At 37.1% G+C, this 116610-nt stretch overlaps 6 protein-coding genes, 1 long non-coding RNA gene, 1 other non-coding gene and 1 pseudogene across 10 annotated transcripts; 7 read left to right on the plus strand and 2 right to left on the minus strand.

Annotated features, from left to right (window-relative positions):
- Positions 1–6805: 6805 nt before the first annotated feature.
- Positions 6806–19253, plus strand: LOC140826721 (dirigent protein 21-like). The gene is made up of 2 exons (XM_073189224.1): positions 6806–7073; positions 18425–19253. Exons 1-2 carry the CDS (start codon positions 6886–6888, stop codon positions 19014–19016), a joined length of 780 nt encoding a protein of 259 aa, XP_073045325.1. The 5' UTR covers positions 6806–6885; the 3' UTR covers positions 19017–19253.
- Positions 19254–34277: 15024 nt separating this feature from the next.
- LOC140826723 (protein DETOXIFICATION 43-like) lies at positions 34278–38110 on the plus strand. The gene is made up of 14 exons (XM_073189225.1): positions 34278–34314; positions 34732–34867; positions 34970–35091; positions 35275–35550; positions 35675–35868; positions 35942–36077; positions 36240–36336; positions 36453–36553; positions 36869–37032; positions 37125–37196; positions 37284–37400; positions 37484–37579; positions 37680–37801; positions 37934–38110. The coding sequence occupies exons 1-14, from the start codon at positions 34293–34295 to the stop codon at positions 37995–37997; spliced, it is 1719 nt and encodes a 572-aa protein (XP_073045326.1). The 5' UTR covers positions 34278–34292; the 3' UTR covers positions 37998–38110.
- Positions 38111–38948: 838 nt separating this feature from the next.
- Positions 38949–42910, minus strand: LOC140826724 (zinc finger CCCH domain-containing protein 30-like; annotated as a pseudogene).
- Positions 42911–46269: 3359 nt separating this feature from the next.
- On the minus strand, positions 46270–47687 carry LOC140828302 (uncharacterized). Its single transcript, XM_073191291.1, has 3 exons — positions 47581–47687; positions 46838–47041; positions 46270–46564 (listed from the first exon to the last, which is right to left on the minus strand). The coding sequence occupies exons 1-3, from the start codon at positions 47632–47634 to the stop codon at positions 46439–46441; spliced, it is 384 nt and encodes a 127-aa protein (XP_073047392.1). The 5' UTR covers positions 47635–47687; the 3' UTR covers positions 46270–46438.
- Positions 47688–66522: 18835 nt separating this feature from the next.
- Positions 66523–70643, plus strand: LOC140826727 (acireductone dioxygenase 2). The gene is made up of 7 exons (XM_073189227.1): positions 66523–66750; positions 68739–68850; positions 69131–69225; positions 69581–69695; positions 69782–69906; positions 70029–70099; positions 70300–70643. The coding sequence occupies exons 1-7, from the start codon at positions 66733–66735 to the stop codon at positions 70364–70366; spliced, it is 603 nt and encodes a 200-aa protein (XP_073045328.1). The 5' UTR covers positions 66523–66732; the 3' UTR covers positions 70367–70643.
- A 996-nt stretch (positions 70644–71639) lies between these two features.
- Positions 71640–74334, plus strand: LOC140826728 (uncharacterized). Of its 2 annotated transcripts, XR_012116864.1 has the most exons (4): positions 71640–71709; positions 72564–72624; positions 73331–73547; positions 73827–74334. It is a non-coding gene; the product is annotated as an uncharacterized lncRNA (long non-coding RNA). The 2 variants fall into 2 exon arrangements; XR_012116863.1 differs by lacking the exon at positions 71640–71709 and having other exon boundaries at positions 72206–72624.
- On the plus strand, positions 72045–72163 carry LOC140828782 (small nucleolar RNA snoR130). Its single transcript, XR_012117347.1, has one exon. It is a non-coding gene; the product is annotated as a small nucleolar RNA snoR130 (small nucleolar RNA).
- A 3680-nt stretch (positions 74335–78014) lies between the features above and the next one.
- Positions 78015–80777, plus strand: LOC140828303 (polygalacturonase-like). Its single transcript, XM_073191292.1, has 9 exons — positions 78015–78284; positions 78512–78643; positions 79010–79171; positions 79312–79338; positions 79429–79636; positions 79720–79801; positions 79890–79998; positions 80098–80214; positions 80404–80777. Exons 1-9 carry the CDS (start codon positions 78078–78080, stop codon positions 80641–80643), a joined length of 1284 nt encoding a protein of 427 aa, XP_073047393.1. The 5' UTR covers positions 78015–78077; the 3' UTR covers positions 80644–80777.
- A 776-nt stretch (positions 80778–81553) lies between these two features.
- Positions 81554–93987, plus strand: LOC140826729 (protein SEMI-ROLLED LEAF 2-like). 2 transcript variants are annotated; one of them, XM_073189228.1, is made up of 19 exons: positions 81554–82041; positions 82581–82655; positions 83637–83752; positions 84492–84606; positions 84900–85028; positions 86726–86773; positions 87415–87611; positions 87708–87904; positions 88015–88307; positions 88491–88640; positions 88724–89098; positions 89191–89340; positions 90677–90749; positions 91472–91599; positions 91728–91934; positions 92022–92156; positions 92227–92355; positions 93145–93318; positions 93847–93987. In XM_073189228.1, the coding sequence occupies exons 1-19, from the start codon at positions 81907–81909 to the stop codon at positions 93964–93966; spliced, it is 2946 nt and encodes a 981-aa protein (XP_073045329.1). In that variant the 5' UTR covers positions 81554–81906; the 3' UTR covers positions 93967–93987. The 2 variants fall into 2 exon arrangements, with proteins under 2 accessions (XP_073045329.1, XP_073045330.1); XM_073189229.1 differs by having other exon boundaries at positions 83660–83752.
- The last annotated feature ends 22623 nt before the right edge of the window (positions 93988–116610 follow it).

Here is a 116610-nt window from a genome sequence, read left to right on the forward strand (position 1 = left end):
ATTATTGCAATGTTCAGTGTCACTCATGAAGTAAATCATTTAAAATACATGTTGCTATTTTAAGTAATTTTATGCTCATATTACTTACCGAAAAGAAATACAATATTTAATAATTTATATAATTTTTCTAAAAATAAAATTGTTTGAGTGCTAAAAATTATTACTACAATAAGGTTTTCCAATGGACATTAAATTATCATTTAATAATCATATTTTTTTGATCTCAAATGCATATTATTTCGAAATTACTTTAATTTGAAAGAACTAATTCATTGTAATTTTCTTCTAAAATCATATGTATATTGTACACCTTCAATTGTCTTCTTAAAAGTTCAAATAAGAGAACACAAGAAAATTAAAAGAGATAGATTCAAAAGAATTTCAAATGAACATTAAAGTATTCTCAATAAACATGTATATTACCCTCAATAATTAGAAATATTTAACATCTAATGCATAAAATTCGAGATTATATAATTTGAAAGAGTAATGCATGATAACTGTATGATATAATTCTGTCAAAAACATCCGGTATATAATTTTTGTCCCTTGAGATGTCTTATTTGAATTTTAAATTATAAATAATGCAATATTGCATATTATATTAGAAACCAATTTTATTCTATTTATCTTATTAAATTTATCTACTCCAAAATTGAATTCTGAAATGACTTCTCTTTTTAGCACCATATATGAGTTGAATCCTTCAAATATATAATGTTCATTTAAATTTAGATTTGTCGTTATTATGACTACTTACATATGGACACAACGAAAACAACGAGACATTAAGTTTGAAATATGTCTTTCATGATCGAGAAGTAAAAAATATTACTCTTCTATTTGTACGAAATTTTAATTATTACGTATTTCTAATTTGATAATTTGATAATTATTACGTATTACTACTTTAAATTCATTCTTCTTTAAAATAATTTGGTAGAAAAAACAAATAAAAAGAAAAGGCCTTTGATCAATGCTAAAGATGAATGCGATACATCATCCATATGGATAAAATATGATAGTTTTATTAGGGTTTATATTGAGTTATAATAAGTTTTTATAACAATTTGAGTTAATCATTTTTCATAAAATAAGGACGAATCCGAGATAATTGTCATCGGGGATATTGAGAAATCACATAAGGGCATCAGAGCCGGTTACCAGCAGAAACATCTTGAAAATAAGTGTTATGTGATGCAAAGTGTGAGAGTCAACTCTTGAACTCATTGACAAAGTGTTATATCATGAAAGCCATATCTTGAACATGTATAAGTCACATCTAGATTCTTTGTGTTATCGAGGACATCATCTTCTAAATGAAGGGTGATTGTGACACCTCGTCTCAAATATGAGAGTTTAAAATTGTTTATAATGAGCTACAACGCAATTATATGTTAACTTGTGTTAATTATTTTCGTAAAGTAAAAACAAATACGAAGTAGTTACGTAAGCAAGAACACATATTGAAATCACGGGGCAAAGTATATATTACATCACATGAGCCTCTTGAATTTGTAGGAATCATCTCCAGATTCCCCGTGTTGTTGAGGAAATCGTACTGAATGAGAGCTGGTTGTGATACTTCATCTCAAATATGAAAGTTTTAAAATATTTATAATAAACTATAATGTAATTATATAGTAAGTTGTGTTAATCAATTTTATAAAGTAAAGACGAATACATTATAGCTTAAGGGAGGTTATGGGCTTTGGTGTGACAATGGATGAACAGTAGAAAAAATTGTTAATTTTGCACCAAAGAAGAACAATCGATCATGGCACATGAACCCGTCGTATCCTTTCAGCACGTCTACGCGTTGCTTTTTTATTTGAATTTATTTTCCGCACGAGCATACAAATCTTAGGCAAAAACTTGTGTGAGACGGTCTCACGAGTCGTATTTTGTGAGACGGTTCTTTATTTAGATAATCCATGAAAAAGTATTACTTTTATGCTGAGATTATTCCTTTTCATTGTGAATATGGGTAGGATTGACCCGTCTAACAGATTGAGATCCGTGAGACGGTCTCACATGAGACCTACTCAAAATCTTATATGAAAGTCGAAAACAAAATCTTAATGTTTACGTCACTTTTTTTATACATTGCATGATAATTTAAATTTATTTTAAGTTTGAACGGTGGGCTGCAATTATTCATTGGCTAATTAACTATGGAGAAGTTAGTGTAAAGCACACAAATGCTAAACTCAATATATTATTTTTACACTCGAAATTCGTAATAAGTTATCAAAGATTTTTTGGATTGTAAGATTATTTTAAGTGATAGGTGATAATTAAATCTTTGTGTACAGACTATTCAATGTATTCAAATTTCAAGTCATAAATATGCCTAATTTTCGATTTTGGAATATAGACATACATATGTCAAGATTCTTAAAGATTCAAGAATCATACATGTATTTCGAATTTTATACGTATAATTTCGAAACTTGATTGGTAGGAAGTGTAACCATATATTTCGGAAATATATATCAAGAGGATTCAATAAAAGGTATAAGATTAGAAGATTTATGCATGGAAATTTCGAAAATTTCCATTCAAGTGGACGGATAAAGAGATTACGATCTACCTAAGGCCCTAAAATATATTATCTGATAATTTGATATAATTAGAATAATTATTGAGTTGCAAATTAAAATAATTATTTATGTCAAATAAATTTAGAAAGTTTGTTAAAAATATATATTTAAGATTATCGGAATTAAACGATAAAAAATACATATATAATTTAAATAACACACGAGAGCAAAATAAATACAAATCTAGATAATTGGGTTAGAGTTACTATTTTTAGTAACCAATTAATATTAAATCCACATATATATATATATATATATATATATATATATATATATATATATATATATATATATATATATATATATATATAGACACACACACAATACACTGAGACATACCATTTAAAGAAGAAAGAAGGAGGAAGAGAAAAGAAGAAACACATCTCTTTCCCCAAACAATTCATGCAGCTACAGTAGTAGTTGCCGTAAAATCGTCGTATCTCCTCCGTCCGAAGTCAAAAATTAAAAATTCTTGAAGGGTTGTGTTCTTAAATCCTAAGCTTAGACTCAAGCAATAAATCGAAAATTTAGGACAAGGATCCAGCTAGATCGAAGTTGTTGTTCGAAGCTATGATCTACGCGAATTCTGGTCCAGTTTAGGTGAGCTGTTTCTCTTGTTGGTGCAATTTTATAGCTAGAATTCGTATAAATGACCTAAATCAATCTTGTATTCTTTGTGTTTGCTGTCATTGACCACTACAATCATCGACTTCCAGTTCGTAATGGATTTAGTATAAATTTTTTTACCAAAATGTGTCAAAACTATATTCTGTTTTGGAGTATAGATGGAGACCTACTATATTTTGGGCATATGACCTTTGTGTACTCGGATTTTGGAATTTTGATTCAAATGAAAATTGTAGATCAATGAGTTATCTTTGAAATGAGACCAGAACCGTTTAAATCTATTAAGAATTGAGAGAGTTATGTGTTTTTCTGTGAAACTGCTTTGCTATCAGAATCTGTTCGAGAACAGAATGAATATAGTGAGTTCAATGAAATTCTGGGCACAAATTATTAAGAATTTGAATACGATTTAAACTGGACAAATTATATAATTGAGTTTCTTTCATTTACAATTGACGGATATTGATTTGAGTCAACATTGAGTGAAATATGAATTTTATGCATTTAAGTACTGAATCTGGAACTGTAAGTTCCATGGTTTCTGTTTTTTGGACATTTAATCGTGTCGAGATGATCAAACTTCTTGTTTATTCTTCCGGTCAAATATTGTATTATTCGGCTTATTGTTGTGTGTTTTAGGCCGAGAAACTTTAAAGTTGCTCATCGATCATCGTTTTTGGTATATGTATATTATAGTTCGGTAACATACAACGATAACACTTGAATTATGTTTTAAGCATATTTATGTGTTGTTATGGTTGTTTATGTGATTATGTAAATTGTTTGAGTTGTTTGTTGCCTTATTGAGATATACGTTCAGTTATATGACATTTAGTTTAGGGCATACTATTATGACATACATCTTGAGCCCTATCGTTTTTGTTGACCAGTTACTGTTATTCATTGTTATTCGGCACTGGTTGTTGTATAACTCGAGATCAGGGTGTGGCTGATAGGTCTATATTGATATACCTGAAATCGTATTTAACATTGATCAATCCTGTTGTTAGTGTAGCCCTCGAGGTAAGCATTGCGATTGTGATATCCAGTTCTGATTATTTGTATCATTCATGTTATATATTGTTACAGCTCTACGAAGGCCGAACTGGCACATCCTGACATACCTCGCATCCTTGGCTGGGTGGTTTAGCTGCATGACGATGCAGCTCCCATGTGTGTTGCTCGAGCATTATTCTTGTTGATCGTATCGTTCGTTTGGCTCCGTTTATCCTTGCCACATCATAATTGGCAATGGTGGTCGTCACCACCAAGGCATCGTTATGTGGAGTCACAACGCCTCGGAGGTCTTCCGGCCCAAAGCTGATAACGGGGTCTTGTGGTAAGTCTGCAACCCTAGATATCTCAAAGTTCTTCAACCTTCTTCCATGTGCTTTTCGAGCTCTCCCAGAGTCTCCATCAGTAGCAACGCCCGAGATCATATGAATTATTTCTCTCGTAGGGTGGTTATCCTCATTCGTTCCTCTCCTCGATTCGACGGGCTCCTGAAGGACATCTTGACCTTGACCTTCTCGTCTCTACTCCCAAACCCCCTGATTTATCCATGGAGGGACTTGACCACGTCTAGGAGACGAGCGAGACCTCGGTCGACTCCCGGATGCAGATCTTTCTTGTTTGTCCCGCGAAGGAAATCTAGCACTACACTCAACCATTCGTGACTTCTCCCACCTCCATGCGGGCTCCTTCACCTCCATCACCTCATCACGACTCCTATCCAGGGGAGCATGTGATGAGAATTGTCCTCTCTTTCTAGTTTTGACCTCCTTTCTTTACCTCGTACCCCTCTTCCTTCCTCCTTTCTCCGCTCCCACAGCTCTACTTCCTCAGGGCCGGTTCTCCATCCTTCTGTACCGTTGGGCATCTTCCAGGTTTATATATTTCTCAGCTCAAGCCAACAGATCATCATAGCTCGACGGAGGTTTCTTGACCAGCGACTTGAAAAACTCCCCTCCCCTCAGTCCTTGTGTGAAGGCACTTATCATGATGTCAGTGGTAGCCGCTGGTATTTCCAGCGCTGCACTGTTGAAACTCTTGACAAATTATCACAAAGTTTCATTCTCTTGTTGTTTCATCACGAACAAGCTCAAATAATTTTTCTGTTGCTTCTTGCTGCTAGCAAATCGGTGCAAGAAGGCAAGTGAGAAGTCCTCAAAAGAATGTATAGAGTTGAGCTGCAAGGTGTTAAACTATTGCTGGGCTGACCTCACCAACGTGCCCAAAACACCATGCACCTGACTCCATCCGAATATTGGTGCAACAGAGCCGCATTCTCAAATCTCCCCAAGTGTTCATCGGGGTCAGTATGTCCATCGTACTCTCCCACATTCGACTGTCGAAAATTTGTAGGAAGTCTTTCTTCTAAAATGACTAGTGAAAAGGGACTTTCTCTCTTGGGTGCCGGCGATCTGCTTCCCAACTGCTGCATCAACATCTGTATTTCCTTCCACATTTATCTCATCTCACCAATCTCCCCACTTTGGTGGGACTGTGTATCTTCAACCCTGCTCTGGTGGCCCTCAGCATTTTCCTCTTGCTCCTGGCGAGTGGCCTGCTCTTCAGCAAACATAGATTCTTGGTTCCTCTTCATAGCCTCATCCACTGTCCGAGTGATAAAATGACCCAACTGCTCCAGGGTCAAGTTCCCCACATTCTCATTGGGACGGAGTTGCTCGACCCTTATCTCGTGAAGGGGCTGCTCGGCTCTTGTCTCTCGACGAGGTTGTTCCTGTCTCGTCTCAAGATGCGGTTGTTCCTGTCTTGTCTCAACATGAGATTTTTCGGGTCCTCTCTGAGGACGCGATGATGTTGAGGTAGCTCTTCTACTCCTTCTCTTGCCTACCATCTCTACGTCTCAACTTAAATTTCCCACAGACGACGTCAAGTGATACTCACGAGAAATTTAGAGTCCGATTTCGGTAAGTGTCACTAGTACAGATGCAGGGTTTTGAAATTGTCTTGAGCCTGAAATCGCGAAGAAGACCGTTAAAAGGAGGCCCAGGAGGGTGTCCTGACGTAGCCCCTCCGACGCTCAAGTCAGAGACTGAGGATATATGGGGAAGCAGCTAAGGGTGCTGCTGAAAACAATATAGTGAATGAATCAAATGAACAATCAAACCTGATATTTATAGGAAAATACTGGGCCTTCGATGGACCTGTTTTTCATTTAGGCTTGGGTTGGGCCAAGGATAGCGGGACCATCCATAAGATATCACCCATATTTCTCGAACATTTACACCTTAGTTATAATCTTTGTCACCTTTCGATACAGACACATGATTTGATTCATGATAGCCATAGGGGACCAAATTCGTTTTTCACATGGCAATTGGCAAATATATGAGTGGTTAAAATAATGTTTGTATATTTTGGTACCGCCAAATTTCATTTGCTTTTGTGGTGTAGGTATAATTTTGAAACTTAAAGAGTATCTATAGGAGAATAATCTATGCTTTTGCGATCCTCATATGAAGAATATCAGGTCCCGACGAGAAGGGATATTTTAGCCGACAGAAAAGCACAGTCAAAAGTTAAAAAACCATACCTATCTCTGGTCATATATACAAGCAAAGTGTGTGTGCCTATAAATCGAGTGAACCTTGGTTGGATTGTTTGGTCTTGGAAATTACATTTGATCAAAATGAAAATATCGCCGAAGGAAATATTTCCAAGTCATCCATTAAATATCCTTTCCTTAACTCGGCAATCACGCTCGCTTTACTCCGCCACCCATGATCGGCTGCTGTGCTCTGTCCCACAGCGGCGAGGCGCCGTCAGAAGATTTCCTCAACTCTCTCTTGAAACTATGGCAGCTCCTCCTTTTTCATGGTAATTTTGTTATTTATTTCTTTACGATTGTAAATCACTACCTTATTCATTTTTATGCTTTTGTGGGTGTCTCTGAAAATTGAAAAAGAATAGGTGACAAGAGGTTCCAGAATTTTTCAGCAGGAAAAATTGAGTCGTAAATTTAATTTTCTTAAAACTCATATATTCAATAATATTTTCTTAAAAAAAAAAATCAACAGGGAGAATGATTTACGGGTCATCTTATAAAATAGAAAATTTTAGATAATATGAACACTGTATTCTTAGTATTATTACATATTAAGAAAATTCTTGGATTTAAAAAGTGTCAAACCAAGTAGATCTTACATTAGCATAAAAATTGTTCATCAGGGAAGAGGTTACACTTATCAAATATAAGACTCCAATTTGAATTCAATTCCATAAATACAGGCAAGTGAATGCGGAAACCCTTTTAAAATGGATAATTCGAATTCTCTTTTTAAAATGGATAAATACTATGTAATAACCCAACGAAATACGGATGTTACATAAACGAGTTTTACAATTAAAAGCTTTTTGTAAATCTTTTAAAAATAATTTATTTGTCATTAGAAAATTTTAGACAACCGAGTCATTGGAACTTCCGTAAGAAACTAGCTAGACAGCTAGTTAGCACAAGGGACGCACAATGATATATATTTTCGAGTGGTAGATATCTTGTGAGACGGTCTAATAAATCTTCATCTGTGAGACGGGTCAACTCTATCGATATTCACAATAAAAAGTAATATTCTTATCATAAAAAATAATATTTTTCCATGGATAACCCAAATAAGAGATTTGTTTCACAAAACACTACCCGTGAGACCATCTCATACAATTTTTTGCCATTTTCGAGCCACGATTTTATTAGTTTTAACATAGATGAATTTAAAATTAAAAAGGACAAATCTTTTAAAAAATTTATTTAACACACGAAAATTATTTTTAATGATATTAAATATTTTATGAGGGTGTAAAGAACCTAAATTGATTTGGAGAAACAAAACTATATTGATTGAGTGAATCTCATATGAGACTGTTTGATAAATCTATATCCGTGAAACGAGTTGACTTGGTTTATACTTAGAGTGAAAAGTAATATTTTTTATAAAAAAAAAATACATTTTTGAATGAGTCGAGTAGGATTGGAGATTTATCTTATTAAATTGACTTGTGAGTTAGTCTCAATATTAGGATATTAAAATTCTAATTATTAAAATTTATTATAAATAATGTTGAGTTATAAATTAAATAAATTTTGGCTAAATATAACATATATCCACAACAACAAATACTGTACATGAGGCACATCTAATTTGAATTGTAAATGTCTATATTGTTGGATCTTGTTTTCTACACGCCCAAACGCAGCGGAAGATTTAAAATTTTTATTTTATTTTGAAAAACAAAATAATATTGCTTTAGGCGCTCGTATGATTTATCAAAACATTCATAGGGAGTTGAAAATTATACCTTTGTGAATTAAATCACTTGGCTCCAACTGATCCGGTATTAACGGATTAGCTCTTGATGATTCCCTACGAACTTTCTTCGATTCTTCTAATTAGGTCCACGACTAGAAGATTTGTTCCTCTTCTAAATTGCACTAGAAATTTAGAAGAACTTTTGCATAGGAGAGAAAAATTGAGAGACGGCTCAAACCCTAACCATAAATCAAGGTGGCCGAATTTCTCACTTTTGAATGGAGGCTCACGTGAGGTTGTGTGGTGGGTGGGCTAGGGTTTTGTCTTTATATGTATTATTTATAATTAATTAAACCCTAATTACATAATTAACATTAATGGGTTTGATTTAATTAATTGAGCTAGTCCAACTAGTTTAATTAATTTAATCAAAGCCCATTAAAACTTTAATTATTTATTATATTGGACTTGTACTCCTACAAGCCCATTAAACATAATACCCACCATATTTAATTTATTAATTAATCAACTCAACTTTTGAGCTTAATAAATTAAATACAGTATAAATTCAACATTTGAATTTATTATTTAAATTATAAATTCAACTATTTGAATTTTTATCACCTCCAAAATTTAATATTTAATAAACCCAACATTTGAGTTTAATAAATTAAATTATCACATTTTATAAATTCAACTACTTGAATTTATTCTCTCAAAATTTATTTATCATAAATTCAACTCCTTGAATTTACTATATAATATAAATTCAACTTCTTGAATTTATTCTCTCTACGGGAACAAACAATCCAGTACTTGTGTGACCCTCAATGGTTCAGGGATACAGCTAGCCGTGGGTTCACAACTCCTTGTGATTCAGAATAACATTTATTCTTATTCGGGCTTACCCTAGTTAGCCCCATTCTATTCATCAACACCTTGATCAAGAATGTCAGAACTCATTTCTGATTGCACCCATCGGATCATGGTAGGAGCGTCTAGTAGCATCGCCCCATGATCCCCTAGGTATCACTGATAGTGCCTGCAAGAACCAGTCGATTATGATTAACGTACAGTACGGTCCCTTCATCTCATATATCCCGATCGAATCTGCAACCATTGGTTCATCGAGGGTTGCATATTAATTCGATAACTATGTGTTACATATAATAGTGGCATCGCGTGTACTATTGGAGAACTCCTTCTCCAACGTACATCTCATACTCTGGCCAGAGATTCCATGCACTATTATTACATCAGATCACATAGGATATCCACACCCGTAGGTGAGCGGTGAATCCCCGACTACAATGCACTGGCTCCTATATGTGTCGCGACTGTACCCAACCTCGCCACCTGATGACTCTCCTGGAGCCGGTAAACGAGTCAAAGCACAGCCCTAGCATATAGAGCCTCAGAGTTGTCTCGGGTCATAAGGACTAATGGTATACAATCATAACCACGGACTTATCCTCTCGATGTATGAGAACCACTTGGAAAGTCCGAGGGAGGGTTGTTCGGTATAATCATCATATGACTACCCATCTGCATGTTTGGACATCTCCATGCCCTTACCAAGAAACGCAGTACACAACATCACAGATGCTAGTCTCAAGCTCAAGCGACCTTTATCCATGTTTTAGGCGGCTGAATCGACTAGGAACGAATTTAGATCATACAGTATTTACAAACGAGTTTCAACATCGAATTACGATTCATTTGTATTAAAGTATGATCAAGGTCTTTATCTATGTTTGATAACATGGGTATACAGATAAAGAATTAACAAACCATGAAATAATGAATTATATTAAAATAAAGATTGTTTATTACACTTGAGTCAATAAAATCCCTAGTCAACAGTTGACTTGTAGGGCATCTACTCTAACAATCTCCCACTTGCCCTAGAGCCAACTACCCATAAACTTTAATCCCATTGCTTCGCGATGCTTCTCAAACAATGGTCCTGGCAAGGGCTTCGTAAGTGGATTGGCAACGTTATCTGCAGAGGGGACTCTTTCGACTGATATGTCTCCCCTTCCCACAATCTCCCGGATGATGTGGAATTTCCTCAGTACATGTTTGGATCGCTGATGAGACCTTGGTTCCTTTGCTTGCGCAACGGCACCAGTGTTGTCGCAGTACACCGGGACTGGATCAACTCCATTAGGAATAACGCCCAACTCTTGGACAAAATTCCTCATCCAAACTGCCTCTTTCGCTGCAGCAGATGCAGCAATGTACTCAGCTTCAGTGGTGGAATCCGCAACGGTGTCTTGCTTGGAACTTTTCCAAGAGACAGCCGCACCATTAAGCATGAATACAAAACCAGAGGTCGATTTCGAATCATCTACATCACATTGGAAGCTAGAATCAGTATAGCCTTCCAATTTTAATTCTCCACCCCCATAGACCATGAACAAGTTCTTAGTCCTTCTCAAGTACTTAAGAATATCTTTCACGGCCTTCCAATGCATTGGACCAGGGTTCGCCTGATATCTGCTTGTAACACTCAAAGCATAAGCAATGTCAGGACGTGTCGATATCATACCATACATGATACTACCAATGGCTGACGCATATGGAATTCGTGTCATCATCTCTATCTCTTCATCAGTTTTGGGACACATAGCTTTAGATAGAGTAATACCATGACACATTGGTAAGTATCCTCTCTTGGACTCTTCCATAGAGAATCGTTTTATAATGGTATCGATATATGTGGCTTGGGTGAGCCCCAACATCCTTTTTGATCTATCTCTATAGATTTGTATTCCTAATACATAGGATGCTTCACCCATGTCTTTCATGGAGAATTTACTGGCTAACCATACTTTAGTTGATTGCAGTAATCCTATATCATTCCCAATGAGCAGGATATCATCAACATAAAGTACCAGGAATGTCACTGCACTCCCACTAACTTTCTTGTACACACATGGTTCCTCGGGATTCTTAGCAAAACCAAACTCTTTGATAGTGCTGTCAAATCTGAGGTTCCAACTCCTTGATGCCTGCTTGAGACCATATATTGATCTCTGAAGTTTGCATACCTTATGCTCACTTCCTACTGATGTGTATCCCTCAGGTTGAGACATATAAATTTCTTCTTTGATGTCTCCATTGAGGAATGCAGTCTTTACATCCATTTGCCATATCTCATAGTCATACCATGCTGCTATGGCTAGTAGTATTCTAATGGACTTAAACATAGCTACTGGTGAAAAAGTTTCCTCATAGTCAATTCCTTGCTTTTGAGTATAACCTTTTGCAATCAGTCTTGCTTTGAAGGTCACTACCTTCCCATCCGCCCCAAGCTTTCTTTTGTAGATCCATTTGCATCCTATGGGAACGATTCCCTCAGGTGGATCCACTAATGTCCAGACTTGGTTTGAATACATAGAGTCCATTTCTGACTGCATGGCTTCTAGCCATTTAGTTGAATCAGTATCAGATATTGCTTCTTTGAAATTCATTGGATCGCATCCAACACAAGGCTCATCATGGCCTTGTTCATGAAGAAGTGTATATCTGGCAGGTGGTCTAATAACTCTATCAGACTTTCTAGGAGCTTGTACTTCAACTACTGGTTCTAGGGGATTAGGTTCAACTTCTAAAGTTGAGGGATTATCTTGAATTTCTTCAAGTTCTATCATCTTGCCTTTTCTATCTAATAGAAACTCCCTTTCCAAAAAGGTGGCATTTCTTGAAACAAACACTTTTGCTTCATTAGGATGATAAAAATAATATCCAATAGAATTCTTTGGATATCCTACAAAGTAGCACAAAGTGGATCTACTATCCAATTTGTCTCCCACTGTCTGCTTCACATAAGCAGGACATCCCCATATTCTCAAGTAAGAATACTTGGGAGGTTTCCCCATCCATATCTCATATGGTGTTTTATCCACTGCTTTAGTATGGACATTATTCAACAACATTGCCGCAGTTTCAAGCGCAAAACCCCAAAACATTGTAGGCAATTCAGTGAATCCCATCATAGATCGAACCATGTCCATCAATGTTCGATTACGACGTTCAGAAACACCATTCAATTGTGGTGTTGCTGGTGGAGTCCACTGTGAGAGAATCTCATTCTCTTTTAGATAACCCAAAAATTCAGCACTCAAGTATTCTCCACCTCGATCAGATCGAAGTGCCTTAATACTTCTTTCTAGCTGATTTTCTACTTCAGATCTGAACTCTTTGAACCTTTCAAATGCTTCAGATTTATGTTTCATCAAATAAACATACCCATACCTCGAATGGTCATCAGTAAAGGTAATGAAGTAGGAATGCCCAAATTTTGTGCTAACACTTAGCGGGCCACAAACGTCTGTATGGATCAAATCCAATAGACCATGTGCACGTTCTACTTTTCCATTGAATGGAGTCTTAGTCATTTTTCCTTTTAGACAGGACTCACAAGTAGGTAGAGAATTTATGTCTGACAAGTCAAACATGCCTTCTCCCACTAGCTTGTGCATCCTTCTTTGAGAAATATGACCTAGTCTAGCGTGCCACATTTGTGCGGGATTTGGATTTTCTATTTTTCTTTTGTTTGTTGTTGTTTTCATATGCGCTTGGACATTGTTTAAAGGAATCTCTTTCAATTTTAAGTTATAGAGATCATTTGTTAATTCTCCAGTTCCAATCAAACATTCATTCTTGTATAAATTGCAAACACCTTTAGCAAAAACACAAGAATAACCATCCCTATCAAGCATAGAAATAGAAATAATGTTTTTAACCAATTCAGGAACAAATAAAACATCTCTCAAAAATAACTTAAAATTATTGTCCAAAATTAAAGTAATGTCTCCAATGGCAGTAGCAGCAACCCTTGCTCCATTTCCTAGTCTTAGAAAGGTCTCACCATCTCTAAGCTTCTTGCTTCTTCCCATCACCTGCAAATCATTGCATAGATGAGAACCACATCCGGTATCCAATACCCAAGAAGAGGAATTAATAGAAACATTAACTTCAATATAAAACATACCATGGCCAGAACGCTTCTGGGCAAGATACTCCGCGCAATTACGCCTCCAGTGTCCAGGCTTGTTGCAGTGGAAACAGATTTGTTCTGACTTGTCAGGCTTTGTGGGCCCCGGATTAGGTTTCTTGTATGGTTTTTTGTTAGGCTTGTTCTTCTTTGGAGGGGCAGAACGCTTCTTGCCTTTGTATGGGGCTCCCTTTTTCGTGCAGGACGAAGAACCCACTAGAAAAACAGGCTTATCCTTTTTTATTGTGGCCTCATAACTAGTAAGCATATTGACCAACTCTTCAAGGGTGGCCTCAAGCTTATTCATATTAAAGTTAACCACAAATCCATCGAACGAAGAGGGCAGAGACAGCAAGAGAATATCAGTCGAGAGCTCACTAGGGATAACCAAGTCGAGTCCCACCAACTTCTCGATGAGCCCAATCATCCTAACACCATGCTCATGGACCGAAGCCCCATCTCGCAAGCGTGTAGTCATGAGTTCTTTAACAACAGCATATCTCTCTGAACGAGTTTGTACAGCATACAATTCTTTCAGATGTAAGTGAATGTCAGCAGCATTCACAGCCTCCTCGAACCGCTTCTGCAGTTCATTCGACATAGAAGCCAACATGTAGCTCTTAGCTTGAATGTCATGGTCCCACCATTTTTCAAGCTCAGCCAATTTAGTCGGAGTGACATTTGAAGGTGCTTCCTTCGGTGGCTTCTTATCAAGCACATACAGAATCTTTTCCGAGTTCAGAACAATCTTTAAATTTCGAAACCAGTCATTATAGTTAGGGCCAGTCAATTTGTTTTGATCGAGAATGATTGAAAGCGGGTTACGAGTAGACATCGTATATATACTGAAAATGAAAACAGATAAATGTTACTGATAATTTTAAAATAATTCTAAGATATAAAATATGGATTTCATTTTATAAATTACCCTCCCACTATTTTGACATTTCCACCACCCTCTGATGAAAAAGGGAAATCGTATTTCCTTAGTAGGCACGTAGAGTCCAATTAGCCAATTATAATCCCGAATAATATCAGCCAATTATAATTTCTAAAAGGTAGAGTCCAATTGCATCCCTATGCAACCTCCGCGTGTTTTGCCTCACGTTTAATAAGGACCCAATAATATGACGCCGTTTATTTTCACGTGTCAAACCAACCCATCAATATTGAATTGTAGTGGACGGTCGCCATGAGTTCCCCCAATAATATGAGCCGAAGTCATGGGAGTTCCACTCAATTCACATCATATGTCCGGTGGAAGTCACAGCTTTCCGGCGTACAGGCCTCCCCAATAATATGAGCCAGACACTGTCCGCGGGTAGCGATCAACATGCAACCACGGTTGATGGAAGGCAAGGAAAAATTAAACTCTTTTAATTTTTACTTATTCGGTTTGATATAAATTTTGAATCATATTCAAAATGAGGGATTTTAATTAAAAAAATTTGTCTCATCATTTTATTTGAAAATCGCGTGCCACGAGTTTGTATGTTTGCCGGATTCATGCAACTATATTATATAATAATATACATACATGCATACTACTATATCACATATATCATAATATGACATTCAACAATAAATAAGGATGATCGATTGCCAACACTAATAGATCCATGTGAGCCATACATGGATCCAGGTCCAAACCTAGGTGAATGCAGGGATGCAAATGCAACTTATTACAAAAGCTTCCAATATTTTACATGTCTTCATCTTGATCATCGGGCCCACCATCTTCCAGTCTTGATCTCCCACTATTTCTAATTATTACATTTGAATAGCCATGGCACATAAGGGATACATCTCATGGGGGTGGGAACGGGCCATAAACCAGGCCCACTTTAATAATATCAAATATTATAAAATTGAATAAAAACAGTAAAATATCCTAACATACACCTAACACATTGGTCAAGGCTCTCGATCATCCTTCATGCATTTAATATCAAATATTAACATCAATTTAATTAAACAATTTAATTAATTGATAAATCATATATCTAATAATTTTATCACTAACCACCACAATTATTAAAGAATTTAATAAATTAAATAAACTCTTTTATTTAATTTCCAATTAAATCAATAATAATTGATTTCTTATAAAACTCATTTTTACCATAAATAATTAAAATCATATTCTAATTATTTATTTTACAAGAAAATTATTAATTTTCCAAAAATTAATTTTCCAAAATAAAAAATTGAATCAATTTCAAAAATATCAATTTTCCCCATAATTTTGAAAAATCAGAAAATTGCACCCCGGGCCCAAACAATTCAAGCCCATCAATTTTGCACGCTTCCCGAGACGATCCCGGGTCGTCGCCCCCGCTGCCCGCCCGCTGCCCGAACGTTTCGGGCAGTGGCAGCAACCTGTGCGCGCAGGCGCGCACAGGTGCGCGCAACGCCGCGCGCAGCGTGCGGACGCTCCGCACGCTGCGCCGCGTTGTGCGCCGCGCGGGGCGGCGCACAGCGTGCGGACGTTCCGCACGCTGCGCCGCTCTGCGCGCGCACGCTGCGCGTTCCTGCGCGCAGGGCGCTGCGCGCTGCGCGCGCAGCCCTGCGCGGGGTCTGCCCGGAACAGTTCCGGGCAGATCGCGAATTTTTTTTTTTTTTTTTTTTTGTTTTTCCGAAAAATTTAATTTTTATGGTGCATCAATATTTCTGAAAATTTTCTTGTGTGGTTAGAAACAAATTATTCAATATAATTTAAATCATACGATTTAGAAAACCTGGCTCTGATACCACTGTTGGATCTTGTTTTCTACACGCCCAAACGCAGCGGAAGATTTAAAATTTTTATTTTATTTTGAAAAACAAAATAATATTGCTTTAGGCGCTCGTATGATTTATCAAAACATTCATAGGGAGTTGAAAATTATACCTTTGTGAATTAAATCACTTGGCTCCAACTGATCCGGTATTAACGGATTAGCTCTTGATGATTCCCTACGAACTTTCTTCGATTCTTCTAATTAGGTCCACGACTAGAAGATTTGTTCCTCTTCTAAATTGCACTAGAAATTTAGAAGAACTTTTGCATAGGAGAGAAAAATTGAGAGACGGCTCAAACCCTAACCATAAATCAAGGTGGCCGAATTTCTCACTTTTGAATGGAGGCTCACGTGAGGTTGTGTGGTGGGTGGGCTAGGGTTTTGTCTTTATATGTATTATTTATAATTAATTAAACCCTAATTACATAATTAACATTAATGGGTTTGATTTAATTAATTGAGCTAGTCCAACTAGTTTAATTAATTTAATCAAAGCCCATTAAAACTTTAATTATTTATTATATTGGACTTGTACTCCTACAAGCCCATTAAACATAATACCCACCATATTTAATTTATTAATTAATCAACTCAACTTTTGAGCTTAATAAATTAAATACAGTATAAATTCAACATTTGAATTTATTATTTAAATTATAAATTCAACTATTTGAATTTTTATCACCTCCAAAATTTAATATTTAATAAACCCAACATTTGAGTTTAATAAATTAAATTATCACATTTTATAAATTCAACTACTTGAATTTATTCTCTCAAAATTTATTTATCATAAATTCAACTCCTTGAATTTACTATATAATATAAATTCAACTTCTTGAATTTATTCTCTCTACGGGAACAAACAATCCAGTACTTGTGTGACCCTCAATGGTTCAGGGATACAGCTAGCCGTGGGTTCACAACTCCTTGTGATTCAGAATAACATTTATTCTTATTCGGGCTTACCCTAGTTAGCCCCATTCTATTCATCAACACCTTGATCAAGAATGTCAGAACTCATTTCTGATTGCACCCATCGGATCATGGTAGGAGCGTCTAGTAGCATCGCCCCATGATCCCCTAGGTATCACTGATAGTGCCTGCAAGAACCAGTCGATTATGATTAACGTACAGTACGGTCCCTTCATCTCATATATCCCGATCGAATCTGCAACCATTGGTTCATCGAGGGTTGCATATTAATTCGATAACTATGTGTTACATATAATAGTGGCATCGCGTGTACTATTGGAGAACTCCTTCTCCAACGTACATCTCATACTCTGGCCAGAGATTCCATGCACTATTATTACATCAGATCACATAGGATATCCACACCCGTAGGTGAGCGGTGAATCCCCGACTACAATGCACTGGCTCCTATATGTGTCGCGACTGTACCCAACCTCGCCACCTGATGACTCTCCTGGAGCCGGTAAACGAGTCAAAGCACAGCCCTAGCATATAGAGCCTCAGAGTTGTCTCGGGTCATAAGGACTAATGGTATACAATCATAACCACGGACTTATCCTCTCGATGTATGAGAACCACTTGGAAAGTCCGAGGGAGGGTTGTTCGGTATAATCATCATATGACTACCCATCTGCATGTTTGGACATCTCCATGCCCTTACCAAGAAACGCAGTACACAACATCACAGATGCTAGTCTCAAGCTCAAGCGACCTTTATCCATGTTTTAGGCGGCTGAATCGACTAGGAACGAATTTAGATCATACAGTATTTACAAACGAGTTTCAACATCGAATTACGATTCATTTGTATTAAAGTATGATCAAGGTCTTTATCTATGTTTGATAACATGGGTATACAGATAAAGAATTAACAAACCATGAAATAATGAATTATATTAAAATAAAGATTGTTTATTACACTTGAGTCAATAAAATCCCTAGTCAACAGTTGACTTGTAGGGCATATACTCTAACATATATTATTAGTCGTCCGAGGTGACCCATTCTAGTTCAACTACGTATCTGCCTTTTCCATATTCATCGTTAGAAGCCTCAGCTCTATATATACATTGAAGCTCACACATCTAAACCTGCTAATATACATACACTTTTAAATCGTATTCTATATAATACATTTTATTTGATTGTTGGAAAATCACCTAGCAGGAGGGTGAGAGCGATGGAAAATCTTGAAAACTTCGTGAGTTCGGTCAAAGACATGGTGGTTTCCCGCGGCAACACCCATGGTACGAATGCGGAAGAAGAAAGGTTCAAAAAACTGATCAAAGCAAAGGAAAAGACTGCCAAGATACATGTTTACGTCCAAGATGCTTTAGGAGGATTGAATCCGACGGTGTGGGAGGTGGCTCGGTCCATCCAGACCGTGAATTCGCCGACGACTTTTGGCCAAGTGCGGGTTGTAGATGATCTGGTGACAGCCGGACCTGACCGTGATTCAGAGAAGTTGGGTCGAACACAAGGGCTAATTACGTCTTCGGACATGAGCGAACAGGCCCTAACTATGAACCTGAACTTCTATTTCACCGGAGGCGAGCATAAAGGCAGTAGTATTTGTATTGGTGGACGAAATCCGATAAATAACAAGGACCGTGAGATGCCTATCATCGGCGGGACTGGTGTTTTTAAGATGGCGAGGGGATACACGATTGCGAATACTTACTCTTTCGATGCCGTCTCAAGTTATGGTGTTCTCGAGTACACATTTTATGTTGCTTATCCGGATCACTGTTGCTGTTGAAGGGAAATAGCAAGGGATCTATAACATTTGATTTGAACGTGGGGAAATTTTTTTTTTCTTTTGTGTTTATTTGTACTTTTTTATTTTTGTAATAGGTAAATGCCATGTAGAATAACTCAGGCAATTTGGCGTGCGAGTTTGATGTACCACAACTTTTTCTTTTTCTTTTGTTGGTGTTTGTCTGTTTCCCTAGATTTTTTGATGTATTGTTCGTATGAAAGTTTGAATTATTTTGCTTTTTCTTTTTCTTTTTCCTTTTTCCTATTCATTGAAAGCAATTAGAATACTCATCTTCTTCGTCAAAACGGGTTCTTCAAATTCTTGCATCCCCAAACTACATAATTGATCATATTAATATTAATTTGGAATAATGTTGAGCAATTTTATTTCGGGTTTTGTCTGTTAAGTTGGATTAGTTTAAATCTAACAACTTATCATTAACCTTGTCAAATTGTTTGGTTGAGTTAGGTATCACGTAGGGGTCTATGAGTTTAACAGATGCGTGTGAAAATTGATCTATGTGTATTAAATCAATGAAATTTGAGAACATAACATTGGTCTATTTATTTTAAATTTCGTCTAAATTCCACATGACATCAGTGTACATACGTACATGAGTCTCTGCTATATAGTCTATTCTTGATGTATCTTGCTTTTAGTCTATAAAGATTTCCTGTTAGTGAAAGCTTTTTAACCATATATTAATTTTACAGTACTTTCTCACCGTGAAAAATCTTTTATAAAAGAAATCATGGGAATATACTTTGAAATCAAATGGTTTCAGTTCCCTCTAGTATAGTTTTTTTAATACCGCGATGCAGACTAAATAAATATTTGGATTAACGCAATAGTTTGTAAATCATGTCAGTCAAATAAAACACATTGGACAAGACATATGTGACAAACTCATTCGATAAATTATTAATAGAAAAATCGATTTTCTGATCATTAATCAAATATTAATCTATTTATCGAACACCCTCGTAAAACTATATCTAAAATTCTCACTCCAGTAAGATGTGATTCACGAGATTGGGTCATGCAAATGCATGCAGGGGATAATTAATTTCGGCTGTTAAAGTCAAACGAGGTAGCTTATTATTTAAGTCGTGATTAGCTGTTTAATCATGTCTAGTTAAAACGTGTAAGGTTACAATTGAAGAAAAAGATGAAAATATTAGATGTTTATTGAAATGATATCACATATTGTATTTTATGAGATAGATATCTTGTTTGAGTCATACATAAAAAAATATTACTTTTTATGCTAAGAGTACTACTTTTATTGTGAATATCGGTAGGGTTGACCTGTCTCACAGATAAAGATTCGTGAGATCGTCTCACAAGAGATCTACTCTGAAAAAAAATCATAAATAATTTATAACTTGTTTAAACGAATCTTTCTATAAAGAAAGTTAAATAAAATAAATTTTAGTTAAAAGGAATGGTTTGATCAAACATATGCGAAACAAGTCACGCGAGAAAAGAAAATCGTAACAGAAAATGAGTTTAAAACATAAGAACCATTATATATGATGTGATCTGGGTGAATTGGACGAGCTAGGTCGAGACAATTCACCGAATCTGATAAGAAATTTGTTAAGAAAAAAATGAACAGAATATATCTTGAGGGGAGAATATATCTTGAGGGGTCATGGAAGTCCATGACTTGGGTGATGACTCTATGCCCGAGATGCTTCGATAATAGTACCGTACTCGAGTGTGAGAGCAAGTGATAATCTTATCTTGATAAGCATGCCAGAATCTTACTGATTTGATATGATAGAAAAGTCAAAAACGGTGTGACATGAACTTTATATAAATAGGATATAAGTGGTAAATAGTCATTGAAAACAAGGAAAAGTTATCATCTTCTTTCATATAAATGGCGTATTTGTTTGTATTCAAGAGGGGATTCACATATTCACGTATACTCATGCATACACAACAGTTTTCTTCATCTATTAAGTTAAACATCGGAGTGGCCACACCGGACACCCTCTGACGCTCATTCACATGTTCATCTTCTTGTTTGCGGGACATAGTTGCAGCCATAACACAGATATATATTCTCCCATAAAAATATATTTTCTTGCTCATTTTTCCCTTAACAAAAATTCTTATCAGATTCGATGGATTGTCCCGACCCAACTCACCCAATTCACCCGGATTACATCATATAGTTTGTGGTTATTTTGAGTAAATCAAGTATAATCCTTGTTACACCTTAAATTTAAAATGACTCAATAAGCTCTCATTATTTTTAGTTGTAATTGGATGGATGAATTGAAATCTACAGATTTCGATTATATTTTTATTGTTAACAATAAAACAATTGATGAAATCCTAAATTCATATATTGCTTATTTACACAGGTTATAACATAAAGTAGAACAAATTTCAAATGCATCCATTATTTCGTGAATTTGAAATCCGTCGTAACTAATATAATATGACTAATATAAACATGAAAGATGTGAACTTGAAATTCATCGTAACTAACACGAAACATTATATAAACGTGGAATATGTGTATTTGAAGTTTATAATATTCCTTATCTAAAATACAAAAATATATTTGAAATCGTCCATCAATCCAAACACAACTTTATTATTTAAAATTATTTTTCAAAAAAAATTATCGACACTTTGATTGCATATTTATATTATGATTTTCTAAATATTTTATATGGCATTTTAAACCACTTATGAATTGAGGCAAATATTTTTTGTTTTTTCAGAACTTACATACGATTATACAGTAGTTTTGGGTATTTTATATCACCAAATTCGTGTGACATAATCTCATGAGATAATGTTATAAGACAAATCTTCAATTAACATAATTCGTGTCACTTTAAAAATAGATTGGATTGACCGATTGCATGAAAATAAATCGATGAGACTATTGATAAATTATTATTTTATTTTATGTGATCTTGTTATATTCGATAGATGTATGAGATTGTTGGCAAAACTCTGGAATATTGGAGATAATAATATCATTCCATCGAATGTCATGTCATGTGATGTGTAAATATAACAAATAAATTTAAATGAGATTGCGATACGCCGCCCTCGTTTATTTAATGCCAAAAATCAAATTTCGATCGATGCTCGAAAATAAAATAAAATAAAATAATATAAATTTCGGCTTTTCCAAAATTTAAAAAATATACAAGTTTTGAACAATTTTTATTTTGCGTACACTCTATTTTTATTAAAAAAAAATGGCTTTTATTTTCTTAACAAATGTAGAGTATCAGTAGCAACAAGTGTAAATAATATTAAGAAGTAAATTTGTTTTACTTATAAGGTAAGAATCGAACTTAAAAGGCTGAAGTCCATAACAATAAGACAAAAAAATATGTGAGACGGTTTCACGGGTCGTATTTTGTGAGACAGATCTTTTATTTGAGTCATTAATGAAAAAATATTATTTTTTATGCTAAGGGTATTACTTTTTATTGTGAATATTGGTATGGTTGACTCGTCTCACAGATTAAGATTTGTGAGAGCGTCTCAAAAGAGATATACTCTAACAATAAAGTGTTTTTTTTCTCTCTTGATCAAAGATTATTTTTCGAAACTAAACAATGACATATGTATTTTCAATGATTTTTCATGCAACCAAAAACAACCAAAATACAATTCTAAAATATTATTGTTGACGTATTTGTCTCAAATGATTCTGCTTTCTTGAACTATATGTATGTATATACAACAAATTTTTAAGTTTAAAATCATAAACAATTAACGGTAAATCAGGAAACCAATTGTCTTTCATAAAAAGAAATTCAATCATTAGCACAACTTTTTTCAATTAAATAATATATGTTTACTTTTTTGATTCTTGAGACATGATAGCGACTTGTAATGGCAATAACTAATATCTTTTATAGGCATTGACATTAGGCGATTGATTCACTTGACTCGGGTCTGAATTTTATTGAAACAACTTAAATATAAATAACATATTTGTGAAATATTTAAATTAATTAAACATGACTTATGATTAGCCCGTAATTGGATCAAATAAACCCATGTATTGTAGCTTGGAAACTAGTGTTTTTAAAATCGGAAAGAACCGACAAGTTCCATCAAAAACCGGTCATGATTTCGGTTCAGACCAACCCTATAAATCATTTTACATAAAAGTGGTCAAGAACCGATCCGATCGGATATGAACCAATGAACTGGTTATAATCGGCCCGACGAGTTCACTCATTTTTAATTTTTTGATTGTTTCTTGCATTCTTTAAAAAAATATTTCTTATATTTAAATTTTAAGTTTTTTTTAATTATATAATATGATTATTTGAATTTTGAATTTCGTAAAAATTATTATTTTAGTAGTGTTAGACCTTATTTTGATGTATTTTTTGCTTAGAAAATATAGATATAGTTATATTTGATTATATATATATATATAGTTTATATTTTAAACTTGGATAAATACATTTTTTATTATTTATATACACATTTAATATTTTAAAATTTTAAAATTTATTAGTTATTATATTATATTATTATTTTATATAATATAATAGTTTTCCGATCCGATTAGTTCAACTTTTTTTAAAAAAAATAGAGGCATGCATGCTTAATTTAACATCGTTTCATAGCACCGACTAGTTTTGATTCCTTAAATCTGGTTTGTCCCTCCCCTACTTGATATAGGGTTGTCAGAGTTATCGACATAATAGAAAAAATCAGCTATTGGGTTGGCATTCGTTTCGATCACTGGGTTGGTTATGAAACTTTTTTGGAAACTAATAACCCATAGAGAACCCTAGTCGGGCTGACACGAATTACTTCTGACCGAATAATTGTTTTACTCAAAATGTTCTGATTTGATAAGGTTAAATGATAAATGTAAGCCCAACACATGCTAGTCATCTCACAAGAACGCCCCATGCGGAAAACTTGTAAAACCGAGAAGCTTGATGCCCTATAAAACTAATAGAACTTGGAAAATACAAAAGTATGATCATCTCGACACACTAAAAGTCAACATAGCTTGAAAAATAAAAAAGTTCGACCAATTTGACACCCTATAAGCTCAACATAACTTGACAAATACAAAAATCCGATCAGCTCGGCACATCACAAGCTCAACAAACTTGGAAAATACAGAAGTATGATAAGCTTGGAACATCACAAGTCCAACACAGCTTAGAAAATACATAAGTCCGACCAATTCGACACATTATAAGCCCAACAAATTTTGACAAATACATAACAGTTTGACAAAAATATAAACCGAACACAACTTGAAAATTACAAAAGATTTACTAGCTAGCCACCTTACAAGCCCAACACAACTTGACAATTAAAAGTTCAATACATAGCAAAAATTTTAAAGTCTCATATTTTTACTGATACCTTGCCTGGACGATAGTTTGAATACTCAGTAAAATTTTGACGATTTTTTTCTTATTCGGGTAAAAAAAACCTACTCGGGTTATGTTTCGCTTATTGTTTGGATATGTATTCTACATGAATGCAAGGTTCAATACTTAATGAAATTTTTTGTACGTTATTTGTTACTCGGGTAAATAAGATGCTCGGGTAAGAAGAACAATTGTACAAAGAAAAGTGCATTTGTTTAAAACAAAAGAGCCAACCTATTACAAATTACAAAAAGAATGTTAATTGTCCCAAATCGGTTGGATAAATAACCTTTGAGTGGTATATATCGAATTGGACAATCTTCCTCCCTTGAGCTAGCTTTTGGGGTTGAGTTCGGTCCAAGTTCCATTCTTAACATGGTATCAGAGCCCGGGTTTCACCGTTATGTGTTGGACTACCTATAATTAGGCCACTCGTTCTGCCCATAATTGGGTCATTTGTAAACTCAACGCGTTCTGCCCATAATTGGGTCATTTGTAAACTCCACGCTCCAGATGTTCATTCCTGGACGTGAGAGGAGTGTGTTAATTGTCCCACATCGGTTGGATAAATAACCTTTGAGTGATATATATCGGATTGGACAATCCTCTCTTTTTGAGCTAGTTTTTGGGGTTGAGTTAGGTCTAAGTTCCTTTCTTAACATAGATAAAAATGAGTTGATAAAAAGAGGAAAATATATGGTATGGGAACACAAATAAATCATTATTATGGGTATTTTTGATTATTTTAAATATATTATGTCTCTTGTGAGACAGTCTCACGGATTTTTATTCATTAGACGGTTAATTTATGCTCATATTTACAATAAAAAATAATATTTTTGGAATAAAAAATAATATTCTTTTATGGGTGGCTCAATCAGAATATCTGTTTCACAAAATTGGCTAATACAACCGTCTAACTTGAGTTTTATATGTTTTAAATTAATACAAACGATTTTAGAAAATAATTACTTTTTGACATCTTACATTATTACGAAATATAAGATCGTTTATTAATAGAAAAATTAATAAATACTTTTATACATTTTATAGTATCCCATAAGTGCCTGCAGGGGTACATCCAAGGGCCAGAATTTTTTCTGGCCCAATTTTTTTTTTATATTTTTTTTTCCCATTAAGTGGAATCTCAACCATTGATATAGGGTGTGGGCACTGTCCTCACACAGTTCGTTCGATCCTTAGTATTTGGCAATTAATATGGGGTGGTCAATTATTACAGGAGTGAGGTTATTTATGCTATATTTAATGTTATATATACCTCACTTTATCATTAATTTTATATGTAAAGTGGAATTTAAATTATATTAAAGTTATTTTATCAGGGGAATAAATGAGCTTGACCAAAAAAAATTTGAAGGATATTTGGTTAAATTGTTATTTTAAAAAATCTCGTCAAAAAAGTCAAAAGTAAGGAATTAGAAAACATGAATTCTAGATTTGTGTGTTGCCTTTTCTCTAGGGTCTACTTTGGATTCCAATATACGAACGAGTGATTATCGATGAGACGGTTTTATTGATTCATATAAATAATATGTGTTGATCTGGTAGGTAAATACTGTTGAAATGTAGAAGAAGAAACCAATTTGTCCGGGAAGGATCCCAAATCTGAGAACTGTTTATTGAGAAGTAAAAATATGAAGTTCTAAAACTTACAACTGAGAACTAACTCCTATTTATACTAAGTAAAGAAAGGCACACAATAATAGGAAAAACACGCTTCTATAAATTACAACTACGATTTCAATACTCCCCCTCAAGCTTGGAATAAGTCCATCATTCCAAGTTTGGACACCAGATAGTGATGTTGGCCTTTTCCCAATGCTTTGGTCAATAAATCCGCAGGCTGTTCTCCGGTTGAAATGTGAGAAGTTTTGATCAACTTATCACGGATCTTTTCTCGCACTAAGTGACAATCTATTTCGATATGCTTCGTTCTTTCGTGGTACATGGGATTAGCTGCTATGTGTAATGCCGCAGTGCTATCACAGTAGATCGTTACTGGGAATTCCAAATGCACTCCCATGTCTTTTAGGATATTAACCACCCAAATTATCTCACAAGTTGTGTTCGCCATTGCTCGATATTCCGCTTCAGCCGATGATCTCGAAACTGTCACTTGCTTCTTGGTTTTCCATGATAGTAATGAGTCTCCAAGTTTGATGCAATAACCAGTGACAGAACGCCTCGTCATGGGACAAGTTCCCCAGTCCGAGTCGCAATAGGCTGTTAGAGATAAGCAACTTTGTGCCGAGAGCAGAACTCCTTTTCCAGGTGCAGATTTCAAATATCGCAGCACCTTCAATGCAGCCTCCAAGTGTGAAGACTTGGGATTATTCATGAATTGACTCAAAGTTTGTACCGCATAGCATATATCTGGCCGTGTAACGGTGAGATATATAAGGCGACCAATCAACCTTCTGTATTCACCAGCGTTATTCAACAGCGGATCATCAATAGCTTGTTTTCCTGCACTCTCATCAAACTCTTTTGAAGTAAGCTTATTGTTTTGATCCATAGGAGTGTCACAAACCTTGGCACCTCCCAAACCTGCATCCGAAATGAGTTCCAGAGCATATTTCCTTTGGTTTAAACAGATTCCATGCTTTGATCGAGCAACCTCTATGCCAAGAAAGTATTTCAGCATACCCAAGTCCTTTATTCTGATATGTTTGTGCAGATATTGCTTCAACAAGTCAATGGAAGCTTGGTGGTTACCAGTGATCACTATATCATCAACATAAACGAGCAATATAGTAATAAAAGTATGTTCTTTCTTGACAAATAGTGAGTGATCATGCACAGATTGACAAAAACCAGCACTCTTCATAATAGAAGCAAATTTAATGTTCCATTGCCTCGATGCTTGTTTGAGACCATATAGTGACTTCATTAATCTGCATACCTTAACCCTTGTTTTCTCCCCCTGGCTGCTGTACATCCCTTGGCTTCGAAGACCCTCATGATTCTCCCCCTGGCTTCGAAGACCCTCGGGTAATACCATATAAATTTCCTCGTCAAGTTCCCCTTGAAGGAAGGCATTTGTGACATCCATTTGGTATAAGGGCCAATGAGACATGACAGCAACGGTGAGAAGGCACCTCACAGTAGGAATTTTAGCAACGGGAGAAAACGTGTCATGAAAGTCGATGCCATAAAGTTGGGTATAACCTTTGGCAACAAGGCGTGCCTTGTAGCGATCCACACTACCATCAGGATTATATTTAATTTTGTACACCCATTTATTGCCAATAGGAACTTTACCAATGGGTAGATCAACTATCTCCCATGTGTGGTTGGATTCCAGTGCCTTCAGCTCAAGATCCATAGCAGATTGCCAACGGGGATCAATTATGGCCTCATGGTAGGAAGTAGGTTCTTTGCAAGCTGAGAGGTTTGAAAGGAAAGCTTGATAAGGAGAGGAAAGCTTACTGTAAGTGAGGTACTGAGAGATAGGGTACAAGGTAGAAGAAGTGGATGAGCATATATAGTCTTGGGACCAAATTGGTGGTCGGGAAATGCGAGTCGAATGTCGAGGAGGTATTTGAGGCTGTGGAATTTGTGGCAAGGGGTCAACAGGAGGTGTATCAGTGGCTGTAGTAATGGGTGTATCAATGGGTGTAGTAATGGGTGTATCAATGGCTGACAGAGGAGGAAAAATGGATTCACAATGATTAGGGTGTGATAATGGGAAGAGGTTTTCATGAAACAATACATCCCGTGAGACAAACACTCTTTGTGTAACTAAATCTTGGAGTTTATATCCCTTTTGAGAATTGGAATATCCAAGAAATAGGCAGCCATTGGCTCGTGGAGCAAATTTATCACCTCTAGGCAATGTGGAAGCATAGCATAGGCAACCAAAGACACGTAAATGGGAATAAGAAGGAGTAACACCAAATAAAACTCCAAAGGGTGTTTTGTTGGATAACAGAGGAGTTGGAGTACGATTGATGAGGTAAACTGAAGTTAAAACGCAGTCACCCCAGTATTTATGTGGTAGGGAGGCTTGAAACTTTAAAGAACGAGCAACATTGAGAATATGACGGTGTTTGCGTTCAACAAGACCATTTTGTTGAGGAGTGTAGGGGCAAGAACTTTGGTGGATAATACCTAAATCAGAAAACAGATTTGTGCAATCACGTTGAAAAAATTCCATTGCATTGTCAGTTCGAATGACCTTGACAGCAGTGGAAAATTGAGTTTGGACAAAGGACAGAAATCGTTTTATCATGGGAAGAACATCAAGCTTAGAGTGCAACAAGTAGACCCAAGTTGCCCGAGTGTAATCATCGACAATGGTCAAAAAATAGCGTTCCCCATTGTATGTGGGTGTATGAAAGGGTCCCCATACATCCATATGGATCAATTGAAATGCAATGGATGATTCTATGGATCGTTTCTTAGGAAAACAAATACGAGTTTGTTTTGATAAAGGACATATGTGACAGTGAGACAAATGACAATTAGTAGGTAGGAAAGGCAACATTTGCATTCGATTCAAAGAAATATGTCCTAGGCGTTGATGCCATAAGGTTTCCTTATTTATATCAGTAGGTTCTGTATTATTTACAGCTGAAAGCAATGACCTATACATGGGCAATCTAGAAACAGATATCGAAGTAAGAGATGTTGTGTCCAGAAGCTTCAGACTTGAGTTGGATAGGTAATATAGTCCATGTCTCTCCTTACCAATCCCCATTATCTTCCCATTTGAGAGGCCCTGAAAAATGCAAAATCGGGGAAAGAAGGTGACATAGCAATGATGTTCCTTAGTGAATTTAGACACGGAAAGAAGATTATGGCGAAAGTCTGGGACAACAAGGACATTCGACAGAGTAATGGTTTGATTTATGGGAATGGTGCCTATGTTACGGATTTTGGTGGCATTACCATTAGGCAATTGAATTGAACCCGTGGCAACTACATGTGAGCTAGTAACATGGGATAATCCATGAATCCCAACCATATGATCATTAGCACCAGAATCAATAATCCATTCAAGAGGAGTACCTGCCATGTTCACAGTGGGGCTACTTTGTTCAGCAGTGGGCAGTTCCTTGGCCAGAAGCTTCAAGATGGCCGCATACTGTTCCTGTGAAAAAAATGAACCTGTATTTGTGGTGACAGAGGGCTGCTCAGCTTTATCAGTGTCAGCAACAGAGGCATTAGCTTTGCCCATTACCCTTCCTTTATCATAACCTTCTCTGTCAAACCTCTGGTTCCCATTTTTCCAAGGTCCTTTGTAAAATTTGTGACCAGGAGGATAACCATGCAGTCTGAAGCAAACATCTTTTGTATGACCAATCACATTGCAATGCTCACACCGAATGTCAACCTTTCTTCTGTTCTGACTAGAGAAGAAGGCTGAAGGTTCCAGGCGTTGTGGGGGCGCACTGAGCAAGCTTCGATGCGATTCTTCTTGAGATATAATAGCAAAGGCATTACTCACAGTCGGAAGAGGATCCATCATCAGAATGTGACTGCGGATGTGAGTGAAACTCTCATTCAGTCCCATGAGAAATTGTAGAAGCTTATGTTGCTGGTCAAAGGCAATGAATTTCTTGGAGGATTCACATGAGCATATAGGTAACGTTACAAGCGACGCATATTCATCCCATAATTGGCGAAGCTTCGAATAATAGGTTGAAATTGAGCTGCTACCTTGGATGTGACAGTTGATTTCTCGGTGGAGTGCAAAGATCCTTGATCCATTCACCTTATCGAAGCGTTCACGAAGATCATTCCACACCATAGCAGCATCTGATGAATACACAATTCCGCCAAATATTTCCTTCGACATAGCATTCATAATCCAAGATAAAACGATCGCATTGCATCTCTCCCATTGGAGCAGCTGGTCCGATCCTTGATCCGGTTTCTGATAGCTTCCATCAATAAAAGCAAGTTTGTTCCTAGCTCGTAAGCCAATTTGCATCGCGCGACTCCAGATCCCGTAATTTTCAGTTCCAATCAGTTGTTCATTGATCAAATTGAGTCCTGGTATATCCGAGGAACTAACATACAATGGATCTAACACATCGATTGAAGAAGAAGCCATTGCAGAGAAAAATTCGAGACTGAGAAGAAATAAGGATCAATTGCAATCGATCAAACCTAGAATCAAATCCAAAAAGAGCAATCGATAGGCTCTGATACCATGTTGAAATGTAGAAGAAGAAACCAATTTGCCCGGGAAGGATCCCAAATCTGAGAACTGTTTATTGAGAAGTAAAAATATGAAGTTCTAAAACTTACAACTGAGAACTAACTCCTATTTATACCAAGTAAAGAAAGGCACACAATAATAGGAAAAACACGCTTCTATAAATTACAACTACGATTTCAATAAATACTTAGACTAAAAAATAATACTTTTGATATATACAAAAAATTCATGATTCACATAATCGATTCGTCAGACAATCTCATAAAAGTTTTGTCAAAATAAAAAGTAGACTTAAAAAAAGTGAAATATAGATTTTACTAGTGCAATTTTTCTAAAATACTAAAAAATAAATGGATGAAATTTATATTGCAATAGAACTTATATAAAAAAAAATTCATATATTTTTAATTAGTAGATGTGACTACCCTAGTGGTGGGATCTTATTCCGAGTTCATTAATTAAGTGCCAGTTGAAATAAAACATAAGTAGCTAGAAACATTCATAAAGAAAAATTTATAGTTTTTTTTAAAAAAAAAGAAGAAGTTTATCGATGGTGGTAAACAATATATTATTAAATAAAGCTTAATATTTAATATCTCTCCCACTCACATCTTTATCATATAAAGTATAATAAAGTTTAATTAAATAAAATTATTATTTCCCATCAAATTTTGTGTTGGAGTTTTTTTTTTGGTTTAAGTAAGATTTATGTTTCATAAATTTATTGTTCGACTGATATTTTTTTAAATTTAAATTTCAGATTGGTGGAACTCATCAGTTCAAATTAGGTGAAAGGAGAGTGGACGTGACTGGCGTCACAACGAAAATACTAAGCTGCAATGCTTCGATGGATTTCACTATCGAAAAATAAGTCGAGGCTTTTCGGCCTTCACATCCATTATCCAATTACTAAAATGTTTTTTGGCCATTTCCCTTTTGCAATGTCACAAGTAAGTATATTTTCTCTATTAGATAAAATTGAATTTTGATCCTATATTTTTACTTTTTATGATTTTGGCAATCTATATTACCAAATTTCAGTTCAGTTCGCATTTTTTTTTTTTACAATTGTAGTCAACTTTTTTGATGTGGTACTGTTATGTCATGACATGATGCTGATATATGCAGTTCTACATCAGCAATCCTGATTAAAATATTAAAATTGACAAAAATTGAAACTAATACTAAAATTAAAATACGACAACACAGATTATGAGAATTGCAATAAGGTTCTATGTTATCTTGTCCATGTGCATTTGTAGGCTACAACATTAATCTATAGATGACAAATTTATGAAGATGGCAGCAATTTCTTACTTTTACTCGACAAATAGCTAATAGGAAATTAGTTGTTGGGATCATTAGTTAGTAAGTAGTCTTGTCATGCTAAAATTTAATTAGGTGCGGGATAGGCGTGAAGTGTTGCAAATCCGACGTGCCCCATAAACGCAGAAGTTGTATAAAAAAAAAACTCAATTTGGTTGGAGCCACCAAGTATTACGAAATTATATGTGATTTGTCTGACGTTCGATTGGTGGAATTCCACAATACATTTTATTACTAAATCGTACATATTTTGTCCGCCCATATAAAAATATATACTTGTTTATTTTTTAAAAAAATTTGATTCAAATACCGTCTTCCAAGCTGTGTAAGGTATGAAATAGTTATTTGTACTCGATTTTAACTCGGATCAATTATTAAATTTCATATAATATGCGACAAATTAGGTGCAAAGGAGTCGAGATTTTAAATTTCGAATTTTGGAATTCAAAAAATATTACAAAAGATTTTTTCCTACATTCCAATACATCAGAAGCACAATCTTTTGCAATTTAATGTTGTCGTTTCCGTAGTACGGAAGGGTGAAAAAACAGGGAAGAAAAATGGTACTTAAAGGGTAGATTGGAAGTCGAGAATTACATTGGAGAATGCTTCGAATTGAGAGAAAAAAAAGAGCTCTATTTCATTGGACTCCGTACTTCCGCACGTAACATAGAGAAGTTAGTATTTTGTAAGTCTACCCATTGATTTGAATTATTCGAACTTTTTCTCTTATACAATATTAATTGACGCACATATCACTTCCGAGTCAATCAAGTGGTTTTCAAGATTCAAGTTAATCCGCTCATGGATTCGATCTCTTATTGCTTCTGTTATCTTAACTTTGAGTCTAAGACACACGACTTGTCCAGTATGATTTATTTGATTAACGTAACTTTCCTGAGTCAATCAATTGGTTTTCAAGATTCAAGTTAATCTGCTCATGGATTCGATCTCTTTTTGCCTATGTTATCTTCTATTCGAGTCTGCAACATACGACTTGTCCAGTGTGGGTTATTTGATTAACGTAATTAACAGGCTATTTCGTTGACTTTTTGGTTTTACCATAGCACACTAAAGGTAGTGATTACGAGTTCTAATTTTTTATATAAAAAAAAAAAGAGAGAGAGACCCTTTATTTGGCTTCCTTATTAATCGCTTTGTTAAATTCAAGGAGAAATTATCGGAAGGAAATTTGTTTTTTTGCCTTTTTCCAACGGAAAATTGAACATATAATTAAGATGCATTATTATGTACTTGTTTGTTTTTGTGTTTTGAAGCTTTACTACAATGATTTCAGAATCAGATTAATTGAAAGAAAATAAAAAGTGACCAATTAAAGAAAAGGAATTGATTAGTGGATTACCTTTTCTATTTGGTCAATGATTTACGTCATTGATAACTTCAATATAAAACCAAATTGCTGAAAAAAATTAACTAGATCGAGATATTGTTTCGAAAAGGAATGGTTAAGCTAAAGATTGTAATACACAAGGGAAATCCACTTGATCACTCCTAAATGTAACTGATAGGTACTGTTCTAAAATGAAATGCCCGAAATATTTATTTATTAACTTGGATTTTTTTTATAAATGTCAAAACCACTTCTGTTATTTTTTATTTTTTTTAAAAAAAAAACACTTAAAAACTGAATTTATTTAAGTTTTTTAAAGCTACAACTTTTGTATCCAAACTCGTCTTTATTTCGATATTTTTCCTTTTTGGTTTAACATCATACGTAAATTATTAGTTAGAGTGCAGATTACATAATAAAATTTACAGATATAATTAATAGTCTAATTTTATATGTTATAAGAATGTGTTACGTGTGTCCAAATTAATAAAAACTGGATCTTGGACATCTCTTATTAGGAAGTCGAATACGTTGTCTACTACATTAGGTATTTGAGTGTTCCTTAATTACAATTAAACTTGATGGTGAGATATTAATTATATGTAAGTTTATGATTACTTGGATCTTGGACATCCCTTTTTATGAATCTTGTCCTAGGTCCTTTAGTATACGATGCTGCAGTCTGAGTGAATTTATCTATTTTTAGAAAAGTGACTTTAATTATGTACCTTTTTTCTTTCCTTTTTTGAGGAAAAGAACTGTGAATCGGTGGATCTGTTAGTCACTCGGCATTTTTTTCCTTCCCTTTAATCATATCTACACGACTATATTTTCAAAAGGTATAGTTGCATTTCCAAGTATTGCGTTGTTATTTTTCAGTGTGCATTGAGTAAACGTTTTCGCTAACAAATTGTGTATGATGGTAGACCAAAGGAGTTACTTGCCAAGTGTTAGAAAGCACGAAGCGTGGTGAATCGTCGAGGCGAGTGAAAAAATATTTCAAATATTTTGGGAGGAAAATGAGGCCAGGGTTGTTTGCTGGTAAATGAATGCGGCCAAGATTCTATTTGGAGGAAAATTTTAAGATTATTTAAAAGTTAATATGAAAATTTTACTATCTTATTTAATAATATGAAACTAAAACACAGACGCTTTATCTAGCATTAAATACGTACACTTAACGAAATCGATCAAAAGTTACATATTGCACTGAGCAATCTTGATCAGAATTCTCGAAGTTAGATTATTCATCTTCGACTTTACTGATGTGCTTCACACACATACAGGTGTTTGTTTATACACACACACACACACACACACATATGTAAGTATGTATGTACGGATGACTTTGACCTAATATCTTCCACGACAAATATCGATATTTTTCTTTCCTTCTTTTTTTGATATCAAATGGCGTCTGAGGTCATATATAAAACATTGAACAGTCGTTTTAAGCAGGGGAGCTCAAAAAATATTGGACTCTTGCAACATTTGCTTTGCTATCTCCGGAACTCATGGCTGAGGATACTGATATGCTTCCACCACCGGGAAGAAACTGGAAAATACCCTTTTTGGTTTTCTTCAAAGATGCCAAGTAAAGTTTTTATATGTATCTTATATAAAGACTTGGCTAACGTACCACACTAAATCAAATGCTTTTTAAAACGTTTGATCATCTATTAAATTGTGATGTCAGATTTGTTTTCAAAAGGGATGATATCGGAATGGAGATAATAAGTATCGCGCTCCCTGCTGCACTGGCATTAGCTGCTGATCCGATTGCATCGTTGATCGACACGGCGTTTATTGGCCATTTAGGTAACTTTTGTCGCCTGCATTGATCAGTTAATCGTGGAAATATAAGGAATATTATGTGCTTAGAAGAGAGGAGGAGGCATTTAAGTGTCTTTCATATGCATTAGTTATATCTTATATGTTATTAGTTGTTAGAGGCGCACGTACGGGTCATAAAAAATGAATGAGGCAATATTTATTTCGCAGGTCCAGTGGAAATAGCTGCCGTAGGAGTCTCCATAGCTATTTTCAATCAAGCTTCCAAGATTACTATATTCCCACTTGTTAGTATTACTACTTCATTTGTTGCGGAGGAGGACACCATTCGAAAGATCGCCGATACACAAGTACAGAAAGGAAACGACCTGGAAAAGGGTTCTATAAGCGATGCGAATTCAAAGACAATCATGCCACTCGGCGACGATGACATGCTAGAAAACAGAAAGACCATGGATGAAACAATTGATCTAGACTTGAAAAATGGTATAAATTTTCGTGGTCCTCTTCTTTCACATCAGGGGGTTTGACTGAAACTGAAAAAAAACTTGTGATTTACGTACGGTAAAAAATAAGCAACTTTTTAGCAAAATTTTCACCCTTTGCACAGGTTTTGAAATGACAGCACGCAAGTCTGTTGATGCTCCTAGCATCGGTTCAAATGAAGGGGAAACGAAAGTCCAACGTCGGCATATCCCTTCTGCGTCGACTGCACTAGCTCTTGGTGGCGTTCTTGGACTTCTTCAGACCATATTCCTTATTTGTTTGGCCGAACCATTATTAAGTGTAATGGGAGTGAAATCTGTGAGTATCCAAGACCTTTTCACACTTAAATTTCACATTAAAATGGAAAACATGACATCATAATTTGATCCAGGGATCTCCTATGCTACCCCCTGCGCAAAAGTATTTAATTATAAGATCACTTGGGGCACCTGCAGTTCTCCTCTCTTTAGCCATGCAAGGAGTCTTTCGAGGTTTCAAGGACACCAAAACTCCTCTATATGCCATTGGTAAGACTCTATTTTTGCATGTTTGAGCGAAATCAAAATTTAAGTTTTGGTAAACCAGTTGGGCCCCCTACTTAATTACTTTAATCGATCGATCTCTATTTTATCAGTTATTCACTTGTGTAATGGCAATTATCTCGTGGTTGAACTTTATGACTACAACAGTTGCCGGAGACTTGACAAATATAATTTTGGATCCCATATTCATATTTGCTTGTCGGCTTGGTGTTAGTGGTGCAGCCATTGCTCATGTTCTTTCACAGTAAGTTCGTAATTAAAACATTTTCTTTTATGATGAACATCTACTTGATGTATAAAATTATATAAAACCAATTGGTATGACGTAAAATTTGAAATGTCCATTCAAATAATTTTCAGGTACTTAATTTCCTTCATACTCTTGTTCAAATTAATGAAACAAGTGAATCTGCTACCTCCAAGTCTGAAGGATTTGCATTTGAGCAAATTTCTCAAGAATGGCAAGTACTTCGCACTCTGCCTGCAGTTTCTCTAGAAATCGTTTGCAAAAATAATGAGTAAGATCAGAAGTTTAGACTGAGACATGGCGACGATACCTACGGAACAAACCTAATAAAAAAAGACTCTGGAAAGCAGGCAAAAATGCCCATTAGCCAACTTAGAGAGTCGATGGTCACTACTCGTTACCTATTATCTCTAATCCGACACGAAATGTAGCTCACATAATAGATGATCCTTGATTTTAACATGCCTTGTATGATATATTACTTACTTCTTTTACCATATTTCTTGGCCGAACATTTCCCCAATAACAGGCTTTCTTTTACTGGCAAGAGTCATTGCTGTGACAATATGTGTGACTTTAGCAGCATCAATGGCTGCAAGACTTGGTGCTACATCTATGGCTGCATTTCAAATATGCTTGCAGGTTTGGATGACTTCTTCCCTTCTTGCCGATGGCTTAGCTGTGGCTGGACAGGTATCTACACTTACAAATTAATTATGAATTACAATTAGCCCCGCCAAACTTTTAAAACAAGAGCCTTGTAATTTGACATTTCACGTCTGTAGGCAATTCTTGCTTGTGCATTTGCTGAGAAAGATCATCAGAAAGCAACAGCGGCAGCAGCCAGAGTATTGCAGGTATGGTTCAACTATCCATAAACAGAACATTATTATTGACACAGGGCAAAACATAAACAATTTTATTGATAACTTCATGTTTTCCAGATGGGATTTGTACTAGGACTAGGACTTGCTCTCTTTGTTGGACTTGGTCTCGGATTCGGATCAGGAATATTTACCAAGGACAAGAGCGTCATTCACATTATTGCCATAGGCATCCCGGTATATATCACTCATCAAACATTTACACAATGTTCTTCATTCTCTTCTCAAAGTAGTAAAACTCTTATCTTGTTTATGAACAGTTTGTAGCAGCTACACAGCCTATAAATTCGTTAGCGTTCGTTTTTGACGGCATAAACTTTGGAGCATCTGATTTTGCATATTCTGCATACTCTATGGTAACTTAATTCTACATCATAAAATATGAAATGAAACAGAGCATATTCTCTATTAATTATATGGCTTGTTTTCCTTAAAAAAATAAAATTTGGTATGCAGGTTGTGGTGTCCATAATAAGCATTGGATCATTGTTTGTTCTGTCAAAAACTGATGGATTTATAGGAATATGGTATGCTCTAACCATTTACATGGCACTCAGAACATTTGCTGGTATTTGGAGGTATTTGTTTTTGGCTATGGTCCTGTTATCTTTATCATTACAAAAAATAATTTTAAAAATGATTTTTTTTAGTAAAAGTGCGAAATAAATTGAATAGCTTTCAGTTTTTATTGGTTATATTTATATTTGCAGGATGGGAACAGGAACAGGACCGTGGAAATTTCTCAGGAGTCGGTTGCTCCCTCCCTTAGAATGAATATTATGTATTATGATGTTTTTTTTAGGAATGTAATGTTGTTATGTATAATAAAACTGAACTAGAGATGCCTATTTATTATTAATTTTGGAAAATAAAATCTTTCTTTTTAATTTATTCGTAAATTGCATATTTGCATGCAACTCGAATTCATAACTTAAAAGTAAAACCCAAAATATCACTACTTTTTTCCTCTTTTTATTATACAACCCCGTAGTTCTTTTTTTTTTTTTTGAATTCAATTCGATTCAAAAACCACCAGTGGAATAAAATTACAAAACACACACGCGTTTAGCAATTTGGGTCGCTGGAGTATAATGCGTGTTTCTCTTTCCTTGTTGATTCACGACACTGGCATTTATAGTGTCCATCACATATGATCTAATTTTTCTATCAATCGAACAGCAAAAAATTATTTATTACTCCTACATTTATGGGTAAATATTTTATTTGTGTCATATTACAAAATTATTTGAAATTGATATGGTAAATGTTGTTATATAATTTTATCCTAAAACAAACCTATAAAATTCGCAATCACTCTTCAAGGGAAACGAATCACCATCAATGTGCAGGCCATTGCCACACAATTGTCTCATATCCGTCCAAGAAAACATCCCAGATAACTTCGGTTTCATAGACAAGTTAAATATAGTTGTCGTTGTTCACATGGGGATTTCATACAAACCATTTCCTCGTTCACATCAAAACTTTTCGTACGATTAGATATCCATAAACCAACTTCGTTCTTCAAAAAAAAAAGAAAAAAAGAATGGGAGTCTGTATATCTCTATTATTTAAAGGCAGAGAAAGGTGTTAAAATTATTTTTTTTCCGGTCTTGCAGAATGCTAATGCTACAATGCGTGATTGTACCAACATAATTTGACAATCCCAGAAGTCTCACTAAATAGTAAATATCAATAGGGATAACAACCAATTATAAGCTGAGAAACAAAAAATTACAATTATGAATTTCAATAAATGGAATAAAGAGTAGAAATACATAACAAGGATAACCTTAAGATTATCGAATACAAAGTAACATTGTCCAAACTGGACTGAGGTTTTCTTCAGTACACAGCCCAGGTAACAAATTGAAAACTCATGTAATAATCAACAAATGATTAGTGCAGAATACATCTTTCAAAAAATAATAAAAATTCATTATGCCCATCAAACTCCAAAGCTTTAGAATCGATGTGGTTAACCATTAGACTTGTGCGCTACACCGTTGAAAAAAGAGGGGATTGTTTTTTTTTTATAAATAAACTTACTTCCTAAAATGGGATTTGTTGTCTAACTGAATGAATTCTTGATCCTGTTTACTAGGCTACAAGCTGATCGTGTTGCATCTGCTAGAGCCAGGCTCTTCTAACTGAATGATCAATTGAATCGATTTCAGGATTTGATTTCAAACACTCACCGGATGTCACGGCAGAACCAGATATGGTGCTGCAACAGGCTTTTCCATCATCTCAGGTGGTGATTCTTTGACAAGAGACTGCACCCATGACAAGTCGGGCTCCTCCCCGTCGTTGCTGAGTTCAAAAGAAGATGACCTCTTCAGATAAACATGATTGTTTCCACTAAAGGACGACCAATCAGCTTTTTCATGGGGAGATCCCCATTTAGACAAAGCAGCCACAGGAGATCCAACGGTGGGGGCACGGTTGGATCCAAGATCTCGGGAGCTGAGGCTACGCATCTGTAGCTGCTGTTTCTCACGAGGTGAAAGAGCAGAGAATCGGGCACTCATCGGTGATGCAGATTCCAAGTTTCTCGGGGACTGAACACCAAGAGAAACCTGCAGTAGAGGGTGTTCAATATTTCTAGGAGAGAATGCTTTAGTATTAACAGGTGATAAAATGTTCTGCTGCTGTTGAAACTGATTAAGAACAGCTGATTTGTGGGTGGGAGAAAAAACACCAGAAGTAGCTGCCTGGTCAGAAGAAAATCTAGGGGATAGAGCAAGCTCGGCCATAAAGAGATCTTCAAGATTTGAAGGAGTGAGAGATGATTTAGATCTCGCAGACTGATTCAACAAAGCAGAATTGGGATGTGGCTGCGAAAAACATGCTAAATCATTCATAACGAATTGCTGCACATCAAAATCCTGCAACAGATTATATTCCTCAAGTGGAATATCTCGGGCACTAAGAGAAGATCTTAGGCGACTGGACTGCAGATTGCTACCAGATAGATTAAGGGTCGGGACATTTGGCTGAGGCCAAGGTGCAGATGAATGCGACATTCCATTTGCTGTAGGGGACATGCTCTGATTAAACACAGGAGACATCACGGAATGTGATGATGGTGAACCAGGCAAAAGGCTTAAAGCTGTAGCCATGTCCATGAAACTAGCAGCAGAGGCAGTAGACATGGGTGAAGGAACACCAGATCCAGTAGAACCATACAAAGGACGAAGCTCCTCTTGAGTGTGCGCAAAAAAACACACCTGTCTGGCACAGCTAGTGCCATCTTTACAGAGTCTTGTTCGATACTGAGCAGGATGCAGCCAACATTCAAATACACCATGTGCATACTCACACATGTCTCCTCGCCGACAAGAACCCTTCCGAAAATCAGGACAAGGAACACAACTGTAATGAAACTTCCGAGGATCCCTCCTGCGAGCATTTTCTCCAGGGTGGACAAAAGGACATTCGGTCCAATCATGAGAATAGGCTCTTGAACAAGGCCTGACCTTGAATGAGAACATGCGGAACTCGTCAGTTGAATAGATACTATTCCGAATGTCGGGCAGAGATGGGTCCACAGGATATTGTTTCTTCTCAGACACATAATTAGCAGGAATATCGCTGGATTTTAAGGCTATAGGAGTATATATAGAGTTGGATGGCGATGATGGAGAAATGCTCTCTTGGTTTGACGATAAAATAGGTGAGGATGCATTCGAACTACATACAGAGACACCACTGTTGCCTTCGCCAACTGATCCATCAGAAATATTGTTCAAGAGCAATTCCTCGAGAGCAGCCCTGGCACCAAGAAGCTTTGGAGGGGCAACAACCACATCGACAGGGCGGCAGCCATCTATATCCTCAACGTTAGGATCAGCACCAGCAGATAATAGTAGTTTCACAACATCAAATACATGGATAGAGCCACCATAAGCAGCACAATGAAGAGCAGTCCACTTGTCTTTACCGCAAGACTTGTTCAAATCAACCTCTGGCAAAGCAACTATCAACTTCAACACATCCACACTACCATAAGTAGCTGCTACCATCAGCAATGTTCTTTCTTCCTCGCTAATTTGCTTTGAACCTTTCTTCCGAACAAACCAAGGCCCGGTTTCATCAACTGCCGACAAATCGAACTCGATGTACCTCTTGAAAGATTCGAGGTCATTGTTCGCAGCATATTCAAGTACACTGGAAAAGGAATCTTCAGTCTCAACAGATAGATTACTCATGTCCTGCATTTTATTCAATTCAAAATCAGCAGCCATTTGGGTGGTAGAAAAACTTTAATTTGATTGCTCCTGCCCACTGCACATAGTCCAATCAACTACTGAACAACCAAGATCTATCTGGATCAAATGGAAATAAACAGATATCAATGGCCCCCAACCCCAAAGAGTAAATATAATTGACTGATTTTAAAATAGAGGCGCGTGATTTCTTATTATGTTATCGGTCATAATTTTTTCATTCCAAATGGTATCATATTATGTTCCACATGAATGAGAACGACAACTCTTTGTGAGATAAAGTAATAGCCATACATCATACATATATACATCTGAATCAGAAAATTTTGTAACTTCGGTGATAAACAGCTCTGTCAGTATTGAAAAATAAGTGATAAATACCATACAAAAACAACATGTAAAGTACTTGTTATGTTGTGATAAAGTAGGTATGAACCAAATTAACAAAAAGAAGAACAGCTAAAGTAAAGAAAACTTGATAAATATAAAAAGCAGGTAACAAAAGGGTCTACTCCAATCCGGTCGCATGGGGTAACAAAATCACACCCGTGTCAACCCAAGAATCTTAGGCTAGGTGCTATTTTACGTCTTCAAAAATAGTTACCAATCTTGAAGACTCCCTCTTTATTTATAAATTAAGAAAAATTATAGAATAGAGAAGCAAACCAATATTGTATCACCACCAAACCGATGCAAAATATGGCACATTAAGCATCTTACTTCCAAACATTAAATTACGTTTAAAACTGAAAATATTTTGCTTTTTCCACCAAAAATATCCCATGAAAAATCGAATCTTCGGTCCTAAATACATTCGAACCTAATATACACACCACCGATTCATTTAAATAATGATTACGGGGCTATCCATACAGCTCAGCGACATCAAAAGATTTAATTCGGAACAAAGGTCGTCAAATCATTGAAAATACAAGTAGCGAAATAGATTTCAAAATTAACAGTGCACTTCCATGCAGCAGAATTTATAGGAAAATCAAACATTTTGGTAAACGGGAGAATCTATATCAGGGCGAACTGAATAAATGGTTTATCACATCAAACAGGAAATTGGAGTCAACCCTACTCAACAAATCAGCTGAACACCAAAAAAAGAATAAAATAAATGAGCAAGCCCAGCACATAAAACTCACCGATGATCCCAAAAACAGAGCTTTAACCAAGATCTACTGAAGGGGTCGTTTCAATCAACCTTTTTATCCATCTATTAGTTGAAGAGGGAAAAAAATAATGATAAAAAACACAAATCAAAGAAAGCAGAAGTTTCAAGATATGCGATCTTCATGGCACAGATTTGCAACTCAAAAATACAGCAGGGGAAGTCTTTTCCAACGTACCCATCGATAGATACAGTGCGAGTATGTATGTATATGCGGGAAAAAGGAGAAAATATAGAGAGAAAGCGACAGGAGGGAGGCCTGTAATGCAGAGTAGTGTGAGAAAGCGATGCTTTTAGGCGTAGAGAGGAGCGGTTTTGAAATCGAAATGAAATTGAAATTGAAATTGAAACTGAAATGAAATTGAAATGCAGAATGATATTGAAATTCACGCGAAATGTGAGTCAAATATGAGGGAGGTGAGAAATGTGGGGCCGGAAAGCAAGGAAAATTGGATTAGGAGGGTTATAGCACTAAGGCTGTGTTTGGTTGCCTTCATTCGATTACAATCCTATTTAATTTTAATTTTTTTTTCATATTTTCAATATTAACATTCTAAAAATGCCCATAAAATTTGTAAAAATTGCTTGAAACTTGTTTTATTATTTAAAAATAATTAAAAAATGATTATGAGTTTTTTATTCTAAAAATGCCCATAAAATTTGTAAAAATTGCTTGAAACTTGTTTTATTATTTAAAAATAATTAAAAAATTATTATGAGTTTTTTATTTACAAAATTATGCTTGTTTTAATATACGCAAACACTATAAAATGGTTTAATTAATTAAAATTTTGTGCTTTATTATCATGAGATATATATAATTAATTATTATTAACTTTGTATTATTCTTAATATTTTCCTCTTTGTATATCATTTTAACAAGTAAGTCTTCACAAATCTTTATCTGTGAGACGGATCAACCCTATCGATATTCACAACAAAAATTAATACTCTTAACATAAAAAATAATATTTTTTCATTGATGACACAAATAAGAGATCCGTCTAATAAAACACGACTCGTGAGACCGTCGCACACAAATTTTTACTCATTTAACCATTTAATAAAATTGGTGTGTGGCATGACATCCATTTGCTTTCCGTTATCAATTGTTGATATTATTCCTTATTTAGAGTACCATTTAATTTTGTGTTTGATAGTTATAAAATGAATTTCAATTATCTTCAATTATATAAAACAGTATTTTGCATGTTTATATGAAATGCATAATAAAATATTAGCCACTATGCACACAATACGTGTATACAAAATAGTAAAATAATACCCTCGATGTATGTTGGGATCGAAAAAATTATAATATGCAATGGAAATCATTAATATTACATACAAACAAACTAATCCAAACAATACCTTGTTGTTGGAGTTGGTCAAGTCAAAATGATGGAGGAGGGGTCCCGGATTTGAGTTGAACATTAAAGTTTTCAACAATTGGGTGTTGGAGTCCGCAATGACGCGAAGTGGAAGGTACGAACTGCAGGCATTGGTCAATTTTGGTTCATTACGAATATCTTGTTTGGGAAAAAAGAAAGGGCAAGAATTTATAAATAAATTCACTTAAAATTATTATTTTATATATATATATATATATATATATATAATTTTTTTTAAAACAAATCAATTTTTGTGTTCTATGTATTAAAATGTGACGTTTTCGGTTGTTTATATTTATTGAATCAATTATGATTTTATAATTATATTTTAATAATTAATTTTAGTCATTTTTCTAAAGTGTGTAATTAAATTATTAATATTAGTGTAAATTTTTTTAATTATTTTTTTATAAATACATGATTAAAAAAAATTGTGACATTCATGTATGTTTAATATCGTAATCATTAAATTTAACAATAGTAACTTAATTATATTATTTTATTAAAAAGAACTCAAGTTATTTTTTAAAACATAATTAAAAGATAGTAATTAATTCAATAAAAATACAAAATTAAAAATATCATACCTCAATATTAAAATTAAAATTGTATCTTAATTATTTAATGATTTAATTAACCGAGTGAGCTCGTGTAATAGAACACGTACATTCGGAATTGAAATCGTAGAACGATTTTGAATAACTGATCCCTGACTTCGTCTTTTTTTCTTTTTTGAAATATCGAGAGCGTTTGCAAAAATGTTATGTTTTTAGATAAATAATTAAATTTATAAATTGTTCAAAAATGAACAGTATTTGAAAAAGAAATCGAAATGTTTCTAAGATACAACGACCGATAAATAAGTGAATTTAATTTTTTTTGAAAATTGATGTAAATGGTAATTTTGATTGTCACCAACCAACCGTACACACCTTCAATATGAACGAAAGGGATTATTTCATCCTACCCTTGCAGGCAGTGCTTGCAGAGATACATCCAAGAGCCGGAATTTTTTCTGGCCTAATTTTTTTTTCCCATGAAGTAGAATCCCAACCATCTCTTACTATTTATTAAGGCTGAGTAGGTTAGAGTAACTTCTTTGGTCTGTTTTTTAAAATACCTAAAATACCCTTCACCTCCACTCTCTACATTACTAATTATATATATTAATAAAGTGTTAAAAAATAAAAGCAAGTCACATGTAGTTTAGAGGATAAAGCCTATGTTTCTTAATCATGAGGTTGTAGGTTCAATTTTTGCTTGGGTCTTTTTTATTCTTTTTTAATTTATTTTTTAGTTCATATATCAAAATTACAATGTAGCCACTCATTATTTCTTATAAATATATTTTGATCCTTATTTAAATATAAATCAAATAAATTATAAAAACATATCCACGTGTGCGTCGTTGTACTATTCATATAAAGTGTGGACACTGTCCTCTGCCAATTATCCAATTGGAATATCACTAAACAATTTTACCAAGTATTTTTTCATTTGGTCCCTTAACTTTTCGTTTTCCGCAAATAAGCCCTCTCCTGTCACTTTAAATAGTCCCTCTCCTGTAGGTTACATCTCCACTTAATTTTTTTTTTAGTTATCCATTTTTCCACTTTCGGAATCTTTCGAATTTATTTTTTTCCCGAAATATTTATGGGGTATTTTTTTATACTATATGATAGGATACTCTCAATTAATGTTTCATTTTTAAAAATAAAAAAAATCTAAAAATATTCATGACAATATACTGTACTTTTTAAAATATAATAATATAGAATTATTTCTCATATGATAATAAACTGAAAATCAAATAATGATTGTATATTGTAATTTGAATTGGATCTAAAAAAAAAAATCATTTGAGACTTGGAGGAATTCAATATTTTCAAACATGAAACAAACACAACATAAAATTTCTCTTGCTTTGATTGTAATAATTCCATGAATAAAAAAAATGTATTTATTTTTATTTTGAAGCTCGAGACATACACGAACACGACAACGTAGGAGGACAGCAGTACTTTGCATGCCATTTCTCGGTACTTGCATTGGTTGCTCAATTTTTTTATAATCATCATATAAATCATACACCTTCGTGCGGGTTCCTGAAGTCGGCTTGTCCAAAATTAAGACTAAAAAAATTGGAGAAAACGGAGAATGTCAAAGAACAAGTAGTTTAAATTAAGCAAATATGATAAAAATATGCTTTAGATTGATATATAAAATAATTATATTATAGTTCCAGCATAACAAAGTAAACTTTCATTAAAAATTGCCCATCATCTCCTCTCCCATATTTTCAAATAAAAAAACAAGTCTAAAGTTAATTTATCATGTATCTACCAAAAAAAAATATGATTACATGGATAAACCAACAAACACCTTATATAAAGAACAACATAATTAGCATACAATTTATCAGTCTTTCGTTTGGTACTTGACATCTCCTCCGACGCATGATTTCACCAAGTGCTTCAAACCCTTTTTAGGTGTTCTTTTCTCCGCTGAACTCGTCTCCATCTCTTCTTCCATCATCAAACATATCTACAACCACCGACATCAAATTTTTTTTTTTATGAAATTGATACTATTGGATAAGAATATTCCATGTTTTTAATAATTTTTCCTTCTAAATATATAGTAAAAGACTCTTATGCTAACTTCATTTTACATGAATATAATTGATTTTGTACTTAAAATTCGAAGGACCCCTTCAAAATTCTAGTTTCCAACACACACAGGTATAGGTACTAGCAAACGACAGTGTTTTCGGCACCATAGAGTACTCCATGGCTCATGAAATGTTGGTGTCCTTACCTTGAAGAGACGATCCTCCGCGCGAACTAATCGTTCCATTAACGTTCCTTTTTGTTCGACTTCCATGATCACCTCGTCCAACGGACGACAATGGCTTTCTGGGGAGAACTCAACCGACGATGGCTGGCCATCGCTCGAACGAGTGGATGCACTCGAGCTCTTTGGAGAATGACTAATACTCCGAATGCCTTCCAATTGTTTTAGCTGAAAAAATTTAGATTATACGTATAAGATTATTTCTCTAAATTTACTAAAATCCTATTATCACATCAGCACCATGTTCTTCTCCATTTATTAAAGTGGCAAATAGCTGGAGGAACCCATAACTAAAATGACTTGTGTTTAGCTTAGTCTGTGAATACTTGTCCGGCGCCCAATTAAACTTAGCACATGTGATGTTTCATTTTCTAGCAATTCTCTTTCGTCCGGGCATTTTCAGGTTGGTATTATTTTTCAAAATTCTCTATTTTGAATCTTAATTTCTAAATCATTAATGACGAGGTCTGGCTAAAAATATTATTTTTTATTTAAAAAAAAATTAAAAACACGAGGTTTTGAATCCCTTCACGTCCTACACCACAACCAACTTCTTGGATAAAGAAAATTAATGAAAATAAACGATTAAAGACTAATAATAAAGATAAATTTTAGGAAGAAGTGAACATGATCAGGATTAACAAGAACAAAATTAAACAATTGCATGTGCAGAGTGATTAAAAAAGATGAATTAATATTGTACTTACGATATCATCTAAGCGATTAAGGCGAGAAAGCATTGGTTCTTCCGCAGCGGTCATTTTTTATTTGATTGTTTCCTCGATCGATAGAGAGTCTATCACACTTATCTGCGTCTTCTTGCAAATATCACAATCGCTATTTATAATGTGATATTTTTGTAATAAAAATATTACAAGTGATACGTGTCAAAAAAAATTAGGAAACACTTCAGACATACACGTAGAACAAAATTGCATATTGGGCACCGCCACTTTTCCCAAGGTGATGGGCTCTAGCCTCTAGGGTGTGGATATCGTCATCTTATATATATGCATAATATTATGTTTCTAGTTAATTTCATTTTTATAATAGACAATAATGAATGGATTTGATTATATTCATGTGAGAATCATATCATAAATTTAAAAATATCGAAAGACTCAAGTGTAAATTTTGATATTATGTTTCTAGTTAATTTCATTTTTATAATAGACAATAATGAATGGATTTGATTATATTCACGTGAGAACCATATCATAGATTTAAAAATATCGAAAGATTAAAGTGTAAATTTTGATTTTTTGAATTTATATTTAATTTGATTATATTCATGTGAGAATCATATCATTAATTTAAAAATACAATTAATTTGATTTATATTTAAATACGAACGTACCATATTTGTGAAAATTAGTGAGAGAAACGCTGAAAATTTTGAGATTTTGAATGATGGATGATACCATAATTGTGAAAATGAATGAAAAATTAAATTGTAATTTTGAAATAAATCATTTAAAAAAATAGAGTATGACAAGTCCTTTGGCTCTATCATAAAAGAAACTGATACCCCTATAAGGATATGGGTTCGTTCACCTGATACCCATATGTACAACCCGGGGGGTCGTTTCATGAACGCCCGGGTAAATCTTCCTTTCCCGGGTGTGATGGCTTTATCCACAGTCCTTTTCCAATAGCCCGGGTCCTCATAGAGTTGGCCGGGTGCTTCTCACTTTTCCGGGTATAGTTCCCGGTTGCACAAACACTTGGGCAACCTCGAGAATGGCGCTGTCTCGATAAGTGAACCGCACTCGAGTGTGAGCATTGCAAGCACTCCAATCCTTCAGAACAACTTGGGCTTGGACTGTCCGAGAAGTCATCAGAAGCTAGTATGGTAAACCGACTTAGTAGATGACAAGGGAATCGAGGTAACTACTCATTCCTCTCCTATAAATAGCATGTATTAATGTCATTAAATGATCCTGAAAAAAAAACCTTTGAACTTTGAGCACTCTACGTATTTCTCCTCAAATATTGTTTAAGTTCATCATCTTACAACCTGCTGACTTTGTCATCGGAGTGGCTACGTCGGATATCCCTCCGGCGCCCATTCACGAGTTCTTTTCATTGTTCGCAGGTGTTGTTCAAGCCATTGTCTTCGTTCAAAATTCCCAAACATTATAAATTGTTGATCCGATCCGTTGGAGCTCCTTACCCGGCTCATCCTTTTCAGCGAGATCGCATCATTGGCGCCGTCTGTGGGAAATATATTGAGCTCGAGACGTCGATATGGCTCGCACTAGGAGAACAGACCAAAATAACTCCCGGGCCCAGGGGGACGGGGGGCAATCTTCAAGACAAGTGGGTGTTAATAACACCGAGCAGAATCTCGTAACTATGACCCGTGAAGAGTTGAAAAAAATGATGGCCGACGCAATAGCTCAGGCTATGGGCAACAAAGAAATTTCTCGACACAATACGCCGCCCGAGCAAGAGCAGGAGCAGGAGCAGGAGCAGGAGCAGGAACGGAGAGAGGAGGAGGAGGTGAGTGGAGGTAACATGGATTATAGTGTTGGGTCAAAAGCTCCGACTACAGCAGAGGAGTTGAGAGAGTTAAAGCAAAAGATGATGGTCCTAGAGGGACAGTTGGAGAGCCGTAGCGCTACCCGGGTCATTGCCAAAGGGTGCCCGTTTGCTGATATTATTGTCCGGGAGCCCCTTCCCGGGAATTTCAAGTCTGCCAAAGTAAAAGATTACGATGGCAATGCGGACCCCGAGGAGCATCTCGCCAGATTCGAAAACATGGCCATGCTGCACTGCTACACTGACCGAATCAAGTGCAAGGTATTCTAGACAACTCTGGTGGACTCCGTCCAGAGATGGTTTGAGGGTTTGCCCCCTCAAAGTATGCATTCTTTCAGAGATTTTCAAAAAGTATTCTTACACCACTTCAGTAGCAGCAAGAAGTACAAAAAGACTGCTTTTAGTCTTTTTGAGGTGAAGCAGAGCCCGGAAGAGAGTTTGAGGGCTTATATCAAAAGGTTCAACAGGGTAGCCCTAGACGTCCCATCTTGTGCCGGCGAGACTAAGACTACAGCCTTCACTCAGGGTTTGAGGGAGGGAGAATTCTTCAAATCACTAACGAAAAAGGTACCCGGGGATTTTGAGGACCTGTTATCCCGGGCAGAAAAGTACATAAATATGGAGGAAGCCCAGAAGCAGAAGAGGGAAGCCGTGAGAAAAGAAAGAGGAGACCGGACATCTAAGCCGGAGGAGAGGGGGCAAAAGAGGGGCAATCCAGGACATTTCTCCCATCATGTGCCTCTGAAGATGGCCCGAGAGAGGGAGGTGCAGGAGTGTAGTAGAGATTTGGCCCCGGACCATCAGCTGTCCCGGCCAGAGAAAAAGGGATTTTGTGCTCTTCACAAGTTGGGCTACCATAACACTGAGGATTGCAAAGTTCTGAAGGGAAATTATGTTGCGCCTTCCCTCTCAAAGCCCATTACCAAAACCCAGATGTCTAGGTTGCCGCCATGGACATCCCGGCAACCTGGATCTAGTTCTCGGGGAGGAGGTGTCAGAAGCAATCCTAGGATCGAGCCCGGAAGGAGAAGGGGGCCTGAGCCTGAGCAAAGAAAAAAGTCACCCCCGGTTGTAGGGACGATTAAAATGATATCCGGAGGCTCTACTGATGGAGACTCTAACCGGGCGAGGAAGTCAAGGAGTAGGAGAGAATGTTTGGAGGTGGAAGGATCGAGGAAGAGTGAGACAGTCATCAGTTTCGGCCCGGAGGACCTAAGAGGGGTGAATCTACCCTACAACGATGCCTTGGTGATCCAAGCCTGAGTGGCGAATTATGATATTCTGCAGGTTTTCGTGGACTCAGGCAGTTCTGTGAATGTAATTTTCAAAGATGCTTTTGAGCATATGGATTTACAGGGCTATCACCTGGAAACAGTGGAAACCGCTCTTTTTGGCTTCGCCGGGCACGTGGTTTATCCAGAGGGGGAAATTATTTTACCTCTGACTTTGGGTTCTCATGATCTCAAAAGAATAGTGATGACTTCTTTCACTATGGTGGACTCCCCATCATCGTATAACATCATCCTTGGGAGGCCAGCCATGAATGAGTTGAGGGCTGTAGCGTCTACTTACCACCAGAAAATAAAATTTCCTGTGGGAGCCAGGGTAGGCGAAGTCCGGGGAGATCAACCCTCTTCTCGGAAGTGTTATGTAGAGGCGGTCCGAGAGGATCAGAGCAGATCTAAGAAGGAGGGGAAGAGGGCTAAGATAGGTGAGACAGGAGGAAGGATAGTGGAGAAAGGGGAGATACACTTTGTGGCAGAAGAAGAACAGGAGGCGGTGGAAATTGGGCCAGGCCAGCAAATCCGGGTGGCTCGGGATCTCAGCATGACCACCCGGGTGAGTTTAATTAAATGTTTAAAAACTAACATCCATGTGTTTGCCTGGTCCCAGCAGGAGCTTACGGGGATTTCTCCCTTTATATCGGAGCATCATTTAAACATCCTCCCGGGGTCTCACCCCGTAAAGCAGAAAAAGAGGCACTTTGGTCCTGAAAAGGATAAAGTCATATCAGAGCAAGTAAAGGAGCTCTTAAAGGCGGGACATATTCGGGAAATTCAATTCCCTACGTGGCTTTCTAATGTGGTTTTAGTACCTAAATCCACTGGCAAATGGCGCATGTGCGTAGACTTCCGCGATCTGAACAAGGCGTGTCCCAAAGATCATTACCCGCTGCCCCGGATTGACCAGCTGGTAGATTCTACTTCAGGCTATGAGCTGCTGAGTTTTATGGATGCATACCAGGGATATCATCAGATTCCCCTGACCAAAAATGATCAAGATAAAGCCAGCTTCGTCACCTCGGGAGGTACATTTTGTTATATTGTAATGCCTTTCGGGTTGAAGAATGCAGGTGCTACTTACCAGCGTCTTATGGACAAAGTATTCGAGAAGCAGCTGGGGCGGAACGTGGAGGTCTATGTGGATGATATCCTGGGCAAGACCCGGGAAGTCACCACTTTCATTAATGATCTGGAGGAAACTTTTGTCACCCTCATGCAATATGAGATCAAGCTTAACCCGGCCAAATGTATTTTTGGCGTAAAAAGTGGCAAATTCTTGGTATTCATGGTTACAGATCGGGGGATTGAGGTAAATCCGGAGAAAGTCAAGTCTGTCTTATGTATGCCCTCTCCCCAATCTGTAAAAGAGGTGCAAAAGTTAACAGGAAGGATTGCTTCCCTTGCTCGATTTATATCCCGATCAGCACACAGAAGTTATCCTTTCTTTCAAATCTTGAGGAAGGCCCAGCAATTCGGATGGAATGATAAATATGAGCAAGCCTTCCAGGACTTGAAAGCCCATCTTGCAGAGCTCCCTATTTTAGTAAAGCCCGAGCCCGGAGAGAAATTATTCCTATATTTGTCCTCTACAGAGCACGCTGTCAGCTCCGTTTTGATCAAAGCAGAAGGCTCTGACCAGAAACCTGTCTATTATGTCAGTCACGCTCTAAGAGGGCCCGAACTCCGGTATACGGAAGTAGAGAAGATTGCATTGGCTTTAATCGTGACCGCCCGGAAGCTAAGACCTTACTTTTTATCACATCAAATAGTGGTTCTTACCAACAGCCCTCTTGGTAGAATCATGACTCATTCTGAGGTATCCGGGCGAATGATTAAATGGACAGTGGAATTAGGGGAGTATGATATCGAATACAAGCCTCGGGTGGCTATCAAGGCACAACCTTTATCAGATTTCTTATCTGAGATGATCCAGCCCAGTGAAGAAGAAGTGTGGAGAGTATTTGTAGATGGGGCATCTAGCCTTGCGGGGTGCGGAGTAGGAGTTGTGATGATATCTCCCCCGGGGGAAAAAATTAAATTGACAATAAGGATTGATTCCCAAGTAACTAACAACGAGGCCGAGTACGAGGCCGTGCTAGCTGGAATTCGAGCTGCTCGGGAAGTCGGGGCTTCCCGGATAATTATATATTCTGATTCACAACTCGTCACTCAACAGATAAAGGGTGTATATGAAGCTAAAGATGATAGGATGCTGAAATATCTACAGCTTATCAAAACTCGAGCAGAAGGCTTTGCGGATTAGAGTATCGAGCAAATACCCCGAGAAGAAAATGACGAGGCAGATATTCTGGCAAAAATGGCAGCATCCCTAAGTGAAGTAAGCACCCGGGAAGTATTGCACGTCTCCCGCTTGATCCTCTCAACGGACGAAGAAGGAACACCCGATCCAGAAAACTCCTGGATGACGCCCTTAATCAGATTTATTGAAAAGGGTGCACTACCCGAGGACAGAAGTCAAGCTCAGAAGATTAAGAGACAAGCTCCCAGGTTTGTTCTCTTAAACACAATCTTATATAAGAGATCATTCTAGGGACTCCTTTTAAAATGCTTACCTGACAAAGAGGTAGATTATGTACTCCGGGAAATTCATGAAGGATATTGTGCGGAGCACCTAGGTGGAATGTCTCTGGCTCGAAAAACCATGCTTGCAGGATTTTGGTGGCCAACTCTTAACCGAGATGCCACCCGGGTGGTTCAAGCCTGCGAAGGATGTCAACATCATGCAAACTTCCAGCATAGCCCAGCTACTTTTATGAAGCCTATTTGGGCGTCTTGTCCTTTTGATCAATGGGGCATTGACATTGTGGGTCCTTTCCCGATTGCCCGGGCTCAAAAGAAATTCTTGTTAGTAGCTGTCGATTACTTTTCCAAGTGGGTAGAGGCCGAGCCCTTGGCAAGGATTACTGAGACAGAAGTATTGAAATTCTTGTGGAAAAATGTATGCCGATTTGGAGTGCCCCGAAGACTAATCTCAGATAATGGCAGACAATTTCAAGGCAGAGGAATCGTTTCGTGGTGCCGAGAAATGAAGATCACCCAATCCTTCACCTCTGTGGTCTATCCTCAGGCAAATGGCCAAACAGAAGTTGTTAATAGGATTATTGTACAGGCATTAAAGACGAGACTTCAAGGCAAAGGGAAGGATTGGGTTGAAGAATTACCCAGTGTTCTTTGGGCCTACAGAACTACTCCTCGGTTGCCTACTCAAGAAACCCCTTTTTGTCTTGTATATGGTTCTGAAGCAGTTCTCCCAGTTGAGATTGGAGAGACTTCTCCTCGGGTAGAATCTTACCCGCACGATAATGATGAAAGCCGGGCCAGGGAATTGGATTTAGTCGAGGAAAAGAGAGACCGGGCATTTATCCGCATGGAAGCATACAGAGGTCGAGTTATGAAATCTTACAATAAGAAGGTCCGAGTCCGAGATTTTCAAATCGGAGGCTTAGTCATGAAAAAAGTCAACCCAGCTGGAGAGGTGGGAAAATTAGAAGCAAAATGGGAAGGGCCCTACAAAATCACTCGAAGAGTCGGCTCCGGATCTTTTTATCTAGAGGACGCGCAAGGACGCTCTCTCAAAAGACCTTGGAATGTATTTAATTTAAAGCAATATTATACATGACAGATGTAATCGGTTCGCTAAGGATATAAATGAAAGATTTGCTTTTCCCAGAGATGTTGTATTATTATCTCCCACATTTCGGAAGAAAACAATTAAAAGCCCAGGGCACTACACCCTGGCTCGGGGCAACACACCTCGACCGTTCCCAAGTCCCGGGACATGCTCCCCGGCCCAAGGCTTCGTACCTTGGTTATCTAAAAAGCCCAGGGCACTACACCGTGGCTCGCGGCAACACACCTCGACCATTCCCAAGTCCTGGGACATGCTCCCCGGCCCAAAGCTCCGTACCTTGGTTATCTAAAAAGCCCAGGGCACTACACCCTGGCTCGGGGCAATACACCTCGACCATTCCCCAGTCCCGGGACATGCTCCCCGGCCCAAGGCTCCGTACCTTGGTTATCTAAAAAGCCCAGGGCACTACACCCTGGCTCGGGGCAACACACCTCGACCATTCCCAAGTCCCGGGACATGCTCTCCTGCCCAAGGCTCCGTACCTTGGTTATCTAAAAAGCCCAGGGCACTACACCCTGGCTCGGGGCAACACATCTCGACCATTCCCAAGTCCCGGGACATGCTCTCCGGCCCAAGGCTCCGTACCTTGGTTATCTAAAAAGCCCAGGGCACTACACCCTGGCTTGGGGTAACACACCTCGACCATTCCCAAGTCCCGGGACATGCTCCCCGGCCCAAGGCTCCGTACCTTGGTTATCTAAAAAGCCCATGGCACTACACCCTGGCTCGGGGCAACACACCTCGACCATTCCCAAGTCTCGGGACATGCTCCCCGGCCCAAGGCTCCTTACCTTGGTTATCTAAAAAGCCCAGGGCACTACACCCTGGCTCGGGGTTCTGTATTTAGCAAGGTTCGCATTCTTTAAAATATAAAATATTTGGTTCGCCAGAGATTAAGATATTGTGAAAAGGAGAATAATTTTTCATAACCAAAGCCCGGGGGCGAGAATTACACAAGAAAGTATGAAAATATAAAGAAACAATCCTAGACTAAAAATATTGCAGCAGGTTCCTCCCCGGCCTCTTCGAGAGCCTTCTCGGTCTCCTTGTTAGCAGCATCGTCCTTAGGAAGGGAGTCGATGGCCCGATCTATGTCCGGAAAGCCCTCCTTGTCTGCCGGAATCAAGCCCTCCTCCTCAAATTGTTCTCGGCATTTCGCAAAGCCAACTTTGAAGTAGTTGTACGATCTATCTTCAACAGCCGCTTGGAAATCCGAAGATTGAAGGAAGACAGTCTTCTATTCCTCGTGAGTAAGTTGGAAAAGCTTGAGCTTATCTTCAGCAGCCACAACCCGATGTTGTTGAAGAGTGGCTTCTTCTTCGAGAAATCAAGCCCGGGATTCCAGGAAAGCAATTTGCCGTTGAGAGGCCTCTTCCCAAGCCAAACTTTCGTCCCGGGCCCGCTGAGTTGAGGCCAATAGTTGATTGGCTCTTTCCAAGGAAGCAAGTAGACCGGCGACCTTCTCCTCATGCGCCTTTTCAGCCCGAGCTATCTCCCCTCGAAGTTGGTCGTGGATTTCTTGGGTCGTTCGAGCTTGCCTGTTCGTCTTAGTAGCCACGGAAGCCACTTCTTCGAAGGCCGAGACCATCATTTGAGCAGCCTGAACGAAAACAAAGTTCAAAAATAATAGACCGGTGAATATGTTAGACGAAAGGAAGAGGGGCTTACAGAGAAAAGCCGGTTCGATCCTTCAAGAAACCTGCTGCTAGCAGGGACACTCTTCAGAAAAATTGCTTCGGCAGGACGAAGCATCTGCCTAAAGCGCTTGGCACCGCTGGAAGTAGCTCCTTCGAAAAAAATATTATTCAAAGAAAGCTCAGGAGTTGGAACCTCAGCAGGCTGTTGGGAAGGTCGGGATTGGATAGACTGGGAAGCACTTGGATCCCCTTCAGGCGGGTTTTCAAGAATGACCAGCTCGGGCTCTGCCACAGCTCTTCTTTTCCTCTGACTTAGAGGAATAAGATCCTCAGTTTCCTCTGAAGTTTCAGCCATCCCCCGGAGGGTGTCGTCCCGATGAGGATCTTCCCGGGCAAATTCGACTCTCTGGGACGCATTCTCGGCAGCTCGCTTCTTCTCTGCTTCAGCGGCTGCGCGGTGAGCCGCAAGATCCTTCTCCTGGGCATTTTTCTCAGCTGCCCGTCTTTTGGCAAAAGCCGCCTGCATCTCGGAATTATCTGGACAAAAAAGAAATGACGGTAAGTAAACAGAGAGGGAAACGAGAAAAAGAGCAATAAGGCGGATGGGTGAATTACCGGGTTGAGAGCCCGAGCCCGCCACCTCATCGATTATGCGGTCTTCGAGATCCTCAGGCTGGGGACTCAACCCGTAAGTAGTCAGATTTTCATCCGAGATGAGAGTGGAGGACGAATATTTACGCCCCTCTACCAAATCTTGACTGATAAGGAAGGGCTCCTCAAATTTATAGGTCCCGGGAAGGGAAGGTTGTGTGGGAAGAGAGAAGAGAAAGCCCGTTAGACAGGGAAGATCCCCTGAGAGTCGAATGAAGAAGTATCTTCCTTTCCACCCCTTCTGCGAAGAAGGTATGTCATCAAGGAAACGGGTGTTTTGCCGGGAGGTCAAGGAAAAGGCATTATCCCCAAACCGGCAAGAAAAATAGAAGTGAAGGATGAGAGGATTGATGAGAAAATCATTCATGCGAAAAAGGACGAAGGTGGCAGCCATTATTCTAAAAGAGTTTGGGTGAAATTGGTTAACTGGTACACCAAAAAATTTGGCGACTGCAATGAAGAAAGGGTGAACAGGAAATCGGAGACCATTCTTAATCTGATCTCGAAAGAAGGTGGTGTACCCGGGAGGGGGGTTGTTGGTTCTATCAGAAGGCCCGGGTATCAGAATAGAAAGAGCGGAAGGAATATTACCCAAAGTCCTAAGTTCCCCATCCGCCCCCGAGAGCAGGGTGCTGCTCAAAGAGGAGAACCAGGGAACTCTCGGGGCCTCGGCAGGAGGAGGGCCCGCGACTCGAGCTTTACCCTTACCTTTCTTTTGGGCAAGAGCTCGGGAGTGACTAGGAATGGAGGGTTTGGAAGAAGAAGAAGGTCTGGTTGGAAGGACTACTAGTTTCTTAGCGGGTTGGGTAATAGAGCGACGGGGTGGAGGAGATTGAGAAGCATCGGAGCGTAGCGCAGCGGATTCGACACTAGGCGAACCTCGCGCATTGGCCCCAGAAGTAGAAGAAGTAGAGTTAGACATGTTATAAAGAAAGACTTACAAACTTTGGAGACAGGTGGTCGGGGAAAGTAGCAATATCAGAGGCGCACCGGAGACGGGAGAAACTTCGTAGAAGAGCTTGGAGAGGATTTTTCGCAAGGGCTTCGCCGGAGTTTCGAATTTGAAAATGATTCTCCAGAAAGAGGCGGTTAGAATTTATAAAAGAGAAAGCGGATCTGCATCGTTGATTGAAAGCAGATCGAACGGGTGAAATGAACCTAGGAATCCGTGAGGATAGGCGAAGGGACACACGCTATGATTACTGTCAGGCCTACTGCTCCTCGGAGTACGAAACATTACTGACCGTTGGATATAGGAACACGTGTCATTGTGATGCTGTGTGGGTAAGCCAGGAGGTTTTGGAGACCTCGGCGGGTTTGTCTCGTAGCTCGGGAAACCTAGAGACCCGGGATGTTGATTTCTAAGTCCGGGTAGTCCGAGACCCCGGTATTTTGTTACAAATTCAAAGATTTGACTAGCCCGGGAGTATGTTCTAAGTGCAGGAGATACCAGATCCGGGAACCATATTTTCATCAGGTATGTCATAAGTGTAGTTTCAGTCTTAAAGATTGGGTTATCACAATTTATGGTACGTCTGTCATTTCAGTCCGCATAAATTTGTACAAGATTTGTTTGCAAAGGAGTAATGAAGCAGTAAAAATCAATAAAACTTCCATTACATACAATAACGGCGAAGAGTTATGGGATTCATTATATAAGATACAGAATCCTGCCACTCCGTTATCCAATTAGTTAACTCATGAATACGAAGGTTGACGAAGGATTCATCCCTCATTATCTTGTTCAAAGCACGCCACTCTTTCCACAGCATCATGTGCGGCAAAACCTCGTCATCAACAAGATTTGTTACCCGATTTACTGCAAACTCTCGGGTATACTTCCTCGCTCTTGCTCTTTGTACTCGAGTAGTGGCGAGACGATTGCGGTAGGTATAATCCAGGTCGTAAACCTTGTCTCGCACGGCCATGACCTTCGCCCATATGCGCTGTTCAATTCTCTTCTTCAGCTCTTCCACATGAGGACGCATTTCCGGAGTTACCAGGACATGTGTACTGCTGCAGGCACTGGAACCACTTGAACTCGACATTTTGGATTGAGAGTCACTCTGCATCTATACCCTCTTATTTATAAGCAAACGTCCTTAAATGTGGAGGAAGTCCAAGGGTCTCAGTCAGTCGAATCGTCTCCTTTATCATTCAAAGGCAAGAGTTGATCGAACCGTCCAATCTAGACAGGTGGACGATCAGGATGCACCTCGTAAATTGTTCCAGGTAGCCGAAAAGGTGGGCACAATTATCAAGTGTCACGACATCATCATAACCTAGGAGGGGTGGGTATTCTCCCCATACGAGCATTTTAATGTTCAAAATTATATTACTATGATATCCCGTTGTACAGCTGAGGTACCCTGAGCCCGGTATTTGGTTTTATCACCCGAGAGATTCGAGGCCGGGATACCCCATCCTAAATGCGGAAGGTTTTAGATTTCATTTCTATAAATTGTTTATCAGTTGGGAGAGTTAATTGAAAGAAGGTGATAGCAAAGTGCAAGCGATAAAATAAAATAAGATTTCATTTATTCAGGGAAGGGTCCACCCGTTACATTACAAAATTCCTTTTCAACCAAAATCATCCATTTGGCAAGAAAGGTCTTTACCGAGCTACCGGTAAATGCCTTGACAAAACCATCCGAGGAGAGAAGCTTCTGCAGGATCCTCCTTTCCTTGTAGAGCATCAGTTGAAGGATGTAGCGGTCTTCGAAGAGATTTTCCGTATCAGAAAGCTGCAAGCGTTCCCGATATTTGGCCAGTTTGGCCACCAGTTGAGGAGTGATCGCCTCCTCCCATTCGTGTATCAGTTCGAACCCTTGCAGTTCCTCCCAGTAATGAAGGATTTGGTGGAAGACCTCATCTTCCAGCTCAGACTTGCGCTTCTCAAGGGCGGCTCGCATAAACTCTGCTGCCATGTCAGGAGCTTTTGAACTACTGGAACTTGCCATGGTATGCTCTGAATATGGAATTGTTGGGTTGAAATAGAATAGGCAAGCCATCCATTATATACATGAAAGGTAATCAATCTCTACCGTAGATTCAAATCCAATCGAGTGATCGTGCGTACAGATGAAGAGACGTGTACGGATATCGAGGAAGCATGCTCATCATTATCTCAGAATATGAAGAGATTTTTCGGCGGCGTCCTTACTAATACAGGCGTAATGATGTGTTTGATTAGTTTTCTCGGAAATAGTAACTGTCAGATATCGAGGAATCGGGAGTATGGGATGCAAGACACTTGGAAAAAGTTTTCTCACTTGGTATTTATTCGCAATTGCAATCAGAGAGTGAACAGAGAGGATTGAATCGGGACAGCGAGTCAAGCTCTAGCCCGACTATTTTAGGGATGGGTGGTTATACCCTATAAGGATATGGGTTCGTTCACCTGATACCCATATGTACAACCCGGGGGGTCGTTTTATGAACGCCCGGGTAAATCTTCCCTTCCCGGGTGTGATGGCTTTATCCACAGTCCTTTTCCAATAGCCCGAGTTCTCATAGAGTTGGCCGTGTGCTTCTCACCTTTCCGGGTATAGTTCCCGGTTGCACAAATACTTGGGCAACCTCGAGAATGACGCTGTCTCGATAAGTGAACCGTACTCGAGTGTGAGCATTGCAAGCAGTCCAATCCTTCAGAACAACTTGGGCTTGGAGTGTCCGAGAGTCATCAGAAGCTAGTATGGTAAACCGACTTAGTAGATGATACGGGAATCGAGGTAACTACCAATTCCTCTCCTATAAATAGCAGGTATTAATATCATTAAATGATCCTGAAAAAAAAACCTTTGAACTTTGAGCACTCTACGTATTTCTCCTCCAATATTGTTTAAGTTCATCATCTTACAACCTGCTGACTTTATCATCGGAGTGGCTACGTCGGATATCCCTCCGACACCCATTCACGAGTTCTTTTCATTGTTCGCAGGTGTTGTTCAAGCCATTGTCTTCGTTCAAAATTCCCAAACATTATAAATTGTTGATCCGATCCGTTGGAGCTCCTTACCCGGCTCATCCTTTTCAGCGAAATCGCATCAGAAACTTTGACACCAAGTTTTTGGCCATATCGTCTGTTGAAAAAATATGGCATCTGAGCTTTGATTACAATGATTTAGTTGACAATTTTGCGCAGAAAAAAGAGAAAGAATATGAACATTTTGTTCTACATAATATGAACATTTCGTTCTTACATTTAGTTTATATATGTCATTTCTTATAATTTAATAAATTTGCATAGCACATTGATTTATGAAATTGGATATTGATGATAATTATGTTAATTTAATTATCAGCTCGTTTGTAAGATTTTTATATTTAATAAAAAAAACTATTTTGGACATTTATCTAGATATTAGCTTAGGGCATCTAATTTTATGGGGACGGTCTTGTTTGAAACCTTTGTGTTAGCTTCATTATCAATGGTTAGAAATATTCTTTAATTATCAATTATTATAAAATATTTGTATAATAGTTTCATGATCAACAGTTAGAAATATTTTTTTTTTGCAGGCAGTTTTGAAAAATCAAAATATCTAATCCTAACATCTATAATGCTTTGTTCATCAAAAAATATATGGATTTTATAATGATTATCAAATTACGAAATATCAAATTATCGAACACTACAAAAATTAAATAAACAAATAATTTGAATTGTAAAGAAAGATAATTCACCATACTAAGATTAATGGTTTTCTGAACTTTTGAACAATGTAAAATAATTTTAAGACTACAATTCTACAAATATATGTGGACTGCTAATTTTTTTGGCATATATATATATATATATATATATATATATATATATATATAGTTTTGTTATCCTGCACACCCACCGTGCACACCTCCGTGAGCACCTATGAGGTGTCACTCACCCATTGGATGCGCAATTTTTCTATATTCCATCACATCCAATAGGTGAGTGACACCTCATAGGTGCTCACGGAGGTGTGCACGGTGGGTGTGCAGGATAACAAAACTGTATATATATATATATATATATATATATATATATATAATTTGTTGATTTTTCGGGTCTAGTTAGTTCGGTTAACAATATCTAACTTCAACTCAAAAACTAAATCGAACAGAGCTGACCACACTGGACCTATGTTAGCTTTGTCTCAGTTAACAATATTCAACTTCAACTCAAAAGCTAAATCAAACATATTGTCTTAGTTAACAATATTCAACTTCAACTCAAAAGCTAAATCAAACATATATTCAACAAGGACTTATAATTTGAGTTGTCCACTCTTTAAGATTTCAAATGTTGTGCACTGATTAAAATTTCATCAATTGTTTCATTTTTAAATATAAAAATATAATCAAAAGCTATGGATTCAAATCCATTCATCTAAGTGCTTAAATAATTGTTACAAATAAAAAAATATTTACTGTTGGACATTTGTTATTTTAAATTGAATTAAAATATGTTTAGTCAAAAAAATAATTTTTAAAAGAGTTTCAATCAAAGGTAAATCAGGAAGAAAATAACAGATTTCACATAATGAGTCCAGTTTTAAAAAAAATAGACAAGTTGGAAAGACTCATTCATCCAACACAAATATAATTGAGAAGAAAAAACAAAATCATGTAAAAAATGAGCAGTTCTGTTTGCTGATTTTCACATTTGGTTGAGACTAAGAATACTTGAAGTCTGCGTTAATCCCTTATCTCTGAAACACAGGCTCCCATGTAGCCGAGTTCTTCACTTGAATTAGTGATTGTTTAACGCCAAAAGAGAAATAATCATAACGTGAACATTATGAAATCATTTCTCACAAACGAACTTCAAACCTTCTCGTATCGCAATCAACTCCCCATGAACAACCAACATAGGTTTAAAAATGTTCTGTCCAAATGCAAGCAACTTATTACCATCATGATTCTGCCCCACCCCACCCACAATGTAAGAATGTGAATCCTCATTGTAGCTTGCATCAACATCTAGCTGTAGCTGCCCAACCGACGATAAACTCTAAAATTCTAGGAAATATGCCATTTTCATCAAACCATCGACTTTCATACAGTTTAATGACCTTGATATTCCTGAAGGTAGTTCCTACTCCAAAGAACTCCTTGATGTACCACCTTCACATTACATTTATAACCAGTGCACAAAGGGACGGAGCCACCCCAAAGGCTGGGGTGGGCTCCAGCCTAGGCTAAAATTTTGGCCCAAAGTAGTAATATGTAGTAGGTTTTTTTTGTATTAAATTTTAGCCTTCTTAGTAAATTTTTTGAGCTCACTTTAGCCCATTTCTTTAAGCTAAATTTTGGCCCAAAGTAGTAATATATATTGGTTTTTTTTTTTGTATTAAATTTTAGCCTTCTTAGTAAATTTTTTGAGCCCACTTTAGCCCATTTCTTTCAGCCTATTTTTTTAGGCCACTTTAGCTCATTTCTTTCAGCCTATTTCGTTGATGAATGGCTTGCTTTTCATTTTTTAGGACAATAATTATATGATTATGGTATGCATCTCAGCCCAGGATAAAAAAAAATTCATGGCTACGTCCCTGACTATGGCACAACCTTTGACACCAAAGACCCATCCTCTCATAGCAAATTCTTCAAAATCCCTCTTGTGAATCTTTTCCATCATCCACCAAATCACTTCCAATATATCCTGTTGTTGAGAATCGGGGATTGGAACTCTATTACACAAATTTTTTGTAGCTTATTTATTCGAGTCACTACTAAACATATTAATATACATGTATAATTAAATTTGACAACAAAAATTAAACAGAGAAAACCAAATAAGTTAATCATCAACGAAAACAAAATACTAATTTCACTCTTAAATGTTAAAACAACCATATCAAATCATAATCAATCACGATAATACGATAAACCAAATAAAATCCACTTGATCACCATTGAAAACCCAACTGTTCTAGCCACAGTGCTGGACGTCCGAATCATCCAATATAAGATATATCTCGTGGGATAGGGCGTCCAAGATGAAAACAAGGACATGCATGACAATCACCCAATATGATAAGATACGAATATACAAATAGATATGATGCATGCGAAATACAATATATTAGGATATCAAAGATTAAGTCTAGAATCTCATGCTCGGTCTAGAGACGTTTGAATGTGTAGTCTCTGATCTGTCATAGATATGTTTTGCCTCTCACACTCATCATCAAGATGTGGACCTACAATGTCCAGGACTATTAGAGCCCGCGAGTCCCGTCGGACAATGTAGCTCTCATACCCAACCGTCCAGAATACAAAACAGTGTTTAGCGGCCTAAACGAACGAGGTATATCTCAAAAGATATCAAGCTCTATGTGATATGTCATGCATAATATATCAAAGTAGTAAAACAAGTATCATGCAACATATAAGTGTGTACACTAAGCTTGGATATCTCAGTCAATACACCATATACCTCACTAAAACACTTTGAGAATTCTACTAGTCTGAACCTAGAAAATAACAACATATTGAAAATCGTTATCATATCAGATCCCGAATGATTAAACATGCTTCAAAATTCTTCCTAATGATCCTTAAATCAGTTTTGAATGCTTCTAGATTATACTCATGTATGTCGTCAGCCCGTTGATGACGTCTCGATCTGCATATCCCAGTTCACTGACGATTTGACACTACTTCCGAAGCTTCTCAGCACTAAAATGTCCTAGAAACTATGTAAAACCTAATGTATAGGCTAGAACTTGAGAGAGTGAAGATGAAGAAAAACGATGTAGGAAACAAATGAAATTTACTTTTGTTTATAGGCTGTATGCGGATTAGTTCAGAAGATTCGAACTCAATCTTATATGTCATGTGCCATAATATCATTCATCTAGTTGGATTTCTCGGGATAATGTAATCTAAATAGATTGGGTGATCCATTCTAAATCAGTGTCACTAAAGTCTTCATGAAATTTTTCCACCAAATACAATAAAATAACACGTGCTTTGTCACTAAATCTTGCTTGCCAAGCATGATCGAGTGATCTTTTCTTTAGCATGAAATTTGAGGAAATTGTTGTAATTTCAGTTTTATTTTTCTATATATAAATATATAATATACCTGCTTGTGCAGTCTTTATTTTTTGTGAATTTATTTGTATTCAAATTTAGATATTATCCTGATTCATTCAGCAATTTGAATTGATTATTTTTGTACGAGTGTCAAATTATAATTGTATCGGGTCTGTGTCGGGACTAGACTGCAATTTTAATTGATGAAAAAAACAATAGACCTGCACCATACCAAAACCTTTTTCTTTTATATTTAATAATAGCAATTGATTATTACATTGACACATGTGTTACATGTTTGTATAATTTTTTTAATAATTTGATTTGTATTCAAAATGAATAATATCATAATTATAAATACTATGAAAATGCCATACTGCAATATTAAATACTATGAGTATCATGAATATTTTACAAATCAACCAATGCAAGCCAATAACCAGCAACACATTACAAACTTTTGCGTTTCTTGAGCTTTTCCCTTTTCTCTTGGTTTAGTTTTTTTTTTCATTCACAAGACTTTAAATTTTTTTTCCCTTTTGGATAATCTTTTTTCACGTAAGGAATTTTCCTTTTCTTTTTCATCTCCTTCATCAATTTTTTCGAGCTCAACAAGATATAATAATATTAAGTGCATTAAATGAGATTTAATTTAGGCTCATGAGAACAAAAAATATCGAATGTGTGTCCAAAAGTATGCAATGCATACACCATTCTTTTTTAATTTAGCTCAACTTGGGCACTAAAGATTAACATATGATAAGTTTGAAATGTTCAAACGATCAAAGAATCGTCTAAATCAACTTCAAATAAAGTTCATAACTATAATTTTCATCTCAAAGTGCCATCAAATTAGGTTCTAGAATAACTCAAAACTTTCAAGATAAAAAATGAAAATGAGTCGAGTTCAGGAAAAATTTGACCAAACTAGAGACCCGACCTCGTCTACTATTGGACCCTTCACGCCCAGTGGCGAAGCCATAGCCCGAGTGGCCCAATTTTTTTTTTATAAATTTATAAGTAAATTTTGTATAATTTTGGAATAATATGATATTAGCCCGGGTAGATCAATTTAAAATATTAAAAGATTCTAGAGTTTAAAATTTTAGCCCGAGTAGAATATATTTCTGACTCCGCCACCGTTTACGTCCATCCCATGAATCCAACGTGTTCAGACCCGCCTAGGGATGGCAACTTTCCCCACGGGTTTGGGACCCCGCGGGGAAAACCCGAAACGGGGATGGGGATCCCCGATTTTTTCGGGTTTGGGTTCGGGGATGAGGATTTTTTTAAATCCCTGATGAATTTCGGGGCGGGTACGTGATTACTATCCCATCCCCGAAATCCCCGAACCCGCCCCGAAAATAATATCAATAATAAAATTATAGTATTATTAACATTAATAATATAATAATAATATATATTTTTAAAAATATTAATAATCTTATTATTATTAATATTGATATTGATATTAATATTAATATTATCTCTAATAATTATAGATAATAATAACTTTTGGTTTGAGAAAATCTTCGAATTCGACATCGTCATCGTCTTGCCATATTAATATTTTTGAAACGGGGATGGGGACGGGGACGAGGATGAGAAGTTGATCCCCGAAGTTTCGGGTTTGGGGATTCCCCGAATCCGAAAAAACAGGGATCGGAGCTGGGATGGAATTCGGGGATGAGGATGGTAATGGCAAACCCGCTCCCACCCCGGCCCATTGCCATCCCTAGTCATCCGCACCCGCCAAAGTTAAATATATATATATATATATTTAAATACAAAATGAAAAATAATTAATCATTAACTTTAATTTTAAAATACATATAATAATTTTTATTAACAAAAAATATAGCGAATGTTTTGGTCATCGGCGAAACGAACAAAAATTCCATTACGTAATAATGTGGACGAGTGGAAATCCGAGAATCTCAGGTTTAATTTAATAGAGACAATGACTGATTTTTCTACGGTCTAAATTTCCATCACTAGACCAAATATTATTTACTGTTTCTTCAAAGACGCAGAAAATCGAATCACGCTACCAGCGCCTTCGGAGAAACCGAGGAAATGGGTTCCCTCAGCAAGGTTTTGTGGTTCTTCATCTTCTAGTTCTTGATTTCAGGATTTGATTTCGTTTTTGTGGTTGCTTGGAATCTTAATTAATTCGAGTGTTGTTCTAATTGGATCTGTTCTTGTAATTTTTTGTGTCGTTTTCGTTTTCTGTGGAATTATTTGTTTGTGAGAACTGAGATGTTTATATTCTTACATGTGATTTTGAATTTCATTCGAAGCTAAAGTTAGATTATTTGCGTAAAGTTTGATTATTTTTCCCCTGAGAAAAATATTTCCGCTGGTATCTTTCTTGGATCGACAGTGGCTTGAAATTTTGAGTTGATAACCGGATCGATATATATTTCTCACGGGGGTTGAAAATTTTTCGTGTATAAGTACCTAAGAAAATGAAAAATTCAGGGAGGCGAAATACAATTTAAAAAGGCCATGTTAAAAATTATTGAGAACTATAGGATTTTATAATAATTATGAGCATGGTTATGCTAGGTTACAGTTCGTTCGAATTAGATTGCTCTGGGAAAACGTATGAGTTCTGTTTTATTTTCGTATTATGGTGGGGGTGGCTTTCTTGAAATATACTGGTTTTATGGATTGTAAACTTTGACTTAATTATACTCGTGCAATTGAATGATTAGTTCGACAAGTGGGAGTAGGGAGGATTTTGTATTTGGATGATTCTTGTGGAGTTCACTGGTTCAAAGCTTGCTGAATCAAGGTCTGCAGACAATGTGGAACACTTGAAACAGGCTAAAACTTGTATTCCGGCAGTTAGCATGATTATGAGCAAATTTCTTTTGACTAAGTTTAGCACCCAAGACTTGATAATATCTCCCACAAGACGTTGAAGCAAATCCCCTTAGGAGCAATCGGTGACCTTGGTTTGATCACCTTGTGGATGATTGTCTGAACTCATATCCATGCTGCTGTTTACTGATCACCAAAGAGATGTTCACTAATGACTCAAGAAATAAGAATGTCGATTAGAAACAATGGATGTAGGAATACATGGAAACTATACTCATTGGAAAATAGTTCAGTCACTTGAATTTATGGATAATGCGAAATTTTCTGGAGCTGATCAACTACTACAAAAATAGTCATATGCCTTTTCTGTACGTGGTAGACCAAGAACAAAATCCATCTAATGTCGATCCATGTTTGCATTATAGTCGTTCATCGGAAGTGTAGTCTTTGGACGTTTGGCGAACCTGGAAACACTCAACTTATCTTTCAAAGTATCAGTGGTGAGTGGAGTGTCGACCAAGAGTATGATGTGTCTATCAAGTGAAGAGTTCTATCTCGACCATGAATTTCTTTCCATAAATTGCATTCATTGGTTACAATTTATAACGAATAGCTGGTTGTTGATTTGTCAGAAAAGAGAAAATCATCATGAGACAAGTACTTAAAATGAACACCTCTAATAACTTCTTGGATCTGAGAGAAAAACAGATCAGTGCAGAGGTGCTTAATTTGGTTGGGCAGCTGGAAGGTTTTTCAATTGTAGGTGTTATCCTTTATATTGTGGTTGGCATGTCGATCATGTTGCCATGGTTGTCCAATCAAAGACAGCATTCACTCATAGGAGTGATATCAAAATAAATTTGATCCTGATATACATCTTCTACTGAAAAAAATTATGTTAGACGAAACATTTGAAATTTCTGATCTTTGTTCAAACCAAGCAAGATTGTGAGGAGTTGGATGGCACTCTGCCACCATCACAAGATTTCGGACAACCTCTTCAGAAACTACTACCTTCCAACTCTTTGGCTCAATAATAAGATGGCATCTTTACTCGTTATTCCTGCTGTGGGCACCAAATCTTTGTAGGTTTTGTAGTTTCAGTGTGAGTGAATTTGCCGATGGGGATAATGTTAAAAAGCTTTCCAACTGTTGTGATGCTTGATTTCCTTTGCGTGGTTTTGTTGAATTTGGTGTCGATAACCGAGATAGAATCCAAAATGAAATTCACTGCCAACAAATTTCTGTACTCGCAGGACGACAGAGCAGAGGTTATTCAGGCATGGTACATGGATGACAGCGATCAAGATCAGAGACTTCCCCATCACCGGGAACCTAAAGAATTTGTCTCATTTGAGAAGCTTGATGGTACATCTGATTCTCAGAAGTCTTGTTGTTATCTTTGTTCTAACAACTTGTTATTTTGTTGGTTATGATATGAACTTAGAGATCCTTGGTGTCGAGCATGTGCTGCTACCCATTTCTCCCAAATGGCTTTAGAAAGTAGTTTCGTTTGATTGATAACGACAGGGCCTAATGCATGCAAAAAAAAAACCTGATGAATGTTATATACGTTCCCTTAGGGGCAACTGTTCTTCGTAATTCTTAGTTATGAGTTTGGATTTGAACCTTGTTGCAATTATTTTAGAGATTGGAGTGCTCAGTTGGAGGTTAGATGCTGACAACTATGAAACTGATCCAGAGTTGAAAAAAATTCGCGAAGCACGTGGATATTCCTACATGGTATGAAAATTTGTCAAGTGATAAGACATATTGTCATATATAGGCTTTTACATATGGCCTCTGTCAAAACAGTTATTTTCTTTGTAATAAACATCTGGTCGTGTTTGGATGAAATATTTTGGTTTGGGGAAGTGTTGTCAAGTTTGGATTTCAAATAACACCTTTTTTGGGATCCAGGGTAATTATCAATACAGGAGTTTCAATTGAGAGGGAGTGAATTCGAAATTCACCTCAATCAAGATCACTTGAAAAAATCAAATATATTTAAAATCACGGATTTAAAATGTTTGATTTGACTTCAAATGATTCGATTCGCATACACTGTTAATATATTTCAAGTTATTATCTTCTTCAGGACTTTTGCGAGGTTTGCCCAGAAAAACTTCCCAATTATGAGGAGAAGATCAAGAATTTCTATGAAGAACATCTTCATACAGATGAAGAGATCCGCTATTGTGTGGCAGGGAGTGGTAGTTTCACACGATTAACTTGGCTTGATGATTCTTCTGATCTTATGAAAGATCATTGTTACTAAACAGTTTTATGTTTTGTGAAGGTTATTTTGATGTTCGTGATCATGATGAAGCTTGGATCCGCGTCTGGGTGAAGAAAGGGGCGATGATTGTCCTGCCAGCTGGTATTTATCATCGTTTCACCCTCGACTCAGACAACTATATCAAGGTATTTTTTAGTTGAGGCACCACCATTAACATTATAGTAACTATGTGCTTTTGTGTTGATCTTCCACCTTTTGTTCATATTATTTAAAACTGCTCCTTTTGACCATATATCGTCGCATACAGGCAATGCGACTCTTTGTTGGTGATCCCATATGGACCCCATTTAATCGTCCTCATGATCATCTTCCTGCAAGGTATCTCAATACTAAAACACATCAGCTTCCTGCAAACCTCCTACGCCTTTGTAGCCTAGAGATCATCTTCCCAATTATTTAAACCAATTAATAAAGGCCTAGAGATCATCTTCCCAATTATTTAAACCAATTAATCAAAATCCAACTCGACCACTAAAATTTGTTGATTAGATCTAACACCAGAATGTTGTCTCCCGCAGGACACAATATATTGAATCTTTCCTGCAGAAGAAAGATGCTGGAGAAACGGTTGATGCTGCAGCTTAAAGCACATCTAGATGTTGATAAAATTCAGCCAACTGTCAGTCACCATCGGTTTGGTCTTTTATGGTTTTCCTGTAATATAATCCCCTCTCCAATAATGAACGTAAAATATTGCAATAGAATGTTTGATCAAGGCTTGCAAGTGCGTATCTTCGAACCTTTTTAAGTTAAATGTGTCGAATCTGTTGGTTAATATCTAGACATTTCTGGCTGTCTTTGCTTGGCTTCAAATACTAAGACGCGTCTTGTTATAACGGATGATATATTGTTTTTCTGTTCATCTTCTTCCCAACCTCAATCACTAGCTAAACCACAATGCCTCAGCGCGAAAACAGCCTCTCTTCGAGCATATTTCGATGGGATTATATCAATGGCGCAAATCATTTTTATACTTGTAATGGGATTTGTGATCTTTCTATCCAAGGTGAAGCCTAAATCTTATGATGCTCTATGTTAGAGAACACTTTTTACTCTTTTTATGTCGAGCATCCACGCGTATTTTTTGAAAGTAATCTCCAATTTATTGCACTATAATATCATCTTATGAAGCAATTGGAATACATTATATAATAATTAGTGCTACACATGCGTTGAATGAATTTGGTTCTTTGTAAAGTCCCCATTTACCTTGTCCTGAAGGAAACTTCGGTCTATGGCTAAATTTACGACGATAAACACTTGAGAAAATAGTTTTTTCTTTTCCCACTTACTCCCTCAAGTTTCGTTTTTGCTCCATTAAAATTTCAAATTTTGGTTTTAGATTATAAATTTTTAATTTTCACCTATTTTGGTTTAATCGTTGATATGACACCGGAAACGACTGAATTGATCTCGAAAATTACTGATGTGATATCGATATTGTGTGTGTATCAATTCCATAAGTTTGTGTTTAGATGGAAGAATTTTAAATGTATTTTTGTATTTGGAGAAATAAGAATTTAAATTTCAAATCCATTGCTTACATGTTTATATAGTATTTCATGTTAATTGTAATGAATTTCAAATTTACACAATAATATGTCATTTAAAATTCATTATATTTTATATAATTAATGTATACATAAAAATAAGATATGTATTTAAGATTTAATATATTTTTTTTATTATTAATCATGAAACTATAATTGAAATACAGGGATTTCAAATATTTCCATCCAAATACAAGGTATTTAAAAAACTCATATATTTATAAATTATATAATTTTATGTTAATTAAAATAAATTTCAAATTCATAAAATATTATAAAACATTTGAAATTCATAATTCATAGATTTCAATACACAAAACCCTGGAATTTCTTACTCTTTGCGCTCTCGGCCGCCACAAAGTGCACCTTCACGGCAAGGTTCTCTCGATCCTCTGTGTTTCAATGTGTATTATGCGTATATGTTCATGTTAACTGTTGGTTTTTCCGCCAATTTCTTCGCATTTTTCTTTCCATTTCAAATTAGACTACTGCGTATATAATACTTCCGAAAGGTTTCGTTTGTACGTGTGTACTAATCTTTCTTCGAATTTTGGTTTTGTAAACTTATTATACAAAATTGAAACAGGACAGTGAAATCTTAGCTGGTTTATGCTTACTCACTCAATTTCTGTATTAGTTTTCTTGCACTTGTCCTGTCAGTTAAATGCAGGCTTCCTTCTGCAGCTATTAAGATTCTTAATCAAATTCGCACATCCCATTGATGAAACATTTAGTAATCCGAAAACATGCATATTTGGAGCTCCCTCTTGCTTATTGCAGGAGGTGGAGGGGCCTAATATGGAAAGGTGGATAATAGGCACTTCTGAGGGATATGGCTGATTGCTGCATGCTTTTGATTAGTGTAGTTGATTTATTTCTGTAGATTTAAATCCTGAAAATGATAGTTCTTGAGTTTCTATTTTCTGTTGTGATCACGATTGTTTTCCTACTACGACTTTTTTGTGTTCTTCATTAATGTAATTGTTTTACTAGTTAAATCTAAAATAGTTGGTTGTACTTGGAACTTGGAGTTGATAAAAAATAGTCCATCAATGAGATGGAGATCAATCACTTGGTGGATACTATTTCGAGCTCAAAATTTGAATGCCAATAAGATGTTTTGAACTATATTTGAATCCTGCTAAAAGGTGATGACGAGTGGCAATATACTGAAGTCGTTTTCTGTTGCCAATGTTTTTATCTTTCTTAATGTGTTATCATGCTATCAGCAGGTGTCTGACTTCAGAAAAAGCAAGGTGAATCACATGTGAAGTAAGGTTTGGCGAGCTTAAGGTAAAAATTGAGATGCCTTTGATTTGAATTTGGCTTACCAGGACTTTTGAAAATGTTGGCTTCTACAGGCCAGTTTGGATACAAAGGCACTTGAGTACAAAAAGTTCTTTATTAAGCAGTGTCTGCGAGTATTTTTTTTAAAACAGAGAAGCAGTTATATGTTTGGATTTGATAGCGAAAAAGTATTATTTTTTTTAATCTTTAAAAAAGAAGTTGAACCAGAAGACTGAGACTTGTATTCTTTGGTCTCAAGCGTTATTTAGTGTTCTTTCATAAAAAGAAGCCTGTCCAACACTCTTTTTTACAAAAACTTTATTCTTTTTTCCTTAAAGAAAAAATGTGTTTCGCCAATAAGGCTTTTGTATCAGAACGCCTTACCACGTAAAATTGGGACATGCTGCTGCTGGTACCAGGGCTTTAAGGAAGGCCCTACACACTGTTTGACTTCAATTATATTCCAGTCGATCCTTCCCTCAATAGAAGTCATATATATGTGTTGAAATGATACTGAATGTCCTGTATTGCATTGTATCTTTCATTTTATTTTATCCTTAGTCTTTGGATTTCTTGTAATTTGTGTGTGCTCTCTTCATCATTGAAAATAATTATGAGAAAACTGATACTCTTCAGTCCTTACGTTTTATTCTATAACTAGCCTTCATCTTGTATTCTGTTTCCCAAATTGAAAATGCTGTATTTTTTGCAGAAAATGGTTCCGGAAGCTGCAGAAGAATCACTGGACGTAGTTTTCCTCATGTCAAACTTTCGTGAAACTGGGTTTGATCGCGATACTCTTTCAATTCTCATTGCACTTTGTGATATGGGTCTTGATGCGGAGTCACTCACTGCCATGGTTAAGGAGCTTCGCAGTGAATTCACAGCTTCTTCATCCTCCGCATCTGCTGCGTGACTTTTCTGACCTGGTATCTCATCAACATAATTTGTTGTTAACATCTGCATTTATTACATTTTGTGAAGTTTGTTGCGTTGATTTGCCTTTGTTACCATCTTTGTCAGATGTAAACATGTGCTGGACCAATAGTGAATAGATTACATATTTATGTTTTAGATTTACCACACATGAGATATCTATGCGCGACTGAGTAGGTTTTGTATGATTATTTAATGTCCTATCTCTAATAAAATTCTTGTAATCTCATGTCCTATCTCTAATAAAATTCTTGTAATCTCATTTGGTTCAGATGGAGGATATAACTTTCCTGGAAAGGTTTAGTGGCGGATCAAGAAAGCTGGTGGCTTATGTCGGTGACTTCTTTGTGCTTTGCAAGGGTGCCTGATGGAGATCCACTCGTTTTAGCTTTTGTTATAATTTGCGGTGGAAGTACACCTGCAAGGCCACAGGAAAAAAGATGTTACCGTCCAAAGCGTAGCCAAGTTTTACAATGAGTACACAAATTTTCCGTCCAAAGCGTAGCCAAGTTTTACAATGAGTACACAAATTTTCCACTGTGGACTATATATATATATACATATCAACAAGATGATTAGACATGAGAAATAATTAATCTTCTAAAACTAAATTCGAGAAACTGGTCGTGCCTTGGTGTCCTAGTCTTTCTGTTTTGATTATAGAAATAGCCTTTTCTTTCTTTCTTTATGATCAATATTATACAGAGGCATGTTTCCTATATATAATGTACTAGGCTAATATGAAGTCGGACCTGTTACCTTGAGTTGATTACTCGATCATCCTTAGTTGCAAAAGTATTCAAAGCTCGATATTTTAAACAATAAACACGTGGATATAATGAAAGTGTATATTTGAAGCAGCCCTTCCTATATATGGCGATAATTGATTTGGGGAGGGAGCTCTTAGAATTTGGCCGTTGGCGCATTGGTGATGGTTCTTCAGTGGATATTTTTCGAGAGAGATGGATTTCCAATTCACAGGGGTTGCTCTTGTGAGCTCAATGATCATAATAGAATCCTAATTTAAATTGTTTTCGTTTATAACTTGGACTCAAGCTAATGCTGCTGAAATCTTTTTACAAAACTCTGCATTCCTTCTGGTCGCACGGTAATTGTTAAATAAATTTTTAAACGTATGATTTTTGTCAAAAAAGCATATATATAAATTTTTTACTCAATTTAGATCATTATCTTTATTAAATAAATAATTTTATTATTATGGTATATATGTAAAGACAATATTCTGTTCATAGATTTGCATTACTTAACGTAATCCTATACATTGGTTTATTTTTCCTTCGAGTAATGTAACTGTCAACATTCCAACAGAATAAGATCCAATCAAAGTGAGCAAATTAAATGGAACTTGATTGGTGCCTATTTTTGAATGGATATGTCATTTTGATTTATCTATGTTCATGGAATTAATTAATAAATATTTTATTTTGGTGAATTGTTGAATAGCATCAACTATAAGATAGAATCATTTATTGGGTAATTATTATTATTATTATTTTAAAAAAAATCATTTATCCGGTTTTTTATTCATCCACATGTAGTAAACGTATACATTTTTGAATGGTTTCCAAAACGCATAAGCCCAATCCACATTAAAATTAGAGTTATGCCCCGAAGAGGCATCTGTTCTCCTCTTACATGTCTCATGCCAAATCGCCGAACTTAGTCTAACAAACATTCGAAGTCCTCTTGTATAAAGGCAGAAATTTTGCTTTGATCGGTCCGACATTCGATGCACTAAAGTCGTGCGAACAAGCCCAATAGGCTAAGTCCAACAATAGAACACTAGATATAAGAAGGATTGGACCTCAGCTCCACCGCCATAATGTTTGTAAGTTTGAAGTACCGTCCCTTGGGGACTCTCGCCAACAAAGAATTGGGCGATTGAATGACTCTCCACACTTTTTTAGCTAGCAAATCTTTGTTAAAACAGTTTGGTGTCGAAAACCCAACTCACCCACTCATTTTGGTCTACACATATTCTCCCATTTCAACCGATGCATTCCCCATTTTCCATTAGTATCGTTCCACCAGAAATCAGCACATATTAGCACATATTCTTGTTCTACACCATGGTTAAGGGAAACCAGAAGCCTATTTTTCTCTTATTATTTATTCCACATGAAGTGGTCAAATAGCCAATTACTTGTAATATTGCTAATTTCCCCCGACTCCACTCCACCAAAGATCCCCACATTGTTGACATATCATTTCAAACATCGTGCATAAAATTATATAAATTTATTTCTCAACGACTCCAATTTTCCAGTCTACAAATATTTAGTACTTCTCGTGCAAAACACCTAACGTTTTGCGGACTTCGTAATTTGCATCCTCATTTTTAAATATATAATATGTATCAATTTAAACATGTTATATATCAAATAGTATGGGCATGAACAAAACTTAGTCCTTCGATCCCAAACACTTGAACCGAGACTCCAGTAAAAATACGAGAGATTCACGTAATCCTACGATATTTGATAAATTAAATAGGTTGAAAATGAACTCATATTGTAAATGTAATGTCCAAGATTCGACGAATGTATCAACTGTACCAACATGTATCTTTTTAGTTTGCACGCACCCTGAGAAACTTCTCAAAAGATCATCTATCTCATAATTGCATCGAATTAAACGTGCTTAATTTTGAAATTCTTTAGTGACGAACTCTCAAAAAAAATATACACCTTTATTGATGTGAACAGTAACTATTAATCTTTTAAACACTCGTTAACCTGCACAGTCACATACCTGAGCAGTTTATAACCACTCTCATTCAGGTAAGAGATCGATTCATTCATGTTCTCTTCGACTAGAATCCTGTCATGAGCCAATTATTGTCTGTGTAACCTCATGACCCTTTTTTGGCAAGGAGCATCACACATATTCCTCAAAATTTATACTTTTTATTGAAAATTTTTCTCCTCTGTCATTTGATTTTAAAATATAATTTAATGATTGAGTAAATATATAATTTTTTAGTCATTATATCTGTGTGTGCGCGCGCGGGGAGGCGAAGTTGAAGTAATCTGTTCCAAATTAAATGTTCTCTAGATATTCTTCATATGTTTGGCCAATTTCAAGATGGGGCTCGTGCATTAGTTGTTGACCGAAGAAAATCAAACTAGCTTGGTCAATAAACATTTGAAACAAAGAGGGAACTAAATAGGAAAATGTTGACTTTCGTGAGATTACAATTTTCCTAAACAATATAAGTCAAAAAGTTTAAATTAAATAACTGACAACTTGAAAATTAACAACGAATTTGCATCTTTTTTCATTTTTAAACGGTGAATTTATATTTTTAACAGTGAATTTGTATTTTTAGTTATGTAACATCAATGTTTTTTTTTTAATTATTATTTTGGTCCTTTTATAGCGAACGTGGATGATGATATGGCTCTTTGAAAAAAAAAACTTGCATGCTATGTGATTTTTTTTAGAATATTATTTGAAAGAAAATACGACTGAATCCAGTAAAAAAATCAAAATGAAAAAAATGCAAGTTACATGATTACATATACAAAATCAAACATGACCAAAAATGGAAAAACAAATATTTATTACAAGACGAAAAAATGAAAAATAATTGTTAACCTAACGAAAAATGAAAAACAGTGAACTTATAGGGGAAAAATTGGAATTTCCTTTCTTTCATCTTTGTCCCCTCTCTTTAACTTTGGGTTATTTTAATGTCTTACCTGAAATATAGAAAGTGTGTGTATGGGTGTTTTAATAGATTTTCTTACAACAAAATAATTTGGTGTGAATTCTATCACAACTATATTTTTTTCATAATATTCTGTGAGACGGTATCATAAGTCAATCTTGTAAGATGAAGCTTATATAATTTGCTTCATGATAAACATTAATTTTTATGTCAAAATATTATTTTTTTTATTATAAATATCGGTAGAGTTGACCCGTCTCACGAATAAAAATTCACGAGACCGTCTCAAAAGATAACTAGTAAAATCTGTCTATCTAACAAACAAAAAGTCCAAGATTGGTGAACGCCTTTATCGATGGCTATCTTGTACCCTCAAAACACCAATTTATGTTTTGTAACCGTCTAAATTAATTATGTTATATCTAAGTTAATTAAACAAAGATGAAATATATATATATATATATATATATATATATATATATATATATATATATATATATATATATAAAATTTGTACAAAACATTGACTATTAAAACCATTTCTGAAATTGTTTGTTTATTTGCCTAGTTGCGTCGTTGATTTTAAAAGAACAAGCTTAATGTTAGAGTAACTAACTATTACTCAATTTCCTCAGTTGAAGTTTACCTGTAGAGTCAACACAGCACACCAGTGGGTGAATTCCTCCAGAAAATAGATTTCGTCTTTCCTGATCTTCACGTATTTAAGCATTCATTCTGCTGCCATTTTCGTGAAGACAGACATCAATTCTTCATATTCTTTCATAAATAATTTCGGCCAACGTATAAAAAATTGGTTTTTCTACATCAAGAAATGGAGAAAATGATGATGCCCAGGATTTTATTTGTCATACTTTTGACATTAATTCTATTGTGTTCATCCTCTTGTCATGGAAGAAAATCTCATCATAAGCATCGAAATGTCTCCAAAGATCGCAGACATCAACTTGTATCACAACAGGTGCTGATCAATGTCGACGATTTCGGAGCCAAAGCTGATGGGAAATCAGACAATGCCCAGGTTTGATTCATCCAAAGTTTATTGTAATATTTGATTGTATATATATGTATATCGCATGTCTGTTCATCAACTTAAACTCTAACTGATTTTTATTTTATACAATATCGATTTTCTCATATTTTCTGAAAACTGTTAGATAAATTGTGGTTATGATTCTAGCAGTTCTTCACCAATAATATCATTAATTAATGTTTAGTTTCTGATCAAGTAATTAATTTCTTTTCCAGGCATTCAGCAGAGCTTGGGACAAGGCTTGTAATTCTACGAGTTCATCAACAATTGTGGTTCCAAGAGGCAAGACTTATTACATTAAACATGTTGATTTTTCAGGCCCTTGTAAGAACTCTGTTTCTATGGAGGTGAGTTCCGTACACATTCTTACTTCATATGCACATATACATTTAAGAAATAATTATATTAACACATACTTTTACATAATTTCAGGGAAAAAGAATTTGATCATATATATTAGTTAAATTTAAAGATCTTTTATCTGATAAAAAACGATTGCCTGGATTTATATCTGGCCGGCGCTCGCTTCATTGCATGCATTACATAATAAACATATCACTTCACAACAAAACCAAGAAAACGATCACTCACCTACTTCTAATATATATATATATATATATATATATATATATATATATATATATATATATATATTATATAGTAAATATGCGGATTGTTTACTGTAAATTGACGCCCCAATTCTCTCAATTTAGATCCAAGGTACAGTAAAGGCTATGTCGGAAATGTACGAAACCCCTAAGAGACTTTGGATAAAGTTCGAAGATGTTACGGATATGAATATTTCAGGTGGTGGTATTATAGATGGCAATGGTGAAATATGGTGGAAAAATTCTTGCAAAATAAAGAAAACTAAGGTAAATAAATGTTTGAATTTATTATTTTAAGTTATTCATGAAAAATATTAATTATTTACTTTCAAAATATTATATTCGTTTTGTTTCATGTATAATAATACGTGCTGACATTTTTCCTCCTTGTCTGATTTCTTTTAAAGCCTTGCCAAACGCAGAGTGCACCAACGGTACGTTCATTCCTCAAATTCTATACAACGATATATTAAAGAAAAAAATTAATATCAATTACATAATTAATTTGTTTTGCTAATTAACAGGCTATGACATTCAAAAACTGTGTGAATTTAAAGATGACGAATTTGAAGCTACAAAATGCACAACAGATGCATGTGGTTTTCCAGGATTGTCGCGACGTCGAGGCTTCGAACCTTAGAATTACAGCACCAGGAGATAGCCCTAACACTGATGGAATTCATATCACCAAAACACAAAATATCAATATTCTAGACTCTATAATTAAAACTGGTAAATAAATGGATTCATTCAGTTAGTTTCTTTTAATGTTGACTCATTGGATCAAATCTTCTAATTTCTTTTGCAATATATAGGTGATGATTGTATTTCAATAGTGAATGGAACTAGTAACGTTCAAGTGCAGAACATAATGTGTGGACCAGGCCATGGAATCAGGTATTAATAATTAATTTGTGATTTTTAATTTTGCTGGATATTTTTATATTGTTTTTATAAGGATTTATTTAATTTACTCGAATTTCAGCATTGGAAGCTTAGGTGAAAATAATATGGAAAACCATGTTTCAAATATTTTGGTCAAGGGTGTCAAGATTTCTGGAGCAACTAATGGAGTCAGAATAAAAACTTGGCAGGTAATTCATACCTACCACATATATATTTTATAAAATAGGCTTTGCTAAAATTTATATATTAAAAATTTATGTGTAATTCAATTGTGTGAAATTGTGCAGGGAGGGAGTGGAAGTGCAAGAAACATCGCGTTTGAAGACATCCTGATGCAGAATGTCTCCAATCCCATAATCATAAACCAAAACTACTGTGACAAAAATAAAAATTGTGTCAAACAGGTACAACTCTCAGGCTCTCACCTATATATATATATATATATATATTTATATATATATATATATATATATATATATATATGTATGTATGTATGTATATATATGTATGTATGTATGTATGTATAGTTTCTTGATGTCGATATATATGTATGTATAGTTTCTCAAATGATAAAAATCAAATGATTGATGCAGAATTCAGCAGTGCAAGTAGAGAACATAATGTACAGAAATATAAGAGGCACAAGTGCTACAAAGGTGGCAGTAAACTTCAACTGCAGCGAATCGTTTCCATGCAGAAATCTTTACATGGAAAACGTGAAATTGAGCACACACGGAGAAAATGGAAAGGCCGAAGCATTTTGCTCTCAGCTCACAATGTTGAATGCAGGAGTCAATTCCGTCCCACGCTGCAGCTCTGCCCATAATGATTAATGATTGATTATATATATAATCAATACATTTTTTATTTTATAGATAAAAATACATGTTTGGGTTTGTATTTCGTTTTTGGATCAAAAGTTGATATAGATCATGAAATATCATGTGGTTAGAACATAGAATAGTAGCCGACGACCCAAATGAGGTTTGTGAGTTGTGACGGTGTCGGTAGAAGTAGTTGTTGTAAAAATTAATGTTATGTAATACAATTTATTGGAAAAATATAAACTCAAAAATAAACCTTTTTTTATTTTTAATTTTATAAAGTGTATTAGTGCCCATTTCTTGAACTTCAGATAGTAATATATTTCAAACTATATATTGCAGCTTCACAGAGAAAATTGATCCGTAATTGCCTATATTTGGCCAATTCTTTTTAGGTTGTGTTTCGATAGATTCATTTGATATGGATGAATTGGTTCGAATTATATATTTCAAATGATGTCAATGTTTTTATACGTTGGCGTATTTGAAATTCATTAAATATAAAATTAAATCGATAGGTGATGAATTTGAAATCTCCTTGTATGTACATCTCATTAATTAGATTGATTTTAGTTAGCAAGGATGATTGAATTTAATACAATATATTGATACGAGAAAACGTGAAGGAGAAAAAAATCATTTACTATTTCATATCTAAACATAATATATGCTTATGTCTTTTATGATAAGAGATAAGTCAATTTGATCCATATTTATAATGAAACATAATAAATTGTCAATATTTTTTATGGATAAGATCGAATTGAAGATTCGTATCATAAAATTGATCGATAAAACACGGGTTTTTGTATATAACATTAAAATCAATTTTTTTTTGAAATAAATAAATAATAATAATAATTAAAGAAGGGCCACCACAACATGCCACGCCCACCTTCCTTTATAAGTGTTTCCAACCATGCAAGTGCATACTCGAAATGGGAAACATCAGCAATCATTCGAACAAGTCGGAGGCCGTTGAAAAATTCTCCGACATTTTAATTTACTATTCTATTCATCTTTTTCTTCTTGATTTCTGTCGTCAATTGGATCCATTATCTATTTTTGCATTCTCAATAAATCCCATCTCGATTCCCAGATCTATCCGATCCCTTTACGGTCCTCATCTCCCCATTTTTCTTGATCTTTCCGTTCTAAATTCAGGTTATCGGCTTTTGTATCAATTATCTGATCAATTGAGTGGTTTCCCCCGTTTTTAGAAAGAATTAATTTTATATCTGTGGTGGATTCAAAGGACTCGGAAAAATAAAAATGGGTGTGATGTCGAAGCGAGTTATGCCCGTTTGTGACAGTCTATGTACTTGTTGCCCGGCAATGCGGCCTAGATCGCGGCACCCTGTTAAGCGTTATAAGAAATTGTTGGCAGAAATTTTCCCGCGGAATATGGTTAGTTTTGTTTCCTTCAAGAAACGGTGAAAATTTTAATTTATTCGCTTATCATCGAATTATATTATTCAAATGATGGGAGATGTACGATGATTAATTTCTTACCGCCATCAGAGGAACACCAATTTATTCTGCTATTATGTTAAGACTACGTTGTCAATTTGCGTTCTTTATTGATCTTAATTATTTGTTTTATGTTACACTGGACTTGTTATCGCAAATTTTAATGTTTTAAAACTTTTAAATCACAATATTGTTATGTCGCTTGAAGTTCAAATATATCTTAAACAGATCCTTGTATTGTAATTTTTTTATATAAACAGATCACTTGGCACCAGTGACCGGACACTTATATCGAGACTTATACAACGTGTAATTTCAACTTTGTTGCATTTTCCTTTAGGCACACTGTTAGTTTGTGGTATTCATGCACGAAATTCGAGTTAGCATGTTATGAATAATGCTGTTGTAAATTGAACATGCAAATTTCAAAAATTTATCATATTATCTGACTGATTCGCTCCCTTATTTTTTTACAGGAGGAAGAACCTAATGACCGCAAAATCAGTAAATTGTGTGAATATGCTTCCAGAAACCCCTTACGTGTTCCCAAGGTTAGGTTGCTTTGATCATATGCTCAGAGTACGACTGATTGGTTCCCACTTCCCAGTGTACTTAGCGTGCTTGACTTTTCAACATTGTTGCATGGCAATCCCATACCTTTATCCCCTCATGTAAAAAATTCGATGTTTATGCTGAACTAATTATGCATTCAGAATTGTGTCTATTAATATGTCATACATATTTCAAATTGTTTCCTACTTGTTTTGTTTCCTTTTGGCCACTTTTGGTTCTTTTGACTCATTTGTATCCTTGTTCTTGCATTGCTGGGAATACTTCTTGCCCTTTTATTTTCGTTAAAAACTTGGCATTTATTGCATTAGTATTTGATGCATTAACTCGTGTTATTATGTTCCATTAGAGCTTGCATTTGTCATTGTCCTCTGGATTTGGGATTCTCTTATAATTTTCTCACCCATCTTCATTTTAGGATTATCATTCTTCTTTCTTTCTAAAGGATATATGCAAAAATTCTATACTGCTTAGGGATGATGCATTACTGTCGATTGATGGTCTTTCTGCTCTAAACTCCAATTTTACTGAATTTTGGAGGATATTAACTGATATCTGGAAGGTGCTCAGTGCTGAATGCATAGCTCCTTTGTTGCAAAACATCATGATCTAAGAGTGCATAACTGTTTTTAAAACAGATGCCTGCTGATCTTTGATACACGGATTAGCCCATATAAGACCGAGATCTTGTTTTTCAAATTTAATGTCTTATTGGTTATGGTCTTACTGGAATAATTGAAGCCATGGTTTGAAGTACATACATTTTTTTCCTGGTTCATATCTGCGTAGCTAGCTAATTTACCTGTATCATGTTTTGGTTTCTATTTAACCCGGAGCGTCTCGAATTTGAAGTACTTTTGAGTTGAAAATTTTATTGTCATTTGCTGGTTTGATCTCATTTTTATCTAGTTGGATCAGTCTTTGCAAAAAACAGGTCATGACAGCTTATGATTTCTAATCAGATTACAACTTTTCTTGAGCAAAGGTGTTATCGGGAACTGAGAAATGAAAATCTCAAGTCTGTAAAAGTTGTCGTTTGTGTCTATCGAAAGCTGCTGATGTCTTGCAAGCAGCAAATGTGAGTTCCTTAATCTTTTTCCTTTATTTAAAAGTTACTACTCAGTGGTCTTATTTTTTTGGTTGCTTTCGTTACATTGATATTTGTATGTTTTGTACCTCAATATTGGAGTTCTAAATTTACTTGTGCATACATATCACAAAGCTCATATTCTAATAACGTGATACTGCAAGAGATTCTCTCTTAGTTTTTGTACTTTTGACACTGCATTACCTTAAATGCTAGGAAGATGTTTTTCATGTATAAGTTAAAACACACTGCATAAAATTTTTTAATAACTCTACTGAATTCATTTCCCAGCATATTGATTTCATGGCTCGGAGAATTGAGAGATTCTGTATCCACGCTTGGGCACACACTAGTCTTGCAGCTGGTAATGCCACAGGAAACAGTTTTTAATCATGATAGTTACTACAAAGGAATTTTCTAGAAGGAGGTTATGGGTGGAAGAATTTTAAGTGGTCTCACTTGCAAGAAAATTGAGAAAGAGTAACTATAGGTTTATTAAGAGAGTTACCGCCTAACTAGATGAAACAGTTAGGTTATCTTATATTGAAGTCTAATTAGGAAATTAATAAAGATCAGTCTGAGCTAATCCTCCAGATGTCATTAGCATTTAGCAATCTTCTAGTATTTATGATCACGGCAAACAACCTTTTTAGTTGTCATGCAGCAAGTTTTTTTCATGATATTATCATTACGATTTCCTGTACTGTATATCATGTGTATTACTTGGCAGGCCATTGTTTGCTGGTAGCTTTCTCGGTATAATACACATCTTACTGGATCAAACGAGGCATGATGAGTTGCGAATTAATGGTTGCCAGGCACTTTTTGACTTTGTAAATAACCAGGTGTTGTTTCTCTTCCCCTGGCTTAATCTGTGGGATGTGAGAAAAAAAAACGAAAAAAGAAAAAAGAAAGAAGTGGGTAAAAATACAACTTAACAACATAATGCAGAAGGTAGCAGGGACTTGCTGATTTTTAGTTTTTAAGTCCTTGTTCAGGAAACCAAACAACAAAAAGAAAAAATTTCCATCAACTTTGTCCATTCCTTGGTTTCCTTGAAACTAACAGATATGTAATTCTTTACGGTAAATTCTTAACATTGCTCTCTGGGCTTATGTGATTACATTTATTGTTGTAGAGGGATGGTACCTATACGTTCAACTTGGAGGGTTTGATTCCAAAACTCTGTCTTTTAGCTCAAGAGATGGGTAACGATGAAAGGATGATACAACTACGTTGTGCTGGGCTTCAAGCACTCTCTTCTATTGTAAGCTTCATAATTTGCATATTTTTTATATTTCAAGCAGCAATGAATTACTTTTTCTAAAAAATGTAACAGTACGAAAAATTCAAGGGGATCTTTCCCTTTTCTCTCAACCGCCCGAGACCTTTTCTTTTGAGTAGCTAATCTTTTGCATGGTTCTGTTCCCATGTATAAATTTCTGTATCTCAAGATTTGAACAGTGAGATTTTATACACCTTTACAATCTTGATAGAAAGTAAAGGTAAAGAATTGGCACCAGTTTAATTATTTACTTTTCGAATTCAAATTTTGAGAAGGAAATTGAATATATAAATAGGGATTTGTTCCGTGGGCACCGCAAGGGGAAATGGAGAAGTTCGAAAGCGCATTGGTGCATATATTCTCATTATCAGTTTGTGAAGATTTGCGGAAGTTAGGACATCATTCGTCAAATCAGAATGAAATGATAAATAGGCCGAGTCATTTTACTAATTCCTCTATTTTGTTACCCCTGGAAACAGATGATTTTTCTTGGGCAAGAATCAAGCTAGATACAACCATATAGAAATAAGGTGTGGACTCAACAAACTTACAGGATATAACTGATGTATAAAATGTTTACATAGTTGTAATAGCTGAATTTAACTTGAGTAGATATAACCCTCTTCTCTTCCAGGTTTAAGGTTAGCTATATACCACCTCTAGTGCCAACTCTGCACTACTAGGACTCCCAAGGCTGAAATGATGACAGTTCTGTTTAAATTTATATCTCACTTCACTTCTGAATATTGCTCTTCACCATACATTCATTTTCTCACCACCATCAATTACTCTGTTGTGGATATCTTACAGTTTCTTAATCGAAATCTTTACTTATTTATTCTTTAATCCCTATTCTATCCAATTCTGAAAACAATACCATCATTCATAAAACATCCTGGTAAAAATTTCGAGGTATTCGATTCTTTGTTGGCATTGTGATATGCTACAGAACATAGGTATTAAAGGCACAAGGCACATGGATATCATCTAGCCCAAGCACAAGGCACGCGGTGTTAACGAGTAATATCCTAAAATTTCACGAAAGTATTAATCATATACAGTCAAACATGTCCTTGGCAAAATTTTGAATAAAATATAAACCAAAATTCTTTAGATGAGAGGATATAGAGGCAGTACGAGAGAAGGCTCAACTGAGCTGGTAAAAAAGAGCTTCATTTGTGGTTGAAAACATGTTGTGTCATAATGCTTTGTGTGGGTTTGAGCTTTTGAATACTTTCTTTGAAATACCGCATTTTGAAACACGATTTGAGCATTTCCTTTTTAGTTTTAAAAGAAACTTCTCTCCTAATAGACATCCACACATTAGCAAGTCAGGAGCTTTAGCTCAAGCTCGAGTGCAAGCCAGGCCTGTGCTTAATTGAAGCAGTGAACCTAGATGTTGGCTCAAGAACATTAGGTGCATGCCTTCAATAATTGTCTTCAATAGATTTTCTTGTACACGGCATGATACTCGTCTAGTTCCATATTTGTTTCATAGAAATCGAAGACTTTAAAAACTTGCAGTTGAAGAAATTAATGGCATTTTCTACTTCTTGGTAAATGCTTTTTTCTTCTTGGTATATGCCTGAATTGATGTTTTGTCACCGTGCTTCTTTCTGCTAAATAGAGTCCAGTTGCATTATGCTCTGACAAATTCTCCTTAATCTTTCGATTGACAGATTTGGTTCATGGGCGAATTTTGTTATATCTCAACTGACTTTGACAATGTGAGTGTCTTTTTGATAGTTTATTTATTACTGATGGTTTTGGCACTCCCTTGAAAGTTCAAAGTTAGATGCCTTCTAAATTTGGACTAGTTTGGTGTATTCCTATTTGGTGAGGCCTTTTCAATTGGTAGATTATAGGGAATTATTGCACCAATTGGGACTTGTAGCATTACTTTGTATCATACAATTTTGTGAATCAACTGCCACATCTTCAACTCATGCTGATTACTATGATATCATGCATTTGTTTATATGTTCCTTTTGCTCTCCAAGATGTTACAAGTTTCATTAAGGTGGGCTATATACAAATCATGGGATTTGGTGAACCCTATTTTAATCTAAACAGTACTTACATTTGCCTTGATCTTTTAGAGTTTGTAACTCTTCCAAATTGTAGGCACTCATATTCATGTATGAATTTCTTTAAGATGATAGGAGATTTGAAAATTAGAACAGTTTATGTGCTTCTTTTCTATTTGCGATTCCTTTGCCCCTTTGTACTTTCAGGTATTCTTTTAGATTGGCACCTTATAAATGTCCATGCTCTTTCTGGAAGTTTGTCTCAATAATTTTCCTTCTCATCCGAAGGCATCCTTGGCTACATTTATACTCAATTATTACTCTTATTATCAAAAGATCAGGTTGTGTCTGCTATCCTGGAAAATTGTCAAGTCCCTTCTGAGGAGTCCAATAACTCGAACAATGGTAGTCAGAATATGCAGAACCATAGGGTTCAACAAGTGCATAATGTTGAAAACCAAATGTTACCATCATCAGATATCATGAAAAGAGCTATTTCTTGGAGGAAGATTGTCAATGAAAAAGACTACTATACCTTGTAATTCCTCTTTCCAAGGTGTTTGCAATGAATTTATTCTTCTGCCAGCTTCTTCGATCTTCTTGTCACCATGATCGATTCCTTTATTGTAAACAGAGCAGATAGCGGAAACCCTAAATTCTGGTCAAGAGTCTGCTTGCATAACATAGCGAAGTTGGCCAGAGAGGCTACAACTGTACGGCGTGTTCTGGAGGCATTATTCCGCTACTTTGATCAAGGCAATCTCTGGTCTCCTGATCATGGGCTTGCTCTTTCAGTATTGCTGGACATGCAATCAATTATGGAGAAATCAGGTTTTTTCCCGTCTCTGGTAAATTTGAGTGATAGACTGAGGCCAAATCAGCATTTTGTTATGATTGGGATTTTCTTGCTTATTTAATTACTCTGGTTACCGTGAATGCAGATTATAACACTCATTTCTTGCTCTCTACCGTAATCAAGCATCTTGATCACAAGAATGTTCTGAGAATACCTGATATGCAGATAGATATTGTGCAGCTTGCCACCTCCCTGGCTCGCGCAACTAGGGCACAGCCATCTGTGACAATTATTGGTGCATTTAGTGATATGATGAGACATCTGAGGAAAAGTATTCACTGCTCTCTTGATGATTCGGACCTTGGAGAAGAAGTAATTCAATGGAATAGGAAGCTTTATGCAGTCGTCAATGAGTGCCTCATTCAAATGTCTCACAAGGTTACCTTTTCATTTCCTATCCATTAAAGATATATATAAACAGCATGAGGAGCAAACTATTTGCAAATCGAAGCTTAATGTTGCTTACGTTACGTGTGATGCCTAATGCCTGCAGTAGACTCTGGTTTGGTTGTGTTCTAACTTCTAAGAGCTTTTTGGATATTTTTACCAAATACATGATAGGTTGGAGATGCTGGACCCATTCTGGATTTAATGTCAATGATGTTGGAGAGCATTTCAAATATAACAGTCATGGCTAGAAACACAATTGGTGCTGTTTACCGCACTGCTCAGATTGCTGCTTTCTTACCAAATATATTATACCAAAATAAGGCATGTTTAAAATATGATATATTCTAGTATTTTCTTTAAATTTTCTTGGAAATCTTCCTTAGATATAACTTTTATCGATATAGGCTTTCCCTGAGGCTTTGTTCCATCAAATACTTCTAGCAATGGTGTCTCAAGACCATGAAATAAGGCTTGGAGCGCACCGTGTATTTACAGTCGTACTTGTTCCATCATCTGTTTGCCCTTTTACTGCCTCCAAATGTTCTGTTAAACCTATTGATTTACAGAGGACACTGTCTAGATCCGTTTCCACCTTTTCCTCTTCAGCAGCTCTCTTTGGGAAGATGAGAAAAGAACAAACGGACGGAATTTTGCTGTCTACAGATCAAAAGACCAAAAATCAATCCATGCTTGCTCGTTTGACATCCAGCTATAGTCGAAACATAAGTGTCAAAAGGCAACCAGTTCCATCAACCATGGATAATTTGGATACGGAACCGGTATTTTGCTTTAATGCTGTTTGAACGTCCTCAAAGTACAGTTAAAAAACTGTTTGATTGGCATCTGTCATAACATTATGTGTTTTATGCAGAAAGGAACATCTCTGAAGTTGAAAAATAGACAAATCAGCCTTTTGCTTTCTTCAATCTGGGTGCAGGCACAATCTCACTTGAATTCCCCTGCAAACTATGAAGCAATTGCTCATACTTACAGCTTGGTGATGTTATTTTCACAAGACAAGGTAATACTGTGATTCAGATTGTAACTACAATTTGCTAGTGTTTTATGCACGTCTCTCTTTTCTTTGTGTTCAATATGAGTAAGGTGGTTTAAGGTCATTCGCATTCTCTTTTCTTTGTGTTCAACTGGAGCAAGGTAGATTAAGGTCATTCTTATCTCTTATTCTAATCTATGTTATGGTACTAATTATGTTCCTATTAATATTGAACCATAATAAGTCCGTGGGCCTTACCAAAAATATTTTTGTGTTATTACTATTTTAACTAAGGATAATATCTTTACTATATTATAACATGTAAACCCCTTAAAAAATTATATTTGGTAATTTTAATGGATGTCCAAATTTATCCTTACCATTTACATGTAAGCAAAAAATATAATTAAATTCAAATTTATAAAAATAAAAAGTTTATTAAATTCAAATTTACAAAAATAACTTTTAATTCCAAATATTGTTTATATTCGATGCACATGCAAGTGACTGCAACGCATATACTCCGTGCACTGGTATAAGATGATATTTGATGGTACTTATTTTTTGGTGATGACTTCTTATAATTAATGAGACTAAAAAATAATATAAACCTAGCAGTTATCATGGCATTTTCTGCAGACTTAAGGTCCTAGAGTGTGCTGGGGCCTGCGCCTCAATTTGTGGTTTAGTGTATCTCTTTGTTCTAAAATTGCCGTAGCTTGTTGAAGCAGAACCACTCTAACGTACTGAATTTCAAGGATAAAAGTTTAAGCTTGCCCTAGACCACCTTCACTCTGAGCTCTTAAAAATTTGTCTTCAAAATGTTACCCCTGCCTCATCGGCAAGCCAAGGCAAAAGGAACCTCACATTTTTTGACACAGGAAACATTTTGGCACCGAGGATTTTATTCCATAGTATTCCTGTTCATAATAACAAAGTCTAAGGCTCATACCAATACATACCAGCAAACTTGTAGAACCTCATGTGCAACCTGATGACGGAAGGGTAGAGATTTTGGCACACTCAATACTCCTTTGGATTAGCTTTCATTTCTTTTACTAACATTGCAATAGAAATCTGAAGTCTCTTGTAATGAGACAGTAATCTAGGCTAAAAAAATTGTTCTTGACATGTGTGTACAGTTTCTAAAAAATATACCCTTTGAGTATTTGTGATGTAGAAGAAAATTGTATTATTAATTTGGAAAGAAGTTGGAACATTTGTGTGGTATGTTATTTGACACAAATTTGTCCAAACACGAAAAAGTAGAAGGCAACAAAAATGCATTAGGAATCGATATACAAATTAGAGGCACTGTCACGATTCATGGAAATTTACTGACCATCTCTTTGCACATTTTCAGAGGTCTAGTCATGAGATTCTCATTCGAAGTTTTCAACTTGCATTTTCCTTAAGGAGCATATCTCTTCAAGGAGGTAGGTTCCTATCAATGAATTAGAACTGTAGCATGTTTGATATCATCTGTATAAATGTGTTTGTTGTGTGCTGATATTTACATCAACAATAATGATTCAATGAGTGTTATAGCTTTAGGTTCATTAAATATCTGCTGACAACTTGTATTTTGACTTTCGTTATTATCCTCTGCAAAATTAGAAAGTTCTTTCCTTGCTAATTGGAAGTTTGTTGAGCATTTGAAGGAAGTTAACTAATTAAATCCTATTTCACTAACCGAAACCATGATAGTGTGTCATAGAAATATTTCGGGCGCAATGCTAGAGCTGTTTTCCTTTCAATCGATCAATATCCCCTCTTAACGGTTCAACCTCTATCAAAAATGATATGGCCCAACTAACACGTGGGATCTGCACAAAGTCCTTGAATATGTTTTTGCAATGAAATAATGGAGATACTATGTATGGAATGGTGTTTAATGTGGATGTTTTTGTTCTTTATTTGATACATGGAAACAGTGAGATCTTCAGGAGAGGAGTATGATCCTTGTAAAACAAATATGAATGAGGTGAATGACAGATATCATTTGGGAAATTGGGTGATGTGCTGTATTTCAGTTAAAAGTGCAGCATGACATTATCATTGCCTTGAGATTTTTGAGTTCACTTCCCCCTATATTGGATAAATGATTCGCCTATGTTTATAAAAAATAATCACATGGATGGTTTTCTTGCATTTCTAGGCCCGCTTCAACCATCACGTCGTAGGTCTCTTTTCACCTTGGCTACTTCAATGATCCTCTTTTTATCGGAAGCCTACAATTTCCATCCTCTTGTTACATCTGTCAAGGCTGCATTGACTGATAAAACGGTAGGTGAACTGGCATTAATTTGCGGCCTGTTTGCAGCAGCAGGCTGTTGATCATCTTCATCTGGGCCACGCGGTTTCCCCAAATCTATAGTTTAATGTGTGCTATATTTGATGAACAACTTCAACAGGTTGATCCTTTTCTCCAGTTGGTCGATGACTGTAAGTTGCAGGCAGGAGATGGTAAGACAGAAGTAAACCATATGAGGAAAGTTTATGGATCAAAAGAAGATGATGATGATGCTATGAAGTCACTTGCGGCCATAGAAATTAGTGAGAACCAATCCACAGAATTTTTTGCTTCAATGGTAGTGGAAAGTTTGGGGAACCTATCCAGTGTATACATCTTATCATTCTGTTCTCTTCTGTAGAGCCATCGCTAGTAGTTATTCAGTCCACATCTAATTCTCGAGATCTTTGTGTAGGTTGAGTCATCCATTATAAAGGAGAAATTGCTTAAAGATTTTCTTCCTGATGATGTATGCCCTTTGGGAGCTCAGCTAGTCACTGAAACTCCTGGGCAAATCTACCAATATGGTTTTAAAGAATCTTCTCCAGAGGTATTCTAATCAAGTGCTTTATTCGTTTTCTGCATTAGAACTTACATCTCTTTGCCTGTGCTGTCTGCAGGTCAAGCATCCAATATTGCTAATAAACGATGATTTTCCAACTGATTCATTTGAAAGTCAAACAGATATTTTCACCCCTTTGACATTGGAAAGTCCCGGCCTCCTAAGTGTCAACCAATTTATAGATATGGTACGCTATATAATTGTTATGTTATATCTTCTAGTTTCACTGGTCGGCATTGCAGCCAGAAATTTCATTCATTGAAAGACCAGCCAGATCACAGTTATATCTTCTAATGTGTGTTTTTGTTATTGGAAACAAGGCATAATAACTCCCTACAATTGAGAATCACGAAAAACTATTTACAGTTTAGTATGCTTTTGGGATAATTTGTGGTATTTAGTTGCCTGCACCCGTTGCATTAAACTAGATGGTTAGATGACGACAGAAGATGTGATGCATGCCAGATTATTTCCCCACAATGAGCAAGTAGGAATTGATTGATCGATTGATTCATAAGTTTTTAACTGAAGCAGTTAGACAGTTCAAATAAAAATTGAGGTTAATACATACTGTGCTACTGATAATTTCATGATAGGATAAACTTTTGGAGCTGTATAAGTATTAAATCCCGGTCAATCTAAAATGATGAAAAAATTTCTTCTTTACTATTGTAGTAGCTGTGTTTGTATATTATATCTTACTAAGAAACGGAATGTCCGATGATATGATATTTTATTTGAAAGACTAAGGATGACACAAACGGCGGCTTGCTTTTATAATATCATAATAAAGAAAAGATAATAATTTTTTTAATTTTGTTGTGCATGTTGATTCAGAACTTTTTTTGGTCATTTTTATTTTGTGCACTTGGCAATGACAAGAAGGATGTAATGGGTGTCTCTTCATGTTTAAGTGGTTGCAACCCTCACTCACGTTAACAGCACTACTAAAATCACGGCACTGATGTTGGTTCAGGTATCAGAGACAACGAAAGAGGTCGTGCGGCTTTCAGTTTCAACCCCCTCTGACCTGCCATTTAAGGATATGGCAAATCAGTGTGAATCTCTTCAAATTGCAAAGCAGCAAGTCATGTCCAATATCACTAGTGCCCAGCTGTTTCAAGAGATCTCCGCTACCTTCACGAGTCAGGTTAACACTCAGAGCACGTTATAAGCCATCTGTTTACGTGTCTATAATGTGGTACATGTACCCTGCCTTGGTATTGTATTTGTCCAAATGAGTCAATCTGGAATATCCCATATTTATCAATTATCATCCATGCCATCTGGGTTCTTTTCACTTCTAATTATCTTATTTTAATTTAATTAGTAATAATTTTTTGCTATCTAACTATTTTATGGTTTTAAATTGATTTGTTCTCTTATGAATTTGGATCTGTATTTTTATCATTTACATGCGTACATATCAAGTAAATAAAAAACAAAGAAATAACAGACTTCCCCTAAGATTTCTTCGGGCCATGCATCTCTGCTGGAACTATAATCTGTCGAGTTTGATATCTCGATGTTTAAAACTTGATGGGAGAATCGGAAAACATATTATATTCATTTGTCAAGTTTCGCTGTTCAGTGTATTTCTGTGTAGTTTACTGCATGAGTACATGAACTTATATAACTGCGCATAATACGGTGATTCATTTTGTCATTTTATTTTCAGGCACCTTCTTCTGCAATTGTTGCTATGCCTTGCTCTGCTGAATTTCAGCATCATCTCGACTTCCTTCCTCTACCAGCTTCAAGTCCATATGATAACTTTTTGAAAGCAGCTGGAGGCTGATACGTTTCAATTTGGTCAGCTCACATTCTTGCAAGTTTAGTTTCGGGTAATTCTTGGTGAAGATATATATATATATACATATACCTTGCTTTGAAAAGATGTATACAATTTCAGCTTATTCATCAAGTTCTTTTATGAGTTCATTATTTTTTCACCATAGGAAAGTCTGAAAACGTATTTTTTCATTATTTTGCCTTTAACCATATATGTTATTTTTTCACCATAGATGTATACAATTTCAGCTTATTCATTAAGTTTTGATTTCTTGTATATCATTGACATACTTTTGTGGATGTGAAAACGTGTTTCTTCTTTGGCGAGTTTTGTTGTGATATACTAACCAATTTTTATCTTATTAGATGACATTTCATTTGACGCCACCACGTCACTTTCATGTCATTTTTGTGGTACCCATTCCAATTACGAGTAAAACTCATAACAAAAGTTCACATAAATTGCACAAAAATTTAGAAGTTCGTATAAATTTTATTAATTTTGCTTTCAAAAGTGGAGTCCAGAAGGCTTAACGAAAGTCATAACAACGATACGTTTGAATATGAAAATGGTTTGAGAGATTGTTTCAAAAATAAATTTGGCTTTTGAAACTCGAAGCATTTTAAAAAAAAGGAAAACATCTTGTTTTAAATTTTTTTTTTTCCACTTTTTCCAGCTCCAGTCCATATGCCAGTCGTATCTTGTTGAAAACAAAACAAAAATTCATTTCATTGCGGAATGAAAGGGTTTATTTATGTGGATTTATGATATTAGATTCAGAGGTCATTCAACACTCCAGCAACGCTCCTTGATCATGTTATCATAATAAAGGATATCCAATATTTAACGTTTTTTAATAATTTATATTCAATTTTTCAAAAAAAAAATTTATATACCTTATTACAAAATGATCAATTATATATTGTAGATTAAAACATAGGCTCAACCTGCCCACTGAGGAACCCCTCTTTATTTTTTTAACAGACTAAATAATCCTGATCCCTGATATTTAGCAAAGGTTGAGATTAACAATACAAACTCATATTAAGCAAGAATTTACATGAAAATAACATATATGGTTAAAGGTAAAAACTTGTGTGAGATAGTTTCAGGAATCGTATTTGTGAGACGAATCTCTTATTTGAATCACCCTTGAAAAAGTATTACTTTTTATGCTAAAAGTAATACATTTATTAAGAATATGAGTAGGGTTGATCCGTCTCACAGATTATGATTCGTGATATGATCTAAGACCTACTCATGGTTAAATTAGCACAAGATCCAAAAAGAGAGAGAGCTAGCTAGTTATGCATATATTTACCAAGTTTGCCTGGGCATGGACATCCACACACAGTAAGCACAAACAATCTTCTGCGACATATACACATACACTGCAAAAGAAAGGCTCATCAAAGTTATATCTTTCCAATCACCCTTTTGTTTTGGGCTCATATTATCTCTCAACCCTTCTCCAAATTTCTTGATACCAACAAAAGTCAGTTCGATAATATTAATACCCTTTTCTTCTATCTTTTCCTTGTTTCTTTTCTGGGCATTCAAGGGATCACTGCTTTGGCAACAAGATATGAACGATTTTCTTCTGGGAATTAGATACGGTCGGAGGTTGTGCTTGAAGAGGCTTAAATGGCCAACTGTAAGTGCTGCCATGGAATATAAAAAGGGATCTGTTTATGATTGGAGATTTAATTCAAGCTGAATGGATGGTGGTGGAATAATGGGTGAAGAAGGGATATTGAAGATAGCTTTGAATCTTGAGAAGAAAAGTTAAAGGTGGCGGGCCTTTCCATTTTGGACAAAATTATGTTTCTGTTTTTTTCCCCTTTTTTACAAAACCATGGTATTTATTTTTAGGACCAAAACATGTGCTAAAAGGCGTGTCTTGAGTTACGTGTCTTGATTCTTGAAGAGACCAGAGAGGATAAAGATATATACATATATATATATATATATGATGTGATCCGGGTAAAATGGATGAGCAGGGTCGGGTGCTCCACCGGGTCAAATCAAGAATTTATAGTGTTGTTTAGGAAAATGAGCAAGGTAGATGGCTTCGATCGTGACCTGCAAACAATGAAAGGAACTCGTGAATGGGCGCCGGAAGGGTATCCGGCGTGACCACTCCGATGCTTAAGTCAGCAGGGTTGTCGAGAGGGAACTTAAAGCAATATGTATGGATGCTTGAGAGTGAAGAAATTTCAGACCCCTAGAATGTCAACGATACCTGCTATTTGAAGAGAAGCTAGGGTTACCTTGATGCGCGTGCTCACCTACTACCTGTACCTTCGGACGTTGACGGCCTGTCGGGTCCCTTTCTACCCGATAGCTTCGTGGGTACTCCAAGAATAAGGGACGTTGACTGCATGTCCAGTCCCTTTCTTCTCCATATTTTCGGGGATACGTTCAGGCGGAAGACGTTGACTTCCCGCCCAGTCGCTTTCTGCCTTACAATCTGTAATATCCTCTAAGTAAGTTACTCGAGTATTGATCCCTCGGCTTCAGCATGAAAGCCCGGTCCCTAGTTGCTCGGGAGGTAAGTAAATACCCGGTCATGCATGAAGCGCCCAGTCGCGTGGGTAACAATCGCCCTCCCGGTTTCTATAGGGGCTACTCAATGACATTTCCCGGGTCCTCCAGGACCCGAGCCCTTATAGGGGTATCACCACCCATCCCTAAAATAGTCGGGCTAGAGTCTCACTCGCTGTCCCGATTGGTGTGAAATAATTCACGGTGTATAATAGCATCGGAGCCTTTAAATATCCCGCAGAAGAGATGTCACGCCTAGATGATTTGTCTCCCGGACCCTAATGAATTGTTATCCAGTCCCTCTGGATGTTGCATTCGTTATAATGAGATGCACCCACAATTAATTCCTACTAGAAAACGCTCCACATCTCGAGAAATGGATAAGTCTGACACCTCGACAACTGTGCACATCTTTTCCCCTCCCGGCACAATTTCCAAAACTTATCTCAACCGTTCAGGCATCTTGAAGATCAACGGTCATTATTATTTTGTTCTTATTATAAATAGGGCCTTACCGATCCGTCATCATACCAGCAAAGTGTTGTTAGGAAGATACAATGGCAGGTGCTAGCAATCCCAGCGTCCCTGATCTGGCGGAAGAGTTCATGAATGCATCCTCAGAGAGGCATAAGACGGAAATAGAGGAGGAGGTCTTTCATAAAATTCTCGCCTTCTGGGAGGCACTGCAGGAGTTACAGCTTCTCTACTACTGCGGTGAGGCTAATACTCCTCGGCTTCTGGCGAAATTGGAGAAGTATCGGGAGTATCTAAATATTTCCGAGTTGGGGGATCCTTTTGAAGAGGACCGCATGTACGAACTGATGCTTCGAAAAGAGAGGAACACTCTCAACGATATCACTGACGCCAAGGGCTATGAAGGAAGGGCTACACGAGAAGTGAGACGTTGGATGTTCCTGTGGAAAGCCTTCGTAGAGGAGGCATATTTCGATGTAATTCGAAGTAATTTCGTTAAATAAAATTGTTATCCGAGTTTACTGTCTTTTACCATTTTATTTGATGCATATCCCACGGACTGTCTGACTCGACTGACAAGATTAACTACTAATAAGTAACGAACGGAGACGTGAGGATTTCGTACTAATAAAACTAAAAGGGCGCCCGAGCTCCGCATTTCTCGGGTTTACAACAATATGCTGGGACCTCGAATCTCCCGGTCTTAAGATAAAATGTCGAGGCCTTAAACCTCCCGGACTCAAGAGAAAATGCCGGGGCCTTAAACCTCCCGGACTTAGAATAATATGCCGGGGCCTCAAACCTCCCGGACTTAGAATGATATGCCGGGGCCTCAAACCTCCCGGACTATTCACGTGGTATCCGGATGATATACAGCTCATCATTAAAACTCTCACGGAATGAGAACGTTCCGTATTCCCAGATGTATCAGCCGGGCGCCTTGGTAACCGTCAATGCCCCTTCACCTTCTTAGCACAATTTTCAAGGAATATCCTGACCGCCCACGTGTTTAGATTCGATGGCTTCGATTAACTTTTTCCTTTGACTCATAGAGGGGACGATTCCGCTGGCTGGGACCCTTGTATTTCTTCCACATTTTAAAAACGTTCACCTATAAATAAGGGGGGATAGATGTAAAGTGACTCTCAATTCAAAATGTCGAATTCAAGCGGTTCCAGTGCCTGCAGCAGTACACATGTCCTGGTGACCCCGGAGATGCGTCCTCATGTGGAGGAACTGAAGAGGGAAATCGAGGAACATATATGGGCGAAGGTCATGGCCGTGCGGGACAAGGTTCATGACTTGGATTATACCTATCGCAATCGCTTGGCCACTACTCGAGCGCAAAGAGCCAGAGCGAGGAAGTATATCCGAGAATTCGTAGTAGACCGGGTGACCGATCTAGTTGACGATGAAGTTCTGCTGCACATGATGCTGTGGAAAGAGTGGCATGCCCTGGACAAGATAATGAAGAATGAATTCTTCATTGACCTCCGCATTCATGAATTAACTAATTGGATAACGGAGTGGCAGGATTCTGTATCTAACATAATGGATCCCATAACTTTTCGCCGCTATTTTATGTAATGGAAATTTTATCGACTTCTATCGCTTTACTCTTCTGCAAATAAATCTTGTGCGAATTTATGCGGACCGAATCAATAGACTTACAGTTATTTGTAATAACCTGATCCCCCCGAACTTAAAATATAATCCCGGGCTATCGAACCTTTTGACTATAACAAGATGCCGGGGTCTCGGATTATTCGGACTTAGAATTCTCCGTCCTGGATCTCTAGGTTCCCGAGCTATGAAACGAACTTGCCGAGTTCTCCTAAACCTCCCGGCCTATCCACACGTTACTATAACGACACGTGTTTATCTATCCCGACGGCTAGTAATGTTTCGTATTCCGAGGAGATAAAACATCATGACATCTCGATCTGTGTAACTGTCTTTTCGTTCTGCCCGTCGCAACTTTCGAGGCGCATCGAAACCGCACACGCGTTCACTCAATCGACGGTTCCGATCATTCCCCATCTCCTATATATAGCGACCCTGGGTTTTCCCAAAAATCACTTTCAAATCAGCATTCTCGGCGAAGCCCTTGCAAATTCTCTTCTCGCAGTTCCGGCATTCAAAGTTTCCTTGCTCCGACGATCTTCCACCGCATTTGTAAGTTTTTTCTTTTCCTTATGTCGAATTCTACTTCTTCTACTTCCGGGGCCAATGCTCGAGGTTCGTCAGGGTATGAATCCGCCGCCCTTCGTTCTGATTCGTCTCCTTCTCCTACTTCTCGTCGCCCTTCTACCCAGACTGTCCAAAAACCTATAATCTTAAAACCCCAATCTTCCTCGAGACCTTCTAAACCTTCTTCTTCGGGCATATCCCGGATCCCAAAAAAGGATAAGGGTAAGGGTAAAGCCCGGGCTTCCGACCACCCTTTAATCGAGGCCCCCGAGATTCCATGGTTCTCTTCTCTGAAAAGCTCCCTGCGACCCGGAGCAGAAAAAGAACTTCGAACCCTAGGGGTCATTCCTTCTTCTTATCTTATTCTTATACCCGGACCTTCTGACCGGGCGGATCAACCCCCCTCGGGTTATATTACCTTTTTTCGAGATCAACTCCGCAACGGTCTTCGATTTCCCATTGCTCCGTTCTACATCGAGGTTGCCAAATTTTTTGGTGTACCTATCAATCAATTTCATCCCAACTCTTTCCGGATCATGGCTTCGGTTTTTGTTCTCTTCCGTACGCATGATCTGGTAATAAATTCCAAAGTTCTGCATTATTTCTTTATTTGTAGATTAGGAGATAATGCCTTTTCCCTTTCTGCTCGGCTTAATGCCCGCTTTCTTGATGACATCCCTTCCTCTCAAAAGGGGTGGAAAGGAAGATATTTTTTCATTCGTCTCCCGGGTTCTCTTGATTGTTCAACCGAGTTCCTCCCTTCTCTTCCTCAACAGCCAGAACTTCCTCAGGCGTACAAGTCTGAAGAATTTTACATCCGAAGCCTCGCCCTGGTAGAGGGTAGAAAGTTTTCTTCCTCCGTCTTTATTGCCCAAGAACAACTGGTTGCTTATCATTTAAGTGCCCGGGTTGAGGACCCGATTGACCGAGTGATTGATGAAGTTGCTGGCTCGGGCCATCAACCTGGTAACTTTCCTTTACATGTTGTGCGATTGCTCCCTGACTTTGTATTTGCATTTGGATTTTACCCTTGCCTGCTCCTTATGCAGATTTAATGGAAGAGGCTTTTGCCAAAAGATGGGCAGCTGAGAAGGCGGCCAAGGAGAAGAAAAGGGCAGCCCGAAAGGCCGCTGCTGAAAAGAGAGAGGAGGATGTGGCTGCCCGGGCGAAGGAGACGGCTCGGGTGCAATTTGAACTTAAAAGAACGGCGCCTGAATCCAGGGAAGATGATGAGGACCTCCTCCCCCTTAGCCAAAGGCCAAGAAGAGTTACGACCATCCCGGTGGTGACTCTCAGCGAGGATGATCAAGCGGGAGGCCAGGCTTCCTTTCAAGCGATTCAGTCAGACACGCCTCCCCTTATGCGCGGTGACCAGGCACCCCTCCAAGAACCTTCACAGGAACCTCTCCAAGGGCCTCTCCCAGAATCCTTCCAGGGGCCTCTCCCAGAATTTTTCCAGGGGCCCTTCCTCCCTTCACAGCCCAGCGGGTCTGTCTTCTCCACCGAGGGAGCCTCCCGGGTTGGGGCAGACTTCCTCAAGCGAATGCTCCTTCCTACTGACCAGGCCTTCCTGAAGAGCATGCCGCCAACCCCTCGATGCCTGGGTGGCTTGAACAAACTTCTGGCTGTAAGCTTCTTTCTTCCCCTATCTTCTCTCCCCTTTTTTTTTTTTTTTTTTTTTTTTTATATATATATGACCTTGCCAACCCTGCCTTCTCTCTGAAAAATAGGGTGCACATATGTTAATGTCAGCCTATGAAGAGGTGTCCTCCTTAGCCAACCACCAGGCTCCCCAACTCCGGGTCTTCCAAGAGACGAACGAGCTTGTTCAAGCGGAGCTTGCTCAATTGAAGGGATTCCATTCGGAGACAGTGGCAACCCTTCAAGGCTCTGTGGAGTCTGCTCAGGCGGAGCTGGCCAAAGCCCGGGAGGAATTAAATGAAAGTCACATCAGGGAGGAAACTCTTCAAAGGCATCAGTCGATTCTTGATCGCAAGAACGCCTCCCTGATAGATGCCATAAAAGAACAAATGTCCCGGGCTGAAAGAGCCGAGAAGGCTCTAGCCGAGTCTGAGCGCCAAAAAGAGCAACTGCGGACTTCCTTCCTGGAATCCTCAGAATTCAAGGCGGCCGTTGAGAATCGAGCCTATCCTTTCTTTAAGACTGGCTTCAAAAGATGCCTTCAACAATTCCAGGAAGCCGAGCTTATCCCCAAGGATAGAACCAACTTTCCAGACTTCGGGCTAGCCATTGCATCTCTTGCAGGAGCCGGGGTGGGAGGCAACGAGGGTACATCCGAAGAGGAGGACGGAGAGGAACCGGTAGAGGAGGAGAAACAGGAGGAGTCCGTAGAGGGGGAGGAAGAAGAAAAACCTGGAGAGGGAGAAGCAGGGCAAATAGAGAAACCGACAGAGGAGGCGAAAAAGCCAGAAAACAGCCCTTTGCTGATATAGAATAGGCTTGTCCTCTTTTCATTTTTAAGTTCACTCCCTGCCTTCGGGCTTTGTAGTAATGGAATATTTTCTTTCCTTTTATCCTTCTTCGCAATATTTACAAAAATTCAGTACTCGTTCCTTATATGATCAGGACATTCTCGTTCTAACAAATCTAACAATTTTCCAAGTGTTGAGAACTAACTAAGATACCAGATCATGTGAACGGGTATTAGCCTTCCGCACTTTAAATGGATATCTGTGATGTGAATGCCTAGAACGAACGGACACTTAACAGGATGTAGTGCTCTGGGTTTATGAGGAGCCAAGGTGCGGAACTTTAAGCCGGGGAACAGGTCCCGGGGCTTTGGAATGGTCGAGGTACGGAGCCCCGAGCCAGGGAGTAGAACCCTGGGCTTATGTAGAACTAAGGTACGGAACCTTAGGCCGGGGAACAGGTCCCGGGACTTTGGAATGGTCGAGGTACGGAGCCCCGAGCCAGGGAGTAGAACCCTGGGCTTATGTAGAACTAAGGTACGGAACCTTAGGCCGGGTCGAGGTACGGAGCCCCGAGCCAGGGAGTAGAACCCTGGGCTTATGTAGAACTAAGGTACGGAACCTTAGGCCGGGGAACAGGTCCCGGGACTTTGGAATGGTCGAGGTACGGAGCCCCGAGCCAGGGAGTAGAACCCTGGGCTTATGTAGAACTAAGGTACGGAACCTTAGGCCGGGGAACAGGTCCCGGGACTTTGGAATGGTCGAGGTACGGAGCCCCGAGCCAGGGAGTAGAACCCTGGGCTTATGTAGAACTAAGGTACGGAACCTTAGGCCGGGGAACAGGTCCCGGGACTTTGGAATGGTCGAGGTACGGAGCCCCGAGCCAGGGAGTAGATCCCTGGGCTTATGTAGAACTAAGGTACGGAACCTTAGGCCGGGTCGAGGTACGGAGCCCCGAGCCAGGGAGTAGAACCCTGGGCTTATGTAGAACTAAGGTACGGAACCTTAGGCCGGGGAACAGGTCCCGGGACTTTGGAATGGTCGAGGTACGGAGCCCCGAGCCAGGGAGTAGAACCCTGGGCTTATGTAGAACTAAGGTACGGAACCTTAGGCCGGGGAACAGGTCCCGGGACTTTGGAATGGTCGAGGTACGGAGCCCCGAGCCAGGGAGTAGAACCCTGGGCTTATGTAGAACTAAGGTACGGAACCTTAGGCCGGGGAACAGGTCCCGGGACTTTGGAATGGTCGAGGTACGGAGCCCCGAGCCAGGGAGTAGAACCCTGGGCTTATGTCTCCTCAGTTTTACACAATATCACTTATAGTAGGCAAAAGAATGAGGAAAACGATCCTTTATTATTTCTTCAAAGTGAAAATTACAGCTGTACATTGGCTAAGCGTAATATTTCTTCAAATGAAGTATATTCCAAGGTCTCTTAAGAAGTTTACCCTGAGCATCTTCTAGGTAAAAGGATCCTGAACTGACTCTCTTAATGATTTTGTAAGGCCCCTCCCATCGAGCTTCGAGTTTGCCCACGTCCCCAGCTGGATTAACCTTCTTCATCACCAAGTCCCCTATCTGCAAGTCTCGAATTCGGACCTTTTTGTTGTAGGATTTCATGACCCGATTTCGATACGCCTCCATCCGAATCATGGCTTGGTCCCTCTTTTCTTCTAATAGATCCAGTTCCAATGCACGGCTACCCTCATTGTTGCTCGGGTAAGATTCTACCCGGGCAGATGTTTGACCGATCTCAACAGGAAGGATGGCCTCAGATCCATACACCAAGCTGAATGGAGTTTCTTGGGTAGGTGCCCGAGGAGTAGTCCTGTATGCCCATAGTACACTGGGTAATTCTTCTACCCAGTCCTTCCCTTTGCTTTGCAGTCTGGTCTTTAAAGCCTGCACAATGATTCTGTTTACAACTTCTGTCTGCCCATTGGCCTGAGGGTACGCAACGGAAGTGAAGGACTGGGTGATCTTCATTTCCTGGCACCAAGACGTTATTTCTTTTCCTTGAAACTGTCTCCCATTATCCGAGATCAATCGCCGGGGTATGCCGAAGCGACATACTATATTCTTCCATAAGAATTTCAAAACCTCTTGCTCGGTGATTTTAGCCAAGGGCTCGGCTTCCACCCATTTGGAGAAGTAATCCACAGCCACCAACAGGAATTTTTTCTGGGCCTGAGCAACTGGCAATGGGCCGACTATATCCATACTCCACTGATCAAAAGGACAAGACGCCCAAATAGGCTTCATAGGAGTGGCTGAGCTGTGCTGAAAGTTGGAATGATGTTGACAGCTTTCACAAGTCCGGACCACTCGAGCTGAATCATGGTGAAGAGTCGGCCACCAGAACCCGGCTAGCATCGCTTTCCGAGCTAAAGACGTCCCCCCCAAGTGCTCACCACAGCATCCTTCATGAATCTCTTGAAGAACATAAATCTCTTCCTTCCCGCTCAAACACTTCAACAATGGTCCCTGGAATGATCTCCTGTATAAGATATTATTTAAGAGAACAAACCTGGGGGCTTGTCTTTTTATTTTCTGTGCTCGAGCTCTCTCCTCGAGCAATTCATTGTCCCGAATGAATTTGATCAGAGGGGTCATCCAAGAATCCTCGGGTATTGTCAACATTTCTTCTTCTTCAATAGTTAAAACTGCTCAGGAAACAAATAAAACCTCCCGGGTGCTGTCTTCCGACAAAGAAGCAGCCATTTTTGCTAGGGCATCAGCCTCTCCATTTTCTTCTCGGGGTATCTGTTCGATGCTCCAATCCACAAACACTACTGCCTGGGCTTTGATGAGATGCAAGTATTTGAGCATTTTGTCGTCCTTGACCTCATACGTGCCCTTGATCTGCTGAGTAATCAACTGTGAATCGGAATACAATATAATCCTAGCCGCTCCAATTTCTCGGGCAGCCCGGACGCCGGCTAGAACAGCCTCATATTCTGCTTCATTATTTGTTACCCTGGAACCAATTTTGACTGCCAATTTAATCTTCTCTCCTGATGGGGAGATTATCACGACTCCTACTCCACATCCAATCAGGCAAGAAGCCCCATCTACAAACACCCTCCATCTTTCTTCCTCAGCAGGTTGAATCATCTCAGATAGGAAATCGGATAAAGCCTGCGTTTTTATGGCCAACCGGGGCTTATACTCAATATCGTATTCCCCCAATTCCACATTCCATTTGATCATCCGCCCGGATACTTCAGAATGTGTCATAATTCTTCCAAGCGGGCTGTTAGTAAGAACGATAATAGGATGCGATAGAAAATAAGGCCGCAATTTCCGGGCAGTCACAACTAAAGCCAAGGCCATCTTCTCCACTTCACTATACCGCAGCTCGGGACCTCTTAGGGCGTGACTGACATAATAGACAGGCTTTTGATCCGAGCCTTCTTCCTTTATTAGGACAGAGCTGACAACATATTCAGTAGTGGATAAATAGACAAACAATTTATCCCCGGGCTCAGGCTTTACCAGAACTGGAAGCTCAGCTAGATGCTTTTTAAGATCTTGGAAAGTCTGCTCGCACTTGTCATCCCATCCGAATTTTTGGGCTTTTCTGAGAACCTGAAAGAAAGGATAACTTCTGTGGGCTGAGCGAGATATAAACCGAGATAGGGAGGCAATCCTCCCGGTCAGCTTCTGCACTTCTTTGACAGATCGGGGAGAAGGCATACATAAGACGGACTTCACTTTTTCTTGGTTGACCTCGATCCCCCGCTCTGTCACTATAAAGCCCAAGAACTTACCACTCTTGACTCCGAAAATACATTTAGCGGGATTGAGCTTGATCCCATAAGATGTCAGAGTGGTAAAGGTTTCTTCCAAATCGTCGATAAAATTCATCACCTCTTTTGACTTTCCCAAAATATCGTCCACATAAACCTCCAGATTCCTTCCCAGCTGCTTTTCAAAGACTTTATCCATTAAACGCTGATATGTGGCCCCTGCATTTTTCAACCCGAAAGGCATCACAACATAACAAAATGTACCTCCCGAGGTGATGAAACTGGCCTTATCTTGATCATTTTTTGCTAAGGGGATTTGATGATATCCCTGATAGGCGTCCATGAAACTGAGCAGCTCGAAGCCCGAGGTGGAATCCACCAACTGGTCAATCCGGGGCAATGGGTAATGATCCTTGGGACAAGCCTTATTGAGGTCCCGAAAATCAACACACATCCTCCATTTCCCGGCAGCTTTGGGTACCAGCACCACATTCGAGAGCCATGTAGGAAATTGTACCTCCCGGATGTGGCCGGCTTGCAGCAACTCTTTCACCTGCTCCTCAATAACTTTGTCTTTCTCGGGACCAAAGTGTCTCTTCTTCTGTTTGATCGGGTGAGCTCCTGGGAGAATGTTTAATTGATGCTCAGATATCAGGGGTGAAATCCCTGTTAGTTCCTGCTGGGACCAGGCAAACACATGAATATTAGTCTTTAAACAGTTAAGTAAACTGACCCGGGTGGATATATCGAGGTCTCGGGCCACCCGGATCTGTCGGCCTGGTCCTATCTCCACAGCTTCCTGTTCTTCCTCTGCCACAAAGTGGACTTCTCCTTTCTCCACTCCACCCTTCCAAACTTCCTCCACCCTGGGTTTCTTCCCCTCCTTTTTTGATTTGCCCTGATCTGCCCGGATACCTTCCACATAACATTTTCGGGAAGAGGGCTGATCTCCACGAACTTCTCCCACCTAGTTCCCCACTGGAAATTTGATCTTTTGATGATAAGTAGATGCTACTGCCCTCAACTCATTCATGGCCGGCCTCCCCAGAATGATATTGTAAGATGATGGGGAGTCCACCACTGTGAAGGTGGTCATGACCGTTTTCTTGATGTCCCGGGAGCCTAGAGTGAGTGGCAGAACAATTTCTCCCTCCGGATAAACTGCATGTCCCGCAAAACCAAAAAGAGCAGTCTCCACAGCTTCCAACTTAAACCCTTGCAAATCCATCTGCACTAAGGCATCTTTGAAAATCACATTGACTGAACTGCCGGAATCCACGAAGACTCTCAGGATGTCGTAATTGGCCACCCGGGCTTGGATAACCAAAGCGTCATTGTGGGGCATGTTTATTCCCTTCAGGTCCTCCGGGCCAAAACTGATCACAGCCTCGTTCCTCCTATATCCCTCCACCTCCAGACACTCCCGCCTACTTCTTGATTTCCTGGCCCGATTTGAATCTCCATCGGTGGATCCTCCCGATATCATCTTAATCACTCCAGCAACAAGGGACGAAGGGATCCTCTTCTCAGGTTCCGGCTCCCTCCTCCTACCCATATGGTTTCTCGGGTTGTTTCTTGAGTCTACTCGAGCATGAGATACTGGCGGTCGGGGGGTCCAAGGTGGACCTCTCGACCTTTTGGTGTACTGGTCATACCCCTGGTTGGTGGGTGGGACATAACTTCTTTTCAAAGCCTTACAATTCTCGGTGTTATGCTGACACACACCATGCCTGGTGCAAAATCCACTTTTCCCGGGTTGGGACAGCTGATGACTGGGAATCGGATCCCTACTGCATTCCTGCACTTCTCTTTCTCGGATAATTTTCAAAGGCACATGCGGGGAAAAGTGCCCTGGATTACCCCGCCGTGGTCCCCTCTCCTCGGGCTTAGGTGCCCGGTCCCCTCTTTCCTTCCTGATGGCTTCCCTCTTTTGTTTCTGGGCTTCTTCCATATTGATATACTTCTCTGCCCTAGACAGCAAATCCTCAAAATCTTCAGGCACTTTTTTCGTTAATGACTTGAAGAACTCACTCTCTTTTAGGCCTTGAGTGAAGGCAGTAGTTTTTGTCTCTGCAGCACAAGTTGGCACATCCAAGGCCACTTTGTTAAACCTCTTGATATACATCCTCAAACTTTCCTCCGGTCCCTGTCTCACTTCGAACAAACTGAAAGCAGTTTTCTTATACTTCTTACTGCTGCTGAAATGGTGTAAGAAGGCTTTCTGAAAATCCTCAAATGATTTAATACTCAATGGAGCCAATCCATCAAACCATCTCTGAGCTGAGTCCACCAGCGTGGTTAAAAACACTTTACACTTGATCCTATCAGTGTAACAGTGCAGCATAGCCATATTCTCGAACCTGGCCAGGTGTTCTTCCGGGTCCTCGTTTCCATCATACGCCTTTACTTTAGCAGATTTAAAGTTTCCAGGAAGAGGTTCCCGGATGATGGCCTCAGCAAACGGGCGTCCTTTGACAGACGTCCGAGAAGAACCACGATTTTCCAGCTGTCCTTCCAGGACTTTCATTTTCTGTTTTAACTCCAGCATTTCCTCGACCATCGTTGGTGACTTAGAACCAGCAGAGGATTCCTCCACTTCTCCCCTCTTCTCCTCCTCCCTCAATTCTTGCTGCTGCTCCTGCTCTTTTTCTGGTTCTTTCTCGAGTGGTATATCATGGTGGGAAGCTTCCCGCCTGGCCATAGCTCTCTCTATGGCTTCGTTAATGCGTCTATCAAACTCCGCTGGAGTCATAGTGATAAGATCGGGAGGGGCGTCCTCTTGTCTTGAATGATTCGCGTCAACTCCCTGGACCCGGGAAGTGTTCTGGTTAGTTTTCCTCGTGTGAGCCATATCAACGCCTTAGTTTCAATTTCCCACAGACGGCGCCAATGATGTGATCCGGGTAAAATGGATGAGCAGGGTCGGGTGCTCCACCGGGTCAAATCAAGAATTTATAGTGTTGTTTAGGAAAATGAGCAAGGTAGATGGCTTCGATCGTGACCTGCAAACAATGAAAGGAACTCGTGAATGGGCGCCGGAAGGGTGTCCGGCGTGACCACTCCGATGCTTAAGTCAGCAGGGTTGTCGAGAGGGAACTTAAAGCAATATGTATGGATGCTTGAGAGTGAAGAAATTTCAGACCCCTAGAATGTCAACGATACCTGCTATTTGAAGAGAAGCTAGGGTTACCTTGATGCGCGTGCTCACCTACTACCTGTACCTTCGGACGTTGACGGCCTGTCGGGTCCCTTTCTACCCGATAGCTTCGTGGGTACTCCAAGAATAAGGGACGTTGACTGCATGTCCAGTCCCTTTCTTCTCCATATTTTCGGGGATACGTTCAGGCGGAAGACGTTGACTTCCCGCCCAGTCGCTTTCTGCCTTACAATCTGTAAGATCCTCTAAGTAAGTTACTCGAGTATTGAGCCCTCGGCTTCAGCATGAAAGCCCGGTCCCTAGTTGCTCGGGAGGTAAGTAAATACCCGGTCATGCATGAAGCGCCCAGTCGCGTGGGTAACAATCGCCCTCCCGGTTTCTATAGGGGCTACTCAATGACATTTCCCGGGTCCTCCAGGACCCGAGCCCTTATAGGGGTATCAATATATATATATACCTTTTGTTTGCATGCATTCATAATATGAAATATTTTAAGAATATTTTTCTTAGAATTGACGAGTTGAAGATTAGTTTATATTTGGTGTAGAAAGTATATTATTTTGAAATTAATGTTGTACTAAAATAATACGATAGATTATAAATGACATTAATCCTAATATCAAAGTCCATGGGCGATGCACCGATATCAAAACTTTCTAGTTTAAAATTGAGTAATAATACATATACAACCAAATTTATATAACAATTCTTACAAAATAAAAAATTCAATATAAAAATCTCATTTATCAAAATCTCGTAATATGATTTTTTATGTGGGATAATACATTAGAGAATGTGAAAATTTATACATGGTCAACACTCACTACAAGAAAAAATGATTTTGTAACATAATTAAAAATATATATTATACTTTTTGCGACAGTTTCAAACTTCACTTTGCTAATTATAGCCGAATTTATCGTGTTGGTCTCTAATTACTTAAATTGTCAAAAACTTATATGAAACGATCTCATGGGTCGTATTTTGTTAGACAGATCTCTTATTTAGCTCATACATAAAAAATTATTACTTTTTATGCTAAGAATATTACTTTTTATTGTGAATATCAGTAGGATAGATCCGTCTCACAGATAAAGATTCGTGAGACTGTCTCACAAAAAACCTACTCTTACTGATCAGAGTTTGGAGTGAGAACTTCTCGTATGTAACTTTTTCATTTTTGTTTTGACATTGAAATATTTGAAGTCAATGAGCTGGTAGCTAAGAGTTTGGGGTCATTAATATGTGAGGTTATAGATGTTAGTTATATTCCTATATAAAAAATTAAATTTATTATATTAATTTATCAATAATGAAAAAAATAAAGAAGAAATTTTAAATTGTGGAATTATTATTTTCCATAGTAAAAAACACGAGTAGTTTTATTTGATCTTAAACACCCATTATATAATGCTCATAAAAAAAAAAACCAAAAAGATATCAAAATGCTTTGTTTTTGGTTGCCACGACACCCTTTTATCAACTTTAACTTAAAATGAATCAAATTGTTGTGAAAAAGTAAAAATTTATGGTAAAAAGTAAAAATCTCAAACTCTCAAAATTTACCAAACTACACACTTTATAATATTTTTCTCTCTACTTAATTGTGATTTTCTTCACAAATGAGAGATCTATTTATAGAGTTTCATTACACATAATCCAAAAAATAAAATACATCATTACCTACATCATCACACACAAATTTCTAACTTTACAACTCTTATTTTCAACATTCAAATATTCAACTATTACTTTTTCAATATTCAAATATATTATTTTCAACACTCCCCCTTGTGATGATGATCATGATACGATGATGTCTTTATTACGTGTTTTGTACTGCCTCGTTAAAAACCTTACTAGGAAAAACCCATTGAGATAAAAACCATAGTAAGGGAAAAAGAGTGCAGTCACGTAAACTCCCCCTCATGTTGATATGAACAATTCTTCACAAATTTCGTAGATTGCGCATCCCAATATTATATATGTGCTTTCTGAATATTGTCGTAGGAAGTGGCTTTGTGAAGAGATCTGATGAGTTTTCACTTGATTGAATGTGACGAACATCAATACATTTATTCTTCTCAAACTCTTTGGTGAATGCGAAGAACTTAGGAGGAATATGTTTAGTTCTGTCGCTTTTTATGTATCCTTCTTTCATTTGAGCAACACATGCAGCATTATCTTCATATAGTATCACAGGCTTCTCGTCGAATGATAATCCGCATGAGATTTGGATATGTTGGGTCACTGATTTTAACCACACACATTCACGACTTGGTTCATGTAGTGCAATAATCTCGGCATGATTTGATGAAGTTGTTACAAGCGTTTGTTTCTGTGAACGCCAAGATATTGCAGTGCCTCCACGAGTAAATATAGTATCCAGTTTGGGAACGTGCCTTGTGTGGATCAGATAAGTATCCAGCATCAGCATAACCAATTATACTTGGATTAGCATCTTTTGAATACAAAAGTCCCAAGTCTGTCGTTCCTCGTAGATAACGGAATATATGTTTAATTCCGTTCCAGTGTCTCTTTATTGGATATGTGCTAAATCTTGCCAACAGATTCACGACAAAAGATATATCAGGCCTTGTACAATTTGTAAGGTACATAAGGGCACCGATAGCACTTAGATATGGTACTTCTGGATCAAGAATATCTTCATCTTCTTCACATGGTCGGAATGGATCCTTTTCTATGTTTAATGATCTAACAACCATTGGAGTACTTAAAGGATTTGATTTATCCATATTAAAACGTTTAATGATCTTTTCTGTATAATTTGTCTGGTGAACAAACATTACACATTCTTTTTGTTCAATTTGTAAACCCAGACAATACTTGGTTTTTTCAAGATCCTTCATTTCAAATTCTTCCTTCAAGTATGACACAACTTCTTGAATTTCCTTATTCGTTCCAATGATGTTTAAATCATCAACATATACAGCAATAATTACGCATCCGGATGTTGTTTTCTTAATGAAAACACAAGAGCATATTGAATTATTTACATATCCCTTTTTCATCAAGTGATCACTTAGTCGATTATACCACATTCAACCGGATTGCTTTAACCCATATAATGATCTTTGTAATTTCACAGAATAACATTCTCTGGGTTTTGAACTTTGTGCTTCAGGCATCTTAAATCCTTCAGAGATTTTCATATATATATTACTATCAAGTGATCCATATAAGTAAGCTGTAACAACATCCATAAGACGCATTTCTAAATTTTCAGATACCGCCAAGCTAATCAAATACCGTAATTGCATCCATCACGGGAGAATACGTTTCTTCATAATCAATTTCAGGCCTTTGAGAAAAATCTTGTGCAACAAGTTGAGCTTTATATCTTACTATTTCATTTTTCTCATTTCGCTTTCGAATAAAAACCCATTTGTATCCAACAGGTTTTACACCTTTAGGTATAAGGACTAGAGGTCCAAAAACATTACGTTTATTTAGCGAATCCAATTCAACCTGGATGGCTTCTTTCCATTTTATCCAATAATGCCGATTTTTACATTCACCAAAAGATTTTGGTTCATGATCTTCATTATCATTTATGATGTCGATTGCCACATTATAAGAAAATATATCATCAATTTCTTCTATATCTTTTCGGTTCCATATTTTTCCAGTATTAATGTAATTGTAGAGATTTCATGATTCTCGTCAGTTTGTGCTTCTGACAGAACATTTTCATCATCATGTGTTTCTTCAGGAACACCATTCTCTATTTTGTGATCATCATGTGTTTCTTCAGAAACATCATTCTTTATTTTGTGATCATCGTGTTTCTCTATGAATTTTATTTTTCGAGGATTTTTATCCTTGGAACCGACTGGCCTTCCACGCTTCAAGCGTTTAATGACATCATAAGTATCTTCAATTTGTTTCTTTGGAATTTCAATTCGAGCAGGGGCATTTGCAGCATGTATATATGATTTAGTTACCCTTTTTGTGTCTGCAAATGCATCTGGTATTTGATTTGCTATTCTTTGCAAGTGTACAATTTGTTGTACATCTTTTTCACATTGTTTTGTTCTTGGATCCAGATGTAACAATGATGATACATACCATGTAATTTCTTTTTCGGTATGTTTCTGTTCTCCCCCTAATATTGGGAAGATTTCCTCATTAAAATGACAATCAGCAAAACGTGCTGTGAACACATCTCCTGTCTGAGGTTCAAGATATCGAATGATTGATGGACTATCATAACCGATATAAATTCCAACCTTTCTTTGAGGTCCCATTTTCTTTCGTTGTGGTGGTGCAATAGGCACATACACCATACATCCAAAAATTCTCAGATGAGAAATGTCTGGTTCTTTACTAAATGCAAGCTGCAATGGGGAGTATTTATGATATGCACTTGGTCTGATGCGAATTAATGAAGCAGCATGTAAAATTGCATGTCCCCATATAGAAATAGGGAGCTTTGTTTTCATAATCATTGGTCTAGCAATCATTTGCAGACGTTTAATCAATGATTCAGCCAATCCATTCTGTGTATGTACATGAGCAACATGATGCTCAACAATGATTCACATAGACATACAATAATCATTGAAAGTCTGGGAAGTAAATTCACCAGCATTATCAAGTCTAATTTTCTTGATTGTATAATCGAGAAATTGATTCCTCAATTTTATTATTTGAGCAAGTAATCTTGCAAATGCAACATTTCGAGTTGACAATAAACATACATGTGACCATCTGCTGGAGGCATCAATCAATACCATAAAGTATCTGAATGGTCTACATGGTGGATGGATTGGTCCACAAATATCAGCCTGAATACGTTCAAGAAACATTGGTGATTCAGTTTGAATTTCGACTGGTGATGGTCTTATAATAAGTTTTCCAAGAGAACATGCTTTACATTGAAACTTATTATTCTGGAAGATCTTCTGGTCTTTCAGTGGATGACCATGTGTATTTTCTATAATTCTTCGCATCATTGTTGAATCAGTATGTCCCAATCGATCATGCCAATTGGTTAATATTGAAGAATTATCAACTACCATGTTTGATTCAATGGGACTTATATGTGTATAATGCAATCCAGTAGGGAGCATTGGTAGTTTTTCAATAACATATTTCTTTCCTGATTTATATGTGATAAGACACATATATTTCTCATTCCCTTCATTCATTGTTTGAGTATCATACCCATGGGAATATATATCATTAAAACTCAACAAATTTCTTTTCGATTGTGGTGAATATAAAGCATCATTGATCAAAAATTTTGTCTCATTAGGTAACAAAAATTGTGCTTTACCACATCCTTTAATCAAGTCTACAGGACCTGATATTGTATTCACCATTGTTTTTGTTGGTTTTAGTTCCAAGAAATATCTTTTATCTCGGAGGATAGTGTGTGTTGTACCACTATCGGGTATGCAAACTTCAGCTTTGCTCATAGCATTTTCCATATTTGAACTTCAAAAAAAATATGCAATAAAATAAATTACTGGCAATATATATTTAAATATAACACATATCATAATTATACAATAAAACATTATTCTATGAATACATGAAAAATAAATTATTGTACATTTATATTCTACCATTATATTGTTCATTTTCAGAGAAATCGTTGAGAAAATCTGCAGCATCAATATTGTTCATTTCTATCCCACCAACATATTGATTATTTCCAGAGAAATCATTCATAAAATCACCAGCATCAAAATGAGTTGAATCACTCAAACGGTCACTGCGTTCAGTGAAATTGGTCTCCTTTTCTTTCCCCTTTAATGATTCTTTATAAAGTTTACAAAGGTGCTCAGGGGCTCGACAAACTTTGGACCAATGTCCTGGAGTACCACATCTGTAACAAGAACTTTCATATCTTTTTGAGTGATTCTCATTAACACTTGTATTCTCATGATGCCTTTTTTGTGGATGGTTTGGGACGCTCTTTTGAGATGAGTTATAAAAATAACTATCTCTATTATTTTCAAAACCACGGCCGCGTCCACGACCACGACCAATTCCACGTCCACGACCACGACCTCGACCTCGACCTCGACCAAAATCTTGAATTTGATTTTGGTTCCGAGGTTTAAATTCATTTTTACTTACAGCATTTACTTCTGAAAATGCTGTTGATCCAGTGGGTCGGGACTGATGATTTCTCATTAATAGCTCGTTGTTTTTTTCCGCCACAAGAAGACAGGCGATGAGCTTAGAATATCTCGCAAATCCACGTACTCTATTGTTGTTGTAGAGTAATATTTTATGCATGAAACGTGGAAAATGTTTTTTCAAGCATCTCAGATTCTGTGACCTCATGTCCACAAAATTTTAGCTGCGAGATTATTCGATACAACGCTGAATTATAATCACTGACTTTCTTAAAATCTTGGAATCTTAACATATTCCATTCATCACGGGCGGTCGGAAGTATAACTTCCCTTATATGTTCAAATCTTTCTTTCAATCCTTTCCACAAAGCCATGAGATTTTTTTCAGTCAGATATTCACATTTTAATCCCTCGTCGAGATGTCGACGCAAAAATATCATGGCTCTTGCCTTTTCTTGTGATGTACATATGCCATTTTCTTTAATAGTCTCGCTTAGACCCAATGACTCAAGATGCATTTCTACATCGAGAGTCCATGACATATAATTCTTTCCCGTGATGTCGAGCGCAACAAATTCGAGTTTTGTTAAATTTGACATGGTGGTACTAAAAAAAATTACGATGCATTTTATTAGTTAATAAATATTGCAATACAAAGTAACGGATAAACAACAAGTACAAGCATTTGTAAAAATAAAGAAAACGCACGAGGAGGATATTCTCCGATAAATACAAGACTCGTGAGTATGATAACCAAAATAATTAAAAATATCCTTGAGAAAGCCATCTTCTTTTTTCTTCGAAAAATTTGATGATGAATAATTTTTAGAGAAGAAGAGAAAGTTGGAGTGATTGAATGTGTTTGTGAGATCATATTTATAGGGCAAAAACTAGCCGTTTTTTACCATTTATGACCGTTGGTGTACAAAAAAAATAAAGGTATGTATTTGTATAATTTTATGGTAATAATATGGTATATATAATATTAGATATGTTTAAATAATTATGTATATCATATCATAATATTATAATGAGTGTCATAATTTATTTTGTTTAAAAACCTTATAGGCTTTTATACTTGTCGTATCCTTTACCGGGAGTGTGGGATGTCGTCTTAACATCCTCCCAGGATTTATAACAAGTTTATGAAAAATTTATTTTTATTATTTCTCATAATAACATTATATTGTATATTAAATAAATACACAATAAATAAATAACAGTAAAATAAATATAATTACTTTTGTTACCTTTTTCTTCTGTTTGGAGCTTGGAAAAGTATGTAGGACTTTTAGAGCTTCGTACTGATAACGTGTTGTGAAAAAGTAAAAATTTATGGTAAAAAATAAAAATCTCAAACTCTCAAAATTTACCAAACTACACACTTTATAATATTTTTCTCTCTACTCAATTGTGATTTTCTTCACAAATGAGAGATCTATTTATAGAGTTTCATTACACATAATCCAAAATATAAAATACATCATTACCTACATCATCACACACAAATTTCTAACTTTACAACTCTTATTTTCAACATTCAAATATTCAACTATTACTTTTTCAATATTCAAATATATTATTTTCAACACAAATAAATATATAATTTACTATATTTTGCTCAATCTCTGTTCGTCCTACTCACCATCCGAAGGTCACAAAAACTCTCGTGAGGCTACGGTTTTGTGAATCAATTTTGTGATACATATCTTATACATGAGTAACTCATAATAAAAATATTATTTTTATTGTAATTATGGAAATAAAAAACCTACTCCTCCAATGTTTCTAATGCATAACTCCTCAATTTGTTTTATTTAAAATAAATTGGTTAAAATTCATAAAAAAAAAATTTATTCGGATAAAACCCTCCATAATTTTTATTTATGATCTAGTATTTTATGAAACTATTCAAAGATTGGATAAATTGTTATAATTATGTTGAGAAAACTAAAGTGTTGATATTTTTTCTCTTTCTTTTTTTTTTTTACTTGATATT

Source organism: Primulina eburnea, chromosome 3 (assembly GCF_022965805.1).
Source record: "Primulina eburnea isolate SZY01 chromosome 3, ASM2296580v1, whole genome shotgun sequence".
Classification (NCBI taxonomy): Eukaryota; Viridiplantae; Streptophyta; class Magnoliopsida; order Lamiales; family Gesneriaceae; genus Primulina; species Primulina eburnea.

Coding starts and splice junctions, on each gene's coding strand:
- LOC140826723 (XM_073189225.1), top strand. CDS start 34,293: ATGAGGCCAGGGTTGTTTGCTG. Junction 37,401..37,483: donor TTATTGCCATAGGCATCCCG/GTATATATCACT, acceptor GTTTATGAACAG/TTTGTAGCAGCTACACAGCC. Junction 37,580..37,679: donor CATATTCTGCATACTCTATG/GTAACTTAATTC, acceptor TTTGGTATGCAG/GTTGTGGTGTCCATAATAAG.
- LOC140826729 (XM_073189228.1), top strand. CDS start 81,907: ATGGGTGTGATGTCGAAGCGAGTTATGCCCGTTTGTGACAGTCTATGT. Junction 87,905..88,014: donor ATCAATTATGGAGAAATCAG/GTTTTTTCCCGT, acceptor CCGTGAATGCAG/ATTATAACACTCATTTCTTG. Junction 89,099..89,190: donor ATAATTTGGATACGGAACCG/GTATTTTGCTTT, acceptor TGTTTTATGCAG/AAAGGAACATCTCTGAAGTT.
- LOC140828302 (XM_073191291.1), bottom strand. CDS start 47,634: ATGACCGCTGCGGAAGAACCAATGCTTTCTCGCCTTAATCGCTTAGAT. Junction 47,042..47,580: donor TTAATCGCTTAGATGATATC/GTAAGTACAATA, acceptor AAATTTTTTCAG/CTAAAACAATTGGAAGGCAT. Junction 46,565..46,837: donor CGGAGGATCGTCTCTTCAAG/GTAAGGACACCA, acceptor CGGTGGTTGTAG/ATATGTTTGATGATGGAAGA.
- LOC140826727 (XM_073189227.1), top strand. Junction 68,851..69,130: donor CTCATTTGAGAAGCTTGATG/GTACATCTGATT, acceptor CAATTATTTTAG/AGATTGGAGTGCTCAGTTGG. Junction 69,907..70,028: donor ACTCAGACAACTATATCAAG/GTATTTTTTAGT, acceptor CGTCGCATACAG/GCAATGCGACTCTTTGTTGG.
- LOC140826721 (XM_073189224.1), top strand. CDS start 6,886: ATGAAAATATCGCCGAAGGAAATATTTCCAAGTCATCCATTAAATATC. Junction 7,074..18,424: donor GCAGCTCCTCCTTTTTCATG/GTAATTTTGTTA, acceptor ATCACCTAGCAG/GAGGGTGAGAGCGATGGAAA.
- LOC140828303 (XM_073191292.1), top strand. CDS start 78,078: ATGGAGAAAATGATGATGCCCAGGATTTTATTTGTCATACTTTTGACA. Junction 78,644..79,009: donor AGAACTCTGTTTCTATGGAG/GTGAGTTCCGTA, acceptor CTCTCAATTTAG/ATCCAAGGTACAGTAAAGGC. Junction 80,215..80,403: donor ATAAAAATTGTGTCAAACAG/GTACAACTCTCA, acceptor TGATTGATGCAG/AATTCAGCAGTGCAAGTAGA.